The sequence below is a fragment of the Python bivittatus genome, unplaced genomic scaffold (genome assembly GCF_059951505.1).
Source record: "Python bivittatus isolate LINGU-HERP-01145 unplaced genomic scaffold, Pbiv_v1 ctg000220_np1212, whole genome shotgun sequence".
Classification (NCBI taxonomy): Eukaryota; Metazoa; Chordata; class Lepidosauria; order Squamata; family Pythonidae; genus Python; species Python bivittatus.
Window position 1 is genome coordinate 5,939,708 of NW_028277048.1, and position 109,853 is coordinate 6,049,560.

The window sequence follows — 109,853 nt, forward strand, 5'->3', positions numbered from 1 at the left end:
CCAAAGGTTTTCCATGGGGTTGAGATCTGGAGACTGGCTAGGCCACTCCAGGACCTTGAAATGCTTCTTACGAAGCCACTCCTTCGTTGCCCGGGCGGTGTGTTTGGGATCATTGTCATGCTGAAAGACCCAGCCACGTTTCATCTTCAATGCCCTTGCTGATGGAAGGAGGTGTTCACTCAAAATCTCACAATACATGGCCCCATTCATTCTTTCCTTTACACGGATCAGTCATCCTGGTCTCTTTGCAGAAAAACAGCCCCAAAGCATGATGTTTCCACCCCCATGCTTCACAGTAGGTATGGTGTTCTTTGGATGCAACTCAGCATTCTCTCTCCTCCAAACACAACAAGTTGAGTTTAGACCAAAACGTTCTACTTTGGTTTCATCTGACCATATGGCATTCTCCCAATCCTCTTCTGGATCATCCAAATGCTCTCTAGCAAACTTCAGACGGGCCCAGACATGTACTGGCTTAAGCAGGGGGACACATCTGGCACTGCAGGATTTGAGTCCCTGGCAGCGTAGTGTGTTACTGATGGTAGCCTTTGTTACTTTGGTCCCGGCTCTCTGCAGGTCATTCACTAGGTCCCCCCGTGTGGTTCTGGGATTTTTGCTCACTGTTCTTGTGATCATTTTGACCCCACAGGGTGAGATCTTGCATGGAGCCCCAGATCGAGGGAGATTATCAGTGGTCTTGTATGTCTTCCATTTTCTAATTATTGCTCCCACAGTTGACTTCTTCACACCAAGCTGCTTGCCTATTGCAGATTCAGTCTTCCCAGCCTGGTGTAGATCTACCATTTTGTTTCTGGTGTCCTTCAACAGCTCTTTGCTCTTGGCCATAGTGGAGTTTAGAGTATGACTGTTTGAGGTTGTGGACAGGTGTCTTTTATACTGATAACAAGGTCAAACAGGTGCCATTACTACAGGTAACGCGTGGAGGACAGAGGAGCCTCTTAAAGAAGTAGTTACAGGTCTGTGAGAGCCAGACATCTTGCTTGTTTGTAGGTGACCAAATACTTATTTTCCACCATGATTTGCAAATAAATTCTTTAAAAATCAGACAATGTGATTTTCTGGATTTTTTTTCTCATTTTGTCTCATAGTTGAGGTATACCTATGATGGAAATTACAGGCCTCTCTCATCTTTTTAAGTGGGAGAACTTGCACAATTGGTGGCTGACTAAATACTTTTTTGCCCCACTGTATGTCACACAATAAGATTCAGAATAAGCCCAGACTAGAACTACTTAAATTAATGTATCAATTACAAATGGTCAGTTTACATGGATCACAGTGGGACCAATCTGGGGGTTCTTATACATCAGTCAGCCACGGGGGGGGGGGCTATCATTGATTATATATTCATATTGCCCTCATTGATCCCATCAGTACAGTGTTTTGATATCAGAGATAGACCAGAGAGTGATCACTTACCACTTGGCTTGGACCTAAGGTGGATATGTGGAAATAAGGTAGCACAATATAGAAGGCATTTTAAAGAATCAAAAATGATTACAGGTAGTCCTCACTTAACAACTGTTCATTTAACAACAGTTCAAAGTTACAACGGCCTTGGAAAAAGTGCTTTGTGACTTGTACTTGCACTTACGACCATCACAAATTGTCATACCACCCCCTGCAGTCACTCGATCACGATTTGCAACCTTTTTTACAATGGTTGTTAAGCGAATTCCAGCAAAAAAGGTCCATCAGGGAAGCTGGATTCACTTAACAACCATGTGATTTGCTTAATGACCATCATAAAAAAGGTAATACAATCAGATTCAGTCACGTGATGACCCGCTTAATGACTGCCCTGCTTAACGACCAATTTTCCAGTCCCTATTGTGGTTGTTAGGTGAGGATTACCTGTAAAGCGGATATCTCCCTTGCCCTAAACAGCGCTATACAGTCCAACAATGCTACAGGAGAGGGTTACACTTACTCAAAAACTGGAAAATGCAAATATCATATATAAGGATGTGGTTGGCAATCTTAAGCCTTTGATGTGTAAATCGTGGCAAGGGAAAATGACTGAAACCAGAATTTTGGTTTAACCATGAATGCGGACATGAAAGAAAGGAATTGGCTAGACTAGTCAGACAAATTAAGAAGGATAAATCTTTTGATAGGGTAAAGGCAGTGAGGATAAATGCCAAAAATATCAAGCACTGATAAGGAGGAGTAAACAAGATAAAAGCCAGTGGCAAGAATTAAGACTGTCATGTTTACAAAATAATAATACAAAATTCTAGGAACTAGTTTCCCAAAGCCAGAGAGAAATAGAAGTTTGGATGGCTTTTTTAAAAAATAAATTTGAGGATATTAGAATATCAAACCAACAGTTAATGGCTACAGATACACTAAAAACATCATCAAAATGCCCCCAGTAACTGCTGCAGAAGTTAAAAGAGTAATTTCACACCAGACAGCTGAAAAGCCCTGAGAGAGGATATGTTACCACCAGAATTTTTTAAGGCATTCCCTGATTGGTGGGCTCCTATACTTGCCTCCTTGTTTACTTATATCAATGTCACCGGGAGAATCCCTGTAGGCTGGAAAAACATTGTAGTAATTCCAATATTTAAAAAAGGAGATTCCACAAACCCCACTAACGTTCTCCCTATAAGCCTCCTTGACATAGGGTGTAAGTTACATACAAGGTATGTTTTAAACAGATTGATTGATTGGGTGGATACTAAGCAGATTATAGCAGAACAGGCAGGCTTCAGAAAGGGACACAGTACTATAGATCAATATTTCACTTTACAACATCTGATTCACAAATCAATGAATGGCCCCTCAACATGCCTGTATGCAGTGTTTATTGACTTATCATCTGCCTTTGATACAATAAATAGAGGAAAATTATGGGAGAAATTTTTAGCTGCTGATATAGATAGATTACTTTACCTAATATATAAATTGTATATATTTTGTGTATATATATATACAAAAGACACTTACATGCAAGTACGGATAAACTAGAGCAGCTCTCTAACAAAGCAGATTAAAACCACAAAACGTGTCTGCCAGGGCTATATACTGGCTCCCTTCTGCTTTAATTTTTATATGAACAACATTGTAGAAGAGCTTAATAATCCTTCCTTTTATGCCCCATCAGTTGGAAGTAGAAAGGTCCCTATATTACTGTATGCAGATGATATGGTACTCATGTTGACAACATTAATTGGAATGAGAAGAATCTTGACAGAATTTGGCCCTTATTCTAGGAAAGAATATTTACAGATAAATTATTCCAAAACCAAGGTAGTCATGTTTGCTAAAAGACCAAAGAGATATAGATGGACACTAGATGGTGAGGAGATAGAACAAGTGAGGTCATTTAAGTATTTGGACATCCAGTTTACTGAAACACTATCATGGAAAACACACATAACATCAACAAGAATAACAGCCATGAGATCAATGAGACCTATTTCCTCCTTCTTCTACTCAAAAGGAGGATGGTTAGTACAGCGTGCGCTTAAGATCTCCCAGGGGAAAACAATCTCACAGTTTATATATGGGGCCCCAATTTGGGGTTTTAGTAAACTAGAAGAATTAGAGGTGGTTCAGAATAAATTTGTGAGATCATTCTTAGCCTTACCCCCATGTATACCAGCAGCAATGTTCAATGAAATTAGAAATGGGCCTTCCGTCAGTTAATATACAGGTAAAGAAAGCAATAATCTTATATTATAGGAGACTAGTCCTCATGCCCAATACTTATTTGGCAAAACAATGCCTCCACAAACAATTTAACAGTAATAGATGGGTGAAATTGTGTCTAAAACTATTTTCACAATTATCGCTAGATCAGGAACTGTTGAATGACATAACTTATCATACACTATTGAGGGACTACTTATTTTTTAAAGATTTAGACAACATAGAGAACAAGTTGGCCAAGTGGTATTGATCTTTTAAAGATGGACAAGGAATGTCAAATTATTTACATTCTCTTACATCCCATTCCAAAGCAAGCTTTCACAGAACATTTTCAAACAGTGCCAACAGCCTATTTGGATGGAAGATATAAAGGATTACCAACTACACACCATTTATGCATTTGTAATAACTCACAGGTGGAAGATCTGATTCATTACTTATTGCATTGCAAATTATATCAGGAACCTAGAGCTAAATTCATCATGCTTTGTTAATCCAACTGAATCAGTCTAGTTTAGAAGAAAAAAATATATTTTCTGTTGACTGATGTAGATGAACATGTAACAAAACAACATTACATTGTCTGCAATGGCCGCAAGGAAGATACAAAAGCAGATGTTGACAAATAGTGCTGTTAATATTAGGGGGGATGTATTGGATTGATATGGATTGTTGTAATTTTATACAAATTTTGTTAAAACCTATGGTCGCAAATAAATGTACAGTACTGTGCAAAAGTTTTAGACAGGTGTGAAAAAATGCTGTAAAGTAAGAATGCTTTCAAAAATATATATTGCAATTGTTTATGTTTATCAATTTACAAAATGCAAAGTGAGCGAACAGAAGAGAAATCCAAATCAAATCAGTATTTGGTGTGACCACCCTTTGCCTTCAAAACAGCATCAATTCTTCTAGGTACACTTGCACACTTTTTGAAGGAACTTGGCAGGTAGGTTGTTCCAAACATCTTGGAGAACCAACCACAGATCTCCTGTGGATGTAGGCTGCCTCAAATCCTTCTGTCTCTTCATGTAATCCCAGACAGACTCAATGATGTTGAGATCAGGGCTCTGTGGGGGTCAAACCATCACTTCCAGGACTCCTTGTTCTTCTTTACGCTGAAGATAGTTCTTAATGACATTGGCTGTATGTTTGGGGTCATTGTCCTGCTGCAGAATAAATTTGGGGCCAATCACACGCTTCCCTGATAGTATAGCATGATCGATAAGTATCTGCCTGTATTTTTCAGCATTGAGGACACCATTGATCCTGACCAAATCTCCAACTCCATTTGTAGAAATGCAGCCCCAAACTTGCAAGGAACCTCCACCATGCTTCACTGTTGCCTGCAGACACTCATTATTGTACCGCTCTCCAGCCACAGCCAAATATTTTAAATGTTGACTCACCAGTCCAGAGCACCTGCTGCCATTTTTCTGCACCCCAGTTCCTATGTTTTCGTGCATAGTTGAGTCACCTAGCCTTGTTTCCACATCGGAGGTATGGCTTTTTGGCCACATTTCTTCCAGGAAGACCACTTCTGGCCAGACTTCTCCGGACAGTAGATGGGTGTACCTGGGTCCCGCTGGTTTCCACCAGTGATGACACTGCTGGACATCTTCTGATGTCAAAGGGAAGTAAGCATGATGCATCTTCCATCTGCTGCATTAAGTTTCCTTGGCCGACCATTGCCTCTACAGTCCTCAGCATTGCCCATTTCTTTGTGCTTCTTCAAAAGAGCTTGAATAGCACATCTTGAAACCCCAGTCTGCTTTGAAATTTTTGCCTAGGAAAGACCTTGCTGATGCAGTCTAACTACCTGGTGTCTTGTTCCTGTGCTCAGTCTTGCCATGGTGTATGACCTGTGACATGAAATTGTCTTCCACAACCTCACCTTAGTAGCAGAGTTTGGCTGTTCCTCACCCAGTTTTAAGCCTCCTACACAGCTGTTTCTGTTTCAGTTAATGACTGTGTTTCAACCTACATACGAAATTGATGATCATTAGCACCTGTTTGGTATAATTGGTTAATCATACACCTGACTCTAATCCTACAAGATCCCTGACTGTGCAAGTGTACAAAGTGTGCAAGTTTAAGAATTGATGCTGGTTTGAAGGTAAAGGGTAGTCACACCAAATATTGATTTGGATTTCTCTTCTGTTCGCTCACTTTGCATTTTGTAAATGGATAAACATAAACAATTACTATATATATTTTTGAAAGCATGCTTACTTTACAGCATTTTTGTACACCTGCCTAAAATTTTTGCACACTGTATATACAACAGTTACAGCGATGGAAAGTCAGTTTTGACACAAACCACATCCTGAATTCTAATCAACTTTAGATCTTACTAGAGTCCTCAAAAAAAAAAACAAAGTTCAAGGAACCTGATGGTCTGTGGCAGTGCTGCCTGGTTTGTAACTAGTGAGACTTAAAATCTGTGTTTATGATTAAGGCAGACACGTATGCAAGGATACAAAGTTCAGTTTCATGGCAATCTCTGGACTTTGTTTACAATTATATCTCATTGTTTTAAAACATGTTTGAAAGCACTGGAACGATTGCCAACATCTCAGAAATAGGAATGGTTTTCCTAATAGGTACAATATTCATCATATAGTTTACCATCCATTTGATATATTAGCAGCTTCAATTTTGATTTTTAAATTCAGTTCTAGGAAACTGCTGTTCTACAGCTATCTAGTGTCAGCCTTTGTTAACCATGGCTTGACTTAGTGACTGAACTGATTGTCTAAAATTCTATCTAGAAACATCATCATATATATATGATAACAGCACATCAGGTATGTCAAATTGCCATACCTAAACTATATTTATAGTTTTATATTGCTAGAGAGCCAGTTTGGTGTAGTGGTTAAGGCATCAGGCTAGAAACTGGGGGACCGTTGGTTCTAGTCCCGTCATAGGCACGAGGCCAGCTGGGTGACCTTGGGCCAGTCACCTTCTCTCAGCCCTAGGAAGGAGGCAATGGCAAACCACTTCCGAAATCTTGCTAAGAAAACTGCAAGGACTTTGTACAGGCAGTTGCCAGGAGTCAACACTGACTTGAAGGCACCCTCGAAAAAACTATAATTTACTTCCACAGATGTAAATAATCATGAATACCTGAATACAGCTAGGATGGATTTCTGCAAACCTGCCCCTTCATTTGCCATCTTTTGAAAAACCTTTGGGGGGGACTAGGAGTTTAAAGTTTGAAAGTATTACTGCTAAAGAAAAAAATAGCCAACAAAAATCAGCAGCTATAGGTATATGCAGCCCATTTTTGCCACTCTTGTTCTATCTGATCAAATAAAAACTATTTTCTTAGGACCCTGCTGCAATGCAGTACAAATTTGCACCCTCAAAAGGAATAGCCATCTGTTCCTTATTTCCCTCTCCTTCCAAAGTGTCTTAAGTCATCTTAAAATGTTTTTTTTATTAGCAAGTTAAAGAGATGTGAAACAGTGGAGACAAAGAGACAGATAATTCCTATTTTGCTTAGCGTTGTTAACTTTCCCCTACTATTATACGGATCTGTTCAGCTGTTTCTAGCAAAAGGTTTGACCAGCTGCCCTTTCCAGCTGATAGGCACTTCCAGCCAATCCAGCCAAAAGCATGTACAAGTCCAACCCCAAAAGAAGAGGAAGCAGATTATGGGAGTCAACATATATTTTATAAACAACCAGTACATCACAAAGACCATGAGAGAGGTTCAGGACATTATGCTGACTTTTGCCTCCCTGAACGCCCTGGCTTTCGGAAGGAGCTTTTTCCTTTGAAGGCGTGCTTCTGCCCCAGTCTAGATTTGCCCTGCCATCGTGATCCCAGAGACCTAAAGCCACTCTGCCTCTTGGCTCTGGGCTGTCCTGAGGCCTGGGGGTGCTTCTGCTTCACGTTCTGTGGCCTCTTGCACTGCCTTGTGTTCCTCTGTTGCTGGCGCAGCATCCCCTTGCGCTGCTGAGGAGAGTCTCTTTGTGGCTGCCTCTGTTGCTCAAACCGTGATGCCTTCTTGTGTTTCCTTGTGGCATTGGTTCCCACATGCTCTAGACTCTGATCTCCCGCCGAACGCATGTATTTGCATTTTTTCCTGGGTGTGGTGGATTGGCTGAGTCTTCGTTTCCTCTTTGTGTTTTGGGGGAACAGATCTAGAAAGAGTGGAGCATGATAATGACAGCAGCTAAGACGAGCCATATTTGCCATCTCAACACCATTTTTTTTTTAAATGATTTTAAGGCAGCAACAACTCTTTAGATCACAGAGTCTTCAAGCAGGAAGTCACAGCCCTCCCAGAAAGAGGAAGAGCAGCTACAGAAAAAGACACAGCTTGTAGCATTGCAAGAACCAAGAGGAAAGGGGTTGTTGGAACCTGGTCCTCCCCAAATTCTCCCTCCTGCACCTGTATTTGCCCCTTTAGAGAGGAGAAAGCTGGACACACACAAAGTCTCATGGCAGAATCCCTTGCTGAGGATCAGATGTGAATCGGCCAAAGAAGGAATGTCGCTGCTTCTGGGCCCAGACCGTAAGGATGACTGGTAGTCCCAACTGAGCTGGGAAACCACACTCTCCTCCTCCTTCCCCAAGGCAGATGCATCAGAGGGTTACTCTGGAGAAGTTCCAGGGTTCAGGTTGTTAGCAACCGTGCCCACCTCCAAACTGTTAAAATTTAAACCCCACTCTGTAGGCACTGACCTTCATCCGGCTCTTCCCCCACTTCCTGGCGGTAATATTCCGCATCATCGTCAGAGGGCTCGTCTACATTTTGCTGCTCCTGCATTCCAGGGTCCTCAGCGTCACTGTCTCCCTCTGCTGCTTCTTCCACCTTCCTCTTCATCCCTAACAGACTCTTCTTCCTATAGCCAAAGATAATTTCTGTGAGTGCCTTAGTCCAATCTTCCCAACCCAACGGGCCATTTGCTGCTCCCAGTCATGCTCTGGGAGAGAGAAACGTGCACTCTAAGAGGAGCTTTCCTGGCTCGGGTGCCTGCTCTTCCCTCCCCTCCCCTCCCCTCACCGATGAGCCTGCTTTAGCACTTTTTTGCGGGCCACGTCTGCCTCTTGCTTCTGGCGCCGTTGAGCCTTGAGCTGCAGTTTTTCTTCTTTTCTGGCCAGGGCTTCTCGGATCTCTTCTTCAGTCTTGTGAACTGGAAGAAGGCACAGGACGTTAACCAACATGAAGGCACACAGGGAAAAGTCACTAAGGTCAGGCAGATAACTTCCCCCTTCATTCACTTGGGAGGGCCTCGAGGCACCCAAGGGAGCAGGTACAATCTGTTTGCCATGACTAGCAGTAACACACACAGCAGTAACTGAATTAAGTCTCAGAAATGTTTGGGTGGCTGAAAGACAGGTCAGGAAGCCAGGGAGCTACCTTGCACTGGCAGATCATTCATCCATCTAATTCATTGTACTGACTGATGGCAGCTCTGTAGGGTTTCAGGAAGAGCTTTCCTTGCCCAACCTGGAAATGGCACAGCAAATGTTTCTCACAGAGCAGCTCAACAGTGGAGTCAACTATCCAGAGTGGTGGTGGGCTCCCCTTCACTACTTATGTTCAAGCAGAGGCTAGAAAATGATCTCTCTGGGATTGTTTAATCAGGATCCCTGCGCTGAGCGCCGCAGTTTGGTCTTGATGGCCTAAATAGCTCTCTCCAACTCTGGGATACGATGAATGGATGCACAAAAAGCAGCTCTGCCTCAGACCAATGGTGTTTTCCGAAAGGAACAGTACGCATCCACCCCCCACAACTGGATCTGCCTGGGACATTTATAACCCTTTTAATTTTGAGGGATCCCAGGTAGGAAGTGCGCAGGGAGTGGACTGGTTTTAAACTACAAAGTTCAGGGGGGCTACAAGACTGAATTTGGCCTCAGATGCTTTGCAGGCCTAGTTTACTAGATCCAGGGATGCAAGAGGCAGTTGAGGTGTTCTTAGCCAGTGGATTCAGTTCTCTCTCACACACACCCCTTTCAAAACTGCAAGCATCCAGGTTAGCCATCCCAGATTTCTTAAAACAGGTCCATGATAACATCCTCACTAGCTCCTCCAAGGCACAATACTGGTTCCCCCAAAGCTTTGGCTCCAGTTGAAAGAATCTAGCAAAAAGGGAGAAAGGTTTGCAATACTACTGGAAGAGTAACTGCACTGGTCAGACTATCCCCAAATTGTCCTCTAAGTCATACAGTACACCACCACAGCAGAAGTGTTCTTGGAGATAAGGCTCCATCAATACTTTGGTCCTACTCCTCAACAGAAGGGACTAAAACAGAAGAGCCATAATACTCACTGAAGCTATGATAGAGTACATTGCCTTGACTTAGTCCTTCTTCCACCTTGATGAGTTGCAGTGTCATGCGAGGGCCAATCTGGACATGGAGACAAGACATGAGAGCCCACAAGGGCAAAGGAATTCAAATTCAGCCACCGTGGGCAGACAAGAAGAAAGGCTGAAGGAGTCCGGGGGCCATCCTGAAGCCAGATGATCAGAATAGACCATATGGAGGATCAGAAGAGCTCAGTCTTCTGCTATACCTGGCTCCGTGCTAGATCCACCCTCACTCAACTCTTTTTTTAATATAATTTTTATTAAGAATTTTTACATAAGTAAAAGATTAATAATAAAGAAAAAATACAAAGAAAAGAAAAAACAAAAAGCAAAACCTAGAAAGAAAGAAAACAGTTAAAGAAACAAGAATCAGAAAAAGTAAGCGGCTTCTGACCTTCTTTTCAACAGTTACAAACAAACTCATCATCCCTCCTCCCTCTTTGAAATTACAAAAATCCCTTCAGTCCATTATTTAGTCTTTTTTCAATCATCAAATCTACACATCACTTCACTCTTCTCTATTTTCGGCAAAAAGTCCATAAAAGGCTTCCAGTCTTTTAACACTCTCACCCAACTCTCAAATACAACATCCCCGACTGACCTCAGTGAGCCGGACTGCACTCTGCTGGGCCTTCATGTTCCCACGACCAGCACAGGCCTGAGGCAGCTCCGTGATATTGTGACTGCCATCTTGCTCAGCTTCACTCTCAGAGAGATTGATGTCTCTGCAAGGTCAGGGCAACAAAACACGTTTGTTCTTCCTAGCATGACTATCATCAGCACAGCAAATCTGAGGTACTTGGACTACAATCCCCACCAATCTCAGCTAGCATGGTACTGACTGGCATCTGGAGGGGCACCATGCTGGGGAAGGCTGACCAAAGGAGTGCACATACTGTAGAAAAAAGACACAACCCCAGCCCTGCCTTCAAATCACCTTCCCTCCTCACATCTCTGCAGAATTCCTCTGGGGTTCAGAAGGAAGCTAAATTCTAGCTGGAAGGAGCAGACAGACAGTCTCTCTCTCTCTTACCTGACCAACAGTTCACTGATGTCCTCCAGGCGGTTCATGTTAGGAAATTTCTCTTGCAGGAGCTTCTTCAGCCCTTTGCTCATGCCTACTGGCACCACTTTCAGGCTGCTGCAAAATACAGGAGATAGGTGTGAAAGCACATATCACTACTACTATGGTGTGGGGGGGACAGGAGGAGGAGAGGTAGCCCTGGTTCAGGCCCTGGCATCTCTCTAAGTAAAGGTTCTTTGGTAGCAGGCCTGGGAAAGACCTTTCTTCTGACCAAGGTGCTTGACAACGCTGATAGAGTAGCTCAGTCTTCCCCAAACTGGTGTGGATGTTAGATGTGTTCGTCTACAACTGCTATTAGCCAAGCTACCTGGAAATTCTGGGAGTTGCAATCCAACACATCAAGAGAGTATAAGATTGGGAAAGGCAGTCAATACTAAATTGATTAATGGTTCAATTACCAGCATTATGCAAGACAAGAGGGGATTACACATCACATCAGGAAGGGCTATTCTTGATCTCATACTAACGAGACACAATTTATACACAAACATCCTCTGAAATAAATAAGATCCTTCTGCCATAAGTGGAGAACCCAAGAACCTATACAGCCCTTTGAACCCTGACTTCATCCAATGAAGCACCCCTCTTTCTAACTACTATGGTTTTCAATGTTAGACAGTGTAAAATAAAGGAGTTGCTGAGAAAAAGAAGACTGAGTCAGATGATATGGTCTTATGAGATAGATCTCCCTTTTGGATAGACATCTTTCTTTCACGTATTAGTTTTATCCTGGCTTTTGCAGATCCTTGTGTTCACTTGAATTATAGTACATGCCAACAATGTGGACAACCAAGATTGATATTGTATGCTTTACAGTTGCAAAACAAAATGATCATACAAACTTGGAAAGACATTTATTTTGTCAATTATAAAATAGTCTGAAGAGTTCACTTTTCTTTCTATAACTGCTTAAGCATTTTATTGCCAGGAGGCCTAATTAGAGGCCTATTTAGGAATGCACATCGAGTTTTTATATTGGTTAGTAACTAAGACATGAATGTTTTTGTGAGTTTTTCTTCTCTTTGTTTTGTTGGCTTTTTAGAGGAAGTCAGGGTGGGTACGATAAAAAAGAGGAAAGGTTTCTGAGCTCACTAGACGAAACTGCAACCACCCATCATAAAAATAGTCTGTTTCTAACTGGCTTGGACACATCAGAGCGTTTACTGAAAAATAAGATCAGAGACACATCAGCAGATATACCCTCATTGTCTGCATCCAGTTTAGGAAGGACCTTGTCCCTGTATGCAGTGGAATCTGTAGCAATGTGAGAGCTCAGTTGTGGAGCGTGTAGGAAAGCCTTCCCTAACTTGTCTCTCTCTTCCCATTACACTGATCTATAACTTCCATCACCCCCTACCCCCAATTAGCTGGCTGAGAATGATGGGGATTGAAGTCCAATTCATCTGGAAGAAGCCAAGTTAGGGACAGCTGGTGTGGGACGTGGACCCATATTTAAATAATGGCTTGTTTCCAAACCTCTTAAGGTATCTACAGAGCTACTGTGAAAATAACACATAGGTTCCCCTTTGCTTCCAGCTTACAAACAAAGCACAGAACACCCCCATAAAGTCCCTTCTTCCCTGACTGCATACTCATGTTGCACTGTAGAATGTGGGCATTTTAATGAATATGAATACAGGTAGTCCTCGAGTTAGGACCATTCGTTCAGTGACTGTTTGAAGTTACGACAGTGCTGAACGAAGGGACTTACAACTGGTCCTCAAAGTCCCAGCCGTTGCAGCACCTCTGCAGTCACGTGAACAAATTCAGGTGCCTGGAAACCAGCTTGCACTTACCACCAGTTGTAGCATCTCGCGGTCATGTGATCGCTATTTGTGACCTTCCCTGCTGGCTTCCCCCAAGCAAAATCAATGAGAAGCTGGCAAGGAAGGTCACAAGTGGCTGGAGCTCCCACCCCTGGCCTTTCTTCACTCGCAAGCAGCATGCCCTACTCCCCCCACTTGGCTTGCACAACCCCCACACCCTCTTTGGCCTCCCTGCGATCACGCACACACACGCACATACCCCGCACCCTCTTTCCTTGGCCTCCCTATGCTCACCCACCTCATGCCCTTTCCATGGGCCTCCCTGCAATCGCATGCACCCCATGCTCTCTTTCCACAGCCTCCCTGTGATCGCAAGCACCCTGCACTCTTTCCCCAACCTCCCTGCAATCACATGCACCCTGCAACTTCATTCCCCAGTCTTTCTGAGCAAACATCACACTGAGCACGCCCTCCCGTGACTCACACATGGCCTGCCCCAGATCTCCCCCATCCCCCTGCAGCAACCTGGCGCTTACCTGTGAGTCCCTCCGCTTCCCGCTTAATGAGTCACACATCTTGGGTTATAATGACAACCTGGACTGCCATCGCTAAGTGATGCAGTCATGTGACATCGCACTTTGTGACCGCATCATAAAGTGCAACGGGATTGGGATGGCAATCCCAGTCCCAATTGCAGATGTAATTCAAGGACACCACATTTCACCTCAAAGAATCCCTGCAGGGCCAATTTCAACCCATCAGCAGCAAGAAGGCACAGAGCAGAAATTAAAACCTACTTACTAGTGACGGAATTCCATTATCTGGGTGTCTGGATTGTAATTGACCAATACACAGCGTTTGATGGCATTTAAATTGACCTGATAGTTAGGGAAAAAGAACAGCACACATGGTGAGATTGAGGATCCATACTATGGCTCAAGCCCTTTCTTGAAAAGCAATCTGAGGTTAAGATTTTCCAGCTGCTAACAATCTGCACCCAAGCCACTTCCCAATCATAGGATTTACAAGCCCAAGAGTTATTACATCCAATTCTTCTAATCTACCATATAAGAGATTTAAAAACCTCTGGGAGGGAGGGGGATAAAGGAAAACTTGAAGTATCCCTATTTTCTTCTCGAAACATTTTTGAAAATGTTTCTGGGGCATCTTATCTCCATAGTTTCCAACTCCAGGTTGTGAAAAAGCGCATTTATTTCAGTGCTGACATATTTAACCCAGGCAGTGGGAATGAACCTTATCCTGCTCCTATGTCCTCCCACTCCTTTCTGCAGTTAGAGACCACCACTAGGTATATTTGAACAATGTCAGTGCAGCCCTCAAAGGGAGAACTACATTCAACTTGGGAAGTCTCCAAGGATATTTATGTTCTACAGCAAAAACTAAATAACCCTGCTCCGTTTCTGTATTTATAAAACTTGCACCCCAAAGTTTACAAGGAAGAGAAATTGCATTTGTTAGACTCAGTGCTAGAAACACCAAACATCCAGCAAATTGGTGATAACATGTAGATGCATCAGTGCGTTTACTTTGGAAGGAAATCACAGAGAACTGTCATCCAAGATACACTATCATCATTTGCATCTGAACCAAAATTATCTCAAAGAGCTTGAACTGTATCTTAAATAATTATGCCACCATTTAGGTTTCATCTATCACTGCTCTATGCCTATTAGAGGAATGAGGTCCTCCTGGGCAAGATTTAGCTCTATTCCCCACTTCAATTTTTAGGCAGTAAAGTTATCCCAAGGGCAGGAGTCAGACCAGAGGAGACTGAGCAGCAAACTACAGTCACCTAGTTAGTTTCCCACAATCTCCAAACTTGTATACACTCACCTTGTGGACATTGATGGAAGGAAACATGTTCTGGAACATAGTGGCCATGACCTTGATGTGCATGCCCTGAATGCCAAAGTTGTTGAGCACTAGGAGAGGAGGATGGGTAAACTGTTGCTCATGCATCCGATGCCGCTTCAGAGATGACACAACATCTTTGATGAGTGAATACTGTTGCAAACAACAAACATGGACAAGTGAGGCCGACATTCTTTTTAGAGGGGATGTCCATATTTCTAGGACTGCCTCTGAATCTCAGCTTTTATTTAAAACAACCTACAGGTCTGTATTGTTCATGTTAATAAGTGTGTGTTTGAAAATACATTGGCTATTCTCTCTGAAATCTCAGACACCAATCAACAATGTCCAGTAGTAGCCAGAGTAACTTATTAAAAATAAAATACACAAGGTGACTATATCATTAATATACAAAGGTTTCAAAATTCAGTGACATTGTTACAGGAGGGGGAGGGGGAGGAGGGGGAGGACGACGACGACGACGACTACTCTGCATCCAAGCAAAAGACAAACACACTGGGGGACATATCTGCAATCCTGTATACTATCCACAGGAAAGAGCAAGCAGTTAAAATCATAGACCAGCACCTTCTTCCAGAGTCAGTTCTAATTCTACCCAGCCTATCCCACTGTAGATAACATAATCCTTTTGGTACCTGAGTGACTCTGAAGGTCAAGGTTGGCCCACCAGGGAGGCGCAGGAGTCTCTAAAACAGAAATCAGCAGTCAGGAGCTATGATTCCTAAATTCAACAGTATAAGATTCAGCAACTCAAAGCAGGCCCTAGCACTAACAGAGCTTATAGCTCTTCTTTTTGTTGCATTTCCAATGTTATGCACACTCTTAATACAGATGCATCAGTGCGTTTACTTTGAAGTAAGAATCACAGGTTTAAATCAGCAAGACAACTGTCATCATTTGCATCTGGTCAGCAGGCAGAATTAAGGTAATTCACTGGGCAAAGAAATCTAAAAGCTATTTGTTCAGGGAAGAAACATGCTTAACATTCAACCACTGCGAAAGCAGGGGCCTTCAAACCAAGTTCTGGTAATTGTTAAATATTTGTTTAGTTCAACAACTTTCCTTCTCCAAAACAGTTGCCATCTGGATGCCTTAGGAAGCCCCAAAGTAGGAAAATGAGCACAAAAATCTTCCTGCTCATATTTCCCCACAATCAGCATTTCCTCGAATACTAATATGATTACAGGTAGTCTTCGCTTACCGACTGCTCGTCCAGCAACTGTTCAAAGTTATGACAGCACTGAAAAAGGAGATTTACAACCAGTCCTCAAAATTGTGGCTGTCATAGCATCCCTGCTATCATGTGATTGTGATTCGGGCACTTGGCAACCAGCATGCATTTACAATGGTTGCAGCATCTTGCAATCACGTGATCACCATTCGCAACCTTCCCAGCTGGCTTCTGACAAGCAAAGTCAATGGGGAAGTCAGCAGGAAGTCGCAAGTCGCGGTCATGTGACATCGCATTTAATGATTGTGGGTGATTGCTAATTTCAAGAACTGCTTGAAAATTGAACCTGTGCTCCAGGTCAGAACATAGTAGTTGAATAGAGGCATTTGATGCCCAGATTAGACCAGTTAGCATAGACACCCAGGGTTATAGGTTCTTAAAATTGAATAATTCCTTAATATATCACTTACAAGGTTGATGCTGGTGGGGTTTTTTGTGAAAACCAGGAAATGAGTTATACCTAGAGGTCCAGCTATTGTCACAAAATCTTTCAAAGAATTCTTCTTCCGTACCTGGAAAAGACAGAACTGTGATTAGGACCACTTCATTGTCTGGGATGCCTTTGGGACAACACCTAGGATAAAATATCTTTAAAATTAACTCTAATTAATAGAAGGACAGGAAGGCCTGGCGCAATATGGTTCATGGGGTCACAAAGAGTCGGACACGACTTAACGACTGAACAACAACAACTAATTAATAGAAGTAGATAGCATTGTAAAAATGGACTGAAGATTAAATTGTTCTGCTCAATTGCCTTTGTGATGTTATAGCATTTAGCAAAGCTCTCTGGTTTTTTTCTACTTATCACCTCTTATCCTTTTAATTGCCCTCCCTACCTCATTTTATAGTCTGCTTTGACAGTAAAATGCAAACACTAGAAATTGTAACTTGAATAAAGTGTGACAATGTGTTTTGCACAACATGACTGTTTCCATAAACATGTAAATCTGCATAATACCACCCAGAGTCACTTTTTGTGAGATGGGCGGTATCTAAATTTGAAAAATAAATAAATACATTTGCTTTTGGAAAGATTATTTTCAAATATCCATTCAGAATTTAGAAAATGTTAATGATCCCAATATCTTTCAGAGGTGACAAGTAAAAAGAAAAAGAAATATTCCTGACCACATTAATTTTTAAATAATGTAATTCAAGTCCACAGATCACAACTACAGTTACATTGCAGTGCAATAATAAAAAAACAGAAGCTGCCATTAGATACTGTTCCTCTCAAAACCAAGAACCCTGATATTCTAATCCTGTTCTAATCCTCCAAATCACATCCCACTTGTGGGTGACCCACTTCTCCTTCGCTCAACTCATGATTCCTAAATGCCACTTTTTTCATGACCATTTTGTCTTTCAGTTGCCTGTCTAAATTTTGATTGAATAAAGCAGTTATTTCCATGAACCAGAGTGGCATGTCATGGCATCTAATAATTTTACCTTGAGGCTGGCAGCAGTGTAGGGCTCCATCACTCGCCGAACATCCAGAATGAGCTGCTGTATATTCTTGCCAATACGGCCACGATGAAAAACAAAGGAATGAGGCACAGCGCCATATTCTTCCTGAGATCGATGCTGGGCAGCTGCCCGCTCCTTCTTTTGGTTCTTAGTCTGTGAGGGAAAATGAATTGAATGTAGAATAATACTAGTGGAGTTCAAGTTACAAAAAACAAATATCCCCCTCCCACACCAAATCTACTTTCTCATTTCAAGTTACTTCCCCAATACCCTTCTAGGATAACAGTTTCTTCTAGTTTTCCCCTCTCTGCTTAACAGATGTCTGCCAACTGTGTACCAATGATTAGAAGTGAGAAACTATTTAAAATGTGCAATTATGGAATATCCTCCTAAAAGCCCGAGTAGCAAGGAATTTCAACTATTTCAAAACCAGGCTGGCCATAAAAGCAGTTTTACAATATTATTTGCGGTTCATTCATTTGGAATCACCCAGATATCAGGAAGAGTAAGACAGTTGGAAAAAAAAAAAAGATACTAGGTGAAATGGCTGTATTAATACATTTCGAAAAATCTCTTAGAACTTCACAGTGAGAAGCAGGGTAACTTTATAATCAGAACAGATTTCATCCACGGATGAACAATTATTTTCCCACAAAATAAGACACATCCATGTAATTTTCTTGTGCTAATCCATACACCACAGCAGTCTCCTCTATCCTGGTGGCCTCCAGATATTATTATTATTATTATTATTATTATTATTATTATTATTATTATTATTTCTTCTTCTATCCCATGTATGTATGTATGTGAATATTTATAGATATATATGTAGCAGTCAACTCAAGGCAGTGAACATACCTAATACTCCTGCCTATTTCCCCACAACCACCACCCTGTGAGGTGGATTGGACTGAAAGAGAGTGACTGGCCCAAAGTCACTCAGCCAGCTTTCATTACTAAGACGGGACTAGAACTCACAGCCTCCTAGTTTCTAGGCCAGCATTTTAACCAGTACATCAAACTGGCTCTCTCTCAGATATACCAGACTGCAATACTGTTAACCCCAACCATAATGGGAGTTGTAACCCGGCACATTTGGTGAGTCTCAGGCTGGGAAAAGATGCACTACAGCAATCTTGGATCAGGCCGCTAATGAGTCTTCTAAATCCTTATCACTCGCTACAGAGGTTTCTGTTCCTAGGACTTCGAATCCCCTGTTTCGTCCTTCCATCATCCACCAACTCCGCCACAGCACCCACCCCAGACTCCACTGCCTCTCAAGGCCCCCTCATTATCCACCACCACCACCCCTATCACAGGACGTGGGCTTGGCCTCAAATTCAGCGTCTCCCAAATTCTTTCAAGCAACTCTCCACCCCCATCCTCAGTCCTCACTTTGCTGGGCCTCCCCATAATGCTCGCGCCCTCCTCGGATTCCTCTTGCCGACCACGCGGGATACACTCACTTCCGGACTCTAGTGCACCAAAGTGCTCTTCCCCCTCTCCCCGCCTCCCCAGGCTAAAGAGTTCCGGCTTCCAGTCAAGCAATATGTGCTACCAAAACAATCTTCCGGCGGGTCTCTTGGGTAGTGGTTAATAAATGACTGGTGAATCTCAGTTTAATGTAGATGTTCCATGATGTTATTTTCCCTGCCTCAAGTTAGACATGGGTACTATAGAAAACAATGGAGAAAATTAAGGGTTTATTATTATGATTGGTCGCACAGCCAGATGTTACACTGGATTTGGCATTTTTATCCACCTATCGAATCCTTCCCAAGGACCTGGGATGGGCAGGTGTTATCGTTACTATTATTAAAGCTGTGATTAGACCCGCAGCATGCTTCTCCCCAGCGTAAATTAGATCGAGCAGATTTAGGTTGCAAAAATCCGGAACACCACTAAATGTAAACAGTGTGGTCTATTTTTCTTCGCGTCATCAGGATCTTCGGAGAACAAGTTGGCACTAAATTAGCGACAAAATTGGAGTGCCTCTGTTTTTACCCCAATTCGGAGTACATTAAAAATTTGAATGTCCTTTTACATTTAAAAAACAACCAAGGCGCAAGGCTTGTGAATGCAACGGAGTGCTAAAAAATGAGAAACAGTAAACCTGTGACTGAGGGTGGGAATAATGAGTTCATAGGAAAAGCATAGGATGAATGTACATATTCTCCTGTCTCAGGATTATACTCCAAGCATCTAATGCATTGGGTGTGATCCTTGAAAATTTATGTCATTATAATCCTAGCAATCTTTAAAATGCCACAAGTCTTTCCCTCGCTTTTGCCACAGCCTTTCTGAAACCTTCGCATTTGCCTTCACGGGATTGTGTTTTTCCCCCGAGAACGAGCAGAGTAATTGCGCAACGCTCCCTGCCCGTTGCTCCGCTGAGCAGCAGCGGGGACTTAAGCGATGCTCCCTGGTATCCTGGGGCAACGGGGACGCTGCCGTCAGCAGCCAGGCGTGTTGCAAATAGAAGCTGGAAGTCGGTGGCGACGGGCGAGGGTGCAGGCGGGCAAGCCCGGACCCGCCTCGGAGGGACGGTGAGAGGCGGGCACGTGGAAGGAAGGTCCGGGGACAGAGGCCGCGCCCTGGGTGCTACCCTCCACAACTGCCCCATTTTCTTTCTCCCCCGCCAGCAGGTGTCTTGCATGGCAAGCTCTGCCCACTTATAAAGGGGAGCATTGCTTCCCTGCCCCTCCTGCTTCTCTGGGCACCCCTGCTTTATGCCACATTGCTTGCATTCGCTAAACTTTCCTCGGCTTCCCCATCCGTCCGTCCCTCTGCCCCTTTTCATTCAAAATAATACAGTAAATAGATTGTAGTCTCCCACCCTTCTGCCTCCCTCCCTTCCCCCCAATTTCATCCCAGGTCAGTGCAGGTGTCTGGTGCCAGAGTAAGTGGTTTTCAGCCACCAGCCCTCTGCCCCACATGCAAGACACAAATACCCTGCCCGGCACTTTTTTGCTACTGGAACACCACGTAGCACAGCTGCCTTTTCCTTTTTTGGCTCATGCCATATTTCTGGCACTGCTCTAAAGGTTGGTGTGAGCCTCACACCCCCCGTTCATTGTCTGACCACAGATTGCCGGAATCAAGGTGGCACTCCAAAGGGCATTTTATTCTTTCCACTGCCATTTCACCTGTTTTGATGGAGGAGCTAGGCCTATTGCACCAGGCTTGAGATGGGAGCGGTGCTCAACTGAATACAACTTCCCATGTTCCTGTTTCCCAGACACAGCATTTAGGGCCAGACTGATCAGAAAAAGCACCCAATTTCTTGCCACCTTCCCTGTTGAAACCCTGTGCTGTTTCCATGCAGACACAATTCAGAGTTCCTAATAACGCTGGGGCCTCTCTGGGGGCAGCGGAACTACATGGTTTCTGTGCTTGAAAGCCCATTTTCAGATCAGCTCCCGTCAGAGTGGTGGAGGGCCCTGTATTCCTTTCACTGCCGTGGCATCAAAGCCTTGGATAAAACAAGTGGAGATCATTTGCTTGTTTGCCTCCCTTTCATCGCTTGGCCTTCTATGCCTCTAGGTGGTATTGTGAGGTCATAAGTGGGTTCTAGGTGTGTCCCAGAGAAAACTGTCCCCAGAATCTGTACAAATTCACAGCCTAGCTACGTGGGAGATGGAAACCTGGAACCTTCTGCTATAGCCTATCACTGCCCCTCTCAAAGGAAGATCAAGGAAAACCATCTGCCTCTTTTGTTTGGATTCCTCCCCTACCATCTAGGCACAACATTGCCTTTGGCTTTTTTCCATCCTTGGCACTTTTTAATTGAAGTTGCTGGATCTCCCGTCTTTCTAGAAAGCTCATTGCCCTATGCAGTCTTGTTCAAGGCGCATCTTTTTGCACCGATTGTACCCATCAGAAAGTATTCATTTTCTAGTGTTTACCCTGCCAGGCAAAATGAGCCAGTTTCCAAAGCCAGTTATATCTGAGTACAACAGCTGCCTATAACTTGCCTTTCTTTTTTGCCACTTTGCTCCTGACATCTACAGAAGTGAGTAGGAACTTCATGTTCTAGAATTAATTTGACCTAGCATACCCACGCGTACACACACACCACCAAGCCAGAGTTCATGGGTCTTGGCCATGGCCTCAGAAGCAGTGAAAGTGATTGTGCGTTGCCGCCCTTTGAACGAACGTGAAAAGCAGCTTGGCTGCAAGGTAGTAGTTAATATGGACAGTGCCCGGGGTCAGTGCTTCATCCAGAACCCTACAGCTGAAGAGGATCCTCCCAAACAATTCACCTTCGACGGGGCGTATTACATGAACCACGATACAGAGGAGATCTACAATGAAATTGCCTACCCACTAATAGAGGTGAGTAGTAGTGATTAGGTGTTAGAGGGATCAGATACGAATCAGTTACAGTACATAAATCTTGCAGATGTAGCAGATCATGCTAAGTTGTGGCTTGATTAATATGGTTCAAATTGGATTAATATGGTTCAAATTGGCTGGGATCACACAATGCCTTAAGCCATACCTGTGGTTCCAAAATCACATTATGTCTGAGTCTGTACAATATACAGTACTTGATTAGGCCAAGAATGAGGTTAACATGTTGTAACCAATAAACAGTGGATTAGAAAAGGCTAGTTTTAAATTAAAATGGTCCCTGGTTCTTTTGGGTTAAATTGCCTTTCCCTGATCAACTGTGTCATATAAACCCCAAAACTCAGTCAGCTGTGGGGCCATTTTCCAAATCCTACCCAGTCATCTCGGAGAAGGAGAAGAAGTGAAGATACAAAGCATCTAAAGAAGCTGGCCTCTCCCTTATAACTCAATGCCTGGTAGCTCAGAGCATGCCTCCCAAAGACTGATGGGTTGCAGAAATGAAGCAATCCCCACGGCCGCCTGCCCGCCCAATGGGAAGAGGCTAGTGGTGTAGTGAAACTGTAATTGTATTCTGGCCTGAGAGCTTGTGCGATAAAAAACAGGAGGGAAGAAGGGGATTCTCTATTCCCAAAATAGTAGCCTCAAACACAGTAGCTGATTGGAGTAAAGGTATTTGCCTACAATTGCACTGGGCTAGGATGATCACTGAGCCTATTCTGCTTTGAGGGTGAGTACTTGTCATGCCCAGATTTAACTGTGTGTTTGATTGTGGTTTGTTATATTGGCTCTATAATGTTTTGGGTTGGATTTTGACCATTCTTGATTTTTATTAGTGAACACTGCTCAGAGTTATAAATTATGAGTTGGGCAGCCATATAAATTTCATTAATAAATAAATAAATGCAATGCAATGCAATGCAATTCAGTGGAGTGTAGTAGCTGCTTGTGCTGGCACAAGTGAAAAAACACTAGTTTTGATGTGTAACTGAAAAAGATGAGCAGAGGTTGCCTTCCCAGTGGTCTGGGGGCTGGTAGATGATAGAGTTGTGGATTCCTGCACTTGAGAAATGATTAGGGGCCTGTAGTCATTCTAAGGCAGCCTGGTCATGCAAATCGGCTGTCCGTGTGATTATATACTGCTAAAACCACTGGGAATGATATATTGATTGGGTTATTTGTGGACTGGGCTAAGCCTGTTGTGCAAATGAGCATTAGTTTCATGCATTAACCCAGACAGAACAGTCTGAGGAGTGCTATCTAAGTGGCCCCAGTAAGTGGTGATTTTTTGACCTAGATTAATAAAGGCTCTAAGGCTTTAAGTATACAGCAGTGACATTTAATCTTCCTGAGAGTCCCCATATTTCACACTATCTTTTAACAGGATTCTCATTTAAAGCATTTTTACTGTACATTCTTGCACATGAATACTTAGAAAAAATCCCTTTTAATTTCTGTTCCCAGATAGAAATATAGCTGTAATGTTACATCTTGATTCCCACAGATTATCAGTCTTTTTTTTTCTCTGCCTCTCTCCCATTCTTTCTCCTCTTGCTCCAATATAGAATTTTGGCCAATCTTGCTGAGGATAATGAGAATTCCAGTTCCAGGTTGGAGCAGCTCTTTTATAAACAGGCTGCTATTCTGCTTGTTCAGAATTTGTCAGTTGCAGAATTTACATGCAGTAAGGTGGTGTTCCTTCTGGAAGCTGTTTAATACTTTCCCTATTACTTTGTGTGCATCTTTGTTTTTGTTGAAGCACCTCTCCAAAGATGCTTAGATTATGGGGCTGAGTGCTGGCCTCTCAACTTCTTTTCCCAGATTATATTTCTGTGATTATAAGAAGAGGTTGTTGAAATTCTTGGACAAGTTTAGTCAAGCAAGTGAATGTTCAGAATATGTGCTTCTGATTAGGTTGCTAGAAAGAGGATCTTTTAAGACAGGACAGATACTGAGCTGGAAATATACAAATCCAAATTGCTTATCATTATTATTCTGATTGATTTCTTCTTTTTCAGGGTGTTACCGAAGGCTACAATGGGACCATTTTTGCCTATGGGCAGACAGGCAGTGGGAAATCCTTTACCATGCAAGGGATACTGGACCCACCTTCCCAGAAGGGTATCATTCCCAGAGCCTTTGAACATTTGTTCGAGAGCGTGCAGGTACATCAGTGATAAAAATTGCACAAAGGAGCATCTGGTTAAGATGTTGTGTAGACAACTGGCTCTTCTGGGTTTCTTCTTCCAGAAACTCCAGTTCAACAACTCTGTGTGTCTCATTAAAATATTGGCTCATCTCAGACATTATAGTTTAGGTGCTGGTGCTTTGCTTTGGGTTCATCTGGTCCTATTTCCCCTTGGGTGTGCTGATTCCCATCACTGCTTTCTAGTGGCTATAGTTTCCTACAGTGCAATGCTTGAGGTATGGATGGAAAGGAGAACGTTGTCAAACCTGAAACCTCACTCACTGACTTCTCCAGGTTTAGATAAACCATGAGCCATTTAAAGATTTCTCATAACAGTAATTGGGCATGCCAACATAAAAGGTAAGACGCTTTGCCACCATTCCCATCTCTAAAGTAAGCACTGCTGTGTGTACAGAATGTTTATGCATGACATTAAGATACAGTTTTGTCTAATGGACCTATCCACCCACCTACCCTCTTACAGATTGGTGTTACCAGTCCTACACTGCAGGATCATTAAAGAGAGATCCTGAACAACACAAGCATGAGTTAGATTTAGTAAAATGTAATATAACTACATTTTAATAAATGTAGTTAGAGATTACTATTTATTAGTAATGTTCCCTACTGATAGTCTCACGAGACTATACTCATATGACTATACTCACATACGACTATACTCACTCATTCAACAGAGGAGGCTCAGGATATAGTGCATTTCTCCTAAAGTCAGAGTGTCATTATATGTGTGTATGTATATATACATATGCATATATATGTCTGTGTGTGTGTGTGTGTATATATATATAAAAATGATAGATGTTATAATAATGATCAATTAATATTTGTGATAACGTAAATTAGAATAAATCAAAGAACTGCACAAACTCTAATAATTATTGTACAATGATTCACCTCATTTTGAGCAGTTCTAACTATAACTTCCATCAAGAACATCTGCACAAGCTTTATTGAAAGAGCACTAATAAAGAATGTTACCATGCTCTTGTATAGCATCTATTCATGTACAAGAAATCTTCCTGGAAGGTTTTGCTCCATGTTAGTTCATAGGAAATAACCTTTTTAGATGTTATTATCTGGCATGTATTCCATATTTTATCTAAAGTTCTCAGTGGATGCTATTCTTTTTTATTTTCAAAATTCTAAAGACTACATTGTCTTGCGAGATTGTGGCTGAGCTTCAACTTATTAGAAACATACTTCCAATACATTTTTGTGTTTCCAAATCACTTTTTTACTATTTTATTTTCAACTTCTCTTTGAAATTAGATTTTCTGCCTTGGGCACCTTGGACTAAGCTTACAGGAAGATTCACTCCACAAAATAAGTAATTCGAAATCTAGAAGTAGATAGTAATTGAAAGTATAAGGAAGCGTGGTGCCCTCTAGTGATAGCAAAAGATAGGAGCTCTGATAAGTGAATTTCCCCCCTACAGTGTGTTTTGATAGTACATATCACTGAAGCTTATACTGATTTTGTATTAGACATTGGGAGGTTCAAACTATGTCAACAAAGTTTTGAAGTTTCTTTTTTAAAAAAATTCTACACACACACACAGAGTGAGCTAACATATTTAAGATGGTAACACTAATGTAAGTTGCCCTAGCAATCTTGAATAAGTAAAGAATAAATAAGAAAGTTTAATTAATAATGGATTATTTATCATCCATTTTTCTTGACATCCTATGTTAGTAGTCACAGAGGGTTGGTATACCACAGCTCAGTCTCAGATCCTATGAAAATGGGATCCACCTATGTACCCGTTATGGGAAATAAATCCCCCTGCCCCCACCAGATAAACTCTAAGCCTGGAAATCTAAGAAAGGGTTTTTCTTTTATTTTTAACAGTGTGCAGAAAACACCAAGTTCTTAGTGAGAGCCTCTTACTTGGAGATCTATAATGAAGACATCAGAGACCTCCTGGGTCCAAACACCAAACAGAAACTGGAGGTGAGGACAACAGACTAACAGGGCAAGATCTTAGTATGAAGTAAGTCAAACAAACCAACAATGCCAGAAATTTATGCTCTAACAATTCACTGTGAGCAAAAGGAACTATGTCCGGAATGTATGCTATACAATGAAAAATGTATTAGAAATCTGAAATCAAAGATTGGACAGGTTAGCCCAATAAGAAACACATTAACTAAGCAATAAACTAGGGGTGATCAATCATGTTCACATGTAATACCCCAGCTCCATTTTTATGAGCCTCCAGATTTTCAGCAGCATATTTTTTTATATTTTGGGGGTGATGAGAAAAGAGGGTAAAATAGGTATCTTACACCTTTGCAAGTCTTAATGCCCTTACTATTGCATTAAAAGAATCGCTGACTCTGCTAGTCAGGTCCAAAACCTTAGCATCTCCCTCTTTGCTCATCACCAGCCTCATTCCCTGAAGCCCTTAGATGCTGAAAATAAAACTACAGCTCAGGAAGCAAAAAAAAGTTGCCTGTTCCTGGCATAAACAATGGCTTGTAAATCATAGTAGATGGATTCACACAATGTGCTGGGTCAAAACCAAACCAGATCAACCTTCTGTTCCCCTTGTCATTATGATCAAATATCTTCCTCTTCCTAAACCCTTAATAATGGAGTCCCCCCCCCTTTCTCTCCTTGCCCTTTCCTTGCCTTTAGGCAAATTATAAAAAAAATAAGCATAAAAAATCAAGGGCTGGTTTATTGGTCAGGAGTTGGAGCTTGGTCTGAGCTGGCGATAGTCAGAAATGGAATCTGATTAGATGGTGTACCCAGAGCTAATGACCTTAGTCCTTAGGCTCTTCCTTTAACCTGATCTTTTAAGATAGGTATACTTAGAAGAAGGATACTGAGATACTGGCTGACTGCATACCTTGTAAACCATCATTTTTAACCATAGTTTCTTGATTGGATCATAGTGGTTGGGTTCACACATCCTATTAAGCTATAATGTGGTTTTGCCTTAGCCTGTTGGGTGAATCCAGTCATTGTTTCTTAATTTCCAATAATATAGTGGATAATGGAATTACGAAATAAAGCATAAAAATTGGGATTGGGGCCTGCAGAACTGTAAAGATTGAAGAAGGAATATAAGTATTGGAATTCTTCCAGATACTAATGACTGTTAGAGACCAAGGAATCTGCACAGTTTTAGTATTCCATCTAAAGATCCACTTGCCTTCTTTTCAGCCATCAGTTTCTATCACGGCCAAGAACTGAACTGGTTCTAAAGTGACATTATATTGTAAAGTCACTGGTCTGATTAAATCTGGGGCTGCTATTACAAAGTTTGCAAGCATCGTTGTACTCATGAATATTTCCACTGGTGTCCTCCAGACCCTGTCCTACAGTATCTGACTTTTTGTTTATATCAGGTCATACTGCCATGACAGCTGTTCTGTGACTAGGAAAGCCCTCCTATCCCCACAGCAGCTGTAATACTTACAGCATGCCTTCCAGATTTAAACTAAGTTAATATTTGTAGTCCTTATTGGGTGCATATTTGTATATTGGGGTTTTTTTTCCCCCTTTGGTACTGCAAAAGTCCTTGTCACCCTGAAGATCTAGCTGTGTGGTCACTAAGAGTCATCATGTCTTCATGGCACATAATCATAATCAAAACTGCTTGAGACTTTGAAGTAGGCAGTATACAGACTTTTGTATCTTTAAATAAATGTGTACATGCCCTCGCCATACAGTTGGGGACCTTGGATCTGGACTAGATAATAGGATCTCTCCAGGAATCCTATTCAGGCAGGAATCAGTTTTTCCCAGCTTGAAATTTTCAGCAGTAGGCACTAGACTTGGGACCTGACTATGAATTCAGCCAAGAAACCCTGGCCCTTCCAATTATGGTTTATGACAATAGCTTAGGTCTTAGCTCTGTTACTTTATTGAGGAAATCTACATTTGCTCTCTTAATGGCAATTTCAAGATCACAAGTACCATTTCAGTTGTATTGCATAAGCTGATACAGTTCTTCTAGGAAAATGCACATGAACATAGACATGCAAAGCAGATTTGGCCTATCTTGATTTTAACTGATGGGGAGAGAAGTCAGAACCCAGTATGTTCAAGAATTTGTCTCTTTAGAATGGAGGAGTGGTTGGTGAAGATGATGCAACTTGCTGAGGTGGCCAAATTGACTTGTTTGATTAGAGAAAAGGCAATATCTACATTTATTGCCGACTGGAAACCCCTTATGGACTTTTTGCATCAAACAGAAAAAAATGAACTTATGATTTATGGCTTTGATGATTAGACAGGATAGATTATAGAAAGAAGAGAATCATGATGTAGCTTTAGAGAAAGAGGTAAATTTATAATTGTACTTATAACTGCTGTAAAGAAGATTGGAAGCCACTTCTTTGTATCTTTTTTCTTTCTTTTCTATTTTTCTTTTACGTTTTCTTTCTTTCTTTCTTTCTTTCTTTCTTTCTTTCTTTCTTTCTTTCTTTCTTTCTTTCATTTCTTTCTTTTTCTTTTTCTTTTTCTTTTTCTTTTTCTTTTTCTTTTTCTTTTTCTTTTTCTTTTTCTTTCTTACTTTATATTAGTTTGTATTAGTTTTTACCTTCATTTTAAAAACTTTTAATACAATTATATATAAAAAAAAAGAATTTGTCCCTTCAGGTACACAGTAGCGGGGCATTCATTTGATAGTAAAGCACCATTATACTATGTATTCAAGACCTTTCTTTTCATAGATTACATGTTGAGCCTCTGGCCATTTCTTAGTCCACACAGTTCTCTGCAGCCTTTACTGTAATTCTTACTATAATGACCCTCCTTGCAGCTGAAGGAGCATCCAGAGAAAGGGGTCTATGTGAAGGGTCTATCACAGCACACAGTACATAGTATCATGCAGTGTGAGCGCCTCATGGAGACAGGCTGGAAGAACCGTGCAGTGGGCTATACCTTGATGAACAAGGACTCCTCCCGTTCTCATTCTATCTTCACCATCAATATGGAAATCTACGTTGTAGGTAAAAATGAAATATAGATGGGTAAGGAGGTGGGGTGGGGTAGCATAAAGCAAATTTCTGGCTCTCTGCTAGTGAATCAGGAAGAGAAGGATCAAAATAAAATTTAATTCCTGTGAAAATAGAATTGGGTTCCACAAGTGATCCATGGAACTTGTATAAAGGTAGGGCTGCCCCAAGACTTTTTCTTCTAGTCAGCAGCAGCTGATGATACTGCATAGTGGAATAGATGGAGCCTTTATGGAGAGTACTGTATTGATTATAAATCTTAAAATGAAACAAGCTCCAGAATCTCTTATAATGTCATGGAGGATTGTGGATAGCTGGTTCATATCATTTATTCCCAAGCAGGCTATTATTGGTTTCACATAGTTAAGCCACAGTTTCTTTTATCATAGTTTGGTGAACAACTCATAGAAACCCAATTCACATATAATACTAAGCCAAAATCACTTTGGCTGATGTTGTGTATCACCGCCCAGAGTTGCTTTGTATGAGATGGGTGGCTATATAAATGTGACAAATAAGTAAAATTCTACTGAGCCAAAACCTAGTAAACCACATTATGTTCAACTCTCTGAAGTGCAAGTTGTACAGACTTCTGTTCAGTTTGCCATTTTACATATCTGGGTTATTTTTTAATGATATGTAGCTGTTTTTATCTTGTTTAGTGTTCATTTTTGTTGTACCCTCCCAGAGTCACATTGGTTGAGTTGGGCATCCATTTAAATGTGTGAAATAAATGAATACATTTTCCTTACACATTTTAATGTAGAGGAGCACTGGAATGGAGGAATGGAGTGTTGTAGTCCATTCAAACACTTCACCACTTTATTACCACATTATTTTATCCTTGGGTAGGTCTGATCCACAAAGTTAAGTTTTCAAAATGCCTGTAAATGTGCTTTCTGACACTTGAAGTGAGCAGAAAGAACCTTCTTACCACTGGTAGAGGAAGTATGTATTTGGAGCAGCTTTTCTAAATCTGACACCCGTTAGATGTGGTGGGACTGTAACAGATGCACCAACAACCTTATTGGCTGGGAAGTCTAGGAGATGCAATCCCAGGTAGTTTGAAGGATGCCAGGTTGGTGATGTACAATTTAGGAGTTACTTTCTCTTTCAAGAATTTTGTTCAATCAGATTCTTTCTTGCTTTCTTTCTTTTCATGCAGATGAGAGAGGTCAAGATCATCTAAGGGCTGCAAAGCTCAATCTGGTAGACCTTGCTGGGAGCGAGAGGCAGTCCAAAACTGGAGCAGTTGGTGAGCGCCTCAAAGAGGCCACCAAAATCAACCTCTCTCTCTCAGCCCTTGGCAATGTCATCTCAGCCCTGGCGGATGGGAGGTGTAGACACGTCCCGTACCGAGACTCCAAACTGACCCGGGTGCTGCAGGATTCCCTTGGAGGTAACACCAAGACACTTATGGTGGCATGCTTGTCTCCTGCTGACAACAATTACGACGAGACCCTTAGCAGTTTGCGCTATGCCCACCGAGCCAAGAGAATCTGCAACAAGCCTCACATCAACGAGGACCCGAAGGATGCTCTCCTGAGGGAGTACCAGGAGGAGATCAAGAATCTGAGAGCTATCTTGGCTCAGCAGATGAACATGAGTAACTTACAAGGTAGGGACCCTTGGGATTGGTGATGGTGCAATTGCCTTAGTTCCTTGGGTCATTTGCTTGAAAAAGGATTTATCTGCATCAATAAGGACAGCCACTGCATCTTATGAGGGGGGACACTGCCCACTTTCCAGTTAGTTGTCTGGCAACTGGAAGGAAGAATTAAAAACATCTTTATAAAAGTTCCACTCACTGACTGGAGATGTGAGGGCCCCGGGGGAACAAAACGGAGAAGGTTTGCTAGGGAGCGGGAACACTGGGGATATTTTCTTATTTATTTCCAAGGACGCTTCTACGCTATTTCCAAGGACGCTTCTACGCTAATAGTTTTGTTTTCAAATGGTAGAGCACGTGCTGCTTGTGAAGAAGCCCCAAATTCCATCCTTGGCATCTCCAAGAGAAAGATCAAATGGAATGATATTGTCCTGATCTTGCCACTCTATCAAAAGAAAGCTAATTCAACAAATGCCATTGAACCAACATTTAGAATCTGCTACACAAATTTAATACTTTTTTCACAACTATCCAGGCAAGTCCTTCATACATTGATAAATCCCAATTTTTGGAATATAATTCAGTAACCCCTTAGCTTGTTTCAACTTTAACTTTTTCCCAAGAAATTAGTCACTGTAGTAATAATATCTAACCAATAAAGAACTACCAGTGGACGTAACCTTAACATGTGCACTTCAAGTTTATTATATCCAGCATGGAAGGGATGACAGCCAGTCTTTTTTTTTAATATACTTTGAGAAGTCTAATAAACCCCAAAAAGTATTTTTGCTGAATTTAATGAGTTTTTAAATCATATGAAACATATCTAACATTTTTTGAAACTGAAGCCATTGCTTTTTCAAGATAGGATACTCTGTATTTCTAGTATAGTATCGAAATGTATTTCTGTGCAATGAAATACAAATGAGCCAACAAACTAGGGCAGTTTGGGGAAAATAATAAAATGTTGGTTTGGTCTTTATAAAAGCTTTATCTAATACTCCCAACACTTCCAGAATTTTGGAAGCTGCTAGGGCATCAAGGCCAAACAATGAAACTAACATTGTTTTAACTGTGCATACTACTGTTCAGCTATAATTAGATAAGTTACATTCCTTTTGTACTGCTTCAGTAATGCCATCTTCTCAAGCCCAAGTTCTCAAAACAAACAAAAATAAGTGTTTCCAGACATTTTAAAATAGAGATCACAATACTGATTTCACATGAAAGTCTGGGGTCAAATAGTCATTTTCTTTCCAACAGGACCCAATTATATCTGACCACTGTCAGTGCTGTAAAAATAACTAAATTCTACTATTGTTAGAACAAAGAGATTTCTAGGACTTTAAGGTGCCAATTTTCGAGGGCTTTAAGGTGCCAAGCAGTATCTTCCAAACTGACCCACAGCTTGGGCATTCCCTATATTGAAATGAAACATGCAGTACGGACCTTTGGGGCGGGACCATAACAGGACAGAAAAAGGAAATAGAATAGAGTGCTCCTGTCAAAAAGTGAGACCAGACTGAAGAAAACATAGGAGGAGATAAACTGGCTGCAAGGGCAATGGCAGCACACGATAATGGTTTTAAAAGGGGACTGGGCGGATTAGTGGAGAACCAGGCTATCAATGGATAGGGACAGCAGTGTTTGCAGGATCTTGCTGTGTTCATCAGAATGGCAAAAGGAGCAGTGTTCTGGCACAAATTCCACCCCTTTGGGGTTCGCAACATCATGACACACATAAAAGAGGGACAGGGCTTGCATCGTGATGCCTTAGCTCTACTGTCATCCATCTGACTCTCCCTTGCCCCCCTGCAAATCCTGTGGGTCATGAAGGTCTTTCCGCATTGCCACTTATTTCAGCCCTGTACCCTGTAAAACTGTAAAACCAACCCATGTGTGTTCTCTTTGCTGCCACTCTTAATTAATTAATTAATTAATATGCTGCCCATCTCCCCCAGAGGGTGACTCTGGGCAGCTCGCAATTAAAGTCTTGAAGCATTAATACCCTATCAACTGATTCCACCAGCTCATTAGGGAACATGCATGTGTCACGTGACACAGGTGAGAAAAGAGACAGGATTTCAATCATGCAGTCAAGACTGCTGTTTTTTGTTTTTGTTTTTTTTAACACCCCCCCCCCCAGAGATGCTGCTGTAAGAGAATGCAGATAATGGTTCTCCAATCAGTTCCCTGCCTCCCATCTACATTTAAATATCTTGTTTGGTGCTTTTTAAAGAAAAAAAAAATAGTTTTCCTATTAAGAGGAGCTTTCAAGGCACTCTCCCCTCTGAGCAGTTAAAATCAGCTGTGAGGTGCTAGCATTAAATACAGCAGCTTTTATACTGTTATGAGGGAGCCCGAGCAGCAAGTAGGCCAACCAAATGTAGCTTCAACTGAGAAACATCCTCAGTGCTTTCTGAAATTCTGCAGAAAGGAAAAAGTAACCTAATTGGGACTTGTACCTTTATAAAATTATTTGAACAGGTAAACTTCATACTCTGTTGATAAAGAGAGCACTAGGCTCTGTAGATGGATTTTTAAGTATTGTTTACAAAAATATATCACAATGTTGATAGCAGGAATTGCACTGTTGTTTTCTAGTGATATCTTTAGAACTAACAAAAAGATGCCCTTAATGCTGGCAAACCATTTTTCCACGATGCACTCATAATTGTAATTGTATCTTGAAATGGTTGGGAGGAAATGGCATTTTCCCAGAAACTCAGTACTGTAAATTCTGGGAAATAATGCTTTTCCCACAAGTTGTGGATATAAAATCCAGATTGCCTGCAGCATCTAAGTACAAGTACACATTTCCCATGCTAAATAATGAGACAAACAAAACTTCGAAAGTTCATCTATTTGGAATTAACATGGACAGTATCCAACTATTAGAAGCTGTGCTAGTTTCAGGCATTACAAAAGAATTAGCAGACTAACCTTGCTGCCAGGACCATTTTCAAGCCATCTAGGGCTTATCTGCACTGCCTGGTCGCCAGAATAGACCCCCAACCAATTTGGAGGTCAGGACCAGACAATCTCACTCTATATTACCCCCTCCCATTGCACATTTGATCTCTTGATGTGGGTGTGTTTTTTCTGCAGTTTTAAAGTACTCCATTTCCCCATACAGCGCTTTGAGTGCTCCTGGCCATTCTACTTTATTATAAGATAACCCCAGCAGTTCATTGATTAATTCACAAAAACAAGAATTCACTCTCAACTGAGTCAGTGATTATCATGGTCTCTAACATCTTCTCAAGTTGCTTTTACCAGGAATATTATAATAGCACAAAGGTTAGAACACCTGCCTTCTGAATAGGTCACTGGGTCAAAACCCAGCAGAAACTTTAAAAAAAAAAATTATTACTTTTCTTTGACTGAGCTGTCTACTTTCCCCTGTGCTTTTATTTTACTTTATTTTTTATAAATTCATGAGTTGCACCATTTCATTATTTTTTTCAGTAACTGCATGACATACTAAAATGTAGTAAATAGCTCATGGAAAGAAAAGTAATGATTTCTTAAAAGCAATATTTTTGCCAGGCTTCAAACAACAGCCATCCATTTACAAGGTAAGTGTTACAACCATTGCGCTATTACAGCATTCCTGATAGGGGTAGCTCTAGAAAACATAAGAAATCAACAGGGCAATAAAAAGGAATTTTAATTTTAAAGCTGATTGTTGTGCCTACACGTATGTACACGTCGATGCTTTAACTCCCTTTATTCAATTTAATTATACACCGACACGTATAAAAATATCCAGGAAGACTTGCTTTCGGGAAACAAATTGATTGGTCATTGCTTTCCTGAAACAGAAAAGTGGGACGGAACAGTAGCAGGGGAATGGGGTAGTGGGAGGATGTAGCAACCTGCCATCCAGGCTGAACTGTTGCCCAAGTGTCTCACTGTCAAGCCAGCATGAGCACGGCCAGGAGCAACTGAAGGATACAGCGCAGATATGCCACTAAGGCATGCTGATTTTCAGTAACAGTATTCCGTTCCTTCCTTAGTGGAGTGTGCTCACCTATTACCTCCTGAGGCTGTTCAACCTGAGGACAAGCTGGAACTATCTCCTGAGTCTCAGGCAGATGTTGAGAAAGAGAAGCAGCTAATCCGAGAAGTAAGTTGGTCATCTCCTCTGAACACTGGTACAAGAGGGGAGGTCTACCCTGAAGTTTTCCTCAGTCTGGTCCTTCCAGATGGGTTAATTCGCATAACCCCCAGCCAGAAGGGCAGATTGAGTGCAATAGAGGTTTCCTAGTACAGGCAGTCTGTAAACTGACTTTTAGGAATTAACAGTGTCACCCAACAGGGAAGCTGAATCATGAGCCTCTTTTCTGGTGCTTTGAAAACATTAGAGCTGTGCACACTTCGAAACTGATTAGACTTTGCTGTGCCTAATATACAATTCATTAAAGAAGCGTGTGTGTGTGTGTGTGTGTGTGTGTGTGTGTGTGTGTGAGGCTTCTACAAGAGCCTGAAATAAAGATGCTGGTGCTTTAAGAGTTGTCTTTTTTCTGGGAGCCTAAAGGATAAAAGTGACGGTGTAAATAAACCTCTCTGGGAAATATATTCTGAAGACAGGGCATCATCTCTGAAAAAAAACTGTCCTTTAGAATTCAGCTTCTGTTTTTGATTGTGAACTTCAAGATGTGCATTTTGAGAGACCAAGAGACACAACCAAGAAAGGAGACTTCTGAAAGACTGTTCACTGTTTATTTTTATGATCATTTAACATAATTAAGGCATTGTTAGTTATCTGTGGCTATTGGGTTATGCTAGTTTTCCAGAAATAATGTATATGTAGTTTATAGCCATGGAGTATCGAAGTGGTCTCCATCCAAGCTTAACCCAGGGCTAATCCTACTTAGCTTTCTAGATCAGCCAAAGCTGCATCTGCTGAGGCCACAAAACTGGGCTTCTACAAAATGTAACTTAGCCTCCTCGATTGGGCACCCACTAAATAAACTGGAATGCAAGTCTATAATTCCTGGGCACTGTTCTTTGCCTAAAAGATTTAAATTCTTTGTCAGCCACAAACACATCCCTAGAAGGAAAGGTGGTCTAGAGTTCAAAGATATACCCCAATAGATTGCCTTGGCTGATTTTTGTGACATTTTCAGGAGTATGAGGAAAAGCTGGCCCGGCTGAAGGCTGATTATGAAGCCGAACAAGAGTCTCGTTTCCGGCTCGAGGAAGACATCAGTGCCTTGAGGAATGCTTATGATCTGAAGTTCCACACTTTGGAAGAAGGTGTCAAGAAGGAAGCAGATACAAGTGGAACAGGTACATCTGAGAAGCTCTTTGGGCCTTACAGACAAGATTGTAGGTAGGTAGGGATCCATGCATGCATCAAAGCTTGATTCTGGTTGCAGAATGTAACCTGATTATAGCAATAATTATTATATAATAATTAAAATGTAAATAGTTCTTAGTTATAGAAAACATATAATTATTATTAATTATGTGCCTTCATCAATGCACAGTGCCAATCCAAAGAAAAACAAAATAATTACAGAATTCCACCCATTAAAATCCGTTCAGAACTCAACCCCCAACCAGTAAAATCAATATTTAGAACTAAAACAAATAAAATACAACAACCATACACATTAAAGGAATGTCCTACAGTACTCCAGAGCATGTGTGCATCCATGATTAATATAAAACTAATTGTTGTTATTCAGTCGTTAAGTCGTGTCCGACTCTTCGTGACCCCATGAACCATATCTTGCCAGGCCTTCCTGTCCTAAAACTAATACTAACCTGGAAACTACTAATCTTAAAGTAGGGTAAAATAATCAAGCCCCACGCTAATCCACTAGTCAAATAAAAAGATCTTTAACCCCTTCTGAAGACCATCACACTTCACAGAAGTGAAGGCAAGGAGAGAGCTGATTCTAGATTTTCAGGTCCGGCCCTAAAAACCCGGAGCCTATGGACTGCAATCCTGGGATGGGGAACCAAAACTAACCTTGCCCCAGAGGGACACAAAGAACTAGCAGGAGAAATCAAGGCAGACAGATACTGGAGGGTTATGAATGGACCGCTCTGAATGCAAGCACCCATAGTTTGAACTAGGCTCTGACTCACATAGGGAACCAGTGAAGAACCCTGTGATGAAACAAAACCCAAGAATAGGATGAAAACTTCAGGCAGCCTGAACCACATGGCTGTGGACTAAGATCAGGGGATGGAGAGAGGAACTGAGGACACCTGTCAGGAAATTACTACAGTAATTTTAGACTGAAACACCCGAAACAGATAATAATAAAGTCACAGTGTCTTCTGTTGAGCTCCTCTAGCATCCTATGAATATTATGAAATGAAAATTTGCAACTGTTTTACTGTAAGATCAGTAAATGGGCGCAAAGTCAGCTACTCATCTGTCAATAGGCAGAGGAAACTAGAGTAATCTGGGAATCCTGGAGACAAACAGGGAGGAAAATAATGGAGAATGAAGATAATCAAGCAGAAACTCAGCCATCTATGTCTTGTCCCTATTCAACCTGAGGCATTAAGAGGATGTTCAAAAGAAAGCATGAATAACACATTCTATCACATGCATTATCATCAGGGATTACAAAAGACTGCTAGACTTTAGTATCATCATCATAGCAGTCATACTGAAAACCCTAATCATGAATCAGGGCACCCGAGGAAGAGTATAAAGGGGCACAAGGAACCATAAGGGGACAGTTTCTCAGAATTTTCATGACAGAGGATCTGCTGGATAACATTGAACATTCCAGGAAATTTATTTATTTATTTATTTATTTATTTATTTATTCAAATTTGTATGCCGCCCATTTCCCCCAATGGGTGACTCTGGGCGGCTCACAATAATAATGAAAAACACAGGACTCTCCAGACATAGTCAAATCTATAAATAGTTAAAAACATATATAAAAATGGCCTAAAAACCTCCTATAATTTGGCCCTAAAATTAGAGATTTTTGGGGCGGGGTGACTTTGCCCCTCTTCATGACTAACAAAAAACCATAATAAATTAAGCCAAATGGAAGAATAATTTATGCAAAGTAAAACAATATGCACAATTCCTCCAGACCACCTGGAATGAGATAAGATTAGTTAGTAATATTGGTGGTGAATCCCAGAAAATGATCCTAGTAGACTACAAGGTCACGTCTTAGATTTAGCACACATAACAGCAGAAAATTCCATTTCTCATATTATTTTAACATCTGTTCAGAAGTGCTAGAGGAAATTGACAGGGCCAACGTTCTCTTGAGGCATGGTGAGACTCATCTCGGGCAATGAATTGTAAGCTTACTCATATGTTGGCTGCAGAAATCTGAAGGAGCACTAGATGGCAGCAAAGAGATACACAGAACTCCAGCTCTGTGCTGCCCTCTAGTGGGCTGCAGCCCACATACAGCTTCCCTGCTGTATTGGAGATGCAGATTATGCTGCCATCTTCTCCTCTATCACTGATTACAGTTGCCATCTGCCAACCACTGAGTGCTGCCTTTGCCGGCAGGGGAACACTCTCTTTGTCAGCATGGCTGGCTGACTCTTTGGAGCAGTAAACCGAGTACTCTGGGGAGGCCCAGTGGAGTTTCCTTGCTTTGGCTTTTGGAAGAGGTGGCCAGTGCAGTATTTGGAGTAGCAGAGAGCCCAAGGTTGTGCTCTGTTGAATTTTCCTTCACAAGCAAGATCTTGTGAATCAAGACCAGAGTGAAGCACTGACGGCTAATGGCACCAGCTATGTCTTTAGTTTTCATCCTTGAATCCTAGAGAGTCTGTAGAAGCTGGTGTTTTACAAGAGTTTTGGATTAAATTAGACTCCATAAATAAACTAAACAAGATGGAAGTGCTGCTGTTTGGGTGGCTGAAGCTCCCAAACTCTGATCAAAGACGCTCATATAGAGAATATTACAAGAGTCATCGGGATATAACCAGGCTAGACTGTTGGATTGTGGAAAGATGCTCTAGGGAATCAGCCAGAGTTGTTAAACAGCATCACCATCTGCCTCTTCATAGAGAGCCTTGAAGCAGTGAGGAGGCCTAAAATGTATGCCTGGCCCTTCAGGGAGCTCCGCTGTATTCAAACAATGCTTATCTCAAATCATTTCCAACTGCAAAAGGTTAACAGAGTTTTCTGCTAATGTCTTCTTCTTATTTTATCTCCACTTCCTGTTTGTTCTAGAAATGGCACAGTCAGCTGAAACTCTTTCTGACCAAGCCCCTTCGCCTCCCAGCCCTGCTGCAGAAACTGAACTATTAGCTAAGGTATTCTGCTAGATAGAACTCTGTATCCTTGTTATAAAACAGCAAAGGAGAAGTGGGATTGTGCTTATGTCATCAATACCAGGAAGTTCACAAAATGTCTCCAAGTCAGATGGAGTAGATTTATCAATATTGTGTGCTTTGAGGGGAGAAAAATTGGGTTTTCTAATTATTGTAATTCTTAGCATTTATTTTGTTTTTTATGAAGATCTCAAAGTGCTTCAAAATATTATAATACCTTGAGGGTATTCTTATCATTAATTTGTAAAATAGTTGCTTTTTTTTTTGTTACGATTCATATATCTCACATGGAAAATTGCCTTGCAATTCTATGCCATAACCCCTTATTGCCAGCAGAATTGGGGATAAAGCTACATCCAACAGTGCTGAATTATTGGATTAAATGAATATCAATTAACAATTTTGACATTTTTAAGTGTGATGGGGTAATTGATTAAACCTAATACTTTAAACACTTAATACTCCATCAGATGTGATAACTTTGGAAGAAGGACAGAGAAGTCATCCTGATAGGCGTTCCCCAGGTTACAGTCATTCTTTAAACAAGTCCTACAGTACAATCCTAGGTGTGTGTAATCATAGGTTAGTGGGTGGGTGGATTATGTGCCATCAAGTCAGTGTCATGCCCAGCTTTTTATAGACTCTCAAGAAAGCTAGGTCTTTGCATATTGTGTCCAAAATATGATAATTTGAGCCTGGTAATTTGTGCCTCAAGTGAGAACTCTGGAATTATTTACTCTACAACCCGTTTGTTTGCTTTCTTGTGCTGTCCTTGTGTATTCTCAGAAATCTTCTCCAACACCAAAGTTAAAAAGCATCAGCATTCATTTTTTCCTGCTTCTTCAAAGTCCAACATTTGCTTCCATTGAGTGTCACAATGAAAACTATTAGCTGCACAATTCTGATCTTTGTAGATGTAGATGCACCACAACGTCAGAATATCTTTTCCAAGGTCTTCATTGCTACCCTATCAAGCACTAATTTCTGACCTGTTTCTTGACTATTGGTTCCTTTATGCTGATAGTTGATCCTAAAGATTAGAAGCTGTCCATCATTTCAGTATCCTTCATTGTCAGTTCTAAGGATGGTGGCAGTACCTGTTATCATTATTTTGGTCTTCTTTATATTTAATCATAGTCACTTTTTTAGTCCTTGACTTTCATTACTAGAGCTTGGAGATCATTTGCATTTTCCACTCTCTAGTGTCATCAGCACAGCGCAAGTTATTGTTGTCTCTTTCTCCAATTTTAAAACTATGCTCATCTTCCTCCAATCTAGCCTCCCTTAATATGTATTCAGCACATAGGTTGAATAAATAAGGAAATAATATGCAGTCTTGTATTTCTCTTTTGCCAATCTGGAATCTCTCTGTTTTGCCATGTTCTGTCTTGGCTGGGGTTTCCTGTCCTGTGTATAGGTTTCACATGAAGATAATAAAATGTGGGACTTCCTATTTTGCTGAGCACATTCCACATCGTGGCATGGCCAAAGCAATCTTTGTATTAATAATAATATAGTCAATTTGATTTCTTTGTAATCTATCTGGTGATATAGGCATCATTTTGGTTATTTGAAAGTTACTGAATGTTAGCAATGAAGACATCCTTTGACTGGCAGAAACTGCTAAGTTATTCTCCTGCTTCATTTCTGTTTTGTAGGCCATATAGTCCAACTAGGTTTTTCTCTTTACTGTTTCCATCTTTTGCACTCTAGTCTCCAATCATAAGCAGCACATCTTGCTTGCACGTTCTGTCTATTTCAGATTGAACTTGACCATAAAACCTGTTAACCTCCTCTTCTTCTGCATCATTGGTTGGAGCATAAACTGGGACAACCGTCTGTAAAGCTGTCTGTGAAGTCTAATTTATATTATTCAGTCACTGACTGCATTGTACCCAAGTGCTATTTTTGCTTTATTCTTTCTAACTATGAAAGCAACTTCAGTCTTCCTTTGTTTTGTGGGTCTTAAACAGTAAACAGTATGCTCTTCTGACTGAAAGTATCTAGGTTCAATCCATTGATGCCTAAGATGTTAATGTCTAGTTGATTAATTTAATCTTTCACTGTGTTAAGCTTTTTATATTCCATGTTCCCACTGAAATTCTGTCTTTGCAGCTTTGGAATGTCTTTTTCTGAATGGCAATATCAGCAACTGAACCTCCCTACAGCTTTAATCCAGACGGATCGTAAACCCCATTAGTACCCCAAAAGATCCTTAGTTCTTCTATAGGAGCATGTTGAGGACCATCCAACCTGAGGGGCCCATCATTTGACAATACTTTATCAATCACTTCATATTGCTGTCACATGGTTTTCTTGGTAAAATACCAAGTGGTGGTTTACCAGTGCCTTCTCCTATATATGTAATTATGCCTTTGCTGTTGTCACTAAAGTGATCCTCTGCCTCCCAGCATCTCCCTATATGACAGTTGCCCAATATAGGTACCTGCTTGCTTTAGCTGAGCAGCTGGGATGACCTTCGTGCCTTGGTTTTATATACTCCCGGTATTCTTCACTCATCCCTCCCAGGAAAAAACACCTCCCCCACTAGCCCTGATGAGGCAGCATAGCAAGACTTGAGGGGAATCAGAGGTTAACCCTGTGAAATTCAGTGGGATTTCTCCTCCAAGTACATTTAGGGTTGCACTATTGTAGCTCAATCCTAAGTGTATCTACCAGATTAGGGCTATCAGATCCGGGTTGCAAAAATCCAGATGACTCCTAGATGTCAGAAAATAATTTGTGATGTATGTATCTCCTTGCTGCCCAATGGAGGTCATCTGGATTTTTTGCAGCCTATATCTGGTAGCCCTACCAAAGAAGACCAGTTTAGTCTAGTGGTTAAGGCTGCAGGCTAGAAATCAGGAGACTGTGAGTTCTAGTCCTGCCTTAGGGATGAAAGCCAGCTGGATGACCTTAGGCCAGTCACTCTCTCTTAGTCCATGACGATGTCAGGCTTGGGAGACAAGCTGGTCACTTAATTCCTGTTGCAGCCAATGGAACAATGTTTGGTTGATCTGAAAAAATAGCAGACCCTGCACCTGTGGAAAAATGCTAGGAAGAAAAAAAGAAATCTGGTAGCCCTACCAAAGAAATCCCCATTCAAATAAATTGGGCTTACTTCCTATATGTGCATTGGTATCACATTGACATACTCTTATACAGTGGTACCTCGGGATACGAACTTAATCCGTTCCGTGACTCTGGTTGCAACTCGAGTTGGTCTCAAGTCGAGGTAAAGTTTCCCATAAGGTTCAATGTAAATCCGGTTAATCCGTTCCGCCCTCCGAATTTGGTCGCAACCCGAGGCAAATTTCCCCATAGGGTTCAATGTAAATCCGGTTAATCCGTTCCACCCTCTGCCCGAGTTTGGTCGCAACCCGAGGCAATTTTCTCTTCAGAGCCTTACTCCTGCCAAGCCTGCTCTGCATTTTCTTTGGAGCCATGCTAACACACACACCAAAAACCTTCGCAAAACACCACAAAACACACCACAAGCCTCACCGAACGTCTCCTTGCTACCGTGACCTCACCCACAGGAAGCCGCGACCACGTGGCAGCAGGGAAAATGGCCGCGGATCCGGTTCGTAAGTCGAGGCGAGTTTGTAACCCGAGGTAAATTTTTCCTGCCGAAGCTGGTCGTAACCCGAAATGTTCGTTAGTAGAGGCGTTCATAACCCGAGGTACCACTGTATATCCTTAATTGGGAATAAATCCTATATAAAGAAATAAATCCTTCAGAATAAACATGCATATTTTTGCATACTTATGCTGTAATCCTAAATGCGCATACCACTGAAAACAATTTACTTCTCAGTAAATATACTGGATTATGCTTCACATAGTGTTGACATCCATAAGAGCTTCAATCCATTTTGCTTGCTATACTATAAGACCAGCAGCTGGTGCCCTCCAGATATTATTGACTTCAATTTTTATCAGGCCGAGCCAGCAGCAAGAGATCTCAGGAGTTGAAGACCAAAACATCTAGATTGTTTATCTCTTCTCTAATGTATTATCATAGATCAGTGTTGTCAATGTAGAACAATGTCATCTAATGACTATGAACTGACCTAGTTGGCAGAGGTGGAAGAAGTGTGTGTCATATATTGCATATGCGGGGGGCGGGGTCTTACACGTCTCTGAAAATACCCCATCTTAGCCTGATTCACCTTAAATGAGCATTGCAAGGTCAACAGCTGAATGGCTTTTTGGTTTGGAGCAGAAGCACTCTGTCATTGCGTAGCATCTTCAACATACGCAGAGTGAATTCTTTGCTCTTCCTTTCCCCTTGCAGAACATTTGGCTGGGACTGAAGAGTGACAACAGCAAAACCAAGGACAATAGGAAGCAGCTGCTGGGTGCTCATGTTCCAGTCAGCCTTGACCTTAGACTTAATTCTACATATCTAGAAGATGGGCCACTCTTGATTCATTTTGCCCCACTTCCTTTTGGAGGGACTTTTAAAATACAGGCATTACCCATATATCTGTCAACCCAGACCTCATGTATATTCCCAATTGCTGCCTCCCATGTTCTCTTATGCTCAGGAGTCCAGTATGGAGGAGTCGCCTGCTCCCCCAGAGGACCAGCAAATGAGGAAAGTTTTCCGACCAGACACACCTGGGACTGATGTAGCTGAAAAATTTCCTATGCCGGTGAACCAGCAGCAAGTACTTGCCAGGTCAGTGACTGAGAAGACTCTGACAGATGCAAAGGCATCAGAATGGTGATCATGAATGCCTCATGTTGCTATTTGAAAGAAAAACAATCCAGGTTTTAAAAATCTATATTCTTTAGGGTGAAAATAAATTAGACAAAGCCAGGCATCTGGGCAAACTAGTGTCTCAGCCTAATTATACCTAGGCTTGATCACTCTGTTGTTGTGTGATATTGAATTTGGTATCTTCTCCCCACTCCCACCCCCCACCCCCTCTCTTATTCCCTCTAGGTATAAATGGCTTGGAATCAATGCTGGGCAAAAGAGGTGCAAACGATTAGAGAATATGGAATATGGATTGGTGCTGGCTCTCAGCTTGGCTGGCTTCAAAGAAGGGTTGCACCAATTCAGGGAAGTCATGGGGATCGATGGCTCCTGGATGGCAGCGTGACTGCCTCTGAAGGCCATCTGCTGGGAGACTAGTGGGCTTCCTTGTGCAGTTGGCTGGCCACTGTGAGAACAGGCTGCTGGACTAGATGGGCCAGAGGTCTGATCCAGCACAGCACTGCTTATGTACTTACGTTCTTAAGAAAAATTAAAGATCCACACATTGGTCTCAGTTTGCAGTGCATGAGACTCCCAAGTGCGTGAAGCAGGCCTCTTTTCCTTTGGTGTTGGGGACTGTTCTCTTGCAGACCCTTCTCTGTAAGTCTGGAATGTTCCCCAACTTGAGAAAATGGACAAGCACGTGTGAAGGTTCATTCTTATTACAGCTTAGTCAGTCTTTGGATCCTAGCTTACATATTTGTTTCCCCACATAAGGGACTAGTATCTGAGCATTCATGAATAGAAGTGCATGAGCTGTGAAAGGTGTCTCTATACCTTCAGCGCCATTTATATGGTATTCACATGGGGGGTGGTGCGAGGTTCTTAACTGACAGCTTTTGCTCAGGCTTCAGCAGGGCGAAAAAGGTGGGAGGTGGTAAAAATATACCTCTTTCTCCCCTGGCTGTGTTCAGAGTAACAGAGTGACTTTGCTCTGATACATTGTAAGAGGACCTTTAAAAATCAACAACAGGAGTAGACATACTGCAGTTTGAATGTCGTATGCAATCTTAACCTAATTTCATTGAGACTTCAGCCTAATTTCAGAAGTTCTCTGTAAGCAATCAGGTCACGTCTCTGGTAAAAAAAGGAACGTTCTCTTCTCTAACGGTAGATAGGAGGATGAGAAGAGACAAAAGAAGAAATGGGGTGGTGGAAAAATGAGGGGGAGAAAGGAGGGACCTCCCGTGCCTTTTCTATTGTTGCTTTTAGCTCTTACCCTAAGGTACCCTGTTTGACCTCTGAAAGATAACAGCCCTGGGACAAAAAATGGATGCCCATCCTTAGAGCCTTTCCTCATTGGCACCTAACCATAACATAAACATGCCCTGACAGAATCTATTTTCTGCAGGGTCCCAATGAAGTTACGTTTGTCTCTTTCTCAGCCCATGAGGGAGACAAGCTGAAGTCATTCTTAGCTGCATTAGGGTTAAAGTAGCATTTCCCCTTATTTTGCCACCACCCAAGGGCAGCCCCATAATGTGTAAATCCATTACACTTTGTCACCTATTACCTTGGGAGAAAGTTAGGTGACTGCAATGACTTGAACAAGCAGCAGTAGAAGCAGGATAGGGGTTGGCAATAGAGCAGAGTTTCTCAACCTTGGCAACTTGAAGATCCCACATCCATGCTGGCTGGGGAATTCTGGGAGTTGAAGTCCATACATCTTCAAGCTGCCAAGATTGAGAAACACAGCAATAGAGACAGCCAATTTCATGCCAGTGTAATTTTCTGCTGACTGAAAGATGAATGGGTAGCACTTAATCTCAGCCATGGTGAAATGCTCTTACTCGTATAATAGTTCATTCACTTCCAAGCCATCCATTTGGAATTGCTGAAACATTTCACAGTCACAAGAGCAGTAACATTGAACAAGCTTCACTAAAACTGTAAACCAGTTTGTCTACCACCTTCAACTTTTTCCTGTAGTGAGTTGTCCAGTCCTAGTGGGCTTTTCCATTGCACAGCACAGAAGCTGCAGATTTCAGGGGTTCTCAACAGACCCTTCGTGGTGGAAGGCTCCTTGAGTTTAGAAAAGGTTATAAAAGATGTGCCTAGAGTTAAGATGTGTCTCTGGCCCTCTTAGATTGCAAATGCTGGAGCAACAAGTGGTTGGAGGAGAACAGGCCAAGAACAAAGATCTGAAGGAAAAGCATAAACATCGAAAGAAAATTGCAGATGAACGGAAGAAGCAGCTGCTGGAAGCTCTGCAGAAATCAGATGAGGACAGCAGCGACTGGGTCCTGCTCAATGTCTATGACTCTATCCAGGAAGAAGTGCGAGCCAAAAGTCGACTGTTGGAAAAGATAAAGCAAAAGGTGATACCTTCCCCTTCCAAAGCAGTTGTACACATCTATACTTTTATTTATTTCCAGTCCATGTAAAATGGCTGGAAATGCACAAGTTTAAGAAGCTCCTCTTTTAAGCACTGGTTTTCAACACATAGATCAGGACCCGTAAGTTGACTGTTGGGCTGCCCCAGTTGCACTGTCATTCTTTTCTTTCTAGGCTTAGTTGTATTTATTTATGTAAGAGGCAAACAAGAAAGGAAAAAACCAAGGGAAGACATGCCATTCAAAAGATAGATCAGAGCTCCTTTACCTTTAATAATTATTAGCATCTGGGTCAGCTTTTCCTATCCATGCTGGACTAGCTGTACAGGTAGTTCTCGTTTAGCAACTGCCTCGTTTAGTGATCATTTGCAGTTACGACAGCAAATAACTTTGCGACCAATCCTAGCATTTATGACCTTTTCAGGTCTGTAAAGCAAAGGAAAGCTGAAGTAAGATCATAAGCACAATCGCAGTTTTGCTTAACGACCACTTCGCTTAACAACCAAGTTGCCAGTCCCAATTGTGGTCACTAAACCAGGACTACCTGTATCTGCCAAATTTCTTGTTCAATATGATTCAGGATGAAGAAATTCAGCTACCCCACCCCCACCCCTTTGTTCATGATCCCACAAAAAGAGGAATACGAAAAAGGTAGTTCTTAAGTCTAGCAGGCCATTTCCACTGATCATGAAATCCTTGTTGGTGCTGGATCTGGATCTTGTTGCTAATAATTTGGTTGCTATGAAAAAGCAGCAGGAATTGTCCTGGGCTTGGTTTTCAGGTAGAAACACGGAGCTTGGGAGTGGGCCATGTCACCATTGGAGGGAGATCTTGCCTCCTGAGTTCCAGGCACCCTTGGCAGAGCCCGTAAGGGGAATGCTGGCTTGCTGGCTTTGCATCTCCCTCTCAGTAACCTAGGCAGAGCAAGCTAATGACAAAAGTATGGTCAGTTTTCTCCTTGTCTTCAGCAGGGGATCAGCCTTGCAAAACAAAAATCTGGTTGTTCGTTCGTTCATTTGTTTACTTGCTTGTCTTCTTTCTTAGACTGCAGGGGTGTTTTCTCCTTGTTCTCAACATAATAGGATCAATCTGTTTTTGGGGGATGGGAAATCAAGAGAGTGACAATATGGAACTGCTCTAACTATTTTTGCATGGCTTGTAAACAGTATTTTATGGTTGTTTTTAAATTTTTTATTATTACTATTACTATTTATATGCCACTCCATTTTTGGAGATTCTAAGTGATTTATATGTTTGTTTAGAGCAGTGGGATGCTGGCTGAGGAATTCCGGGAGTTGAAATCCACACATCTTAAAGTTGCCAAGTTTGAAAAACACTGGTTTAGAGTCTGTGAACTGAACTAAAGTGGTTTTTTGGTTAACATTTTGCACAGATCCAACCATTGTGATTTAAAACCCATGTTTTGTGACATTCTCTGAATCTAGCCAGGTGTGATTTTATTCAATAATCCTTTGAATTAAACAGCCAGCACTTGTAGAGCTGTGTGTGGCCCAAATTAATTAATACAATGGCAACATTACATGTAGATAATTAACAAAAAATAAAACTGCAGAAATTGAGGCCATCTGTGGCAGTTTGAAAAAGAACTGCAAAACTGCAAAATTAAAGCCAAATTTGTACATGTGTTAACCCACTGATGAATGCACTGCTTCATGTTGTAGGTATAAAGACTTTATGGTAATCATGTTTTTCATGTCCACGTGCTCCTGATGCCCAGTTATCAAGTACAAAGTCACCCAGTGATGTTCCTGTATGTGAAGCCAATCCTCTGATAGCTTCTGATAAGGACAGCACACTTGTATTTTCTTGAACCTTGCAGTTCTTCTAAAGAGCCAGCCACCTTGGTTTAGATAATTGATATAAATATAAAGATGCTGTTAGCATTTCATTCAGGTGTTTATCTTTTAGCTTTGTACATGGTGATGCTGCATGTCCATTGTCTCACCCATACAATGGGCTTTTTCCAAGGGAAGAGTGGAACAGATATTACATTTATTACAAAATAATAATTATACTTTTACCCAGTGCTTTGGATTATATTGATTCTCTCCTTCCCAGCTGCGGGCTGCTGAGACTGAAATCAAAGATCTTCAGTCAGAGTTTGAACTAGAAAGGATTGATTATCTGGCCACCATCCGGCGCCAGGAGCGAGAACTCCTGCTCTTTCAGCAGCTCCTGGACCAAGTGCAGCCTCTCATACGGCGGGACTGCAGTTATAGCAACTTTGATAAAATCAAGCGGGAGTCCACCTGGGATGAGGAATCAGGCTGCTGGAAAATCCCAGAGCCTGTCACTCAGAAGACCAGCCTCCCTGCAGGTAAGAAGAGCTCCAGCCACTACAGTATCATCTGGATGGGATTGCTCCAGATGCCCAACACGGGCAAGAAAGAACTCGCTAGATGACACCAACGCATTCCACCGACTTACTGGCCTAATTCATGTAATATGCTAACCCCAAATATGAACTGCCTGGCTTTGGCTTGGCTTACTGGGCAAACGCAGCCATTGAGGATTGTAAACTGTGACTTAAGACAATGCAGTTAATTGTCTTAAATTAATTTGAGTGTGAAGACATGGCTATGCCAGGGGGCCTGGGGGCCTGATGGGGGCTTGTGTTGTTGGAATTGGCTGGTGGGATAATCATTACTGCTCCCTCCCATCATCTTGAATGGCACATAGTCCTTTCATACAGAATTGTCTTAGCTAATTCTAATATGGATATTTATTGTTTTTATTGTTTTGGGTTTTAATTGTGAGCTGCCCAGAGTCGCCCTCTGAGGGAGATGGGCAGCATATACATTTAATAAATAAATAAATCCAGTCAGTTAGGACTTATTCAAATAATAATAATAATTAAAAAAAAAAACAGGCCAGGAACTGAAATGAAACAGAACTAGAGATATGCCACCAAGAGTGGTGAGAGTTAGGAGAGCTTTTGGAGTAAGTTTAGCATTTTTACTTGCCATATGCTTATAACTAAGCACAGTTCAAGGCCTATTTTTATGATCCAGCAAATGGCATCCCCTATTTTTTTATCTGCCCGTCCGTCCGTCCATCCATCCAATTTAAAGGCTGCCTGACTCCCAACAACTTGGGTGACTTACAATTAAAAGTAAGAAAAAAAGCAAAAACAAACAAAAACAAACAAAAAGAGAGCATGGGTGGCTCAATCATAACAGATGAAGCACCCCCCCACAGGGGCTCAACCATCACCCCACCCCAAAGCCTAGGCCAGTGTTGTCCAAACTTGGCCATTTTAAGATGAGTGGACTTCAGCTCCCAGAATTCCCCAGCCAGCCATGGAATTCTGGAAGTTGAAGTCCACTCATCTTAAAGTGGCCAAGTTTGGACAACACTGGCCTAGGAGAATAGCTTTTAATAGCTTCCTGAACATTCAGAAAATCCCTGCCATTCCCTGCATTGACATTTACCAGAAGGCAAACTAAAGAGCCTGCTCCCTGTCACCTTCTCTAACCCTCCAGGGCCCTTATCATGACCTCTCACACCTTCTGTTTCTCCTTTTGGGCAGGAAGCTACATTTACACAGCCCCAGTGTGTCCTTAGGGAATCCAGAGCTGTCCTTGGAAATAGGCAAGGACGGTGCTTTGCTTTGCACCATTTAAAATTTTGTTTAATAATAAAATACTCTTAAAAACATTCAAAAGGTAGACTGGAGCAGGGGGTTTTGTGTCCACTGGATGCCCTCTGCCCCTTCTCGATGGCACAATATTGACGGGGATATTGACATGGCACTTTTAAAGAGGTTAAAGAGAGCCACTGTTGCTGTTTTTCTCACAGCAGTTTCATCATTGTCACAGACCAAGGCGGGCAAGAAGAATTCGCCAACAGAGAATGGGGAGACGGTGATAATGGTAAGCTGAAAAAGGGAGCTCAGCACCTAATGAGAATAAGCCGTGCGTGTTTTCTTGGAGGCCCAAGTCCAGTGGCATTGCCTCTTCAGTATTTCATTACCCATTGACCACAAGGGGGCACTAAAGATGGAGAGTTAAGGATTCATTCTGTGTCCTCTCTTTGTCATCCTGCCTACTCTTTGTCTAAGAGATTGCTAATCTGAAGTCACTTCCTTCTATTTTTTTCCCCAGGTGCACTATGTGTATACATACACACACAGAGTGGATGCTTTCAGACTCCCCTCCTGGTAGGATGTGGTTAGGCAGGTGATAGGCTTTGCCAATCTCTATAATAGTGTTTCTCAACCTTGGCTGGCTGGGGAATTCTGGAAGTTGAAGTCCACACGTCTTCAAGTTGCCAAGGTTGAGAAACACTGCTCTATAATATAGTTCCTGAAATAAATCTCCTTTCTGTTATAGTTACCAGTAATCCCTGCTCAAGTCCAATTACCGCTCTCAGAAATGCTCCTGCAAATACACACAACACTTCAACCTCTAACATGTTTTGCATGCCATATGCACATAATCCATAATCAGTTATGTCTTGTTGGTGGACAGCTTTTTCCAAACTTCTTCATCAGAGCTGACAATTTGCACTTGTTAGAATGAAAAATAAACTTGGGAGGATTTGCTTCAAGTCAGAACTCTTCCTCTTACTTTTCTAAGGAAGGAAAGGGTGAAACCAGCATTCCCAGCCTTTGTCTTGTCTTGACCACTGGAAGAAGATCTTAGTGAGGAAACTGAGGGTTGGGATTGATTGCTATTATCACCCTTATGTTTGCCAGAGCGGGGGGTGGGGTGGGGGTGGGGACTGCTACTTTCTTCTGGCCACCCAGATACTACTAGTGGCAATAGCAGCAGCAACAAAGGGTTAATCCTGTTGGGTTGCCTTCTCTTATTAAGCCCACTATCCTACAGCCTCTAAGATAATGTCCCAATAGCCTAGGATGTCCCCTTACCCCCTTCTTGCTGGCTTCCATGACCGGCTCTTTTCAAGGCTGAAAAACTGCAATCTCAGAAAGCCCCAAAAGAGATGAGGTGAGGTGTAAGTAGGAGATGAAGTACCTCAGCCCAGGAAAACATGTGGATCAGCTCCAGATGTCTCTGTTTTCACTTCTGTCTTGCTGGACTGCAACAGGCAGGACATCAAATGGAGCTGGAGCACTTTGAATTGCTCTTCTGGAGTATAATGTAATTATAAGTAATAAATATATTATCATTAATATAATATCATTAATATAATAAAGATTCCATAGTAATCTTGCAGGGAATCACAGTTGACTGATTCCTCCACAGTTTCTATTTCCTAACTGCCATTACTTTCTCATTTGAAGGCAGTATAGCAGTAAATTGGACTTGAAAATTGGACTTGAAAAGATAAGGCAGAGGTCTCAAGTAACCTGGGATCCAAGCCTCAGTTTCTTTATTGTGAAATTAGAAAAACCGTGAGCCTACTTCAACTGAAGGATAATAAACTGGTAGTCCCTTGTCTTTGTCCCCAGCCAGAAGAAGACCGCTACAAGATGATGCTGAGTAAGAGTGACAGTGAAAATATTGCCAGTAATTACTTCCGCTCAAAACGAGCCAGCCAGATTCTCAATGCCGACCCTATGAAAAGTCTAGGTAAATCCCTTCACATGCTCTTTATTTTTTTATCCTGAAAACTGTGCCTGCTTAATAAATCCTCACGTGTTTAATATTTTTATGGAACAGTACTACAATTTCACTCACTCAGAGTCTCAGAGATATTTAAAGAGAGACTTTTTTCTTTTTTTTTTCAATACCTCCACCCTGGGGGAGGGAAATCATTTCCTCTGTCCCCAAGACTGGCAGACATTTGTCTCTGTGTTGGAGGGCTGAGAAATCACATCAGTTCCATATTATTGTTTTAGCTATTCCATTCTTCATTACAATATGTTGATGAAGATTCTCAGTCATCCAAGTGGAATTATCTGGAGGTTGAGTCATGGCAACTGGACTTCTTTTCTTTTGGGTAGATACGTTTTGCTGCTTGTCCAAGCAGCTTCTTCAGTCTGACTGAAGAACTTCAGACTGAGGAACCTGCTTGGACAAGCAGTAAAACGTTCCTAACCAAAAGAAAAGAAGTCCAGTTGCCATGACTCAACCTCCAGCTTATTCATTACAGGTAGTCCTCACTTAACAACCATTCATTCGGTCACCGTTTGAAATTATGATGGTGCTGAACAAATGGTACTTAGGCTTAATCCCCGAAGTTATGGCCATTGCAGTGTCCCCATGGTCACGTGATCAAAATTTGGGTGCTTGACAGCCAGCCTGCACATACGACCTGCAGGGGTCCTTCAACTCCTCCCACTCACCTATCTCACTGCCCCATCTCTGCCCTTCAGCACTGGGGCTGAAACAGACCCTGGCATGGTGGCGGATGGCTGAGGAGTGCTCCTGTGCAGGGTGGCCAAAATGGGAAAAAATTGTTGGGGGGGAGATAGGCTGAGGGGGGTCAAGAGGAGGTAGTCCCTTATCTTATCAAGGCTCGGGGCTGGGAAGGACCCAGCTGGGAATGGCTTGGATCGGGGTGAGTCCTTGCCTAAGTAGGATTCAGTTAATGACAGTAATGGGGATTGCCAGGATTGCCATCACTTAGCAATGTGGTCGTGTGACATCATGCTTTATGACTGTTGCTTAGCAACAGAAATTCCCATCCCAGTTAACGTTGTTAACTGAGACTACCTGTGTATATATATCATACTTGTACAGAAATTTTAAGAAGTCTTTGCGCACAAGCTCAACATCTGCAAAAGCATTGTTGCAAGACTTTAAGGTAAATTTCCCCTGGGGAGGATGGAGAATGGACAGTGAGGTTTTTTTTATTGATGTTCCTGAAATTAAACCCAAGTGCACACACCCCAATTTCCTCTTTTTGTCTTTTTCCCTGTACAGCTTCCCACACCTCGCCTCCTTTACTGAACAATGGCACTTCCATGTTGACTTCCAGTTTGGTATCTATCCCCCCTGCCCAAACAGTGGAGATACCCCAGCCACGCCCCTTTCGCCTGGAATCCCTGGACTTCTCCTCCCCTTCAGCCAAGACAAAACGCAAGAAAAGCCGGAACAACCTGAATGGTGACCCCCTCTGACCAGTGGGGCCGTTGTCTGCCTGCTATTCTCTCTGGCCAATAACTAGCCCTCCTTCATTGGCCTCCTGTTGGTGGCCACTGCTGAAATTCCGAGAATCCAAGGCTTTTCTTTCCCATCTGGGGAGAGTGAAAGCAATTAAAAGGTGCTTCCCAAAGACCATTCGTCTGATCAGCCCTCCATGTTCAAGTTGGGGCTGGCACCTCATATCGCAACCCATTCCTTTGCTATTTTGTACTCATGTGCCTGTCCTTTCTCTCCAAATCACTGCTCTACCCAGCAACAGGAAGGGAAATCAGTCCCAGAAGACATGGAGTGAAAGTTGCTGGCCATAAGCTTCTCTCCTCCCCATCCCACCACCTCCGGCATTTCCCTTCTTTTTTGTCAGAACCTGCCAGATGGCCTGGTGCATCATTGACTTATCTGCTCACTTTAGATCCTGATTCTGCTATTCTGTTTTGGAATTCATGGGAAGAGTGAGAGAACAGACAAGTTGCTGGCTCAGCTTAAATGGTGCCCCAGAGAGGGACCTCTCAAGAAGGGAAGGCTTCTTGAGCAATTGGGAACTCAGCCTAAAAGATGGATGGAACCAAAGCTGCTTAATTCAGGTTGCGGGTAAAGAGTGAGTGGTGATTACTACTCCCAACAGGGCAGTTGTAATTGCCAGGCAAAACATAAGTGCGCTGTTGATCTAGGGTGGAGATCTAAGGCTGAGTGTCCAAGAATTACTGTTCCAAGCCAGTTGCATGAGGAAGAGGCAGGACAGGAGAAGCTGGCTCTGATTGGCCTCCAGCAGAGGCTCTTGTTCTTCCTGTTTGTTCTGGCACATACTCGTGATTCTGCTCCATTCATCTATATAATGGCTCTTACCTGAGGGAGAGAGAGGACTTGGACTTTACCTAATAATCCTTTCCCAAATCATCCTGCTCAGAACTTTCCATAAAGCATTGCACATCCCATTGTTTTTCTGCCTTAGGCACTTGCTTTTTTTTTTTTTTTTTTTTACGAAAGCCTTAATGTAACTGTCCTGAGTCCTCCAAGTACTGTTTTCGTTTTCCCTCTGTAACCTGAGATCACCTCAGTCTGGAATTACTACTGCCTTCTTCCTCACTATAGCAAGAAAAAAAACCCTCTAGTAACAACAGCACTACTGCCACGTCTCAGCCACCGCTTTCTTCCCAGTCGACCAGAGGAAGCTGGAAAAGCCACTCTGTTTGAAGTTGCATAGCCAGCAGCAGAACACAAGCTTCTGATTTGCACAACAGTTCACCAGCTGAGAATAATAGATTGGGGTGGAGGGGTGGAGGGAACCAGCACTGCTGCCATTGTGGTGTATTTGGGCGGGATTCAGAATTTACTTTTAGACGCTGCTCTGTCTGTTACTGATTTGTTCATATTCACCTTTCCCCAAGCATAATAAACTGTTAAGACAACTTCAACTTGATTGCTTCACAGCCCAAGGTGGTCTATTGCTGGTTGTCAGCCCAAAGGGGTTGCTCTTGTGATGATGTGAAAGAAGCCGACAGGGAGGGGGAGAGCGTCTTTGCCAATTTTAGGGATTTCCCATATTTTGCCCCAAATATTTAGTGTTCATAAGGACTCCTTCCTTTTGTCATCCAACCAAGACAAGACCCGGGAACGGGAGCACTGTCTCCCCGGAATCTTCTTAGCAGCACACAGGCATCTTCCTTGCTAGTGTTTGGAAAGAGAAAAATGTCCTGGCTGAGGAATAACTCACTGAACCAAAAGAGCCATTGAATTGCTATGAGAAGGTTACTGCTGAATGCCAAGAATAAATGGGATATGATACGGACTTCCTTAGGGCTTTCTAACACAGCGACTTATGCAGAGAATAAAATCCAAGCAGAAGAAGGAAATACCAGATCCTTCTATACCAGTAACAGTGGGCAACATTTGCAGTTGGACTGGCAGCTTAAGGGAACAAAATGGCCACATTAAGCACTGTACTTCAGACAAGGGCCTGGGAGTGGGGAATGTACCATCAAAAGTTGAGATCTGAGGGCTGCAAAGTTGGCACTGAGGTTCTAGCACTACTAATTGAAATAGCATTGTACAGCAATTTTTTTCATGGAAAGAAAAAAGATGGAGGAATCAAAATGTTTGAGGGCCTTTCTCCATTTGTGCCTAACCATGGCCCAAAGATGCTGTGACAATATCTTCTTTTCTGCTGTGTCCTCATAACACTGCCTTCATCTTATCCCCAGTCTGTTGAATGAGACGGGCTTAAGTCATCCATGGTGTTAAAATAGTGTTTCCCCTCTTATTCCAACACTGTCCAAGGGCAACCTCAAGGTGTGTAAAATCTGTTAGGCTTCCCCATGGAAGGAAAGCAGGTGACTGGTAGTGACTGGGGACAGGGATCATAGAGGCAGGATAGAGATTGGCAGTGGGTACAATAAATTTCATGCTGGCATAGTTTTCACCCAGCTCAAGAATGGTTAAAGAGCACTGCAATTCAGCAAGGGGGAAAGCCCATTGTAAAGTGGGGGTTATTGCACACTAAAAAAAACCAAAAGTACAGCCACTGAGTGGCCTTGAAAATGTTACTGCTTTTTGGCACAACCTGCTTCACAAGAGGTATTTCCAGATGGGGTTTCACTGGGCAGTCACCCTGTCCGTTGGTCAACACCCCATGTCAATAATTTCTTTTCTAACGGCAAAGAATCCAATAAGAAGAGAGTGCAGGGTGGAGCAATCACAGCAGGATGAAGTATTGCCCTCCCTGGAGAAGACAAGTGATGTGTTTGGGATGAGTTGAAAGAACCAGTTGTTTCTCCAAAATTTCTCCATCTGTAAAAATCAGGTAGACGTACTCCTCAAACCCACTAAGCCTGACTTCAGAATAAAGATGAACAGGATCTGACTGCAATTCTCTTATTAGGTTGAGCATTTTAGTGTTGTTATTTCCTCCCTGATAAATCACGTTGCTGTAAAGGAGGCACAAGAGGGAGATGACGAAAGAGATTAAGCGCTTACAAGTGTCTTCACCCAATACGCTGACCAGCTGGGTTCTCACAGCCCATTGACTGGGTTACTTACAACATGCTTGACCAAGTCAGTTCAGGTAGCTGCATTCTCAGCACAGGCTAAGTTTGGTTAATTTTTACCTTTGTTACAGCTTGTGTTTGTGGCTTAGCATCTTGTGCCAAAGTAGCCCCAAAGCCGTAAAATAACTACACATTAAACTAACATAAGGGGGGGGGGGATTGCTCAATACACTGCCTATGGTTACCCAATGTGCTTAATCCAATTAAAAATTGAGTGGCTACATTTTGTACAACACACTAAACTTGGGTACTGTTAATCCTGGTTAGATTTTTGTGTGTCCAGAATAGTATGTTGCATAGCCCTAGCTCACTTAGCCCCATTGTAGTTCAGGGTACTGTGTGAACCAGAAAATGGATTCCATAACCAAGTTAACAACCTGGGCAAACACTGCCAGCGATCCACAAAGCAGCCAATCCCATTGTGGTCTCACTTGTGTAGGAATCCAGCTATGTCTTTAAAGAAAACAGGGCAATAGGTGAAACTGAGATTGTCATTTCAACTAAGCCTTCCTTTCCATCTTTATGTACTTTATATCTCTCCTTTCTACTTAGCTGTGTGTTTAAAGGTGGATAAAAATAATCAAAATGCAGCATACAAAATAATCATTAAAATAAAATAAATGAAAATCAGTATTAACAATGGAAGTCATGATGAAAGAAGTGCCTTGGCTGCTCCTTTAAATAGAGAGTAGAGGCGACATGCAACCCTTTGGGCACAGATGGGATAACCTCTGAATGCCCAAGCAACTTCAGAAGGGCCTCTCTGTTGGAACTTAATTAGGGCTACCAGTTCTGGGCTGTAAAAGATCAAATGGCCACAAGAGGGCAGCAAAGGTTTAGACAAGGCTCTATGTCTTTGCCGCCATCTAGTGGTCATCTATATCCTTGCAGCACTATCTCGTGTTGTATTTTGACACCCAGGCAGTTTCATAATGGGAAAGGCAGTTCCACACTTAAGTCCTAAGCCTACTGAAAGCTTAAAGCACTCTGATTTGTATCCAGAAAGCAACCAGGGCAGATCTCGTAGTACAGGTGTGATATGGTACTTGTATCTTGCACTGGCTAGGAGCCTAGCTGGCTCACTTCACACCAGTTGCAGCATTCCAACAGCCTTTGCTGGAGTTGCTTAGTCAAGAGGGGATGTCGATGCTCGCACACTAGCCATAATTGTGGAAATGGGCTCCCTGTTACAGGCACCGTTATTCTGTCCTTTCAACAGCTCTGAGGAGTAGATTGGGCTGTAAGGGTCGCATTTTTTAAATAATCAAATGGTTGAACACAGTAATCTGTGCCCCATTAAGACCGTTTAAAAAAAATGTTGATAAAGATGCAGGCATAAAAGCTACAAATGCTAGGAATGGTCAGAAGTTGCAAATTGTCCCAATCAACATTGCTAGCAGTAAGAAAAGTCACAGTACATCTGGTTTCTTTAATTTATATATTATGTATTACGTATGCATGTTTGTTTGTTTTTAAAGGCCTGGAAGCAAAGCAAACATCACAACAGAGTAGAGAACTGAATTGAATTGAGCAAAGCACATACAATAATTTGAAGCTGGCAAGTGAGTCATGTCAAGATCCATGCTGAAGCTTCAGCAGCTAAGACACAGCAAGATTGGGATATTCTTTTCTGGAACCCAACCCCACCCTCTTAGTTTGCACCCTCCTTCATTCATTCATTGCCCTCCCTATAAAGAAATAGAAATTAAAAGCACATGGTGGTGCCCTTAAAAGCTCTGGTATGCAAGAGGAAGAAGAGGGTGAGCCTCCAACATTGCATTTCCTTGTTGGATAAAAGGCATGTAGACATGCCTACCAGCAGCCAACTAGTGCTTAACCCATCTGGGTCATTTCTTGGCCTGAATCAGCAGAAGCAATGAGCAGTTCCCCAACCCATTGCCACACTCTCTCCTGAAGATCTGCCATGTTGTACGAAAGTTGTTCCCTCGTTTCTCTGCTGTGCCACAGCACAGTAAACAGAAAGCTTTGGCAACATAATGAATTTTACCGGCCAATTTTCATTGGTAAATAAGAATGTGAACTCAGGTGCTCCATGAATGGTTTCTTGTGATCTGGGCTCCGCATAGCAGCCATTGACATCTGCAGCTGGAGCTATGTGAGATGGGGAGGATCTCCATACCAGCAACATGGAAAATGAAGATATGTATTGCCTTGTGAAGCATTCCCCACTCTCAGGAGGCAAGAATTTCCAGGGGAAACGCTGTAAAATTTAGTTTCCCTTAGGTGACCGTCCACTTTAGATATCTAGGTGTATTTGTAAAAGCTGCCACATTTACAGATGCATAAGCAGAGCATGCTGGAGGCAAATGAACTTCCTCACAGCAGGCAGCATATCCATGAAATCATGCATCAGATTTTCCCAGTTAAGCCATTGCATTATATGATGCTTCACCAGTGGCCAGCACAAATCTCTCTCCCCAGTCAAATTTGTCTTGGTTGTGTTTTCCCCTTGCACTCCCACTACATACAGGGTATAACTGTCTCATAATCTGACCAATATTCTATTCCAAACTCTGAAGAGAAATTCCCAGTTTTCGAGGCACACTAATACTGAGTGATCCGCTTGATGAAGTTGATTCCCATAACGTGAAGATGCCCCACTAATCATTTGCAGAGGACATGTAGTCACCACATGGGCTCCAACTCATTGGGACAAGGTGTTTTGGCATGAAACGAATGCTTTCCATCCTTTGCCAGCAGAAAACCTCTAATGTGCTGGGCTCCAGTTGGCCGGCTTCAGGATCACCTCCTTCTGTCCCCCACCCCATCACTCTAGGGATGAGAGTAGCAAGTGGCAAGAACCCAGCCATTATAAACCACCATGGATGGCCAAGCATCTTGGATGAACCCAACCCTTTTGGCTTATTTCACAAATCATAGTTAAAGCAAACCATGGCTTCATAACAACTGTGAATTGAGCCAGTGCCAAAGCGCTGGACATAAAACAGGAGTTTGAAAGCTTCTCATGACATCAGTGGGGTTTTAAGCAGCCTGCTTCTGCTTACGTTGTGCCTTCGGAGAGTTGCCAGTGATTTAGACCAGCCCATCATTTTGTATCTCCAGCTGTTTTCAGATGAATATCCAAATGCTTCCAAACACATCTCCTCCTAAATGCTTGTGGCATTTAAGCCTAGCCAATACCGGCAACATAAATGAAATGGAAATGTAAGGCAGCAGAAGGGAGGCCAGTGAAACCACATCTTCAGTGCTGCAATGACTTCGCAGGTAGAAATGAGCTAGCTTTTGCCTTGGTATTATGGGAAAGCAAGCTTTAAAAAAAGCAGATGATAATTAAAACTGCAGCACGTACTTTAGATGTTATTGAAAGGATGGCTTTCATTGTTAAGTGATTGACTTTACTGAAAGTCATCTAAAATTCCACGGAAATAAAGTGAGCTGAAATGTTTTAAATTAAACAGACAATAAAAAAGAAGTCAGATATATTCAATCCATTTACTTAATTAATACCATATCTGTCTCAGTCCTGAGCACCAAGGATGGTAAGCTAAACCACCAGCTTTGCAAACTCAACATTTGCCTTGTGACTATGCAGTGGGGGAGACCATACATTGCACTAAGCCATAATGTGATTTATTTTACGTATTATGGTTTGGTGTAATGCACAACCTAACAGTTTATGGCTTGTAAACCATGGCTTATAGCAGAAACATGCAAAGTTTTCTGGGCTTTAAGCCTGTCATGCTAGAGATACACTTCAAAAGGTAGTTGCTGTGATCATATCAAAAACGAAAACCAACCTTTTTTTTTATTTATTTACAGTTCATTAAAACGAATGGGGCCCAGGGGTATCAAGCCAGGGAAGGAAGCCCTCTAGCTAGCACAGCACCATTGGGCGAAAGGTGTCAATTGCCTAGAATGCACACTTAACAAGGAGAGAGTTTAGAATACCTTGTGCTGCAAAAGAAGTTGACCACCCAGTTTGAAAAATTCCAGGACTAGTCAACAGTCACACTTAAATAAAGGGAAAAGAAGTAGCTTGATGATATTTTACCCTTCGATCTGGAAGAGAGGACCCTAAAAGTAGCTGCTCAAGCCTAATACACTGCGGTGAAGCCCTTGGGGATGCTGTGACAGTCATAAGTGCGAGGACCAGTAGCAAGTCACTTTTTTCAGTGCCACCGTAACTTCAAAAGGTTGTTAAACAAATGGTCGTAAGTTGAGGACTACCTCCATTTCAGAGGAATCTCTTCCTCAGCAAGAAGAGCCAGCTGTTCCTGCATCTGGAAATGGAGTATCTCCTTTTGGGGCTGAACCCTGAATCCAATAATTCTAATGTCTACACCAGACATATTGTGTCTTTTAACAATGAAAGCTTCTTGAAGTTTCAGCCTGGAAGTAAGACCTGGGCTTATGTTTAAGGGGCAGGGCTTCTGAAGGTATATGAAGGCAGGGGCCTTCTCCTGCTCACCTCCATACAGATGTTGCTGTCTGTTGAGGCTGACCAATTATAACAAAATGGGAGATGATCTACCTACATATCAGTTATGCTATTCCCATTCAGATAAGCAATATTATACAAAGAAGAAAAAGTAAGAAATAGTACTCAAAAGAAATTAAAATGAAGAATTAAATTAAAATTAAATAATTTTTAAATTTTTAAATAATTAAAAATTGAAGAAATTAAAATGAAGAGGAACTCTTACAAAATCTAGCATATATTAACAAAAGTCACTATATTCCTTTTTACTATCTTTGCAAACCATTTTTGTTTCCACCACAACCTATTCCAATTCATACACTGCCTTTTGTTCTTTAAACATTTAACCTCTCTCTTTTACAGGATCTCATAAATTCCATCCAAAACTTTCTTGATCTTCCCCTTCTTTTGACATTTTGACTCTTTCTTCACATATTTGATTATCAATGTGAGTCTCACTGATCCTCTCTCTATGACCAAACAACCTCAACGTACTTTTCTTGCATTGGTCACTGACTTTCTATTCAATCCACATGCATTCAGCACCCATTCATTCATCTTCCTGTTTTGCCACAGGCATTTATTAAGTACCCCATTCCTACTTCATTCAATTATGTTTATGGTTCTCCTGAGACACCTGACTTTCATGCCCTCGAATACAGTGGGAGAAAGCACACTCCTATGCACAGCTATTTTGACTTTTTTTTCTTTTTTATCAATATTTGTTATTTGCAACAGACTAACGTACTAACAGCATTTGTGTGCCTTAAAATTTTTGTGTTCATTTTCCCTTCTTTAATGGGTGGGCTCCATATGGAGGAGATGTTCCTAAATGTCCTTGGAACCAAGCTAACTGAGGGCATTATAAAACCAGCACTTTGAATGGTATCTGAAGAACTATCAAAGTCCAATATAATGCCCACAACACAGGTTAATGTGGCCATAGCTGGCTACTACATTTTGCATCAATTGCCGTTTCCAAATTGCCTTCAAAGGCAGCTTTATGTAAAGCACAGTACTTTGCAACGAGAAGGAGGGGTGCTAAAATGCCGAACTTCTCCCCATCTGCTGCGCATCCTGGCATCTGTTCCAGTGACCTTGCTGTCTCTTAGGAAAACGCCTCTTCATTCCCTGTGGGAATTTTATCTGCCAGACATTCTATTTCTGTGCTTATTGCTCACCAAATTACAACTGTCATCAGAAAAAAAGTCTCCTGGAACAGCTCAAAATGGGATGAATAGCGATTAGGCATCCCAAAGAGAACATCTGATTCCTGTCATCCGTAAACTATTTTCTCTCCTGTATATTCCTGTGTTTTGACAGAAGCTATGAAGTCTTTCATGTGAACATTGTGGTCCACTAAAGGCTTCGGGGAAGGCAGCCAAGATTCTATAAAATTCCTCCCACCCGCATTCTGAATTTGGTTGTACCTGCTAGAGTAGCCTGATGCAAAGGAGATTGGAGCAGACAGAAATACTGCACTGTGGTCCCTCACATATCACTGTTTCATTAGCTTCAGTCAATGCAGACAAGGCAAAGGATGATGGGGATTGTAATCTAAGATGACTCGAGGGGGCCATGTCCCTTTCTCTTGCTTCATTCTCTTTTTCATCTGCTTCTGAAGCAGAGTACAACCCAACCCCAACTTCCATGGCTTTCTGAACTTCTTTCTCTCCATAGGGTTGTGTATGGTTTTACACAGAGATACATACTTTTCTGCAAGTGCACCTTGTCATGCAGAGCTGCCACAATTACCTCTTCTTTGAGGAAACTAATACGAGGTGCAAGCAGTATCCACTTAATAACTACCAGGCCTTTGTTTTGATTCTCACACACCTATTTTAAACTGGAGCTAGGAAAATACATAAGCAGTGATAGCCTAGGGTATTGCCATGGCTGCTTTGAAGGAGAAATATGAGCTGCCACATCCAGCCAGTATAAACAACAACTAGCTCTTCAGATACAAGAAAAGCTTTTTTAGACACTGGATCGTGGGAAAGTTCCCACTGCCTGAGAAAATAAACTCCAGGCAAGGCAGTTCAATGATACTCTGCTAGCAGGAAATGCTCCCATGTGGAAGGGACAAAACCGTAGTCAGTAAAACTCCAAATACAATCACTTATCCTGTAATTAACTGCATGTAAGGATGTGTGTATAATTTTACATTCCATACAGATACTAGTTCATGGTCCATGAGTCCAACGGTGAATGAACTTGTTCATAACACTGGATGCCAATTTTCTAATCGTCATTGCTTTGGATAGTGCCTGTGAAAAACATCAGGATTCTGGAGGTCCTTGTCAGCCCTTCAAAGTTGTCTAGATTAGGAAACAGAGACCACAAGAAGACGAAGTTTTATTGAGATAGGCAATATTAACAGAATCTTGCACGTCTGATTATGTTCTTCCTCCTCTCCCTCTTATACCCCACGGAGTCAGGGAGGAGCCAGCCTGAGTCTCTTCCTAACATTACCTCCTTTCCCAGCACTCAGCAAATGCTTCTGCCCTTTTTGTCATTCTGATGGCTTCTGAACATTTCCCTCAAAACCATCTCCATGGGTCTCTACATCACTATATGAAGCAAGATTTGGGGCAGTGATGAAAAATATTCCATAAGCATTTTGTTGCCTGAAATGGAAAATACAAATAGCACCCAATCTAAGAGGCATAGGCCACTAGGACAGGTTTCCCCAACTTGGTGCTCTCTAAATGTGTTGGATGTCAGTCTTTTTCTGTTTTTCATAACATCTGTTCCAACTTCTTCCTTCAGGATGGCGCTACAGAGCACCATATGTTAAAACATCTAGACATCGGAATAGTTTTTTCCCTTGTGCCATTGCTCTGTTAAATACTATATGACCTGATATGTACTGGACAGTGGCTTCTCCCTTTGGAAAAGTTATTTTACTGGGGCAGTGTTATTGTTACTATTTATTAATTTCCTGTTGCTATCCAAACGCACCGTTGATCTTGCTGTTCATCACCGAAGACAAATTCCTTGTATATATTTTATACTTGGTCATTAAAGTATTTGTATTGTATTGTATCTGAGAACGATGGAAGTTGATGTCTGAAGGGCGTCAGGCTGGGAAAAGTTGATCTAGAACATTCAGTTGTGAAATGCCATTGCGATATATTAGAGCAAGAGAAAGAATAATAAACAGAAAGGACCTAGTTATCAAGAAGTGACAGAGAAATGTATTGTTTCCCTTTAGCAAGAGCAAAAAGAGGAGGAAAGATCTGAGTCCACAAGATACAACTGAAATCTTGTGCCACCTAGTGGCTGAATTACATAATGACATTATCCATACGGCTGTCCTCTTTTATTTAAAGCAACAGCATTACCATTGAAACCATTCATGGAATCACTCATCTTAAAATCTCAAAGGCCTCCAAAAATCAAAATGAGATTATGCAATCACCTGAAGAGTAGCATCACTGTTATCACAAGATGGTTCTGGCCAATCGCACTGGACAAAATGGGATTTTCAGGTATTACCTGACGATAACTTTGGGGGGAAAAAAAATGCAATTGTTTTCTGTTAAATACTCAATATTCAGAAATAGAACATTGTCTGAAAGTTCTTGGGTTAGTTTTTGCTGGGTTAGGTTTTGCTAAATTGGGTTAGTTTTAGAAATGTTCACCATTACTTTTAGCAGGTAATCTGAAGAGGTATAGTATTTATTTTCTAGGTCAGACTATTTTGGAATGAGCTGATTCTCTAGGGAGTGGTGTGAGTATTCTGATTTGCTTTCCCATTACAAATTTGTCTAAGCATATCCTGTAGTTCCAGTGATTATTTAAACCTGCACAGCAATTTGTGAGTCTTTCTGTCTCCCGTTTTCTTTGCAGTTTATTTTACTCTGCCTCCATACCTGAGGGTCCTTACAGTTAGTGTAAAATGGATAAAGTGGTAAAGATGTCTAGAGCACAGGAACTGAACTGCCATTAGCTGGGTTGCTTTTGTCACAACCAAGGTGCTGAAATTCCCAAAGGAGGCTTCAGAAGGACAGGATTCAGTTCCCCATCCCTGAGCTGGTCTATACCAGTTGGCTTCAGTACTTACCACTGAAACGTTAACAGTGGGGTTATCTGTGACTTTGCTGGCATTTATATTCTCCAGGCAGGCTTTTTTGATGTTATTAGTAGTTAGATGCCCCATGTCTACAATAACCCAACATGCCTGATTCCCAGTTATATCTACTGTATGTAGTGTGGAGATCTTCAGTTAAATCTATAAATGTATTTACAGAACTTCACCCATCAGGAATTGTGATACGGCAGGATTCTCAGTAGCTGGAACTTTGTAAGCACTTGAACACAGAGGGATATTGAGAGGAGAGTTAATCATCATATTTCTCAAATCCATTTTTTTCAACCCCACTAGGTAGACCAGACCATGAAATCCACTCCACAGGAAGCTAAAATACTTTTACTGAGACTGGCTATGATAAAACAATCTTGCAAATCTGATTGTGCGGTACTTCCTCTTCCTTCTTATAGTTCAGTGAATTAGGAAGGTGTCTACCTGAGCCACTTCCAAATGTTATCTGGACGTTGTGGACTTAAAAAATGTTTCAGCTCCTTTTGCCATCATGGAGAAAATCTATCTATCTATGTTGTCACTAGGAGTCAAAAACGAATTGATGGCACATGATCAATCCATCCATCCATCCATCCATCCATCCATCCATCCATCCATCCATCCATCCATCCATCCTTTTGCCTAGGCAACAGCTTCTGTATATCTCATCAGGGTCATCTTCCTTGCTGTCTACAGTTTTGGTGTGTTCCTGTGTAGGTCAACAAATTACATAGGCTCATAACCTCTTTCCAAAGAGAACAGAACAGCAATAGGAAATTTCTCACTCGGTTAATATAAAACTTAGTGCTACCTAGCGATTATATTTTATTATGACACTATCCATGCATTTCCAAGAGTATCTATTACACTGTACTGCAACTCCCATTCATTTCTATGAGGCTTGGACATAAGATCATCCCCATGATTGTGCCCCCAAAATCATATGTCTATCAGTCTGGCATTTTTACTGATACCCCAGTTATAGGCTTCCCTTGCTTTTTGCATAAAACAAGTTTGCATAAAGTGGGACACTGAACTAGTAGGAAAAAAAGCGGGTTGTGGGTAAAGTATCATATTTTGTAAGAGGTACATCATGACACAATGAATTTTATTAGCATTCTTCATCCTGTTGTGCACAGTAGATTTGTCCAAGTTAAAAGCTTGTCCTAGGGCTGAGGACCCTTCACCAGCTTTGGCACAATGTAATATGTCCAACTTTGTTTCTAGTGTTAGAGAGGTCCTTTTCTTATTTATCTTAGGTAAGATTGTTGGACAAGAAGTTGATGGCTGTTTTGACCCCACAGTAACTATTGCAAGCATGAAAGTAAGCAGGAGGCAGGATGCACAACTAGAACAATCGCACCACACAATGGTAAATATGTGAGTGGGGGCAGAAAGGTGTTTTGGTGGGAAAATGTTCAAGCGGTTTTGGGGGGGAAGAAGTCTTAGCATGTTTCAGACCTTTGGTGCCAATTGACTATGCTGGCATAAATTGCTGACATAATTTGCTTAACAGTTGTTTTTTTTTTGCATAAAACAAATTCTTAGATGAAAATTATCAGTTGCATAATAGCGAATTCACATAAGGCGAGGAAAACCTGTAGAGTCCCGCACTTATACCTGTGTACAATGTTCCATGTTAAAGTCACAGCAACCCTGGCCAGCAAGCTGGTTATTGGGGATTACCACTCTTTGCCAGGACTGAATGTGCTAATTTGGTTTATCTCATTGCCAGCAAAAACACAGTGTGAGGGGCCAATTCTAGGCAAAGTAAATTTAGCAAGAATCTGGAAAAATTATTCAGTAAGTTCAGTTGTTCAGAGCTGGATTCTCCATCTCTCAATGCCATCTATCATACTAGTCCAGCCAAACCTCCCATCTTTTCTGCCAAAGGATTTTTATCCCAAGAATGTCATAGTTTAAAATAGGTATAAGTAATTGATTCTCTCCCTGGGACTTCTATGGGAAAAAATTAATAGCAGCTTCAGCAAACAGTAAATCCCAAGCAAGTCTTCTAACGTAAAATGAATGCCAATTTGTACTGGATAAATTCTATACAGCTAGTAAATATTATGCTTTAAACCAAAATCCAAGGGGTGAGATCCAAAGGACCACACATCACTTCCTTGTCAGCATGAGAGTCTTTCAGCTCCTGCTTCTGGCATCGTCAGCATCTCATCTTCTTTTCCATCTTCTTTCTGATGCAATTTTGTTGAAGTACCAGGGAGGGGGTGCTGCTGAGAAGAAAAAATGGCCACCCACCCCCCTTTACACAGAGATGGAAGTACTTGCATTCAAGCACAATAGGGCCTTTATGTTCATTGGCTAAAATAATTGGTTTCAAAGTAGGAGCGGATCTGGAGAGTCAGCACCTCAGAGCTATTTATACTGGAGATTTTCCCATGCATCTCTGTAAATAAAAGGCTACAAAGAGACACCTCGCCATTTGCAGTCAGGGAGACATCTGAAATTTTAAGGGAATTTTAGGCTCTTTTATTCAAACATTGGCCAGAAAGTGTCCCCATTCACAAATGAGCTATTTGCAAAACACCCATTTCCCAGAACCAATAAACTGATAAAGAGCACAGGTCAAGGCAGAGGTGGCTTCCCCCCACCAAAAGCCACTTTTTCAAAACTGTAAATTTTGTTCCCAACAGCACCATCCTACCCAGAAGAGAACTGATCAGAGAAGTCAGAAAATAATAATTTGCGATAGTGGAGAATCTGTGTAGCTCAGAGTTAAGAGGTTGGGATATTGATTTTGCAGAGCTGCAAGAAGAAAACCTAGCTTGCTGAACCCCAAGACCTCAATTATAATTTGGCCGAGAAAGTATGTTCAAGTGAGGGGAGGGGTCTGAGGCTCAAACATCAATTCACAGATTTGCCCCTATGCAAGCCAACAGTATGCCCATTTCAACAAATGCTTAGAGGAATGCCCTATATCCTCACGTTTCTGAACGAATGCATAAAGTCTCCCAGTGAAGCCCATCCATCTGTTTCTTTGCCTTTGTCTTGTCCAGATGTTTTTCTACTTCCTAGTCTAGTCTATAGCTCTACTGTTCCCTGGTAGTCTCCCATCCAAGTGTTATTCAAGCCCCAGACTGCTTAGCTTCCAAGCCCAAACAGGATCAGCCAGAGACTGTTAGCTCCAAGTTCCTCCCCAGTTAAAACACAACCAAATTATAAATCCATAGGAGGGAAGGGAGTAACGAATGCCAAAGGGAGTGTCTGTGGGCACATACTGGTTCCCACTGAGAACTGTAGCACTAAATGCTTACTTCTTTTTTCCATGAAAATAAAGAATGTGATATTTAAGGTAGGGATTTACAAGAATTCTGGTGGAAGCGAATTTAGACACTTCATTCCCAGGAGATCCATGTCAGGAACAGTTGAAGTCTGATAGACATTTAATTCCTCTCTTTAAAAAAAATCTCCGGAGATGCATGCATCTTTTTTTTTTAATTCAACGATTCCATGGTTATTCCAAGAAAGGCTGCAAAAATACATGATCTGACTGGAAGAACTACTGTAAGTGCTCTTGTGGGCACAGGATATTTAAATGCTAAAGAACAGTAAATGGAAGACCTCTCCCGGGGAATCACATACAATGGAGAACGTAAGTCTGATTTAACTTTGCAAATGGTCTGTGTAACATTTCCACCAGAAACTGTCCCCCAATAAAGATTGAAACAGAGCAAATTTTTACCTGATATGTATATTCCTACCTTGGAGAAGTTTACCAGAGCATGACTCTTAGTCTCCCTTGTTACCTCCTTTCCTTCTTTTTGACATCTGTATTCTATATGGTGTGCTCTTCATCTCCCAAATACAATACATGCTTACATGCACACACACACACACACACACACACATTTACATACATATACTTCACCAGGTAGCCAAAGACCAGTGGCTGTATTTACATAAAATGCTGGCTTGGTTAGCTATGCGTGTGAGAGAGTGCAAGTTGTGAAAACCCAGCCCATTTGATTGGTCCACCCAATTCAGAGTATCATATGAATGCAGGAAAAGGGTTAATTCCACAAACCATCTGGAGAATAACAAGGGGAAGGGAACACACTTGGTGCCTTTAATTCGTCTTATTATAAACAGTTCTATGACTGCCTTAAGAGGAAGCTGGAAATAATACCCTGATGAGCTGCAGTGTGCAGCGCAAGGAATTTAACACTTTTTCCTGGCGCTGGCAGAGCGCATGATGTGAGAGGCAGATGAGGGTCTGGTGAGAGGGTGAGGTCTAGGATTTGGGGGTTCTTCTCCCTGTTTCGGCAAAGGACGTGGGTTCACGCAGAGAAAGAGCTGGACGTTTGTTTTGGGCACGGAGGTGGCAAGCACACAGGTAAGCCGGTGGCACATTGATTGGACTGAGAGAGAGGACACGCTTTTCCAAGTTACACAGAAGTCTTTCTCCAGCAGTTTCGAAAAGCTGCCAATTCTCATCTATATATAGAACAAAGTTACTTAATAACGCAGATCGTTTTTATTCTTTTTGCCTTTTGGTTTGGAGAAGCTTTGTGTACATTTTGTGCCTATGCAGAGAATCATCTACGGTATTCTGTTTATAAATGTTGGGGAGGGGGGTCCGCGTAGCTGTTCAATCTTCACAACAGAGTAGAAGAGAGTAAGATGAAACAAGTCAGTAGGGAACTGGCTTTTCCTATCCAACCGAAAGCTGGACATCCACCCAACCTCAGAACCAAACGTTCGAATGTGATCTTGGCTGGGCTTCCTTCCCTGCCCTTGCTCATAGGGTGTTGCCTTGTGGCCTTGGCGACAGACTGGTGGCCGTGTTGATCGCTTCTCCCCAGTCCTACATCCTGCTGGCTGAATTCTCTGTTCAGAAGTAGGAATCCAAGCAACAAGAACATATTGAACTGATCCCAATGTTTCTACCTGAGCAGGTAGAGTCTGCCCATCTGCATCATGCAGGGCAGACTGAGAAAGCATCTTTCAGGAGAAGTCAAGGAGGAGGGAGCCAGGAATCAGACCTTCTGAATGGCAGACCCTTCCCTGGGGAAGAGCTACCTACCCACCCACCCCAATCGCATCCTGGTGAAGCTGTCGTGTCCTTTCTGGAAGCACTCCAGACATTCCCTTCAGGGCTTTGGGGCAGAGGATGCAGCTGAAATGGAAGCAGCCAATCCAGGGAGGAATCTCTTGTAGTTTAGAGGCCAGTAGAATGGCTTTTATTTGGTGGATCTGAATCCTTGTTTTATGGCGGCTAATGCTTTTTATTTTATCATGAGCTACCTAGATGCCTAGGAAGAGGCAGGATATAAGTTGTTGGACATCAAAAATGTCTATCGATGTGGTCGCTAGAGTTGAAAACAACTTGAGGGTACATAATTAATTTTTAAAAAATCAAACAAATAAATATTTAGGTATAGTCAATGAATTTCCCAGGGTCAGCAATTCTGGGTTTGGTTAAAGTTTGGTCAGTTCATTTTATAAATACATGAAACAGAATACCTTACATACATAATGAGAGACATATAAATTTAATAAATTATTATCGTGTTGTTGTTTTTTTAAAGACGTTGCACTGAATCTTATTTGAGATGATGTTGAGCCATAACATACTATTATTAGTTTTCCATTGCCTTTTTCCTAGGGTTGAGAGAGAGTGATTGGCCCAAACTCATGCAGCTGGTTCCCTACCTAAGGCTAGAACTAGAACTCAGAGTCTCTTTGTTTCAAACCTGCTGCCTTTCACCACAACACCAAATTGTCTCTTGTTTAAGATCTACCTTTACTTTAAAGCCATGTAATGTATGTAAAATCTGGGAAGGAAAAGTTCACTTCCCAGAAAAAGACACTCTGTACATGCTTTGCAGGAATAGTGTGACTTTTTAAAATGTTGTCTCATTAACAAAACACACTCTGCATGGGCTCAGAAGCACCCTCTTCTGTTTTCTACAACAAAATCTGATTATTTTAATGCAATTTTATTCACATTCCACAGAAGTAGATACAACTGTATTTAGTCATTCTTTCTCTCAAATACGTATGTTTAGGACTGCAGCCTTGGTCTATCTATGGGGTGAAACAAGGTGAGACTTGAATGTTCTGACTTCCATCCTTGCTAGGCTTTTCTTGAAATTCCACATTAATGCTGCCTTTAATACATCACATACTTAATACCACACTTTTTTTTGGACTTTTTAAAATCATAGATGGACTGGACATCATACCAGATTTTCTTTTTTAACTGAACCTTAGACTGAAACAAGTATCTCTATAACATTGAGATTCTCGGGTTTCATGTTTTTAATTCAAGTATCGAGTCCTCGTGGTTAGGAGTTTGGAAACCTGCAGGCAGCTAGTTCAGAGGTCCATGCCGAAGGCTGAAGAAAAGATTGTCTAGTTTCTTAAACTTTCTTGTCTCAGGACCCCTTCCCACTTTTAAAAATTATTGAGGACCCCAAAAGAGCTTTTGTTAGTATGGGTCATATTTATCGATATTTACCATATTAAAAATTAAAACTGACACATCTGCTGCCGCTACTACTTCTCGGAATTGTTTGATGGGATTTTAATATTGTGTTATTTTTCAACATAAGCTGGCAAATAATTTTGATTTCGCGGCCCTCTGAGAGGGTCTTGGGGACCCCAGGGAGTCCTAGGACCACACTTTAAGGAACACTGGTCTAGATTGTTCCTAAGGCTAAATATTGTAATATTAATGCATCTTCCTCTTTAATGCATAAGATAACTTTTTCGTGCAAATACTATCAAATAAAGCAGAGTTCCTCAACCTTAGCAACTTTAAGGTGACTGGACTTCAACTCCCAGAATTCCTCTGCCAGCATGATGGTGGTGGGTTTCTGGGAATTGAAGTCCACACATCTTAAAGTTGCTGAGGTTGAGGAACACTGAATCTGTTCCTGAAACACTGAAACTCAACACTGTTGAGGACAACTGATTACTATAAAGGATAATTGATTAGAGAGAAGGGGTGTACTAGGGGTAGGGCTGGTATTTGATGCTTTTGCTCCTGTGTGGGAGTCTTGAAAGAGGGAAAAATCCTTCTCTGATATTGGGATGGAAGAACGTGGGTCAGTGGCACCAATGGCCAATTTTTCCTCTAAGCAAATATGGGTTGCAGAGAAGATATTTTCCTCAAGGCCACAAAAGAGGAAGGTATGTTAAAATTTTGTTTCACATCAGATGTAAACTAGTGATCAGTCCCTCTTCAGCTGCTTAAAAAAAAAAACCTGAAGGTGACATACATTAAATGCAAATACCTATTTCTGGCTCTTCTTGTGCAGTGCTATATATGGCTAATTAAACGTGGCTTAAGGCAAGCGCATAGGATTACAGCTGTGGCTTGCATCTGATCTTTTGCAAGGCATTCCTTGGAAAGAAACAAAATGAATGGCTTGAAATGAAATTATCTTGGCAAAGGAGAGATTCCCACTGGTCCTTATTTGTTAATAGCTACTAGCTCTCATAGCTAACTTTGCAAGGACCTCATGTTCTTTTAACTCATCCAGACTAAATTTTTAATAACTACAAGGACTTCCTTCATTGTGCAGGAATCTCATGTTTTTTTAACCCATTCAGAGTTACTTCTGAGTAACTTTACACAGTAGCTGTCTGACAGAGATTGCAAGAGGGCATAACGATTTTCTGTCCTTTCTTGACTGACTTGACTGAAATAGCCATGTTGGTTGGTTCCAGCCCTACCCCTGCTAACAATAAAGACACATAGCTATTTTAATCTCTCCTTCTCCTCTTGAGAGCCAGCATGAGAACAGAGACAAGGAGAAGGGGGAGTTTAAAGAAGCAGTGATAAAACCCAGATGGTGCTGCCTAAGAGGCCTGGGAGTGGACACTGTTTACACAGGAATTAGGAGCCCCATCTGTCCAGGGCTTATCTCTTGCTGTCCTTCCCCCTCAAGTCCCATTGCAATGTTAATCCAAATCTAAACGGGTTATTTGCCAACCCTGAAGTTTGTAACATGGAAACCCCCTTCAGGGTTTCTGTCTTGGTTGTTTCTCTGTTGCAGCAGAGGGACGTCGGAGATATTTAGCCATCTCACGTGTGAGGCTTCTGTCACCTTTGTTTTCAATTGGCTCCAAATGCTGCCATGCAAAAGTGCAATTTTCTCCTCCCATGCGTTATGCCAACGTTTCTCAACCTTGGCAGCTTTCAGATGTGTGCACTTCAACTTCCAGAGTTCCCCAGCCAGCATGGCTGGCTGGGGAACTCTGGGAGTTGAAGTCCACACATCTGAAAGCTGCCAAGGTTGAGAAACGCTGAGTTATGCTAATGAAAAAGCCCAAGGGAAGCCCCAAAGCAAGTTTTGTACCAGTTGTAAAAACAGGTGGTTTTACTTGTTACAGTGTGCATTCTTTATGGCTAAGGCCTTCTTGGGTTTGAAGCTGTTTGTCTTCTGCTTTGTAGGTCTTCCAGGAAGAGAGTTTGTTCCTGATCCACCCGCCTGGCAGCTTTTGCCCCTCTTCCCGCAAGCATGGAGCCACGGTCCTCAGTGTTGGTGCTGCTGTTACTGAGCCTGGCCAGGCCAACTCTGTCAGGTCCTGAACCAATCACCGGGCCAAGATGTACCTACACCTTCATCTTGCCCCAGCAGAAGTTCACAGGAGCAGTGTGCTGGAGCAGTGTCCGTCCTCCTGCTGAAACTCCAGGCCCCAATCGTAGCGAGGTGGAGGAACTCCATGACCAGCTGAGCCGGCAGCAGGCACAAATGGATGAGCTACGGCGACTGGTGGAGGTGGATGGGGCCATGGTGAGCGAGGTCAAGGCGTTGCGCAAGGAAAGCCGCAATGTCAATGCCCGGGTCACCCAGCTCTATACTCAGCTGCTTCACGAGATTCTTCAGCGACGAGAACGGCCAGTGCAGACCTCTCAGCTTGAAGGGCGGGTAGCCAATGCTTCTGCTGAGGCCGCACGGGTGGCTGCCAATTATCGTCAGCTGGAAGGGAAGTACAATGCTTTGGCCGCCCTTGTCAACAATCAGAGTGCCCTCATCAGCCGCCTAGAGAGAGAGTGCCAGCAAGGAGCAGCTGGCAGGGAGGTGCGCCCACAGGTACTGGCCAGAGGGAACTGGGACTCAGGAACCCGATGAGAAGACAAGGGGGTAGATAGGCAGGGCAGAAAAAAGCAGGATTATCAAGACAATGGTAGCTGATTTTTTTTTTTTAACTTAAAACTGGAGCTTCCGAAAATCACACTTTCTCCATGGGAAGGGTTACTGTTTAATCTTCCATATACAGCAGTCTGATGCTTTCTCAATTTGTTGGGCTTCCACTTCCATAATTTCTAGCCAGAGGGCTGATACCTACTGTGTGTGACTTCAGGCAAGAACTTGTATGAATACTTCTTCATCTTCCTCACTCCAAAACTCCTCATTTATAGAAAAGCAGAATGTCAGGGATCATAGAAGCAGAGAATGGAAGGATCTTGAAGATTAGCTAGTCCAACCCCCTGGCCAGTGTAGGAATCCACCAGTCCAGAATCTCTATCCAGCTTCTGTTTAAACTTCTCCAGCAGGAAAGAAAAGAAATATATAAAGAAGTGACTTCCCCTTCATCACCACAAGTATAAATATTTTAGTAACTGATCACTTTCTCTTAAAATACAACAAATGATCTCTTCTTCCTATATCGCATCTCTTATCATAAACAAATCCATAAAACCTCATCAATTCAGTCCTGATGTCAGCAAAAGTCCATTAAGGATTACCAGAGATAACAACATATCTATTTTAACCTTTATCAGATAAACCAACTTTACATTCCTTCCTTTTACTTTTAACAATCTTAAACTTTAGTCCCTTCAAATAATGTCCTAGAACTTGATTTCTTTTCATTTTTCTTTGTTCCTTCTCACAAAATTCTTTAAAACCTTAACAAGTCTCTTGTAAATCCAATGTAGGAAAATTATCCAGGTCACTCTCTTGGTTTGTTATTTGTATTTCCCTTTTAATTATTAAGACATCAGCCAGTTTCTTTTGTATGTGCAGTGTAACATCTTTTTCCATGTCATCTTGTAGCCTGTTATTTTTAAATTCACTTTCAACTCAGTCTCAATCATGTCAAGTAAGACTTGTTTCTCTTCCATAGCATCTTTTAAACACAGTCTATCTGTAGAGGCAGACACTCTTAAAATTAACTTTCTGGGTCCATTGTTCAAAAATATCCTTCAATATGCCCAATGTTAAAATACTTTGCTCCATTCTGTATTTGTAAGTTGAATTTGAGTGTTCTTCTCCTTAATTGTAATCTTTAGTTCCTTCTAGTTCCTGCTAGTGTCCAATTTTTAAAGTCTCATCTTTTTTTTTTTTAAAGAACTCAAAACAAAAGCATTTTCCCATAGGAAAGATTCTTTATAATTAATTCCAAAATCTTATTTCAAATTTACCTGGACCCTTAGTCTGTTTGTAACATTTTAAAATCAAAGTTTTAATCACCCTTTTGCTGTTTATTCCAGAAAAAAAAATTAAGTCTTTAAACTTGTATTTAAAACTTCTTTCACTAAGGATTGAAAGCAACTTGCCCAGTACTGTAAAACCTGTTGATCTAAAGGTTGCTAATAGCTGAAAAGCAGTTAAGAAGCAATTTCTGAAAGTGATCAGAAAAGGAAGTATGAGAATCCAGTGTCCTTTTAAAGGTGCTGTCCGTGGTTTGAGCAAGATGGCTATTCCCTTGTCCCCCTGAGCTTTAAACCCACTGGAGACCACTGTCCTGCTGTCTCCTCATGAGGGGCAACTGTCTGGAGCACTTTGTGCAATCTCATGTCCTCTTCTTATTTAGAGAGAATTACAGAGCCGGACTACTTGCCGGCTCTTCATTCTGCCATGGTCATCAGCTCCACTTTTCGCAGAGCCATCTTCAGTTCACCATTTCTTCCCCGGATCTGATTTTTCTCATGGACTGAGAAATATATCTGGGGCCTTATCCTGGAGTCTCTTGGTTATTTAAAATAAAATCCTGCCCAGAGGAATCATGTGCAAATGCATGTGTGTGTTTCCCTACCTTAACAGCAGCCTTGGAGAGTTAAAACTTTTCTCAACCCTTTATCTCGTGTCTGTAAAAGCTACATATCTGTACATCAGGCAGCAGTTAAGAACCCAGGAGTCCTGACAACAGGAAAAACTAACCTAAACTCTGTCTTCCTTTCAGTCCTTGGACAACTTTCTTCCAACCTCAACTGCAAAACTTGCTTTGCGCAACAACCACCCTCTCCTTCCCCAACCTAGGAACTCAGTGAGGTTGGGGCAAAATTCAAACCTGTGCTGAGCTGACAGGACCATATTTAGAATGGTTTGAATTATAATATTTTTCTGGCTAGGCTCTTGGACCAAACATAAGAACAGGGGTGCAGAAAGGTTTCCCCATCACTAGTTGAATCTCCTTTGCCAAGAAAAACTTTACCTGCTGAAATTTTGTGTGGGCAGCAGAGGAAATAAAATGGTAAGTGTGACAGCCTGAATTCAGCCATGGCTGTCTGCTGGCTGTTCACATATCCATCCGGACATCCAAACAAACATATTGGAGATAAATAGAAAGTGAAAAGAGAATGGATAGTTTAGATTCCCATATTCTTACAGGAGAAGAAAGGGTTGTTGAACTGCCATCACAGAGTTTTTAGAACACCAGAAAGGACTCTGGAAAGAACTTTGAAGAACAAAGGAGTATTTTGATGGACGAAGTGTAACGGCTGGCAGGACCTACAGTAAGATGGATCTAGACCAGGGTTTCTCAACTTGGCAACTTTAAGACATATGGACTTCAACTCCCAGCCAGCTGGGGAATTCTGGGAGTTGAAGCCCACACATCTTGAAGTTGCCAAAGTTGAGAAACCCTGATCTACACCATCTAGATTTGTAGTTTTAATAAAGGGTAGCCTAGGCTAGTCAACCTAAATTGGATTGAGCTGTGTTATACTGCAGAAGACTTGTGTGTCTGAAAACAGTTCCAAAGAAGATTGATAAAGAAAGCTGTTGGGTGACATCTGGAAGAAGTCTTACTCAGCAGTGTTTGAGTAGGGTCAAAATCAACAAGATAGCAGACGGAGCATCACAATTAAAGCCCCAACCTTTTGTACATGTGTCATGTACATGTTCAAAAGGGACAGGACTTGCATTATAATGCTCCAGCCACCGTTCTTGCAGATTTTGACTCAGCCATCTATGGGCACCACTGGACTCACTAAAGACCCAAAAAGAACCACATTTGGGGGAACTTTTTCTACTCAACAAAGTTAATCCTTCAGGGATTGAAGAAGGTGGAAGGAAAGATGCTACCAGTCAGAGCCAAGGCAGAAATCTTCTCTTGATCTGACAGAGAATGGAAGCTGGCCAGCATATACTTCACCCTTTCCTTATCTTTAAAGTAGGATAGAGGAATTCAAAATAACTGTGTGGATGTATCTGTTAGAACAACATTATTTCCCACAGACATATAAGCAGTTAGAGAAAACTTAGGCTATGATATTCAGTTCTCTCTACTGTTTAAAAATCAAGTGACAACATTATCAGAAAGCAAGCACTGGAATGCAGTTAGCTAAATGTAAATTCTGCTTGGAGAGCTAGACTGGAGAAGACTAAACTAACCGATGCCATTAGCCTTGATGTGTTTCCTTAATCAATGCCCCCATCCAAAAATCCAAAGAAGTTGCTGTTGCACTTTGTTATCCATCAAATCCCATGAACCTACAGGAAGCCCCTGTGACAGTAATCATAGGATGAAAACAGATGTGGTTTGAACCAACCCACACTTGCAGTATTCCAAGTTAATTTGCTTTTCATTCCACCAGGGTGGAATGAACAAAAGACTTCCTCCACATTTCAGACCTATCATCTTGCTTTCACCTTTAATCATCTACTTTCTTCATTAAATATTGTTTAGAAACAAGTATACACAGCTATTCAATGGGTGCATAATGTTCTTCAAGTGCACTACTATAAGGCTGGGACATTTTGGTTTCTTCATAAACTAGCCTTCACCAATCTCATGCTCTCCAAATTTGTTGTGGAAAGCACCAGGCAGAGGAAGGGTGGACTGTACAGTTCTACCCATGTAATCCCACCTTCCTCCTGCAAATTGAAAAGAATTGCATTGTTCTCAGTAACTGGGTTGCACCACAGGCAGGCAACAGCAAGGTCCGCCATAGCCACAAGACATCCATTTTCTGGGGAAGCATTTCCCCCCCCAAAACAGCATAGAAAGGGTTCTAGAGCTCAGATGAGATGGTCTAAATTGGAAGTTCCTCCTCAAGGATATGATTGTTGGATAAGATTGCTCCTCCTCTTTCCACAGCCCCCTTTGGCACCAGTGGTACCTCACAGTCTTGCAAGCATCTCAAATGAAAGCAGAGCCCACTTTGACACTGTCAATGACATCCAGCGAGACCAGACAGCATCTGCCCAGCACTGGTCTGACAAGGCTCCCTCCCCTCTGGATGGCACTCCTCTCCTCCCTGCTGTGGGGCCCACCGAATCTACAGGTGAGGGAGCGCACAGCCACCAAGAAACACGGCTAGAACTGTGCTTGACAGTCTGTTGCCATGATAGGAAGTGACCAGGACCTAGGTTACCCAAATGGAGAGGTAAAGCTATTCCTAAAAATGAAGAAGCAATCCTCCTTTACTTCAACTCCACCTGCCAGGGAGAGAAATCCGAGTTACCTTTCTCTCTGATATTGGTATGATGATATATGTTTAATTTTCTGTAGGGAATTTTTCAGCTAAGCAATTGCTTCCACCCATAATTTGAAGTGAATAAGTCCAGGAACAGTTTAATGCTATTTAAATACAGATTAATGTATAGCTCTGGGACACAAACAAAGCATGAATATCCCAAGAATTCATTATCTTGTAACCAATTCACCACTTTTCTGTGCACTGCCCTATCCCCTGGCTCAAAATATAAACTACATGTGCTTCATGCTGTTCCTAGTATACCTTCATACTGCTAACTAAAGGATGTTCCTTTCCTCAGATTTATCAGCTTTGGTTTTGAAAGTTGAATTATAAACCATCATGAATAGCTTATTGTAATTTAGAGGGAGGATTCATACTTGTAACGCAGAGTGTTGGCCTTATAACCTCTCCCCACCCAATACTGTTCTCCCTTACTTGTTCTTGGGGCCTCCTGCTTCTTCCACAAGGCATCTGTAGATGAGAGCCAAAAAAAATGAATGCAGTCTACAATGACAACTATGCCCCACCCCTTTCATTCTGGAGATCCAAGCCCTTGATCTGATGTTCTAGCTTGGCTGAGCATCAAACAGCATTTGCTAAGGGTAAACCAGTGATTTGTTAATAGGCTTTCAAAACTGACAAGGACCTAAATGCCAGACCATAGCCTCCCAAGCATACAGGAGGCTCTTGGTACAGAGGACACATTCCAGTCCCCTCCGCCTGAGTCTCTCTGTGGAAAATGTGGCTTATGGTTAAAGGCATGCCTGCCAAAAGACAAAGTACCAACAATGGTCCCTTAGCCCAAAATGTGGGTTTTTTTAGGAGCCATGGCAGCGTCAGGCACTTTGGAACAGCTCTATTTTGTTTCCTGTGCAGGGCCTTGGTCTGACTGTCAAGCAGCTCAACAGGATGGGCAACCCAGTGGCATCATCATGCTGCAACCAGTTCATGCCCGGGGTATCATCCAGGTCTGGTGTGACCAGGAGTACGACGGAGGTGGCTGGACAGTGATCCAGCGGCGGCAGGATGGATCGGTCAATTTCTTTACCACTTGGCAGCATTACAAGGTTGGAGGATATGGCTCCAGGTGCCCCCAAAGAGAGGAGCTGTGAGGTGGAAGGGTGCCCAAATTGTGGGTACAGCGGGGTGGACAGAATTGTAGGATGCACACTTACTTGAAGTTAGAGCTGAAGTCACATAGTTGGGCAGAAGTTAGAGGATGAAGAGTCACACATGATGAAGTTAGGAGACAGGTTCATAAACTGCACTTCAGTAGGTAGTCATAAGTAGCATTAAAAGGAGAACTGGTTCATGAGTCTCAAAGCAAAAGACTCAGGCATACCTACTTTTGGGCCTGGATACTATAATAGAAAAATGGTTATAAGTTTATATGTGTCTTCACGGAGAAGGAATTGGGTATGTATATCTAAGCTAAAATTGTTTTGAATGTTAGTTTCTTGAGAAAGCCATAATGGATGGATTCATCCATAATGTTAAGCCATAAACCATGGTTCACAAAACATACTAAAACACAAAAACACACTAAGTCACATTTTGCCTTAGTAGAATATAGGAACATAACCAGGGATATAGGGCTGTTCTCTTAAGCATCTGGGTGGCTCCAGAGATACCAGAAGATCTCCTTGCAAAGGAAAGACGGTGCTGAGTCCAGGTGGCAGATAATTTTGGGTACTGACCTGGCATGGTATGAATGCAAATTTTGTGTGTGTACTATATATTTTCCTAATTTCCCACTATAGAAGCATTCTAGAGAGAGTCGTCCGCCTTAACAGGCCCCCTGCTAATCATTTGCTTGCTGTGTTTTTCTTAGAACGGTTTTGGGAACCTGGAAGGGGAGCACTGGCTGGGCCTGGAATCCATTCACTTGCTGACCCGCCAGGGTTCATACATGTTGCGTGTGTTGATGGAAGATTGGAGTGGGCGACAGGCCCAGGCTGAGTACAGTACCTTTGCTCTGGAGCCCGAGAATGACTTCTATCGGTTACGGCTGGGCAAATATCAAGGCAACGCTGGAGACTCTCTCTCTTGGCATAATAGCCGACAGTTCAGCACTCTTGACCACGACCACGATGCTTACTCAGGTAAGAGGACAGAAGGGCTGGTGGAAGCTGCCTCAGCAAAAGGATACATCAAGAACTGGGCAGGAAGTACTATGGATAAGACCAGTTTGGTGTAGCATTTAAGGAGTCAGACTAGAAGCCAGGGAGAGTGAGTTTCAATCTACTCTTAGGAATGGAAGCTGGCTGGATGACTTTGGCACAGTTACTCTCTCAGCCCAATGTACCTCACCTGGTTGTTGTTGTGGGGAAAATAGGAGAAGGGGGCATTATGGATGCCACTTTGAATTGTATAGATAAGGATTTACTCACTGTATGTTTAATCCCTTTCTTTCTCCTTGGAGCTCAGATTGATGGGTGGGAGCCTTCTATTTGTTTCCTCACAAAAACTGTGAGGAAGGCTTCAGCTCAAGATCAACCAGCTGGGCTGAGGCAGCAATCTGAACCCAGGGCTTCCCGACCTCCAGCCATTACATTCCGCTGGCCTATGGAGCATCCCACTGGTTGCTTCCGCATGAGAGTAAAGCAGGAGGAAGCTGTTGTGATGGGACTTGAAGGCAGGCCCATGACGTCTAGAATCATGAATAGAAATCTGTGACCAAAACATGGAATTCGCTTCACACTGATCCATAAGATAAATCAACATGTGCAGACCATAAGGATGGAGTGTGTGAAAGGAAATTATTCTGTCTCTGAAGAGAATGGTTAGACAGTTAGCTTATTTTCCCGAATGACACAACATTATGTGAGTATGTATGTGTTTTCCATATCCTTAATTCAAAAAAGCCCAGATTGTTAAAATGTACAAAGAGATAAAATTGATGCCAAGACCACGATTACATCTGTACTCAAGTTTCAGCCAGTTTAAAAGATTTTGACCTATAAAGGCCATATGTTGTCTTGCATACATCAAGGAGACTTCTGTTCTCCTGCAAAATGCATTATCTGGTTAGATATGCTGCCTCAGCAAAAAATTTCATTTTAGGAGACAAAACTAACTGTTTTATTCCTGGAACCCCCCCCCCCCCAAAATTCCAGGCAGAAGACTCAAAAGGGTCTATGCAGTTAGCCAATCTTTCCCTCTTGAAGATTTTCTGGGATAATTTATATCAAACATAATAGGAAAAAATGAGAGGGAAAGAAATAGCAACATAGCACAACCTGGGTTTCCCACTTGGTCTGGGCAGAATTCTCTATTCAGGGCAGGCTGTTTTATGATTTAGCAGCTGTGTTGTGCTTTGGCTGGAGGTACACCATATTCGTTTCAGTTATGTCCATTGGTTTTATTCTTGTCTTTAAAACACAGTGTTGGTTTTTATTTCCCATTTTGTTGAGCGGTGGAAAGAGCAAGAATTATGCTACATAGAAGGGCACTGGGAACCTAGAATCTGCAATTCACAAGATATTAAAGGAGAGCTTAGATGGAAAGCAAATTAATATTTCTGAGCAGGCATTAAACTTGCTTCATTCTGCATCAGATTTCTAGAAGGGAGCCTGGGCATTTAAAGGATTTCACTTTCAATTAACTCTCTTTCTCTCTGTCTCATTTGCCTTCCACCATAGCAAAACTGGCTCCAAACTGTTTCTTTTTTTCTTTCCACTAATTGGAAGTTATGTTCCTTCCAAATGCTGCTTGATACCACAGGAAAGAAATGCACTGCGCTGCACTGATAAAGGATCATCTGATCTATCTAGAGGTAGTCCTTGTTTAGCAACCACATTTGGGACTGACAACGTGGTCGTTAAGTGAAGCGGTCACTAAGTAAAAAAATCACGAGACTGTGACTGCGCTTATGATTTTACACAGGACAATGTGTACTAATTGACTGTAATGGTGAACACGTGTCAGAGAGAGAGAGATGCTGCGAAGGTCATAATGCACGCCTTGGTCGCTAAGCAAAGACTATCTGTATTTATCTATCTAATCAATTGATATTTTATCAATGGAGTGCAGTGCATTTATCTTCAGTTTTGAGGGAGTAGCTCATAACTTTCCTGAAATGTTTATTAAAAATCCATAGAAATCCAATTCCCAAGGTTGCCTGGAATGAATGTATGGGAATTTCTTGTGCACTCATACTAAAGATAAGCATGGATGACAGCCTTTGAAGGTCTTAAGAAATTGTGGACACCCTTTTCCCTGCCTAGGGAGGGCCATATTCTCTCGGTAATTTTTTAGAGGTTGCATTGCATGCTAATACTGGGTTGGGCTGAAGCAGGTGCCCAGAGTCAATGGATGTCCTTCCTTCCTTCCTTCCTTCCTTCCTTCCTTCCTTCCTTCCTTCCTTCCTTCCTTCCTTCCTTCCTTCCTTCCTTCCTTCCTTCCTTCCTTCCTTCCTTCCTTCCTTCCTTCCTCCCTCCCTCCCTCCCTCCGCCGGGGCAAATAACATTTGCTGGATTTGCTTGATATCTAAATGTATTATTTGCAAAAGGCATTTAAATTAGGTCGAGGCACATCCAATTAAGCTCCATGGGACCCTGTGGCTGCCCAGTTCTGCCCTAGGGTACCAAACGTGTAATGGCATCTGAATTCAAGGTTTGATGACCTCGTCTCTGCTCTCCCTCCTCTCCCCCCCCATATTCTTTCTCCCTAGGGAACTGTGCCCATTACCAGAAAGGTGGCTGGTGGTACAATATGTGTGCCCACTCCAATCTCAATGGCATCTGGTACAAGGGCGGTCACTACCGAAGCCGCTATCAGGATGGAGTCTACTGGGCAGAGTTTCGTGGTGGTGCCTACTCCCTCCGCAAGGTGGTAATGATGATCCGGTCAGCGCAAGGCAACTAAGTTCCATTCTTAGCCACAGAAAAGAAGACCAGCCAAATGAAAAATCCAGATGGATGTACTTCAAAAGAGAATTCACTGAACTCTGGATACACACCATGCTTTTTTATTCTCTAGGACTGACCTCAGGGGGAAACAACTTTAACTGTCTGTGCATTGCACTGATTGGCTGGGGGCTTTGTCCTTCACAGACGCACCCGCCCACCCGCTTCTCAAGCCATTTTGCAGCTTTCATAGAATGTGTTGCTTTTATCTTTTGTCAAAAGAAGGTGCTACAGTATCCCAAATAGTACTTCAAACCATTTTTAAAATCCTTGAAATCTGGCAAAAAAAGAAAAACACCTAGTATACTGAGACACCATGTGGCAGAAAGCAATATCGTAGGCTTTCCAGGATCTTTATTCTAAAAATACTTTGGGCTTTTCCCTGCTACAGTTCTCCCCACCCATCCTTGAGTCAACAGAAAATGATACTGACATTTGCTGTCCCTGTTGTTGCCAGCCCTAGTCCCTGCAAGTGACCTCAGTCCCTCCAAGGTAACAAAACTTTTGTTTGACACACCCTGGGGCTGCCCTTGGAAAATGTCAGGGTAAAGGAAAAATATTTTCGTCACCGGTACATCAAATGACAACTTAGATCTGTCTTATTCACAGGCTAGGGATGAGAAGGCAGGGTAGGGGGAAAAAAAGATGTTGTCAGGACACATTTGTCCCATGGGGACACAGCCTTTGGGATGCATCCTTACCCTTGCCCTGGCATTGTGCCAGGGGAAATTCACTTTCCAAGTGGAGCTCTCCGGTCTGGCTCCAACCGGGAGTCTTCCAATGGGAGTGCTGCAATCTCCAACCTGCCTGCATGCCCTACACAGATTTTGACATTGAAGTCGTCTGACCAGAGCAAAAGACTTCTCCCTGCCCAGTTTTTACAGATGGACACTGAGAGCAAAATTGGCCTTCACGCAGCAATTGAGTAGAGGTTACTTGGGTCACTCTCTTACTTGTGTAAGGGTACCTACATTGTCACCCCAGGATTTATTTTGAAAGGGTGCTTTTGTTAAACCTGCTAGGTCTCTTTTAACAGCTGATGTGGCTCATATGCTATTTCCCCTACTTGTCTAGATACAAATTCTGTTCCAGAGAAAATAAAATCCTGAATATAAAATCCTGCAAATACAAATCCTGCAAATGAAGACAGCTGAATTTATTATGGATAACACTGCCTTTCTCACTTGTTTCTCCCCCCCCCCAACCAAAAGTCTGCACCAAAGAAACCCACCTTCTGCCCTCAGAATAAAGCACACGCATCTTCAGAACTGCTGGATTTAATTCTGAATTCTAGTGAAGTTCTTCCTGATGTGAAAGTCCTTCAACAGGGATTACAAACCCAGTCTTCAGCATCTCTTTAACCCCTCTTAGGTCTTCATTCCATTAAGAGGTTCAATGGCTTAACAACTGTACAAAGAAAGAGAGGGACAGTTCCTTCCAATCGGGTGGGGCAATCACACAGCTGTAGCAGAGCTGCAAAGAGAGGGAACTCTCAGGCAGATCTGTGTATCACCCTGCTATGAACTCACCTCTGTAAGCCATCATCTCAGCTCTTCCCTAGTAAGAATGAGAATAAGGTGAATGTGTAAAGCTATATTGTGCATGTAGTTGAGTCCAGACCATTATGTATTCTTTCCATTTGTACCTTGGAATGACTGGATCTAGGAAAGTGTTTTATACTAGGTCAGACTATTTGGTCATCTAGCATATAGTGTCTATTCTGAGGGAGACGGGCTCCCTAGAGTCTCCTGCAGAGGTCCTATACATTCCCTGGTGCTGCCAGGTGGAAATGCCTGAAAGTGAATCTGGGACATTTGCCTCTTCAAACCAGCTCTCTCTGTTTCTTAAAGAACAGCTGTTGCACTTAGTAATTCCAAAAGAATAGTTGCAGTCAAGATCTTGTTAAGTTTCTCAACATCCCCTCTCAGGTGGTTCTCCCCAAAGTAGGCAATTTCTGATTGATTTTAGACTAATAGTGGGACCTTTGATTGTTGGTGAAACCAGACATTTCCGTAGGAAAAACATTTTAATTTGCATTTTAATACACCAGAGCAAAAAAGATATACTGTGGTCATTATGTGCATTCACAACTGATTAAAAAAATCTGCAGATAGGAAACATAGTAAACGCTTTCCATCTGAAAATCAGGAAGTATGTTCACAATTGTAAGGCACTATATATATTAACTTCCCCCACTCTGATGGCCTCTACAAATGATAAATCTCTAGCTTATATGGAGGAGGATGGTTTATATATGGTAGTAACTAATACTTCAATAGCATTACTATTATTATGCAGGTACTTTGGAGGATAGTTGCTTGCCCTTTTTAACTAAGAAAAATATTTGGACATTGCCTTTCAGTTTTATATTTCAAGAATAAAAACATTTCACAATTAGAATTACTCCCTTCAACAAGTAACGTATTATTTGTAACAGAGATCCTCCAATTCCATGATCTCTAACGTTCTGGTCCCATAAGCCTAAAGTGCAGGTCTATGAGCTTCATGGCGATGACCAGGGGTTCCCCAGTCCCCTCCATATCTTTTTCCTAGTGTCAAATTGGGCTTGGAGCAAATCAATGTACACTCTTCCTGATTAGAACAGGCAGGCTTGGAGCCGAGGAGAATATAAAGTAAGACTCCTCCCCGTGCCACTTCCCCTAATTTGCAACCTTCCATCCATCTCCCACAAGATGGTTGGCATCTCAAGCCTGCAGGGGGCTAATTGCTGCCCTCGCTATCATCCTCCTCATCCTGTTCTTTCAGGTCCTCTAAGATGAGCTCATCAATGTCCGAACATGCCAAGCTGCCTTGGCTTATACAGGTGGCTACTGTGGAACCGGTGCTATCATGCTCTTGGCTGGGACAGATGACTTTCGGCAAGCAATTCTTGATCCGGCTTCGTGGATGGACACAATGGGTTCCAGGAATGTGAGGCTCTGTAAGAAAAGAGGAGAAGACAAGACAATAAGTCTGCTGCCCCTGTGATGAAAGGGGAGGCTCTATTTGTTGAAACATGAACCCCAGCTTAACTTGCTTCCTTACCCTGTCCACTTCCATCTTTTCTAGGTAGCAGCAAGATCCTTTCCAAGGCCCAGTGCTGGCTCAGAGACAGATGCCATAGGATCCCTAACTAGAAGAGTCCTGTGAACCCAACAAAATCATCTACCTCCTGTCTTATTTTTGTATTCATCACCAGAAAGCATTCCATACAAGCCCTGTAGAAGGTGCTGTTTAGATTTTTGATATGGTATTAAATGAAGAAAAATGAAAATCTAGTTTCTACTGCCATTTTTGCTGACAATGCCCGGATGCCATTTAGCAGAGCATCCCGGAAGATAACACACATACTGCCTATCAAACATGGCAGGGACCCTGAAGATTCACGGCATGGTCAATCTCACCTGATCGGTTGTAGCAATCCTCTGCAAAGCAAGAATGCTGCTGTCTGCTTCGGGGTCCTGGGGTCTTACGAGGTGGGATGATAAAGCTTGGGAGCACAGGTGCATGGCAATGGTAGCAGGGAGACGGAGTTCCCATCTGAGCTGATCCTCTGCAGGGGGGAAACAGAAGTTCCTTTATTCAGTTATTTGATTTATATAGCCACCCATCTCACATATGTGACTCTGGGGGCTTACAATAAAACTTTATCACCTGCTCATTCCATCCCCACCCCCATTGCCTGATTTTATTATACTGTATTATACAGTAATTATAATATATTACATTACGTTACATTATATATGTTATATATGATATTATATTACAGTATATTATATCATATTATGTGTATATAATATTGTATGTTTGTATGTGTATATATATGTATGTATGTATGTGTATATAATATTGTAAGTTTGTTGTGAGACTATCCAGATTCTGCGGAATTGGGCAAGATACAAATTTGCATTGCCAACAGCAAGGAAGACACAAGCTAGCTTCAATTCTATTAGCTTACAATATTAATATTGGACAGTATCACATCCCTTTCTCCTGTTTGATAAGAAATTCTAGAGCTGTTACTACTGGATTTTTTCCTTTGTTTGAGAGAACACTGATACTTAGTGCCTTCATAATGTTTTATGCATTGACAGATATTTTGTTCTATTATTTTATTTTTTCAGCTTACATGGCCATCCAACTCATAGCAACTCTGGGTGGTGTACAAACACATTAAAAATTAATGATGATGATGTTGATAAGGTTTTTATCCTATCCTATCCTATCCTATCCTATCCTATCCTATCCTATCCTATCCTATCCTATCCTATCCTATCCTATCCTATCCTATCCTTCCTTCCTTCCTTCCTTCCTTCATCTCTCTCTCTCTCTCTCTCTCTCTCTCTCTCTCTATATATATATATATATATATATATACACATATATACACATACACATACATACATACATACATACATACATACATACATACAGTATATATTCAACTCAAGGCAGCAAGCATACCTAATACTCTTTCCTCCTCCTAATTTCCCCACAACAACAACACTGAGTTGGGATGGGCTGAGAGAGAGGGACTGGCCCAAAGTCACCCAGCCGGCTTTCATGCCTAAGGGAGGCCTAGAACACAGTCTTCCGGTTTCTAGGGCAGCACCTTCACCACTACACCAAACAGACTCTCTGATGATAATGATAATAAAAGCAGATCCTTCTTAAGTACAGAAGTGTTCTAAGAACAGTCCAAAGATTCCAAAGAACACCATTCCAAGTTCTAGCTAAGTCAGCTAGAAATACACAGAGTGTCCTATTTCTGAGAGGCAAACTCTTTTTTTGCTCTCCCAAAGGAAAGGAGGCTGCTTTCCCCAAAGTTCAGACAGATCTTCCATTCCAAATAGCAAAGAAAGATTTGAAGCCCTCCACACCCTGTCATTCAGGCTATGTCAACACATCATCCTGAGGTCTAGATATCAACTGACCTAACAAAAGATTATCAATTAGCATCATTAGCATACTGTATATATTCAGGTTGCTAGATTTATCAAATACATGGCTTTCTAAGACTTGGGGATGGTAACTATCACAGGCCATGCACTGCTTGCCTCTCACCTGAAGGTATGTCCGCATGAGGGGCAATTAAACTCTGCCGTGCCCCACATTTTATTGTATGGCACTGGATCGTAGCGGGCTGCACATCGGCGGCAACGGGACACCTGTGGAAGACACCAAACAAAGAGCTGAACAGGCTTCCAACTCCCAGAAAGAATCTCAATAATGGCCACAAGAGCAGAAATTCTTCAGATTTGTGTATCAGTGTGTTGTTGCAACTATTGGTCTAAGGCTGGTTTAACCCAGGCATTTCTCTCCTGGAGCCCGGCCACACTGCAATCTGTTTCATTTGCAAACTACAACCACGATACTGTAACCCCAAACCACTTCTCTTCTGTTTTAGCTTTACCAATGGGAATCAGAGACATTTTCAAGAATTTACAACCACCATCTGGATTACTGCAAAATGTGAGTTGGGAAAGAAGAGGGAAGGCTGGCAATCAGTCTCTTTAATAATAATATAAAAAAAAAACTGCAAGAAAAATGTGTTGGTGTATATATTTCACCCGGTCCAGAGGTCCAGGAAGCAAGGGGGAAAAGCCTGTTTCCTGAAGTTGCAGGACAAGAACCATGCGGGTCATTAAGCGAGGACCTCACATGATCACAACTTCTGACTTCCTGCTGGCTTCCCCATTGACTTTGCTTGTGGGAAGCTGGCAGGGAATGTTGGAAACCGCAATCACGTGATTGTGGCTCGCTGCAACATAATCGCAAGCCTCACGCCAAGCACCCATATCACGATCACGTGACCATGGGGACATTGTGACAGCTGAAACTCCCAAGAAGCCATTGTTGTAACTTTGAACAGTTCTGAACAAATGGTCGTAACCCGAGGACTACCTGTACAAATCTGCATTTTAAGATCTTAAATAAGAAATAAGGAATAAGGAATTGGCCCTTGAGCTGATGATGTCTCATTTTCATTGCAGCAATGCAAAATCTGGCTATTGTGCAGGTAATGGTAGGTTTTGTGTCGCCTAAGAGCAGGAAGCAAATGCAGAAAGAACTCTTGGAGGTCATACCAAGGATCAAATTAGATGCAACAACAGCAGACACAACTCAGATTCTGTAGAATCTCTACAGCAAACTGCAGCTCTGTACATTTGCGGACCCTATGATGACTTCATCTCAACCAGTCCTCGGCATGACTATGAGGGAAAGGCACAAGACTGGAGAAAGCTCATATACACATCCCCAAGTTGCTCATGCTACAGTTTCCCTCCCAAAGAAACTGTAGTCATACTGGATAACTCATGGCCCTCATGCAACCTCTAGCCCCATTTTCCTAGCTCTTGGAAGCTCTCTGAGGACACACTACTGATCTTTGGCAGAAAATAGATGATTTTCAGTACCAATGAGGGAAGTCTCTTTGTAGATGTTTCTTTCAAATAAGGGCTAAAAGGGGTGCATGAAGCATCCAATAACTTGAATGTACCTATTTTGCCTTTGAAAAATTCTAAAACCCAAAGAAACACAAAAAGGCTTAAAAAATGGGCTCTGTTGCACTGGTGAGATCACCAGGTCTCCAGCCCAAGGAGCTATGACACTGCCTCAAAGACTAAGGTTTAAGAAAAAGAAAAAGAAATGTGTTTCTCAGTTGTAAAAGTTTGCCAGCTTCCTTTTAAAACTGGAATGACAGGTGAAAATACTAACCTCTATGCTTCATATGGATTTAGTGGAAGACTGAGTTTTATCGCATACTTACTTGGCCTTTTTCTTTTAAATTTAGGCAAAAGTAGGAAGAAAACAGTGAGGAAGACTCAGTGAGGCCAGGAGAACAGTATAGTCAGAAGTCACCCTTAGACTAGCTCCCTTTCAGGGCTAAGCAGTCGTTATTTCTCAGACAGGCTCATGCACATGTGGACATCACACCCACCTCTTTTCTCTCTGGGACCCGACGCCACCACATCTTGTCACAAGACTGGCAGGCAAACTGCCGGCTAACTGGAGGGATGCGGTTGTTTTGGGCATTATTGAACATCCGTACATTCTCCTTTGTCAAACTCAAGGGCTTCAGCTGCCTAGCAACCTCCTGAGGAAAATAAAGAGGAAGGACATGGAAGCGATCCCAGGTATTCTAAACGTTCAAGAATTTCCCTCATAGATTAAATTAATGTCCTCATCAACAAGGGAAATGAGTGAGGGGAGGATGGATGGATGGATGGATGGATGGATGGATGGAAGGAAGGAAGGAAGGAAGGAAGGAAGGAAGGAAGGAAGGAAGGAAGGAAGGAAGGAAGGAAGGAAGGAAGGACTTTGGATATGGAAGTTCTGACTGGTGCTGGGGAGAAACTTTTTTGTTTGAGCATCAATAAACATTCAATCACGAAGGGGTGAGGAACTGAGTGCTCCAACTCTTAGGTTGTTTTCATATTTTAGTTCTTTCAGACCTCTGATATTTGGGCCAAGTACTGGAGTTAGTTTCCAGAAAGTAATGATCCTGCACATGCAGGAACCTATTAGAGCTAATTTCCTGGTTGCTGAGATCTATTGCCCAGGAAAAGCACTACAGGTAATCCTCACTTAACATCTGTTCGTTTAGCAACTATTCAAAGTTATAACAGAGCTAAAAGTGACTTACGACTGGTGCCTGAAGTTATGAGCACCCCAGTGGTCCCCATTGTAATCGGGCGCTTGGCAACCAGCTTGCACTTATGACGGTTGCAGTGTCCCAGGATCACAAGATTGCCATTTGTGACCTTCCCAGGCAGCTTCTGGCAAGCAAAATCAATGGGGAACCATGTGATTCACTTAGCGACTACATGATTTATTTAATGACCTCAGTGATTTGGTTAATGACTACAGCAAAAAAGGTTGTAAAATTGGATCTGGTCATGTAATGATTCGCTTAACAACCGCACTGCTTGGTGACCTAAATTCTGGTCCCAATTGTGGTCCTTAAGCGAGGATTACCTGTAGTGGGAACTAGGCTCTCTCAGGCTGGACTAGGGAGCAATAGGGCTGATCTCACACAGAGGAGGAGGAGGAGGAGGAGGAGGAGGAGGAGGAGGAGGAGGAGGAGGAGAGAGGTACTGAATGAGGAGAAGTGACTCTTGTGGCACTGGTTTTCAAGTATTAGAATCAGATGGATGAAATGGCATTCTTGGTGATATGGTTAGAATCGGATGGATGAAATGGCATTCTCAGCAATACAGAGAGGGAAAAAAAAGGAAATTACTTTATAGAGGGGGAAAAAAGGAAATTACATTAGAACTGGAACGTATGCAAAATCAACCCAATGACCATTAGATAACTGAGGAAAAAATAACCACCCTAGCTTTACTTAAGTTAACACTAACACAAAGATAAAAACAGTTATCTCAATTAATGTATGTATGTGTGTGTATATGTGTATGTATGTGTGTGTGTGTGTATATATATATGTATATATATATTAAAAAATCCAGCAATGATAAACCTGAAGTAGCTCTAGGCTATGAAAGTTCATGCCTAATCAAGTTTGTTGCTTCTTTAAGCTGCCATAGCTCTGTTATTGCTAGAGCAAAGAATAATCTTCTGGGAAATTATTCCAAAACTGGTTGGAGCACATGTTCCACATTTTATTTTAGAATTATTCCTTTATGGTACATATATCCTGCACTCTGGGCAGTGTATGCCTATACATATATGTGTCTATGCAGGGGTGTGTGCGTAGTGCTCCTAATGCTGTTCTGCCGTACAGTATATTGTCAAGAAAGCTAACTTCAAGGCTGAAGCATGAGGTCTAATGTGGAGTTATTTTTTCGCTTCCCAACCCATCCATGGGTTGTTTCCTGGGACACCGTATTAATATTGTCACCAAGCAGTGCCAATTACTGCAGACAAATTAACAATACAGATAAATTAACTATGGCATGTCAGTATGACGGTGAGTTTCCATTCTCCTTCCTGCTTCACAGATCCTTCTGGCCACACACCTCCCATAGTCCCATCATGCTCCAGCATTTCTATTCTCACCTTAATTTTCTTATCATTCTTGCCACTTGGGTTCTGCAAAGAAAATAAATAAAACGATAAGGCCCACGTCTGTTGAATTTCATAAGTGCCAGTGTGAAATAGTAACTTTGGAAACAATTGATAAGGTTGCTCTATGTCTTCTCCTTGTAGACCCTCTGGATATTCTTTACCCCTCCACTTACCTTTGTCCTTTTTCTCTGGGTAGGCCGCAGAGAGATGCAGCTACTTATTCTTTAATTTTCCAAGAATGCCTGTGAATTGTATGCAGGCCTCAGAGACACACCTGGAAATAATGATGCTGAGAAGCTAATGATTTGCTTCTCAATATCTTAGCTTTCCATTTAATTCCTTTTTTTAATTAAAAAAAATCTTAAAAGCTGGTGGAAGAGGTCCTGCATTGCATACTTATGATTTAAGATCTACCTAACAACAATCTGATATTCTTCAATGTCAAATGATTGAACAGTTAACCAGTCTGATAACTGTTAACAGGAACTGACGAAACAGACATTTTAGATTTCCTAAGAAATTTAACTACATGCTTTTTTCTCTCTTAAAAACTTCAAACTTAATTTAAAAAAAAAAAAATTATCCCACCTTCATTATTTTTTATAAATAACTCAAGGGGGCAAACATACCTAATATTCCTTCCTCCTCCTATTTTCCCCACAACAACCACCTCATGAGGTGAATTGGGCTGAGAGAGAGGGACTGGCCCAAAGTCACCCAGCCGGCTTTCATGCCTAAGGCGGGACTAGAACTCGCAGTCTCCTGGTTTCTAGCCTGGTGCCTTCACCACTAGACTAAACTGGCAATTTAATTTAATTTAATTTAATTTAATTTAATTTGTTGACAGTGCAACTGTTCAGAGAACCTGATCTAAATAAAGTAGAAAAAATTGTTACCAAAGTAAGCTCCATCAATTGTACTTGCCCTGTCTGTCTGCCTCCTCCCTTAATCACCTGTTTATTCTGCTCCTCTTCTTCCTCCAGTTTATTCATTACTTTCTAAAAACAGAGGGAAAAGTTAAAGTCAATAAGTAGACAGCAGAAATATAGACAATTATGAAATTACACCAAAACAGAATTTTGCTGTAAACCGCCCAGTGTCATTTCAATGAGACGGGCAATGACAAACTTGATAAATAAATGAATAAAAATAAATAAATACAGTGGTACCTCGGGATATGAACTTAATCCGTTCCGTGACTCTGGTTGCAACTCAAGTTGGTCTCAAGTTGAGGTAAAGTTTCTCATAGGGTTCAATGTAAATCCGGTTAATCCGTTCCGCCCTCCGAATTTGGTCGCAACCCGAGGCAATTTTCTCTTCAGAGCCTGACTCCCACCAAGCCTGCTCTGCATTTTCTTTGGAGCCATGCTAACACGCACACCAAAAACCTTCGCAAAACACCGCAAAACACACCACAAGCCTCACCAAACGTCTCCTTGCTACCGCGACCTCGCCCACAGGAAGCCGCGACCGCGTGGCAGCAGGGAAAATGGCCGCGGATCCGGTTCGTAAGTCGAGGCAAGTTCGTATCCCGAGGTAAATTTTTCCTGCCAAAGCTGGTCGTAACCCGAAATGTTCGTTAGTAGAGGCGTTCGTATCCCGAGGTACCACTGTACAACAAAGAACCTATTTCCAACTTACAAAAACATATTGTTGGGGAAATTACAATGGGAAGTAATTTTTCAGGAACAAACAGGTCAGAACAAATATTCTATTGATTGTACATAATGTATTATTTATTATGATAACTAACTGTAGCAGTATTCATAGCAACAGAATGGAACTTAGGAACCAAACAGAGGTGTGTGTTTTTTTAAGGGATTAGACTCAAAGCCACTGAATCACCACTGATGACCTCAGCCCACCAGGAAGAAGGAAGATACTTGGACAACTAACCACCACACCTATGCTTTCTCCTTGGGCACTGACATACATTGTGAGATGCCAAATCATGAATTTACCTGAGTAAACCAATTCTAGAATGATATATCTGGATGCCATGACTGATAGACAGGTAGAACAGCTCAGATATAATGGGAGAATATGAGGCTGGTGAAGTTGTGCCAACAGAGAAGGCTTAACAGTGAAAGAATAGCTAACCAAATTGTAGGAGTCTAGAATAACTTCATATTTAAAAAGTAAATCTAATATAGAATTTAGTTCTATTCTATTTCCATTTTTAGACTGCAATTTTATATATGGAATGGTGCCATATCCAAAATTCAGGTTTTAGAGTTTGTATCTTGATGTACGATCTACATGTAATTTACAGTATTGTCTTAATACTGTAATTATCAGCTATAGCTTCTCTCTCTCTCTCTCTTTTCTTTTAATTATTTGAACTGTGTTAGCCAAGTACCTTTAAAGTTTCATAGATAAACGTTTTGATTAGAAAATGGTATGAAATACCTTATAGTATTAAAAGCTTTTAATAATGTATTAGAACATATTAGTCATATGATATTTCAGATTGGTTGACTATTCACTCATATTTTACCCCTTACCTTTGGTTTTCTATATGTATTATATATTTTTACATTCTTTTAAATGTGTACTTGTATTTATATGATCAATTTCCTTTACTATTTTATAAATATATAATTTTTAAAAATGAAAAAAAGGAATAAACTATTCCAAAAGGGAAAAAACGGGTTTGGGGGAGGAGTTGTGGATAAGACAGGGGCAACTTAGGGGAAAGGCACACGTGGGCCACATGGTATACCCCATACATCTATGGTCATTAATGGCACCAGTTTATCCCAACTTCAAATTTGGGGCAAAGGTTTCCTACCTACTGACTTCAATGGAAGAGGGGAAATAATTAAAACATGAACTGCCAAGCCACATCAGTATCAATCACAGCACAGTAACATACAAAACATACACCTAGGGAGACCAAATGTAAGGGCTATATAGCCCTTACCTTTTCTAAAGTAGTTCTATTTCTCCTATACTGAGAAAAATAGCAGGAAGAGAAGGAAAAATCACATGGAATACTGCATAGCATAATAATCTGTAGAATGGCTACTCGTTTCCCCTCACAGCTGTTAGGCTAAACTAGTTTGGTTTTTCTATTCCCTTTCTCAGTTTAGGGTCCATGGTAGCCCTTGAAACATGGCCTTTCGCTCCTCAGCCTTTGCCTAAAGTAAACAGAGCATCTAAATTAAACAGAGCATTATTACCAAGGCTACCGGATCACCGCTGATCTTCTCTCCATCTTCTGGCTCTACATCCAAAGAACAACAATATACAGTTAGAGCAGATTAGACTGAAAACAGACAGACAGTCAATATGAAGATGTTTACTTAATGGACATCCCTGCTGCACAGATATGCAGCGGGTGACCAGGGGATAAAGGCCAACACAAGATAATCAAATTGGCATTATTTGTATTGATTTTTATCTTTACTGCTCATGGATTATCCTTTCTTAGCATTATCTCTGCAGGCTTTATTATTTCTGTGCTGTTCCATAATATTAGAGTCCTTTAAAATTAAGGAACTGCATTTTTACTGCAGCATGGATAGGGAATTTTTAGGCGAGACTGAGGATTGGGGAGAACGTGGCCCTTCCTTCCCCTCCCTCCCTTCATATATACAATACTTTTCATCTGTTTCCTTCCCCCAAAAAGAGGGAAACTATGCCACCAATGTTCAACAATCAGTCACCAAGACTGCCTGGCCTGATACTAGAGTAAGCCATAAATAGAAGAAATAAATGTCTACATGCACATATTTGCAAAATCTGTCGGATGCAATGAATATGTTAATAAAATCATTCAAGAAACTCAAAGAAACAAGGCAAGGCACACGTGGAAAGGAAAATACACACTTCAATGGTTAGTCTGACTGGGGTATTGTGGGTTTCAGATCAGTTAAGCGCTTTTTTTTTTTGAGAAATAAACTTCTTTTTCCTTTTTCCCCCCAGCACTTATGACAAACAAGATACCTACACCTCCAGTCCCTATGAGGCAGGACAGGCTGCAGGAGTAAAAATACAAAAAATACAATTAATAAGAACCCTGTGTCTGGACATCCAAACAGGAAGAATAAGGATGTTTCAGAGTTATAATAGACTGCAAACTTCAAAAAAAGATAATACAGAAGATACAGTTTGAATCTTCAAATGGGCTATGGAAATCCTTGAGTTTCTTCCTTCTGCTTGTTCCCTTCTCCATGGATATATCACTAACCACCTTCAAAGGCCCCAAATGTTTAAATGTGGACTCCTCCTTTTCCCACACAGTACAGCATATCAGCATCAGTGCTAGACTCACCTTCTGTTTCATTTTTCACAAGGATGATGTAGTTGCAGACCAGGTCATGATTGTTGTGGAACATCCGCATCAGAACCACAGCATCTTTGATGCTCACTTTCCCATAGAATTTCTCCCGTAGTCGGCGGACACTTTTCTCCAACTGTACCAGAAAGATGAGGTCAATCAAAATGTAGAATTTTCAGAACCCTGTCATATTTTCTTTCAGGACAGGTTTACTCCTTACAGCCAACCCAGACTTGCTGCTCAGCAGTTAGATTTACAAATGCATTTATTTAATTTATTTAATCATTTATTTAAAACAAGCTGGTGGATGAGTATGAATGTGAGCAGATACAGGAGATACATTAATTCTTTCCTCCCTTGTGGTTTTGATCAATCTCTCCTTTTGACTACTATTAGCACAAATGTGAGCTTTCTATCCAGATCAACAGATAGCTGGGGGAAGGGGATTTTTTATCAGGATTGAAGCAGCGGAGGAAAGGTTTCACACACACATAGGTGCACACATGTATGTACACACACATACATGCACCTTTTTTCCCCTAATACCTTTAGTGTATCTAGCATCATTTCTTCTTTGGCCTTTACTGAGCAACTATCTAGAATTTCACCAGTTTTTCCAAACAGTTTGCAAATTTGGTTTGGAAATATTCATCAGGAAGTGCATTCTTTCCAATGTCTGAATTAGTAAGTAACAGTACAGGTAGTCCTCACTTAATGACCACAATACAGACCAGAAAATTAGTTGTTAAGTGGGGCAGTTGTTAAGTGGATTGGACTCAATTTTATGACCTTTTTTGCAGTAGTTGTTAAGTGAATCACTGTGGACATTAAACAAATCACGCGGTTGTTAAGCAAATCACACGGTTCCCCATTGATTTTGCTTGCTGGAAGCTGGCTGGGAAGGTTGTAAGTGGGGGTCACATGGCCCCGGGATGTTGCAACTGTCGTAAGTGCAAGCTGGTTGCCAAATGCCTGGATTGCGATCACATGACCACTGGGGTGCTGGGATAGTCGCAACTTCGGGCACCAGTCATAAGTCACTTTTTTTTAAGCACCATTGTAATTTCAAATGGTCACTAAATGAATGGCTGTTAAGCGAGGACTACCTGTAACAAACATGCCAGAGTTCCCATTCCCCAACAACAGGAGTTAATTTATGAATTGGGGTACCAAGAGGATCAAAAACAGAAGCAGGAAGGCTTCTCTGTACCTTAGGATACTTTGGTACTTTTGTAAGCTTAAACCATGTAGATGTAGAGCAAACCATAACTTGCTGTGAGATTTTCACTGAGCAGGCAATGTGGACTTTGCAAAACTGGAAAGCTCATCCTTCTCGGCAAATGTCCCATGTGCATGATAAAGCCTTCTTCAAGTCAAAGCTGACTCTCATGGATACATTCATGTCATTTTTTTACAGCAATTTGGAAGTAGCTTGCCATCTCTTTCTTCTGGGAGTGCTTATTTCAACTTCCCAGTTTAGCCTACAGCCCTGGGATTAACTGGTAGCCCTCAATTATGTACAAGTCAGGTCCAACCCTGCTTAACTTCTGAATCAGCCAAGACTGTTCATATATATGTATGTGTTTATATATGTGTGTGTGTGTGTGTGAGAGAGAGAGAGAGAGAGAGAGAGATTTTTATAAAAGAAGTTTTTCCACAGAATAAAAACTACAAATTTTAAGTTAAAGATAAGAGAAATAGAGAAAAGTAATAGAAAAGTGAAAAAGAAATAAAGAAAAAGAGATAGAAAAGAAGGAAAATGAAAAAAATAATAATAAAAAAGTGGCTTCTGATCTTCTTAACAGCAGTTATAAGTACATTTATATTTTACCCCCTCTCTCTAAGGTTACATCAAAGTTTCCTACTTTCCATAATCTACCCTTTCTAATCATCAAATCCATAAAGCTTCAGTTGATTTTTTTCTTTTTTCAGCAAAAAGTCCATAAGGGATTTCCAGTCACTAATAAATGTAGTAATTGATCTTTCTCGAAGAAATGTTGTTGTTACCATCTCTGTTAGTTCTCTCAACTTCACCAAACATTTAGTAACTATTCTCCCTCTGTAAGGTTATTCTCTCTCCCTCTGTTCTCTATTCTCCCTCTGTAAGGTTACAAACAGATATCTCTTCATCCCATATTGAATCCCTTATCGATAAGCAAATCCATAAAACATCAACTTTTCAATCCTGGTGTCAGCAAGAAACCCATAAAGGGTTACCAGAACTTTGCAAAAAAAAGGTCTTATTTTAATCTTGATCAAATAAACCAACTTTATATTCCTTCCTTTTACCTCTAACAGTCTTAATCTTTAGTACATTCAAATATTGTGGTAGGATTTGATGTGCCTTCAATTTTCTTTATCCCATCACACAGACTTCTTCAAGGGTTTAACAAGACTCTTTTGTAGATCCAGTAAGAAAATGTTTTCCAGATCATTCTCTTGGTTTGTCATTTGTATTTCCCCTTTAATTTTTAAAACTTTAGCCAGTTTCTTTTGTACATCCAGTAAAGCATCCTTTTCCAAATCATTCTCTTGGCCTGTCATTTGTATTTCCACTTTTGGTACTTTCTGTCTTGTCAGGAAAAAAATTGCTCCACGTCTGTCATTCCTTCATTAATAACTTTTAGACAAAGTCTATCCACAGAATCAGATATCATTACAGACACTGTAGATATTGTAGCTACTAATTTCTAGCTCCGTTCTTCAAAGATCTCCTTTAATACTTCCAATGTTATGACGTTTTGTGTCATTTTGTACATCCCAGTACTAACCAACACCAAAGCAGGCTTGTATTTTTTTCCTTCTACTTAGAATCTTTAGTCCCCTTTAGTGTCCAGTTTCTAAAACCATAAAGTCGCTTATCTTTGTTATGACTTACAATAGCCAAGATAGCCAAAATATATTTGGTTCCCAGGAGAAGCTATTTATTTTTTACAGTTAACTCCAAAAACCTATGGTAAAAATTTCAATATTCCAAATTTATCTGGACCCTTAATACAATGACAATTGTAATTTCTCCAGTCTTAACATGTCCTTAATTTCATTCCATGTCTTAACATAATTATTCTGAAATAACATACAATTCATATTAGTCATAGTACCCAAGTATTTTACTTTTTTCTCAATCTTAAAACCATTTTTTCCATCAGTTTCATTTGGTTTTCCATTTCCATATTCTTTGTTAGCATCTTTATCTTTTGGTTATTAATTTTAAAACCAGCTAATACACCAAAATCCATTAGTTTTTCCATTAATATTTCTATTCCTTCCAAAGGATCTTCCAAAATTATGACCAAATCATCAGCAAACACCCGTAATTTATGTTTCCTTTTTAATCCTCAATCCAGTAATTCTCTCATCATGCTTTATGTCTCTGTTCAATACTTCCAAAACTAATATGAATAACAGTGGTGACAAGGACAACTTTCTGTATCTCACAAGATTTTGTTAATTCTCCATTTACAATTATTTGTGCCTTTTGTGAGGTATAAATCAATTTTACCCATTTAATAAAATCCTTACCAAAGTCCATGTCTTCCAAAATTTTAAACAAGAAAGTCCAGTTCAAATTGTCAAAAGCCTTTTCTACATCTAGAAAGATCAATGCAGCTTGTTTTTCATTAAGTTGTTCTAGTTATTCCAAGCCATGGTTGTTCCTGAAAGTGTTGCAAGTTGCTGTAGGCAAGTTGCGTGAAATGCAACTTTATCATGTCACAAACCTGCCTTGCTAATCCTCTTTAAAGGACGTATCTTCATGACATCTCCTTTGCCTCATCCAAGCCTGCCATGGAGGCAGCCTAAATGGGTCTTTAACTCTTCTGGTGTTGTGGTAGCGTTTTCCCACTTCTCCTGATACAGAATGGTATTTATTTATTTATTTGTTTGTTTATACGTCATATTTATATAGCCGCCCATCTCACACAAAGCAACTCTGAGCGGCGTACAACAATTAAAATAAAATAACAAGTGAATAAAAACAGGCATCATAAAAAGATAAAAAGTTATCATTAGGATAAAAACATTGTCACAGATTTTAAAAAACAGATATCTGATGAGGTTGGTGATGACAGGGACAGAGTGGGATCTGCCAGCTCCTACTGCTTCCTTGAAGCTGCTGAGCTTCCCCAGTTGACAAACTATCACAGAACTGAGGAAGGATGTGGGGTGAATTGGGTGAAAGTTCTTCCAATGAGCCACAGAGCTTCTCCATGATTCATCTTGCACCTTTCCTCCACCCCACCAACCTGTCAGCCAGACTATTTGGGGACATGAGAGCACTAGGCCCATGTTCAGAAATAGCCCGTGTGACAAACCACCAACAGGGAGCAGCTCCATGCCAGTCACCTGTTTTTCAGGCCAATGGAAAACTGGCTAAAACCTCCATCCCCAACAGCTGCCCACACTTACCTAACCCTACATTAAGGAGAGCAATCGGAGGCTGTTTCGCCCACCAGTTTGTGATGCTCAGTGGGAAGGGGAAATGAAGCTGAGGAATCCACCAGTCACTGCCCTTAAATAGGGCTGCCTAAAAGGACGGCCGCAGAATAGAGCTTGGCTGCCAAGGCAGCAAAAGTCTAGGCCAGTGTTCTTTTTTTTTTTTGCCAACTCAAGCACTAGAGGAAAGCCCATTAACCCAGTAGCCTGGCGGTGCCCCCAGTTCCCCCAGCCTTTCCAGAAGTGTTTTCCAGACACCTAGAGGAAACTTGACAGGAGCAAATAAACAGACCACTTGGCTTGTGACATGTGTTGTGTCACTGTCCTCTGGCACTTCTAGAAAGGGAGGACAATATCTACAGATTGCATCAGCATTGCACCAGGGACTTTTCCTGCACCTTTGCCCCTGCCTTTAACAGTTTACTCAAGGTAAACACAACTCTAGCTGGCTATTCCTGAATACAAAGCCACCCCTTCAGCTGAAAATCAGTGGTGGGTTTGGAGTCTGTTCGCCTGCTGAGAACTGATTCCTCTTTTCTAAAGAAAAGTTGGTTGTGCTTATGCCTGGTGTTTTTGAAGTTTTCAACAGTAATGAAACTATTGGTTGGAGGCTGAGCGCGAGCTTGTAATTTGCATTTGTTAAATTTAACTTTGCGCAGTTTGAAAGGGTATTGTTTGGCCTGTGCATCAGAAAAGAGCAAAGCTAGCCCACAAGTAGTAATCTAAGGAGAACACAATATTCTGTTTCCTTGGCAGATCGTGACAATTATCATCTTCATCGGTATCCTAATTCCATTCCCCCACTGCCGGGCAATTACATCTTAATTCAAAATGTGAAGAGCTATTCAGAAGTCCCAATAAACCATTATTTTTTAAACCAAAAATAATTCTTTCTTTCAATCAGCCTGGTTTGCACATACAGTAATAGTAAGCCACAATTTTTAAATTTCACATATCAGATTAAGCCAATGCCAAATTACTTTACAGTTTAGTGCAGGGGTCCCCAAACTCTCCAGCTCATCGACCCCTTTGTGAAGTTTCAGATTATTCATCAACTCCCAAAACAATTATATGAAAATAATTTAATAAATACTACTTTAACTAATAGTTCTACGAATAACAACAACAATGGATAGTCCCACTGATGCTTGGGGGTCAGTACTGATCACTTTGGAGAACCTTGGCTTAGTGTAATAGGTGAACCCAGGCTCTGCCTCCATTCACATAAAATGCTAAACCTTTTTTGTGTATGGATATTTAAATTTACAAAAATCAGTTTTCTCTCTGCCTTTTTAGATGCAAGTACCAGGAGTCTAGAAAGAATGTTGTTGTGTTTTATTAGTGCAGACAAATTGTAGTTACCCTTAATTATCCTTTACTAAACTAGCTTGTTTTAATTTACAAGACTGTGATGTCAGTACAATATGTAACTACTGCTTTGTTAATGAAAAATAAGACCAGAGAAACAATGAAAGAAAAGATAAGAGGGGGAAAGGGAAGTCATGCAGGCTTAAGGCTCACACAGGATTACATTTCTAATGCTCAATGTAGCATACAAACATATCCAGAATATCAGCTATGCATTTTTCTTTTTATGGTTGAAAACCTATTTAGCTAACAAATATGCTCAAACCTCAGCTTGCATTCCAAATTTACATAATTAACTGACCCCATTAACATGTGTAATTTCAAACACACATAACCCAAGCTGCACAGCAAGAAGAACCTCAAGACATTAAAACGGTAGTGAAGTAGATAACCAGTTTAGTCTAGTGGTGAAGGCACCAGGCGAGAAAACGGGAGACGGTGAGTTCTAGTCTCGCTTTAGGCATGAAAGCTGGCTGGGTGACTTTGGGCCAGTCACTCTCTCTCAGCCTTGGGAAGGAGGCAAGGGAAAAGTGCTTCCAAAATTGTGCCAAGAAAACTGCAGCAACCTGTCCAGGTGGTGTCAGGAGTCAAGACTGACTCGAAGGCACCAATAACAACAAAAAAATGAAGTTTACTGGCCTGTGTTTTCCTGGCACTATGGCTCAAAACAAGTTAAAGTCATAAGCAAAAGCAGAACTTTTCTTTGTTTCAATGCCATTATGATCATGCAATCCTCTTCCTTCTTTGCAGTAGGATTTTCCTATGTTTAAAATTAATTTCAAGGCCAGGGGGCCATGGGATGCAATCAGTTTTGCACACAAACAGTTTATGTTTATCTTCTTTCTCTAGGCAATGAAAGTGTGCAAGCATATTGCAGTTCTATTAATCCTTGGGGCAAACACATATTTTTCCCTAATAAACTCCAGGCCACTGACAGAGCAGATAAAGAGGCCTAAATTGCTGAAAAGTGGGAGGTTTAGGAAAATGTACAGGAGAATTTTGGGATAGGTTTGGAAATTGTCTCTCCTATATTCACTAGCAAACCTGTGTCTGGGAACTGCATGTTTACAAAGCACACAGCCTTGCTCTTGACAGAACATATTTACATCCAATAGTGTGCAAAATGTTTTAAATTCAAACTGTTTTGTATTTAAACATGCCGTTTTGAGTCCCAAACAATTGTTTCAAGTGCCACACAGCTGTTTTGCATTAGAGGCAGACGGTTCCAATCACTTTCTCAACGAGTCAACCGTGAAACAACCCTATTTTGAGCTGAACGCATTTCCAAAATGATTGAAGCAGTCCTCTTCAAATTTGAATTTGGTATTTTGCACAAACTTAAGCACTTCTGCATTTTGGACCTTCCATGTTTATGCTGATTAGGGCTTGTTAACCACCTGCCCAAATGCAGTTGCCCCTGGATAGCAAAATTTGCCTCCAAGCCACATTAAAAGTTTTAGACAAATGTAGTCAGTCATTCTGGCCACTTTGTTTGAGCTCAGAGATAATTAAATAAAAGTTACTGAGTAGCTATAGGAAAAGAGTGATCTGTAGGTTCTAAAAAAAGAATTGTACCTTTGTGAGACATTTTATTTATCAATTCTTTTCATATCTTTTAAAACTGACTTCTAAGGCTTTTAAGCCTTTCTAGCTTAAAAGATATCCATATATATCATTAACAATTATTGTTAAAAATTACAAATTTTAATTTAATTCTATGTGTATTCAGGCATAACTCATTGCAGAGTCAGAAACTCTGCAATAACTGATAATCTGCTGCTACAAATATTTTGGGTGGGAACTTGAGCTATCCACACACATATAAAATTCTATACCCTGGTATTCCCTGTCCTCACCCTGACACCAACAGTAGAAATTTGAGGCTATTTTCCTGACGCAATGACTGTTGTTCTCTTTTCTGTTTGTCTTTTATTGACAGGTTGCATATGGGATTTTTTTTTTCTTTGTCCTTGGTTGGGCAAACAGGCTTCAAAGGATGGCAATTTGAGCAAATGAAAAAAAAGGTTGTGTAAATCCTTTTGCCCAGTGCAATGTACAACATTAACCATTTCCCAAATGTCCTATCCTATTACTCTTTGTTTGTTTGTCCTGATGCTCTTCTCTCATGGCTTCTCTTCTGCCCTACAATTTTACTATCTCTACAATAATTTTTTCTTCAATGTGCCCAGTGTGGAGCCCATGGAGCATAAGGAAAATTAGATAGTGATAGGCGGAGGTGGGGTAACAACCAACAAGGAGATTATAACAGAATAATAGGGTATCCTATTTCTCATAAAGGTAAAGGTGGTTTAACACTGAATATCAAATAGGATAGATTCCATACAACAGCTGAGTTCTGGTTATCACTTTTGGAAACAGGATACTAAATGATAAGAGCTGTTGATCTGATACTGAGGCCCTTTATTAAAATTGCCACCAAAATCAACTGCATCCTGCCCCTAGAACTGCAAAAATCTGGATGATCCGTGGCTGGCAGTAAGGCACTGGGTCCCTCTTTACTGCCCTCTAGTGCTCGTCCGGGTTTTTAGAGGCGAGAACTTTCTCGCCGACAGTTATTACACAGAAACAGCCTTCCTCGGACCTGTCCTATTCCACATCTGACGGGAAAACGATCCCACCCCCACCCTCCCAAGCCAGCAGGATCTGATGCTGATCAAAGATGTTACAGTCTCCCGCCTCTGAAGGAGCATCGGCTCGTAGGAATCTCCTTCGCAGGACATCGACCAAACACTGCAAATTCCTCCAGCCCCTTTCTTTAAAATGCAGTCGTCCTCTAGCTACTGTGAAGGGTAATGCCTACCTCCACCTCATCCTGCCTGTCCCTCCGGTGCATGGCGCTGCGGGCGAGGGATCGCTCCAGTCCGCGAGAGTCGCTTCTCCCGCTTGAGGTCGGTGCTCCGTCCCGCTTGGGCAACGGAGGGCGGTACAGGAAGCCCGCCAGGCCCTGCCCGGCCCGGCCCAGGCCAACCCAGCGTTGCTTTCACTTTCGATCGGCTCAAAACAAGGGTCCGCCCGGATGTTCAGTCTGATCGGACTTCCTTCCTCTCTCCGGCGAAAAAATTCGCCACAGCGACGCCCCATCGAGCGATGCGGTGCAGGAGCGAGCATCTTCCGGGAATTAACACGGCTGAGCCCCTCTGGGTCCTCGGAAAGTCACTCTTCTTTCGGACGCCGCCCCCTCCCCTCAAAAAAAAAAACAAACCGATTTTGCTCTTGCGTTTGCAATTCATCCCATAGCATGGGATTGTCCCCGCGAGTGGCGAGCCGGCATTCAGCAGGCGCGCCCTGCCCGCCTCGCTCTTCTCACCTTGGCGCTTAGAAAGCGGTACCTGCTGGAGGTTCCTTTGTCCCGTTGCCTCAGGCGAGCGCGTCTCCCCGTTTTTTGACGTGCGAACGTATTAATAGGTGTTTCGGTAAAGTCGCCTTACTATAGAGGTCCTTAAGATTTTTCGATATCTATTTATTTATTTATAAATACATATATACATACATATCTCTATTTTTTATTTTTTTATTTATTTATATCTGAATAAAGGTATGGGTATTTATCTGTTTATTTATACCTTAATTAGGTGTTTATCCCAAGCAGCCTAGGAGCTCAGAGCAAGCGTCTTTTTCCTTTTCCCTACCTCGTTCCTCACTCCTCCCCCAGCTTGTCAACACCCCTGCAAAATAGACGTCGATGGCAGGCTGGGTCATCCTTTGAGTTCATGGTTGAGACCGCTATAGGGTCAAGGACTACTGATTTTATTCCTACCAACACACACACCAACACACACACATACTATACCCTTTGCTTTTTCCCTCTGGATTGAGCATCATGCAACTGGCATAAAGTACCAACACACTTCTATCTTGATTCATTCACTGTTCTTGTTTAGTGATGTAATCTTCGTGCATTCTCTCAATACGATCAAACCATTGTTAACGTAACTCCATTCATACTGGTCACTCACTTTTGTAATCAATCCAGTTCAGCACCCTATCTCTTCTTGATTTGTCATACACACCTTCTTAAGCCCTCCATTCCTCCTGCATTTAACTTAACTTTTATGTTTCTCCTAACATACTGTCACTTCCATATAACAAAATGGGTAGAAAACATGCTCTTATAAATAGCCATTTGTATTTCTTTTAATAAACATTTGTTCCTTGCAAGAGACCTATACTTCACACTACCTTTCTACCCATCTGCATACTTTAAATTTTCCTCATCCATTTTTCTGTCTTTAGTAACCATTCTATCAAAGTACCCAAATTCATCTCCATGCTCTTAATTTGTCACCATTTATGTACAACTTCCAATAATTCACTCCCTATTGTCTGTCAAACTACTTTGCCTTTTTGATAGATTAATTTTCAGAGCTATATTCTTTGGTAAATCATACAGTTCAATATTTGCCACAAAGCAATTGGATTCTCAGCCAACAGTCCAGCATTATCTGTATTCACATCCCCAACCACCACAATATGAACATCCTCAGCCATAAATTTATACTACATCTGTAGCTGGAGCACTGTATATAGTTCAGGTTGCCACACCAGCAAAAGGATATAATGCAGCTGCAATAAATATAGAAGAAGAGAATCAAAAAGTTAAGGGGCAGAATCAAACAACTTCCCCATGTTTTGGACCCCTTAGCTTGGGAAAATATGTGTGTGTGTGGGAGAGGATATGATTGAGGTATATAAAATAATTGTAAGGCACAGAGAAAGAGCTATGTTTATACCTCCTGCTGGTAAGCAACCCAGAGGGATTTGGTTGGCCACTCTGAGAAAGAAAATGCTGGATTAAGAGGGCCATGGCCTGATCTAGAAGGATTTTTTGTATGTACAACAAACATTCCGTATACATTTCTCCATAAATATATTAAATAATCAAGGGGACATCACACATCTTTGTCTTACTTCCTGCTCAGTGTTGAAACAGGCATTCCATTTATTCTTATGCACGCATTACTTCCACCATTACTATTGGATCAGGAAGCTCTCTGGTCAGTCACTCATGCCTTGGTCATCTCTTGGTTAGACTATTGCAATGTGCTCTACATGGGGCTACCCTTGAAGAGTATCCAGAAGCTACAGCTGATTCAAAGTGCAGTCCTGCAGACAATCTTGGGTGCCCCAAGGATGGCACATATAACACCTTTGCTGCAGGAGCCGCATTGGATGCCAGTTTGCTTCCAGGTCCAAATCAAAGTGTTGGTTATTACCTTTAAAACCATACATGGCATGGGTCCAGGTTACCTAAGGAACCATCTCACCCCCATCACATCAACCCATCCCACCTGGTCAGGCAGAGAGGGCATGTTGTGGATCCCATCAGCAAGAGAATGTTGGCTGGTGGGACCCAGGAGGAGAGCCTTCTCTGCCGTTGCCTCTGCCCTTTGGAATATTCTCCCCTCAGAGGTGCAGTGGACCCCTACCCTCCTGGCTTTCCAGAAAGGACTAAAGACCTAGCTCTGCCAGCTTGCATGGGGCAATAAGAATACTAATCAATCCTGGAGGTGGCTGGTGCCCTGATGACACTCCCTGAGCTACTCACCAATTCTTGGGATTTATTTATTATTTATTTAAGACTGTTTTTATATTGTATTTCAATTGATTTTATCTTCTTTGTAAACTGCCCAGAGTCATTTTTTAACAAGATGGGCAGTGACAAATTTGATAAATAAATAAACAAACAAATAAATAAATAACTCTTATTGCAATCAGCAACTAACCTTCAACTAAATCAACAAACATGTAATACACTTTCTTTCCCTCATCATACATTCCTCAATGCCTTCCTCAAGATCAAAAATCTGATATGCACATCTCCTGCAAGGCATAAAACAGCACTGTATTTCCAAATTTTATTCTGACCCTTCTCATATCTTTTCAGTCAGAATTCTGCCAACCACTTTCACAGCACACTTAACTAATCCTGTAGTTTTAGCATTCATTCTTGTTATTCTTTTCCTTTTAGTAAGGGAACATCAGCAATATTCTTCCAGTCATTTAGGCATGGATATAGTCTTCAAATATATGTTAAGCAAGTCACAAAGCTATGCTACAAGCAAACCGATCCATATTTTAATATTTCTCCAATTATTACTTCCTTTTCATCATCTTTGCTGGATGCAAACATTTCTAGCATTCATTTAAATCCAAAATATGGATTCGACATATCTTTCCTATATAAATTTCTAAAATATTCTTTTCAGCATTCTGTTACATCAGTTTCATCCCAAATCATTTTATCACTTTTATCTCCCTTTTGTCCTAATTATTTGCACTAATCAGTCTCTTATATGCATTTTTTTCTAATCCATAGCTTCTTTCACTTCATAATTCTACTAAGCATTCTCCTGTGGTGCTTAATATTTTTTCATACAGGTCTTCTTCTTTCTTTTTTCTGCGGCCATTCTCCTTTATTCTCATTTCTATCACTTTCATTTTTTTTAATATCTATTTTTTCCCAATATCCACTCCTGACATTACCAGATAATGACCTCAGATTCAGAACTTCTCATCATCCAAGAATTTTTTTTTTACTAGTTTTCTCAGTCTTTCACTGTAAGTGATCAACTCGGTCGTGGTTTCAGATTTATATGATTCCTTTGCCACGTGTCTGCATAAATAAACTGATGCTTAAGCCATGTAAAAGAGACCTTTTTCTAAGCAGATGCTTCAAAACATTTACCATTCCTCTTCATTCTTGGGTTTGTAAATGGGATCCTACTTTTTCAGTAGCATCTCTCCACCCACCTATTCATGTCACTTAATAGCATAATTTTTCACCTAGGATCACAGGCATTCCAAAAGTTGGATAATTTTTCCCAAAACTCATTTCTGGTTCTTTCCTTATTACCGTTCACTGGAGCATACTCCTGTGCAACAATCACTAGGTTGTGAATTCTATTCTCATACATAACTACAGCAATTTAAATGACTCTTATTCAAATGTCTGAGCACACATTTTAGCTGTTTCTGGTAGAAAGTGATAAAGTTTTGATTATCCAGTCATACCTGCCATTTTGATTTTCTTGATTTCCCTTATGGATGGCCCTGCCACAAGATCAACCCACCTTCATTCAGATCTATTTCATCTTTTCCCTTCTCTTAATTTTACAGGCACACAACATATCTTTTTCTTTTTTCATTCTATATATTATTTAATTTTGTTTGTTTTGCAATGGAACCAAACTAGATGTGTGTCAGCGGAGCTCATTGATGTTGGTGTGGAGCATTTAGGATGTTGGAAATAGTTTGAAGTTGGATGTCTGAGTGTAAATGGTAGGCAGGAATGTCCTTGGGAAAGGGGGAAGAGGCACAGCCAGGAGAATGGTTGGATAAGAGCCAGCGGAACCCGCAGAAGGAATGTGGGCGTGGCAAACATCTCAGAAAGGACCTTCCATTGTTTCATGGGCTGTAAAGGCGATGGGGGAGAAATGTACCTTCAAGCTTCCAAGATTCTGTTAATGTAACCATATAATAAAGTTAGAGCTAGTACTTCTGGGT

At 41.5% G+C, this 109,853-nt stretch overlaps 4 protein-coding genes across 8 annotated transcripts; 2 read left to right on the forward strand and 2 right to left on the reverse strand.

The window, feature by feature from the left end:
• Positions 1 to 5,943: 5,943 nt before the first annotated feature.
• On the reverse strand, positions 5,944 to 18,932 carry PPAN (peter pan homolog). Its single transcript, XM_015888017.3, has 12 exons — positions 18,850 to 18,932; positions 17,434 to 17,604; positions 16,392 to 16,493; positions 15,386 to 15,436; positions 14,712 to 14,882; positions 13,659 to 13,735; positions 11,041 to 11,148; positions 10,609 to 10,732; positions 9,969 to 10,047; positions 8,696 to 8,825; positions 8,374 to 8,534; positions 5,944 to 7,829 (listed from the first exon to the last, which is right to left on the reverse strand). The coding sequence occupies exons 1-12, from the start codon at positions 18,865 to 18,867 to the stop codon at positions 7,405 to 7,407; spliced, it is 1,617 nt and encodes a 538-aa protein (XP_015743503.1). The 5' UTR covers positions 18,868 to 18,932; the 3' UTR covers positions 5,944 to 7,404.
• A 2,626-nt stretch (positions 18,933 to 21,558) lies between these two features.
• Positions 21,559 to 53,269, forward strand: KIF17 (kinesin family member 17). 3 transcript variants are annotated; one of them, XM_088138507.1, is made up of 15 exons: positions 21,559 to 21,789; positions 23,823 to 23,969; positions 25,862 to 25,963; positions 28,785 to 28,974; positions 30,146 to 30,586; positions 30,798 to 30,799; positions 34,614 to 34,718; positions 35,722 to 35,884; positions 38,784 to 38,851; positions 43,420 to 43,553; positions 45,721 to 45,952; positions 48,047 to 48,305; positions 49,787 to 49,860; positions 51,402 to 51,522; positions 52,819 to 53,269. In XM_088138507.1, exons 1-15 carry the CDS (start codon positions 21,559 to 21,561, stop codon positions 53,013 to 53,015), a joined length of 2,466 nt encoding a protein of 821 aa, XP_087994633.1. In that variant the 3' UTR covers positions 53,016 to 53,269. The 3 variants fall into 3 exon arrangements, with proteins under 3 accessions (XP_087994633.1, XP_087994631.1, XP_087994632.1); XM_088138505.1 differs by lacking the exon at positions 30,798 to 30,799 and having other exon boundaries at positions 30,146 to 30,598; positions 34,609 to 34,718; positions 38,769 to 38,851; XM_088138506.1 differs by lacking the exon at positions 30,798 to 30,799 and having other exon boundaries at positions 34,609 to 34,718; positions 43,414 to 43,553; positions 49,787 to 49,851.
• Positions 53,270 to 68,688: 15,419 nt separating this feature from the next.
• ANGPTL6 (angiopoietin like 6) lies at positions 68,689 to 86,626 on the forward strand. 3 transcript variants are annotated; one of them, XR_015795631.1, is made up of 7 exons: positions 68,689 to 68,981; positions 73,050 to 73,692; positions 77,927 to 78,113; positions 79,185 to 79,375; positions 80,140 to 80,410; positions 82,981 to 83,707; positions 86,285 to 86,626. XR_015795631.1 is itself a non-coding variant. In XM_088137716.1 (6 exons), the coding sequence occupies exons 2-6, from the start codon at positions 73,117 to 73,119 to the stop codon at positions 83,172 to 83,174; spliced, it is 1,407 nt and encodes a 468-aa protein (XP_087993842.1). In that variant the 5' UTR covers positions 68,689 to 68,981; positions 73,050 to 73,116; the 3' UTR covers positions 83,175 to 84,781. The 3 variants fall into 3 exon arrangements, 2 of the variants coding, with proteins under 2 accessions (XP_087993842.1, XP_007427968.1); XM_088137716.1 differs by lacking the exon at positions 86,285 to 86,626 and having other exon boundaries at positions 73,050 to 73,680; positions 82,981 to 84,781; XM_007427906.3 differs by lacking the exon at positions 86,285 to 86,626 and having other exon boundaries at positions 82,981 to 84,771.
• Positions 85,221 to 105,364, reverse strand: SHFL (shiftless antiviral inhibitor of ribosomal frameshifting). The gene is made up of 9 exons (XM_007427905.3): positions 105,151 to 105,364; positions 96,522 to 96,663; positions 95,428 to 95,471; positions 93,199 to 93,243; positions 92,237 to 92,269; positions 90,156 to 90,311; positions 88,280 to 88,383; positions 86,620 to 86,768; positions 85,221 to 86,154 (listed from the first exon to the last, which is right to left on the reverse strand). The coding sequence occupies exons 1-9, from the start codon at positions 105,181 to 105,183 to the stop codon at positions 85,937 to 85,939; spliced, it is 924 nt and encodes a 307-aa protein (XP_007427967.1). The 5' UTR covers positions 105,184 to 105,364; the 3' UTR covers positions 85,221 to 85,936.
• Positions 105,365 to 109,853: the final 4,489 nt, after the last annotated feature.

Excerpts from the sequence above, each read along its gene's own strand:
- KIF17 (XM_088138505.1), top strand. The coding sequence starts at position 21,559 with ATGGCCTCAGAAGCAGTGAAAGTGATTGTGCGTTGCCGCCCTTTGAAC. Across the intron at positions 23,970-25,861 it reads ATTTGTTCGAGAGCGTGCAG|TGTGCAGAAAACACCAAGTT; the intron begins GTACATCAGTGA and ends TATTTTTAACAG. Across the intron at positions 30,599-34,608 it reads GAACATGAGTAACTTACAAG|TGGAGTGTGCTCACCTATTA; the intron begins GTAGGGACCCTT and ends TTCCTTCCTTAG.
- ANGPTL6 (XM_007427906.3), top strand. The coding sequence starts at position 73,117 with ATGGAGCCACGGTCCTCAGTGTTGGTGCTGCTGTTACTGAGCCTGGCC. Across the intron at positions 73,693-77,926 it reads GCAGGGAGGTGCGCCCACAG|CCCCCTTTGGCACCAGTGGT; the intron begins GTACTGGCCAGA and ends CTCTTTCCACAG. Across the intron at positions 79,376-80,139 it reads CCACTTGGCAGCATTACAAG|AACGGTTTTGGGAACCTGGA; the intron begins GTTGGAGGATAT and ends TGTTTTTCTTAG.
- PPAN (XM_015888017.3), bottom strand. Across the intron at positions 16,494-17,433 it reads ACACTGCTGCCAGCCTCAAG|GTACGGAAGAAGAATTCTTT; the intron begins GTAAAATTATTA and ends TGTCTTTTCCAG. Across the intron at positions 8,535-8,695 it reads GTGCTAAAGCAGGCTCATCG|GAAGAAGAGTCTGTTAGGGA; the intron begins GTGAGGGGAGGG and ends CTTTGGCTATAG.
- SHFL (XM_007427905.3), bottom strand. The coding sequence starts at position 105,183 with ATGCACCGGAGGGACAGGCAGGATGAGGTGGAG. Across the intron at positions 95,472-96,521 it reads TGTGAAAAATGAAACAGAAG|AGCCAGAAGATGGAGAGAAG; the intron begins GTGAGTCTAGCA and ends CTTTGGATGTAG. Across the intron at positions 86,769-88,279 it reads TCATGCGGACATACCTTCAG|AGGATCAGCTCAGATGGGAA; the intron begins GTGAGAGGCAAG and ends TCCCCCCTGCAG.